This window comes from Phytophthora cinnamomi, assembly GCF_018691715.1.
Source record: "Phytophthora cinnamomi strain GKB4 chromosome Unknown Contig89, whole genome shotgun sequence".
Lineage (NCBI taxonomy): Eukaryota > Oomycota > Peronosporomycetes > Peronosporales > Peronosporaceae > Phytophthora > Phytophthora cinnamomi.
Genome location: NW_027151022.1, coordinates 1 through 116,619, shown reverse-complemented (window position 1 = coordinate 116,619; position 116,619 = coordinate 1). Strand labels below are relative to the sequence as shown.

At 56.8% G+C, this 116,619-nt stretch overlaps 26 protein-coding genes across 30 annotated transcripts; 11 read left to right on the top strand and 15 right to left on the bottom strand.

Moving 5' to 3' along the window:
- Positions 1-16,357: 16,357 nt before the first annotated feature.
- IUM83_19657 lies at positions 16,358-52,250 on the top strand (the record flags this gene model as incomplete). Of its 3 annotated transcripts, XM_067944719.1 has the most annotated exons (5): positions 16,358-17,116; positions 17,950-18,003; positions 18,071-18,190; positions 18,274-18,393; positions 18,476-19,438. In XM_067944719.1, 5 exons carry the CDS (start codon positions 16,358-16,360, stop codon positions 19,436-19,438), a joined length of 2,016 nt encoding a protein of 671 aa, XP_067784549.1. The 3 variants fall into 3 exon arrangements, with proteins under 3 accessions (XP_067784549.1, XP_067784548.1, XP_067784550.1); XM_067944718.1 differs by lacking the exons at positions 17,950-18,003; positions 18,071-18,190; positions 18,274-18,393; positions 18,476-19,438 and adding an exon at positions 51,651-52,250; XM_067944717.1 differs by lacking the exons at positions 16,358-17,116; positions 17,950-18,003; positions 18,071-18,190; positions 18,274-18,393; positions 18,476-19,438 and adding an exon at positions 51,888-52,250.
- On the bottom strand, positions 23,828-24,154 carry IUM83_19662 (Integrase catalytic core protein; the record flags this gene model as incomplete). The annotated part of the gene is made up of 1 exon (XM_067944724.1): positions 23,828-24,154. One exon carries the CDS (start codon positions 24,152-24,154, stop codon positions 23,828-23,830), a length of 327 nt encoding a protein of 108 aa, XP_067784567.1.
- Positions 29,050-30,867, bottom strand: IUM83_19661 (reverse transcriptase; the record flags this gene model as incomplete). The annotated part of the gene is made up of 1 exon (XM_067944723.1): positions 29,050-30,867. The coding sequence occupies one exon, from the start codon at positions 30,865-30,867 to the stop codon at positions 29,050-29,052; it is 1,818 nt and encodes a 605-aa protein (XP_067784559.1).
- Positions 31,377-32,516, bottom strand: IUM83_19660 (Integrase catalytic core protein; the record flags this gene model as incomplete). The annotated part of the gene is made up of 1 exon (XM_067944722.1): positions 31,377-32,516. One exon carries the CDS (start codon positions 32,514-32,516, stop codon positions 31,377-31,379), a length of 1,140 nt encoding a protein of 379 aa, XP_067784566.1.
- Positions 47,522-49,345, bottom strand: IUM83_19659 (Integrase catalytic core protein; the record flags this gene model as incomplete). Its single annotated transcript, XM_067944721.1, has 1 exon — positions 47,522-49,345. One exon carries the CDS (start codon positions 49,343-49,345, stop codon positions 47,522-47,524), a length of 1,824 nt encoding a protein of 607 aa, XP_067784555.1.
- On the bottom strand, positions 49,472-50,568 carry IUM83_19658 (Integrase catalytic core protein; the record flags this gene model as incomplete). The annotated part of the gene is made up of 2 exons (XM_067944720.1): positions 49,472-50,131; positions 50,212-50,568. 2 exons carry the CDS (start codon positions 50,566-50,568, stop codon positions 49,472-49,474), a joined length of 1,017 nt encoding a protein of 338 aa, XP_067784556.1.
- Positions 52,251-52,533: 283 nt separating the features above from the next.
- Positions 52,534-54,457, top strand: IUM83_19656 (Copia protein; the record flags this gene model as incomplete). Of its 2 annotated transcripts, none has more annotated exons than XM_067944716.1 (3): positions 52,534-52,825; positions 52,918-53,317; positions 53,392-54,457. In XM_067944716.1, the coding sequence occupies 3 exons, from the start codon at positions 52,534-52,536 to the stop codon at positions 54,455-54,457; spliced, it is 1,758 nt and encodes a 585-aa protein (XP_067784563.1). The 2 variants fall into 2 exon arrangements, with proteins under 2 accessions (XP_067784563.1, XP_067784564.1); XM_067944715.1 differs by having other exon boundaries at positions 52,609-52,825.
- Positions 54,458-54,743: 286 nt separating this feature from the next.
- Positions 54,744-58,775, bottom strand: IUM83_19655 (Retrovirus-related Pol polyprotein from transposon TNT 1-94; the record flags this gene model as incomplete). The annotated part of the gene is made up of 1 exon (XM_067944714.1): positions 54,744-58,775. The coding sequence occupies one exon, from the start codon at positions 58,773-58,775 to the stop codon at positions 54,744-54,746; it is 4,032 nt and encodes a 1,343-aa protein (XP_067784547.1).
- Positions 58,776-59,125: 350 nt separating this feature from the next.
- IUM83_19654 (Integrase catalytic core protein) lies at positions 59,126-63,157 on the bottom strand (the record flags this gene model as incomplete). The annotated part of the gene is made up of 2 exons (XM_067944713.1): positions 59,126-60,287; positions 60,405-63,157. 2 exons carry the CDS (start codon positions 63,155-63,157, stop codon positions 59,126-59,128), a joined length of 3,915 nt encoding a protein of 1,304 aa, XP_067784583.1.
- A 351-nt stretch (positions 63,158-63,508) lies between these two features.
- IUM83_19653 (Integrase catalytic core protein) lies at positions 63,509-67,511 on the bottom strand (the record flags this gene model as incomplete). The annotated part of the gene is made up of 4 exons (XM_067944712.1): positions 63,509-64,083; positions 64,178-66,688; positions 66,771-67,127; positions 67,220-67,511. The coding sequence occupies 4 exons, from the start codon at positions 67,509-67,511 to the stop codon at positions 63,509-63,511; spliced, it is 3,735 nt and encodes a 1,244-aa protein (XP_067784553.1).
- A 351-nt stretch (positions 67,512-67,862) lies between these two features.
- IUM83_19652 (Integrase catalytic core protein) lies at positions 67,863-71,870 on the bottom strand (the record flags this gene model as incomplete). Its single annotated transcript, XM_067944711.1, has 4 exons — positions 67,863-70,472; positions 70,553-71,012; positions 71,087-71,486; positions 71,579-71,870. The coding sequence occupies 4 exons, from the start codon at positions 71,868-71,870 to the stop codon at positions 67,863-67,865; spliced, it is 3,762 nt and encodes a 1,253-aa protein (XP_067784554.1).
- A 348-nt stretch (positions 71,871-72,218) lies between these two features.
- On the bottom strand, positions 72,219-73,140 carry IUM83_19651 (Integrase catalytic core protein; the record flags this gene model as incomplete). Its single annotated transcript, XM_067944710.1, has 2 exons — positions 72,219-72,660; positions 72,740-73,140. The coding sequence occupies 2 exons, from the start codon at positions 73,138-73,140 to the stop codon at positions 72,219-72,221; spliced, it is 843 nt and encodes a 280-aa protein (XP_067784551.1).
- A 16-nt stretch (positions 73,141-73,156) lies between these two features.
- Positions 73,157-74,860, bottom strand: IUM83_19650 (putative integrase; the record flags this gene model as incomplete). The annotated part of the gene is made up of 1 exon (XM_067944709.1): positions 73,157-74,860. The coding sequence occupies one exon, from the start codon at positions 74,858-74,860 to the stop codon at positions 73,157-73,159; it is 1,704 nt and encodes a 567-aa protein (XP_067784552.1).
- Positions 74,861-75,106: 246 nt separating this feature from the next.
- Positions 75,107-75,571, bottom strand: IUM83_19649 (Copia protein; the record flags this gene model as incomplete). Its single annotated transcript, XM_067944708.1, has 1 exon — positions 75,107-75,571. The coding sequence occupies one exon, from the start codon at positions 75,569-75,571 to the stop codon at positions 75,107-75,109; it is 465 nt and encodes a 154-aa protein (XP_067784565.1).
- Positions 75,572-75,878: 307 nt separating this feature from the next.
- On the top strand, positions 75,879-77,199 carry IUM83_19648 (Copia proteinlike; the record flags this gene model as incomplete). Its single annotated transcript, XM_067944707.1, has 2 exons — positions 75,879-76,307; positions 76,531-77,199. The coding sequence occupies 2 exons, from the start codon at positions 75,879-75,881 to the stop codon at positions 77,197-77,199; spliced, it is 1,098 nt and encodes a 365-aa protein (XP_067784581.1).
- A 38-nt stretch (positions 77,200-77,237) lies between these two features.
- Positions 77,238-79,976, top strand: IUM83_19647 (Gag-Pol polyprotein; the record flags this gene model as incomplete). The annotated part of the gene is made up of 3 exons (XM_067944706.1): positions 77,238-77,910; positions 77,970-79,346; positions 79,465-79,976. The coding sequence occupies 3 exons, from the start codon at positions 77,238-77,240 to the stop codon at positions 79,974-79,976; spliced, it is 2,562 nt and encodes an 853-aa protein (XP_067784578.1).
- Positions 79,977-80,853: 877 nt separating this feature from the next.
- Positions 80,854-91,216, bottom strand: IUM83_19645 (Integrase catalytic core protein; the record flags this gene model as incomplete). 2 transcript variants are annotated; one of them, XM_067944703.1, is made up of 3 exons in its annotated part: positions 80,854-81,113; positions 90,260-90,271; positions 90,922-91,216. In XM_067944703.1, the coding sequence occupies 3 exons, from the start codon at positions 91,214-91,216 to the stop codon at positions 80,854-80,856; spliced, it is 567 nt and encodes a 188-aa protein (XP_067784560.1). The 2 variants fall into 2 exon arrangements, with proteins under 2 accessions (XP_067784560.1, XP_067784561.1); XM_067944704.1 differs by lacking the exons at positions 90,260-90,271; positions 90,922-91,216 and having other exon boundaries at positions 80,854-81,132.
- IUM83_19646 (Gag-Pol polyprotein) lies at positions 81,512-85,610 on the top strand (the record flags this gene model as incomplete). Its single annotated transcript, XM_067944705.1, has 4 exons — positions 81,512-81,940; positions 81,997-84,133; positions 84,198-84,980; positions 85,099-85,610. 4 exons carry the CDS (start codon positions 81,512-81,514, stop codon positions 85,608-85,610), a joined length of 3,861 nt encoding a protein of 1,286 aa, XP_067784577.1.
- A 1,067-nt stretch (positions 91,217-92,283) lies between the features above and the next one.
- Positions 92,284-92,604, bottom strand: IUM83_19644 (retrovirus-related pol polyprotein; the record flags this gene model as incomplete). Its single annotated transcript, XM_067944702.1, has 1 exon — positions 92,284-92,604. The coding sequence occupies one exon, from the start codon at positions 92,602-92,604 to the stop codon at positions 92,284-92,286; it is 321 nt and encodes a 106-aa protein (XP_067784579.1).
- Positions 92,605-92,932: 328 nt separating this feature from the next.
- Positions 92,933-94,366, bottom strand: IUM83_19643 (putative integrase; the record flags this gene model as incomplete). Its single annotated transcript, XM_067944701.1, has 1 exon — positions 92,933-94,366. The coding sequence occupies one exon, from the start codon at positions 94,364-94,366 to the stop codon at positions 92,933-92,935; it is 1,434 nt and encodes a 477-aa protein (XP_067784574.1).
- A 486-nt stretch (positions 94,367-94,852) lies between these two features.
- On the top strand, positions 94,853-100,598 carry IUM83_19642 (Gag-Pol polyprotein; the record flags this gene model as incomplete). The annotated part of the gene is made up of 6 exons (XM_067944700.1): positions 94,853-95,848; positions 95,916-96,885; positions 96,945-98,882; positions 99,259-99,707; positions 99,764-100,154; positions 100,252-100,598. 6 exons carry the CDS (start codon positions 94,853-94,855, stop codon positions 100,596-100,598), a joined length of 5,091 nt encoding a protein of 1,696 aa, XP_067784573.1.
- A 38-nt stretch (positions 100,599-100,636) lies between these two features.
- IUM83_19641 (Retrovirus-related Pol polyprotein from transposon TNT 1-94) lies at positions 100,637-102,642 on the top strand (the record flags this gene model as incomplete). Its single annotated transcript, XM_067944699.1, has 2 exons — positions 100,637-102,031; positions 102,097-102,642. 2 exons carry the CDS (start codon positions 100,637-100,639, stop codon positions 102,640-102,642), a joined length of 1,941 nt encoding a protein of 646 aa, XP_067784576.1.
- Positions 102,643-102,777: 135 nt separating this feature from the next.
- Positions 102,778-103,356, top strand: IUM83_19640 (RxLR effector candidate protein; the record flags this gene model as incomplete). Its single annotated transcript, XM_067944698.1, has 1 exon — positions 102,778-103,356. One exon carries the CDS (start codon positions 102,778-102,780, stop codon positions 103,354-103,356), a length of 579 nt encoding a protein of 192 aa, XP_067784575.1.
- Positions 103,357-103,701: 345 nt separating this feature from the next.
- On the top strand, positions 103,702-105,019 carry IUM83_19639 (gag-pol polyprotein; the record flags this gene model as incomplete). Its single annotated transcript, XM_067944697.1, has 3 exons — positions 103,702-104,130; positions 104,187-104,558; positions 104,762-105,019. The coding sequence occupies 3 exons, from the start codon at positions 103,702-103,704 to the stop codon at positions 105,017-105,019; spliced, it is 1,059 nt and encodes a 352-aa protein (XP_067784557.1).
- Positions 105,020-105,057: 38 nt separating this feature from the next.
- IUM83_19638 (Retrovirus-related Pol polyprotein from transposon TNT 1-94) lies at positions 105,058-107,795 on the top strand (the record flags this gene model as incomplete). The annotated part of the gene is made up of 2 exons (XM_067944696.1): positions 105,058-107,317; positions 107,398-107,795. The coding sequence occupies 2 exons, from the start codon at positions 105,058-105,060 to the stop codon at positions 107,793-107,795; spliced, it is 2,658 nt and encodes an 885-aa protein (XP_067784558.1).
- Positions 107,796-108,141: 346 nt separating this feature from the next.
- On the top strand, positions 108,142-109,346 carry IUM83_19637 (gag-pol polyprotein; the record flags this gene model as incomplete). The annotated part of the gene is made up of 2 exons (XM_067944695.1): positions 108,142-108,570; positions 108,627-109,346. 2 exons carry the CDS (start codon positions 108,142-108,144, stop codon positions 109,344-109,346), a joined length of 1,149 nt encoding a protein of 382 aa, XP_067784580.1.
- Between the last annotated feature and the right edge of the window lie 7,273 nt (positions 109,347-116,619).

The window sequence follows — 116,619 nt, the reverse complement described above, 5'->3', positions numbered from 1 at the left end:
TACCCGACACCCAAAGGTATCTTGCAGCGACCTGACGAAGACTCGGCCGAGAAACCACCCGTCAACAGTGAACGTGACAGTGCCGACGACTCGTCGGTGACGGATGAATCAGAATGGATAGCGGAAGAACATCACCGACGACTCGACGCTACTGCCGGCGACTCGACGGGGGTGACGACGACTGACGATGAAGCCATGACTCCAGAAGCAGTTGGATCAGGACTGGAGATTGCTGAGTCGATGGTGCGCCGCGACGAAGACCAAGGACTAGAGTGCAGTCCGAAGAGGCATCCACCGATGACTCAGACTGCACCCAGCCGAGAAGCCGGAGACATCTCAACGACACTCGACCAGACGTTCATAGCAGTAATGCGTGTACTGGCCACGGAAGGTACCGTCGACAGTAGCGACGAGACGGCGGAACACCCGGCAGCGGACATCGAACTGGAGGACTACGCGCATGAATTAGCGTTCCTCCCCGATTTATCGGAGCCGGAGCCAACTACACTCGACTACTCGGCGGCGAACGTCAAGAATCCCGAGTTGTCGGCAGACCAACAAGGGAGCCTGATCGAAGTACTCCGACGCCATGAAAGTATCATGATTGCAAGTGGGAATGCACTCCCACCGCCGGCATATGGCGTTGTCTGCGACATAGATGTGCAGGGGCATGCGCCGATCAAACAGCGGGCCCGACGGATCCCATTCAAGCATCTCAAGAAATTGTACGAACTCCTCAAAGGACTGCTCAAGGCAGGGCTCATCGCGTTCTCGAACAGCCCGTGGGCCTCGCCAATCGTCATTGTCCTCAAGAAGAATGGCCAAGACATCCGCCTCTGCATCGACTACAAGATGGAACGCGGTAACGGCAATCCTGGAGTACGCCATGCCGCTCGTCGACGACTTGCTCACAGACTTGGAGACTTATCTTTGGTTCTGTTCGCTCGACGCGGCCAGCGGATTCTGGGCCATCCTGATGACTCTACGTGCGCGCAAGATTTCGGCATTTGTGTGTCCTCTGGGGCACTTCGAGTGGCTACGAATGCCTTTCGGCCTCAAAAATGCGCCGATGATCTACCAGCGGATGATAGACAACGCGTTGTGGGGATTTGTGCAACCGAAGGGCGGCTGGAACGCCTTTGCAGCAAAAATGAAGACCGCTGAAGACTCGGCAGAACACTGCCGACGACTCGAGTCGTCGCCTCGCCTACCAGGCACTACAGCGACGACTCGAACCAAGTTTGCAGCTGCCCGCGATGACTCGAAGGCAGCTGAACCCATTACTCGACTCATTAACAGCCCCGAAGCCGATATGTTTACGACCAACGAAGCCGACGAGTCGTCGCTGGTACCTGTGTTCGACCGGCGATCCTTCGTGGACGATATCTGTTTCGGTGGCGAAGACTTCGACAGTTGTTTGGCGACGCTGGATCGGCTCCTCAGTCGTTTTGAAGAGTGCCGGATCAGCGTCAGCTTTACCAAGAGCATTTTCGTGCAAGGACGCGTTGACTTTCTGTCCCATGAAGTGTCAAAAGACGGCATTCGGCCCGATCCGAAGAAGCTGGACGCGATCACTAAGCTGTCTTTCCCACGAACGAAGAAGGGAATGCAGTCTTTCCTAGGTGCGCTGAATTATTACAGCCGCTTCATCCAAGGCTTCGCTGTCTACGGCGCGGCGCTGTACCAGCTGAAGGAAGACGATTTCGCGCCGGAGGGCGACCTCACAGTTGCCCGCCGGAGTTTCCAAGCTCTCTAAGACAAGGTTGCGGCAGCGCCGATACTCCGCCACTTCGACCGCACCAAGGAAGTGCACGTTATGCTGTTCGCAAATGAGTGGGCATTAAGCTCCACGCTGCTACAGCTGCATGATGACAAGTTGCACCCTGTTCGCTTCTGCGGACGTGTATTGAAGGAGGCCGAGATGAACTATCATGCGGCGGAGAAAGAGGTGCTAGCACTGTTGCTACTGCTGAAGACTTGCTACACTCAGTTGGCGGGGCGGACAATACGAGTCTACACTCGCTTCTCCACAATGGAATGGATTACCAAGTCGAAGTCACTCTTTGGGAGAGCTGTGCAATTCGCGGTATTGCTCTCCCCGTGGCACCTGATCGTCCAACGAGTCAAGGAGACGGACTGTGCCTTCACCCAGCTGCTCCAGTCGACGGTGACCAACTTCGTGGATCTCGATGACTCACTGGAACTGGTTGCCCCGCCGACTAAAGGCTCACCGACGACTCGCATGGACCCAAACTTGCTCTATGCACGCCTACCGACGACTCATACAGGCTTCGTGGTCTCTTTCGATGGGTCAGCAAAGACTGAGAAGTACGGTGGTTACGGCAGTTGTTCATGGATCGTGTGGAGCCTTTCGGAGTGGAAAATGGTTATTGCAGCGAACGCTTACCTCGCGAAAACCACGGTCAACATCGCCGAGTACACCGGCATGAATAACGGCGTCCTCGCCGCGATCGAACACGGCGCCGAAGACTTAGTGGTCGTGGGAGACTCGAGACTCGCGATCCAGCAATCCCTAGGGGTGATAGCTTGCCGGAAGGAATCACTGATGGCACAGCTGAATCATCACAAGGAGATCACAGCACGATTGCGGTCAGTCAAATACCTGCACGTGGTACGCGAATACAACGCTGCCGCGGACTCGTTGGCAACAGAAGCCTTGGAGTAAAAAGTTTCCAAGGTCATTCTGAGTGAAACCCGGAAAGCAGAGTTGGCCGGACTCAATCGGATACAAGAAGTGATCTACGAGTCGCCGCCGTAAGGATCAGAACACAAAACCTGGTTCCAGGAGGCTCTATTCAAATTCTGAACGGCGTCTCAACCGTGAAACGCAAGACATTTGCTGATTTCGTACGTCCAGAACCTGGAATGGTACTGGCGATGACTCGGGCGCAGATCAAGAGAAAGAAAAAACATGTCCGATTCACACACGACAAGCCGAAGCTACCGCCGAAGACTCGCCCTAACCGGAAACCTCCTGATATTCAACCCCCAGAAACGACTCAAGCTCCACCAGCAGCTCCTAACGCACAAGACATTGATCCTGTGGAAGTCCAAGAAGAAAGACGACGACGAATAGCTGCCGCTCAGGACGAAGAATTGCGATGGGCTAACCTGAAGACCTTGTTACGTGGAGATGTGGAGAAACTTGGATACCGAGCCGCCAGAGATGCATGGAAAATCGCAGATAAGTTCGTGTTGTCGGAGGACAATTTGCTACACTACATGGGAACGAGTCGTCGGCGTGACGCTGAGTCGCAAGAGGAGATCTCGCTGCGTCTTGTGGTACCCACCACGATGATTCAAGAAGTGCTCCAGAATTGCCATGACTCGCTGGAAGGCGGCCATCAGGGTGTGGTGAGAACCTACCAGCGAGTCAAGCGAGATTACTACTGGTTGGGACTCTACACCGACGTGGAGAAGCACGTGAGATCGTGCCCCGATTGCAGCACCAGCAAGAGCCGCCCCCAACTGAAGGGATACTCTCCTGGCAACGTGCTGGCGGAACGGCCTTTCCAGTTAGTGTCTATGGATTTTGTGATACCACTGCCGAAGACTCGGAGTGGCAACACAGCCCTGCTGCTCTTCCAATGTTCCTTTACGGGTTTCATCATTGCGAAAGCCATGGCGGATACGAGCGCACTCAAGGTGGCACAAGCATTCGAAGAATGCATATACCGACGATTCGGTGCGCCATCACTCATCCGCCATGACCGCGACCCACGGTTCATGAGCGAAGTGTTCCAAGCGTTTGCAGAAATGATGCAGTCAAGGTCCCGAGCAACGCTGAGTTACCGGCCGCAAGCCAACGGACAGCAAGAACGGTCAGTCAAAACTGTAATGCAATCCGTCAAGGTATACGCCGAAGACCCGCTCCAACAAGACTGGGACGAGATCGTGGAGCGCTTAGTCTTCGCCATCAACAACTCACAAGACACGACTAGGAAGGAAACACCATTCTACTTGGTGCACGGGTGGGATGCCCAGTCAACGCTGAAAGCCATGTCATCCTCGCTCCGACACGGCACGCCGAAGCAGTCAGACGCACTGGCGTGGCGCCGCGAAGTCAACAGACAACAGCAGATTGCTATGGAAATGACCAAGGAATACCAAGCCACCGAGAAGACTCGCAGAGCCCGGGAACACAACGCCAAACTCAGCAGGAAAGAGAAGACAATACTGGCGAAGACTCGGGATCACGAGTCGTCGGCGGCGGCACAAGACCAACCGTCTACGGGACAAGACACCCCCGTCCCAAGTCACCTGTCGCTCAAACCCAGTACGCATATGCCACCGACGACTCGCGAGTCGTCGGCGGGCGCCCCAAACCAACTGTTTGTGGGACAGGGGGGACATGTCTCTCGGGACAGGATGGATCCACCGAAGACTGGCGGAACTGAGCCGATTGCAGGCCGAAAATCAATGCTGCTGGTCCCGTTCGATGTCGGCAGCAGGGTCTGGTTGTACATGGAGAGAGTCAAGCCCGGCCTTACCAAGAAACTGGCACACCGGTGGCATGGACCCTTCCGGATAAAAAAGAAGATCGAAGACTATGCCTTCGAACTCGAGTTACCGGACCGCAGTGGATACCGATTTTACCCAGTCGTCCATATCTCCCGACTAAAGCTGGTTGATGAGTTTGGAGATCGACCGAAGACTCGTCTCGCGCCCGGACTCGTCGACGACACGCGACTAGACTTTGACGAAGAACTGCTCCCTGAAGATAGTTGGGAGCCAGATCACGTGGCAGGGAGAGTATGAAGTTGAAGCCATCCTCGACGACCGTGTGCCGTTGTCCACGGGAACTGAAAGAGCAGTGCGCGAGTTTAGAGTCAAATGGGTCGGCTACGATGAACCAACGTGGGAGCCAGCCGCTAACCTTTCTTGTGGAGGGCTCCTCTATGATTACCTACGGCGAAAACGAAGTGAACAGCGCCTGCAGATGGTTCAAGTCGCCGACGAAGACTAGGTGGCTATGAGTCACCGCCATGACGACCTGTACTTGGGGCAACGCAGCCCAAGACCACAGACGAAAACAGCTACTGCAGTACTACCTTTTTGCATTTGAAAATTAAACGCTACCAAGACGGACAGCTAAACTCAACGGCAACTCAGAAGCGGAATTGGAAACGAAAACCAAATGGATAGAAGACGCTACCGACGACTCGCTTGAACCCGACTTCAACTCAATCAGGATCGGAGGCAACAGCTGCCCGAGCCAAGACACCAAGCAAGCTCGAGTCATCGGAGCCACCAGCAGCATCCAGAGCTTGTCCTCCCGGAACAGACGCAGCAGTCGGCGAAGACTCAGACGCAGCTGGAACGCGAGCATCACCAAACTCGGCCACCCATTCTGAGCTCAATTCACCCGGCTGCAGTGACGAACTTGGAACAACTCGACGACCAACATCGGCGCGCGAAGAACCAGCTGGGACGAACGTGGTGTTGTAGGGTGCTGCTCCGGCACATCGATCCAGCCGTTCCGCCAAGGCTCCGCAGCATCCAGGGCAGCGACCTCGCTCAACCAGTCACCCAGGCATGGTCGGCTCGAGCATGAACTCGGGCTTCACCTGCGAGAAACCCGGATCTTGGATGCTGCCCCACTTCCAGATGTACGGGACCACCTTGGCGCGGAGACGGTCGCTGCGTTTGTTGCGCTCGACCACGTACCTCGACCAGGCGGCTTTCAAAGTATCCAAGTCCTTCCTCGTCCGAGTCTTCCGCGCGGCAGTCCAGTCCATCATGTCCAAGTCAGCGGCAACTGCGGAGAACGTAGTCTCCACTGCCTTCGGAAGGATCCAGTGATCACGTTCCCAAAGCGAGAAGCCAAGGTCGACGTTGTCCGAGTCGCCGCTCCCACGAAAATTGCTCCAGCACCCCATCACTCGAGTCATCGGCGAAGCCCGCTGTGATACCTTGGAGTCGGGATCAAACTCTGAAGTGTCAAAAAGACACGCTAGAGACGGGAGTCGCCGGCGAAGCTTCTGCCACGGATGATCAGGGCGTTTGTAGTCCGCGAATGCCGCGATGCCTTCAGGACTGGAAATAATTCGGAGATCCCGGGCACCGGTGCAGGCAACCGAGCATTTAGCATCTGGGTCCAGCACTTGAGAGCCCCAGGACGCGTAAAAGGCGGCTCGATGTACGGCACAGCCCACTTGGCCACTTGCTTGGAAAATCGGACGAGGGGTAACTGGCCCCGCGCCGGCGACGGTACCACAGGAAGACGCCGGGGGCTGGAATCTGACCCAGGGGTGGACGACGAAGTGGCGACGACTCGGCTGCTTCCGGAAGACGCAGACTGGCGTGGAACGGAAGAACGACGGGGTTGTCGACGGTGACTCGTGTGAGTCTTCGGGGGGACAGGAGGTGTTTTCTTAGGCTCCACACCAGCACCTGAGATAGCTCCCGACGACTCGGAACCTGGGAGCTCCAAGAGAGAAGAAGATTGAGGGACGCCCACCGATAACTCAATCACTGATCCAACCACCAAATTCTCCGCCTCCGAACTAGTGTCCGGAAACCACTCGAGAGAAGCGCCAGAATCAACGTGAACTTGCTCGGAAGGAGGAGAAATAGTGCTCGACGAAACAGCATCTTCATCCGATGACTCCACCACACGAGACGGCTTGCGGGAAGGAACAACGGGTGAGCTGTCCGACGAAGACTTGGCAGCGGCCCCGGAGAAGGCGGCACGAGCGGGCGGACCAGTAGATCGCTGAGAACGAGCCCATCGCCCCTTGGGTTTCCGCCTCGACTTGCCCTTGGACGACGAAGCCCCGGAAGCACTCGGGGCTTGCACTGCCAACGCGGGCGGAGACTCTGCAGCCGCAAGAACACTTCGGGAAGACTCGACAACCTCCACCTCCAATTCCAAACGCTCACCATCTTGAGAAGAAGTCCGAGAATCACCAGGAGCTGTCACCGAAGACTCACGGCTACCACCTCGACGAGAAGAAGACGTACGAGAGCCACGGACAGCAGAAGCCGAGTCTTCGGCGGGGCGGCGAGGTCTCTTGCCTGGGCGACTGGCGGACGGACTGCGACGGAGTGACGAGGAACGGACCCGCTTTTGCGACGCCGAACGAGAAACAGAGCTTGACCGACCACGAACATGATGAGAACCGGCTTCCCTTTGCAAGGAACGCTTGCGTGAGCAACCAATCTGCGCAGCGCGTAAAGCCCGGGCCGCTTCGATATCGGCAGCACGAGTCCCCGGCGTTGTCTTGTTCGCCTCAACCGACCGCTCCTCCGACGACAACTCAACATGAGAGTCCGACTCCAGGAAAGCAGCGTGGGCCAAGTCAACGGCAATGGCATCCTCGGTTCGAGACGGATCCGCATTAGCCAGCATGTCCTTGAGGACCCGCCGAGTCTCGTGGCTAATGTCCAGCAGGTCCCAGTTCAACTCGCCAGTCGACAAACCTGTAAAGCATGAGTCATCGCCAGAATCAGAACACAAGCCAGCACATCCAGCAACACAACGACCAGTACGAACCTTCAGAGATCAGCACGAGGACGTCTGGATCCATGTCTTCAAACTTGACATGCGCCCGAAGAGTCCTGTTGGCGCGCGTGAGCCGCTTCACCTGCTCTTGAAGGTCTTCATTTCGGCGCTGGAGGCGAGTCGACGACGAGTCATCGCCGGCATCCAAGCGAGCCAGAAGATCATGAAGACGCTTGCTCTGTGCAGTCGACGACGCCACGGCAGCCTTGAACACCGTCTGCTCGCGAGTGAGCTGGAGAGCCAGACGCTTGCACTCGTCGTCAGCAACTCTAACGCGGTTCTCCAAGCGGGCGGCCGTCTCGGTGTGCGCATCCACGGCTCCACGAAGACCCTCCATCTCCTGGATGTAGTGAGCCTCCAGGACCCGCAAACGCTTGACCTCTTTCTTGGAGTGCTCGAGTTCCGCGCGCGCTTGCTTGAGGAACACCATGGTGTTCTCGTGCTTGAACGACTCCTTCATCGCCGAGTTTTCGGCGGCAGCACGCGCAGCTTCAGCGGAGTGCAACTGGCCTCGCATCACGGCCAAGTCCAGATTAATGTCATCGTGGACTCCCATGTTGGACTGAGCCGCCGCCACCACGTCTTCCAGCGAGCGAGCAGCGGCCAAGCGAGAGCCCACGTGGCGGTCCCCACGAATGTTGGGTCCCTGGTGCAGGGTGGCATTGAGACGACCGATGAGATCCAGCCGAGGACCCAACACCGCGATCACGCGCTCCGACGCCTCAGCACTGGCTTCCATGACGATTTGCTCAAGGGCCTCACGCGACACCGTGCTCAGCGAGTCGTCGGTGGTGGAACGACTGGCCTCAGCGCTCGAAGTAGAGCACCGAGCAGCTAGCTGCGACGACTGGATCGCAACCGAGTCGCCGGCAGCACTACCAACGGGCACATCAACCAGAGAAGTATCCTGAATGACAAGAAACGAAGGCAATAACCGTGAAGGTAAGCGAGAGCAGCTCAAGATCAAGGTGCCAGTCAACGATACGTACCGAAGGAGCAGCCGGAGAGGTGGCCAGAGACGCGGACGACTCAGCGGAAGCGTCCAGCGAATCTTGGCTCGGCGCATCGCCAACAGCGAGTGAGCCCAACTCCGGAGATGACAGGACCACCTGGGAAGCAGACGCACAAAACCGCCAGACATCAGCATCCCACGTGAAGCTGACAGAAAGCGAGAAGACGGCAGGAAACTCACCATGGCCGAACTGGCCGTCGACTCAGCAGCGCTCTCATCCTCAGACACCGCCACCTGCGAGGGAGCAGGGGCAGCAGGCGAACTACCAGCACCAAGCGAGCTTCCTCGACCTGGCGAAGACTGACCAAGATACCAAGATCCGGGTTAGAAGTGAAGACGGCAAGAGAACAAGAAGAAGACGGCTTACCTGGAGCGAAGACCAAGGCACACCGAGAGCCCTGAGGGCCGAGTTCACGGCGGACTGGGCAGCACGCGAAGAACCAACCATGGCACAGGAGCACCCCGACGCTCACCAGCACGCGGCTCGAGTCGCGGTGGGGGCAGTTGTGGTATCGGGAAATGAAGCCGAAGCCAAAACCCAAAGGCGGAACGAGGGACGAAGAAGACTCGAGGCGCCGGCGTTAACTGGCAAGTCACAACCCATCACCAGTCATTGGACTAAACTCCCTGATCACTGATTGGCCTAAATAGGCCGGTGACGATGACTCGTCGACGGTCCCAAGTCAAGAGCGGGCGGTTGCAGCTCGCTAAGTGCGGGGAGAACCTACTGGCAAGATCCGAACTTATGAGTCATCGGCGCCTGTCCCGAGTCGTCGGTGGCGTTTCAGCGGCCGTTTGAGTCGTCGGTAATGCCGCCACGTCGCAGAGAAAGCGCCGAAGAGTCGTGAGTTACAACTGGCGGTCCAAAACGGACGCGTTTATACTTGATATTTGTATTGATTGATAGGAAACTTAAGAGAAGACAAGATAAGCCTTCGGGCAACAATAACAGAACAGCTTTTCCTCCCAACCACGCAAGGGCGACACCAGTGCCTGCAGTGAACGACCTGCAGCTCAAGGTAAACCTGGTAGGTAGGATTATGACTGTCGGTGGGCACATCTACTAGTGTAGCGTGTGTTCATCCCTGGCATGGCCAAGAGTTAGTGGCCGGTGTATTGGTAGCGACGAGTCGTCGCCAGGAACTGGAGGAGCGAGAGCGCACTCCATTTATTTTTTCCCGCCGGAGTATAGCTCCGGCACCCTCGTATCACGCCGTAAAAGGCCAGGACCCTTCCTTCTGAGGGCCTGCGAGGTATATTTTGTGTGTGAGAGCGCGCTAGCCTTTGCTCGTGGCTAGTGACGCTGAGTCTTCCGTCGGTCGACTAGCGGAAGCTCGGTACACGGGGGAAACATCAACCCGGTGCAAGGGAAAGTTCCTGGGCCTTCAGGTTCTAACCCTAACAAGCCCATTGAGTCTTCGGTGACTCGGTGGGTGTTGTTGGTGGGGAAAGTGTGCCATATATAATTTAGCGCTTGTTCCTACACGGCAACCTCCTTCTCAATCGGTGGGCAAGCGAATGAATGAACAGACGCAACAGCACACGGACCGGTCGAGGGTTGTAGAGCTGCGGGCGGTGCAGCGCAGAGCAGAGCGGAGTCATGTCCATGGTCGGGGCTCGCAGGGTGCTGGATGTAGTCATGTCTGGCATGGGGTAGGGTCTTGGTCTTGGGTGAGATGTGAGCTCGAGCTGGCGAATTCCCGAATGAGGCTCTGCCGGCTCAGCGACCAATTCGGGACATAAAAACGTCACCTTTGGGACATGAAAATGGGTCATCCGGGTGAGCCATTTTGGGTCAATTGGGATCTGGGAAGTACCCAATTGTACATAAAAGTACATTTGGGTACCCTCACTGGACTCAAATTCTGGAACATTCGAGAACTCCTGCCGGATGCCCAGGCCCTTCTAACGGGCCGTTCTTCCGGCCACATCACTGGGTTGGGTGAGTGCCCATTTCTGGCTGGGACTCGGGGCCGCTCGTGCCTTCGTCTTCAAAGGGCGCGGTCACTGGCAGGCTGCGCAAAAGTGCTCGTAGCTGCTCGAGGTTGTAATAGAGCGTGGCGAGAACACTTGTGTGGGAGGATAAAAGTTCAAAGGTGAGCAGTGTTAGGACAAGGGCGGCACATGACCCATCCCGGAAAACTTCGCGGAGTATTTCCTGGGTCTGCCCTTCTCCTTCATAGTCACAACCACACACAACTTTCACTTCTTATTCTTATCGATTTCTTACTGGAATGACTAGCCTCAATGGCTTCACTTCAACTCTCTGTCCGTGTGCCACTTCACCGGTAGCGTCCACAGCGGTGCGACGCTTGAAGCATCGTCGAGCACGCCCATGTCCACGAACGAGCCAACAGTAACGTGTCAGCGGCAACTCGAGCTGGAATTGTCGCTTGCAAGCGCTTCCATCGTGCCGCTTTGTGTCTGCACCAGTAGCTCGGAATCGAATGGAAGCTCGCACTGTTCGGGTAGTGCACACACACGATCAGTCGGACCAAGCGGTCCGCCTGATCGTGTTAGCTTGGCTGGACAAGCCATGCAACGATATTGCATGAAGCATGACTTTTCAACGAAGAGCACTCTTCCTTAAAAAAAGCATAACTTGACAAAGAGAGGTTCTCTTTTGTAAAACAAAGAGCCTCTATTTAGCGAGGATTGGAACAGTAAGCCGCGCCTGTGGTGCCGTGTAACATGGTCATCCAGACGCTGAAGCCCGTACTCTAATCGCAAACTCGTGTTTTGTGACGCTATCGGATATGCAAATTGCGTTGGTATGCGAGTGAAACACGAAGCTTCCAATGAAGCTTCAATGAAGCCCACGACATGCGCATACTTCGTGTTTCCTGTCTGCAAAAGCGCATTCCCAGTCTTCCGACCAAGCGGACACAAGAAGAGGGCCATAGCCCTCTTCTTGTAAATCTTTCTGGATCCGGAAGAAGCTGTTTGTCGGACTTCCGCCCTTATACAAGTTAGTGCGCAGCGCGTGAAGTTAGCGCGCAGAGCGTGAGAGCGCGGCTTTAGCAGAAAGTTAGGTCAAGTTTCCAAATGTTCCCGTAAAGTTTTCGAATTCGCCCTCCTAAAAAGCATGTCCTTTCCTAAAGCATGCTGTGGTGTAGTGCACACCAAAATTCGGTGACAGGTATGTGACCCGACATCGACTTCCGGTGGCAGCAGCCTGGGCGAGCGAAGGCGTTGCAGATTGAGAGTGGTCATGTGTTTCACAGCAGAGAGTGTAGTGGGTCTAACTTGACTCACTACTTTAGCTTACACGTTGCGCAACGTGTATGAGGAAGCATAAGTACTTAGTAATTACTTAGGTTAACGATATTTGAATACACAAGTATAAGTTAAGTAACATAGGATTCCAAGTGACTTAGATTAGGTAAAATGAGAACTGTATTGTTTGTAAATTGATCTTCCTCTAAAATCTGCTAAAACTGTTTATCGTCTATGAAAGGGTTGACAGCGGCTGGCTGTCAGAGCCCCGCTAATATGCATGACTCTGATTGATAGAAAGATGCTGCTTTCTACCAATAGGATCTCTTGGGTATGTGTGGACCACTCATTGTGGTGGTCCACTTCGATGTATCCATTGGTGTAACTTACACCAAGGCGAGGAAGTATCTAAAACTTTTAACAGATATCTTATCTGTTAAAATTCACAAGTGGTTTATAGCCACTTGTGCGTGTAACCCCGTTACACCATCCCCCCCTTAACGTTAGACGCGCGGGGTCCCCGCACGTCAATCTTTCTGAATTGACCATTCGTCAATTCTCCGCGTTTGGAGAAGAAACCCGCGCTCATTCAACGATGAGCGCGCCTCAGAAGAAGACCTCGAAGTCGGTGGGGAGTCATCTCTCCATCGACGACTACTTCGAGCGTCAGAAGGCGAAGTACGACGACGTCGTCGACTTCGACGACGACGATGAAGGACATGGAGGGCGAGGAGGACTCGCCCTCAAAGCGTAAAGACTCAGTGTCGAGCGAATCGCTCGACCCTCACGCCAAGAACGTTCGCCCGCGTGAAGGGGACGAATCGGACGGTTCGAGTTCGAAGCGTTCGCGTACTGAGAGCGATACCCCACTCGCTTCCGCTGGGGCTCTCAGTACTCCGCGCGCTGCTGCTGCAGCGCGTGCTGTTAAAGCTCAAGGCTCTCCGCGCGCTACGCCTGCAGCGCGCGATCCATGGATGCCGTCCGCGTCCGAGATCGCGGACCGGTTTATGGGAACTCGGTACCTCCGAATGAGGTGCCGCTGTACGTATGCAGCGCCATCAAAGATGACGCTGTGGCTGCTGAGCTGCACTTTGATGCGGAAACGCATCAAAGGCGTGATACTACATCGGACTCTTTCATGAGCTCCGATGGTTTCAAAGCAAGAAGACCTCTTCTCGCAGCAAAGTGCCCGAATGGCAGGCACTTTGTCAAGCTGGAACGCCTTTGTTGAGAACTTCAACAAGAGGCCGAGTGCTTACCGTGATCGGATTAAGCAAGCGCGTGATCGCTTCGAGACGTACTCGAAGCGTGGAAAGCTGGAGCAACTTGATGTTGCTGCTGAGGAGGCAAATGTGCCGTGCGCTGTGCCCGAGGGCTTTCAGTGCACGAAGTGCTTTCCAGGCGCGGTCCGCTTGAGCGACCTGAACGGGTACACGTCGTTCCGTGTGCCCGAGAGTCTCAAAGAGCTCCGCGCTAAGTTCTTAGCACGTGAGGGTGCGGGCGCTAGCGATGATCGCAGCGCTCGTACTACTTCCGCTGCACCAGCGCGTACTGCACCTCGTACGTCCTCACCATTTCCGGAACGTCCTCCAGCAGGACGTTCCGCGGCTCCCATGTATCTTGATGGGGAGGAAATCCTCTCCAACGAATACGAAAACGAGCCCCTTGAGGGTTCGTTTTCGGGATACTATGGTCAACAATCCGCTCAACTGCAACGGGTTTACACGCACAAGTGGCTATAAGCCACTTGTGATTTTAACAGATAAGATATCTGTTAAAAGTTTTAGATACTTCCTCACCTTGGTGTAAGTTACACCAATGGATACATTGAAATGGGCCACCACAATGAGTGGTCCACACCTACCCAAAGATCCTATTGGTAGAAAGCAGCATCTTTCTACCAATTAGAGACGTGCATGTTAGCGGGGCTCTGACAGCCAGCCGCTGTCAATCCCTTTCATAGATGACAAACAGTTTTAGCAGATTTAGGAGTAAGATCAATTTACAAACAAACAATACAGTTCTCATTTTACCTTAAACTAGCTACTTGGAGTCTTGTCTGATTTAAATTATATTTGTGTATTCAAATACAATTAACCTAAGTAATTACCAAGTACTTACGCTTCCTCATACACGTTGCGCAACGTGTAAGCTAAAGTAGTGAGTCAAGTTAGACCCACTACACCTGGTAGCACTTTGTAGTCCGTCCAACGACCGAGTGCTTGACGTTCGTACGAGGTGTACGAACGCGGAGCCGAGAACCACATGAGCACGGAGGTGCCCATGGAGAGCTCCAACACGCCTGCAACGCATGTTGCCCGTGCTGACTGCCCCCACCTGTCTGTCCAGAGTGGGAGGCCCTCCAACGACTGTCAACAATCATTGGAGAAGCGGCGACAGCTACGATGCTGCGTACGCTATCGCCGGCGGAGCAACATGGTGTTGCTCTAGGATTCATCATGAAGGAGCAGCGTGATGCTGCTTCCTCAGTCACGGCGTCGTCAGGGACGACACCGCGTGCTCAATCATTAAAATTGAGCATGAGCAATTACGTGGGAAGAGAGGGCGAGCCTCTCCTCCGATGGCTTGTCGAGCTCGACACAGCCATAGCAGCTCGACGTATCGTCGACCCGCTATCGAAATTCACGTTCGCCATGTCCTGCCTTGGCGGACGCGCAAGGAGTTGGGCGTATGGACGCCGACTCTCCGATCCTACGTGCTTCAGCACGTACGAAGTGTTCAAAGAGGAACTCAAACAAGCGTTTGAGCCCCCGCAAAACGAGTTCCGGTCGAGGGCGGAGTTCCTCAACCTTCAGCAGGGTAAGCATGACGTTCATGCTTACGCGCAGCGCGCACGATACTTGGTCTCAAATATCGTGACTAATCCAATTGACGAGGCGACTGTGGTGTTACAGAACACACAAATATCGTCAGATGTGGATCTCCAGCACAAACCACAACAATCGCCGAGTTAGTTCGGCGCTTGTTGGCCTGCGCAGGGGTTGTCCCCTCGCGGTTCGGCCCAACCGGGACAGCGGGTGTCTCGCCTCTCGCCGACACCTGCCAACCAAAGTCTACTCTTCCGGAGATCCGCCGAGCTAGCGGACTCCGTTCACAAACTCCTGTGCCCTCCACCAAAGGATGGACGGCGGCGCGCTAGCGCTTTTACAGGCCGCCGGGGCAGAAGCAACCCGACTTGAAGAGTAACGGCACCCGGGCTGTCCGGCGTACCGGCTCGCTGAGTTAGCGAGACTTTTCCTTCGCACTTGGCGAGCACCCAACGCCCAATCCCAGGCCGACCTAATCTCTTGGCGCTGCCAGTCGAGTACCCTACAAGCTATGCCTCTCGGGTACCGACGGCAGGCATAATCCGACCCCGTGCAGGGACTTACCGGAAAGTGTGCACGTGTTGTGGGCCTAGAAAATTCTGCTCTGTTTGTTCTTAAGTCTCCTGGGCGCCCTGAAACGGCGCCTCCACTATTCCTAAGGTCTTATACAAATATCAAGTGAAATGGAGTGGTTTCGGATCTCGGCCGACCCTTCACCCTCTCAGCGACGCTTCGAACTCGGCGGAGCCGGATAAGTTGTCCGGATAACCCGGCGAGCTCGACGGGGAGGTCTCGCCGAATCGGCTGAGTGCTGCTGAGCTCGCCGGGTTCACGCTTGGTCCTCTTGTGCGCCTTCTGGCCATGCACCGTGTCGTCTGGGCGGCCGGCGGCTCTGTTTAGCCGAGCTCAAGGCCTGGAAACTGCCTTGAACTCGGCTGAGCGTCTCCTAGCGTCCCCGCACTCGGCCCGCTGTACTTGCGTCTTCTCCTTGCGTAGCGCCACCCGTCCTTGGTCTCCGGTGCTCTTGATTCCCACTCAGTCGGCCGCGGTGCGCTCGTGAAGCCTGCGAGCTCGGCGGACTGGCACAGTGTACCATCCAGCCGAGTAGTACCGTCAGCGCCGCTTTCCTGGCCGTCTTGGTACTGCGAGCTCGGCGAGCTTGGCGGACTGGCACAGTGTACCATCCAGCCGAGTAGTACCGTCGGCGCCGTTTTCCTGGCCGTCCTGGTACCTTGTTCCGCCTTAACTTCGAGTGCTCCACGAAATCTGGTGTTCCCTACACCACAACTGCCCCGGTCACGTTCCGAGCCGAGGTGGTGAGGGACTTGATCATCACTCTGGGTCAACCTTTCTCTTCGGCTCCAAACCCAACGGTCTCGTCATTCTTCCATCGTCATGCCGAGTCGCGACGAGCCCACTGCCTCCTCGGTAAGTTGCTTCCTCGTTTAGTACTTGGCGGTTCTCAGGTACTGACCAGCTTGCTCCCTCTTTCTCCAGGCTTCATCACCAAGTGTTCCAAATCCACAACCGCCTCTAGGTGTGGTGAGGTCCGCCGAGTCGCTTGGTCGGCCGTCCCGGGCTTCAGGGGTCAGCGGTGAGCGAGATGGCTCGCTCATCGATCTGACCAACTCCCTGGAGTTCGACCGGGAGTCTGGTCCAGCTTCTCGCACCTCTCCCTTTCGTCCGCCGAGTTCGCATGGCGACACCACTTCGGGCGCCGCCGGTGTTGGCCGGTAGAACTCGGCGGAGCAAGCGAGCCTAAGCTCCCTTGAGGCGCTGGTGGGGGCCGAGTCGACTAACCGTCAACAGGAGAACGCTGCTTTCGCTCGGCTCCTGGCGTTCATCTCGACTCGGCCTCCCCCTGCCATAGACCCGGCGGGGCGACGTGCTCTCCTCTCCGCTTCTTCTCTTGCCGAGGTCACGGACGTTCTTCAGGGCCAGCAACCTACGCCGAGTTCCGCGAACGACGTGGCCGCTCTCCGGGTCGAGCTGAGCACCGCCGAGTCCGTCAACACCCATTTATCTCGGCGTTTAGACTCACTGGCTGTGGAGAACGCCGAGCTCCGGGACAAGCTGGAGGTCGCCGAGCGCGAACGTGCTCTTTGGGAGCGGGAGGCTAAGAAGTTGGCTCCATTTATGACTTCCCTCCGTAAGTCTCTGGCTGCGACCGAGGCCTCCCTCAAGACTGCCCGCGAGGACCAGTCAAAGAAGGTGGCTGCTGCTTTTGCCCACGCCGAGGCCTTCCGGGCACAAGTCAGGGAGCGCGACGCCGAGATTGCGCGTCTCGTTAACGCCATCTCGGTGCGGGACGCTGAGTACGCTACCTTGCAAGGGGTGGCGGCAAAACACTTCGAGCAGCTCACCGAGTCAGCTCGGCTCCTCTCGTCTGGGGACTCTCAGCCTCTCCGTCACGCTCAGGCCACCATCGCCGACCAGCGCCGGGTCAACCTGAACCAGAAGAGGATCATCGCCCGCCAGGGGTTTCTGCTCATGCACGACCCTCACATGGCTGCAGCTGCTGGTGCCGGTCTGGATGTACCAGGGCCCTCAGAAGGAAGGGTCCCGGCCTTTTACGGCGTGATACGAGGGTGCCGGAGCTATACTCCGGCGGGAAAAAATAAATGGAGTGCGCTCTCGCTCCTCCAGTTCCTGGCGACGACTCGTCGCTACCAATACACCGGCCACTAACTCTTGGCCATGCCAGGGATGAACACACGCTACACTAGTAGATGTGCCCACCGACAGTCATAATCCTACCTACCAGGTTTACCTTGAGCTGCAGGTCGTTCACTGCAGGCACTGGTGTCGCCCTTGCGTGGTTGGGAGGAAAAGCTGTTCTGTTATTGTTGCCCGAAGGCTTATCTTGTCTTCTCTTAAGTTTCCTATCAATCAATACAAATATCAAGTATAAACGCGTCCGTTTTGGACCGCCAGTTGTAACTCACGACTCTTCGGCGCTTTCTCTGCGACGTGGCGGCATTACCGACGACTCAAACGGCCGCTGAAACGCCACCGACGACTCGGGACAGGCGCCGATGACTCATAAGTTCGGATCTTGCCAGTAGGTTCGCCCCGCACTTAGCGAGCTGCACCCGCCCGCTCTTGACTTGGGACCGTCGACGAGTCATCGTCACCGGCCTATTTAGGCCAATCAGTGATCAGGGAGTTTAGTCCAATGACTGGTGATGGGTTGTGACTTGCCAGTTAACGCCGGCGCCTCGAGTCTTCTTCGTCCCTCGTTCCGCCTTTGGGTTTTGGCTTCGGCTTCATTTCCCGATACCACAACTGCCCCCACCGCGACTCGAGCCGCGTGCTGGTGAGCGTCGGGGTGCTCCTGTGCCATGGTTGGTTCTTCGCGTGCTGCCCAGTCCGCCGTGAACTCGGCCCTCAGGGCTCTCGGTGTGTCTCGGTCTTCGCTCCAGGTAAGCCGTCTTCTTCTTGTTCTCTTGCCGTCTTCACTTCTAACCCGGATCTTGGTATCTTGGTCAGTCTTCGCCAGGTCGAGGAAGCTCGCTTGGTGCTGGTAGTTCGCCTGCTGCCCCTGCTCCCTTGCAGGCGGCGGTGTCTGAGGATGAGAGCGCTGCTGAGTCGACGGCCAGTTCAGCCATGGTGAGTTTCCTGCCGTCTTTTCGCTTTCTGTCAGCTTCACGTGGGATGCTGATGCCTGGCGGTTTTGTGCGTCTGCTTCCCAGGTTGTCTTGTCATCTCCGGAGTTGGGCTCACTCGCTGTTGGCGATGCGCCGAGCCAAGATTCGCTGGACGCTTCCGCTGAGTCGTCCACGTCTCTGGCCACCTCTCCGGCTGTTCCTTCGGTACGTCTCGTTGACTGGCACCTTGATCTTGAGCTGCTCTCGCTTACCTTCACGGTTATTGCCTTCGTTTCTTGTCATTCAGGATACTTCTCTGGTTGATGTGCCCGTTGGTAGTGCTGCCGGCGACTCGGTTGCGATCCAGTCGTCGCAGCTAGCTGCTCGGTGCTCTACTTCGAGCGCTGAGGCCAGTCGTTCCACCACCGACGACTCGCTGAGCACGGTGTCGCGTGAGGCCCTTGAGCAAATCGTCATGGAAGCCAGTGCTGAGGCGTCGGAGCGCGTGATCGCGGTGTTGGGTCCTCGGCTGGATCTCATCGGTCGTCTCAATGCCACCCTGCACCAGGGACCCAACATTCGTGGGGACCGCCACGTGGGCTCTCGCTTGGCCGCTGCTCGCTCGCTGGAAGACGTGGTGGCGGCGGCTCAGTCCAACATGGGAGTCCACGATGACATTAATCTGGACTTGGCCGTGATGCGAGGCCAGTTGCACTCCGCTGAAGCTGCGCGTGCTGCCGCCGAAAACTCGGCGATGAAGGAGTCGTTCAAGCACGAGAACACCATGGTGTTCCTCAAGCAAGCGCGCGCGGAACTCGAGCACTCCAAGAAAGAGATCAAGCGTTTGCGGGTCCTGGAGGCTCACTACATCCAGGAGATGGAGGGTCTTCGTGGAGCCGTGGATGCGCACACCGAGACGGCCGCCCGCTTGGAGAACCGCGTTAGAGTTGCTGACGACGAGTGCAAGCGTCTGGCTCTCCAGCTCACTCGCGAGCAGACGGTGTTCATGGCTGCCGTGGCGTCGTCGACTGCACAGAGCAAGCGTCTTCACGATCTTCTGGCTCGCTTGGATGCCGGCGATGACTCGTCGTCGACTCGCATCCAGCGCCGAAATGAAGACCTTCAAGAGCAGGTGAAGCGGCTCACGCGCGCCAACAGGACTCTTCGGGCGCATGTCAAGTTTGAAGACATGGATCCAGACGTCCTCGTGCTGATCTCTGAAGGTTCGTACTGGTCGTTGTGTTGCTGGATGTGCTGGCTTGTGTTCTGATTCTGGCGATGACTCATGCTTTACAGGTTTGTCGACTGGCGAGTTGAACTGGGACCTGCTGGACATTAGCCACGAGACTCGGCGGGTCCTCGGGACATGCTGGCTAATGCGGATCCGTCTCGAACCGAGGATGTCATTGCCGTTGACTTGGCCCACGCTGCTTTCCTGGAGTCGGACTCTCATGTTGAGTTGTCGTCGGAGGAGCGGTCGGTTGAGGCGAACAAGACAACGCCGGGGACTCGTGCTGCCGATATCGAAGCGGCCCGGGCTTTACGCGCTGCGCAGATTGGTTGCTCACGCAAGCGTTCCTTGCAAAGGGAAGCCGGTTCTCATCATGTTCGTGGTCGGTCAAGCTCTGTTTCTCGTTCGGCGTCGCAAAAGCGGGTCCGTTCCTCGTCACTCCGTCGCAGTCCGTCCGCCAGTCGCCCAGGCAAGAGACCTCGCCGCCCCGCCGAAGACTCGGCTTCTGCTGTCCGTGGCTCTCGTACGTCTTCTTCTCGTCGAGGTGGTAGCCGTGAGTCTTCGGTGACAGCTCCTGGTGATTCTCGGACTTCTTCTCAAGATGGTGAGCGTTTGGAATTGGAGGTGGAGGTTGTCGAGTCTTCCGGAAGTGTTCTTGCGGCTGCAGAGTCTCCGCCCGCGTTGGCAGTGCAAGCCCCGAGTGCTTCCGGGGCTTCGTCGTCCAAGGGCAAGTCGAGGCGGAAACCCCAGGGGCGATGGGCTCGTTCTCAGCGATCTACTGGTCCGCCCGCTCGTGCCGCCTTCTCCGGGGCCGCTGCCAAGTCTTCGTCGGACAGCTCACCCGTTGTTCCTTCCCGCAAGCCGTCTCGTGTGGTGGAGTCATCGGATGAAGATGCTGTTTCGTCGAGCACTATTTCTCCTCCTTCCGAGCAAGTTCACGTTGATTCTGGCGCTTCTCTCGAATGGTTCTCAGACACTGGTTCGGAGGCGTAGAATTTGGCCGTTGGATCAGCGATTGAGTTATCGGTGGGCATCCCTCAATCTTCTTCTCTCTTGGAGCTCCCAGGTTCCGAGTCGTCGGGAGCTATCTCAGGTGCTGGTGTGGAGCCTAAGAAAACACCTCCTGTTCCACCGAAGACTCACACGAGTCACCGTCGACAACCCCGTCGTCCTTCCGTTCCATGCCAGTCTGCGTCTTCCGGAAGCAGCCGAGTCGTCACCACTTCGTCGTCCACCCCTGGGTCAGATTCCAGCCCCCGGCGTCTTCCTGTGGTACCGTCGCCGGCGCGGGGCCAGTTACCCCTCGTCCGATTTTCCAAGCAAGTGGCTAAGTGGGCTGTGCCGTACATCGAGCCGCCTTTTACGCGTCCTGGGGCTCTCAAGTGCTGGACCCAGATGCTAAATGCTCGGTTGCCTGCACCGGTGCCCCGGGATCTCCGAATTATTTCCAGTCCTGAAGGCATCGCGGCATTCGCGGACTACAAAAACCCTGATCATCCGTGGCAGAAGCTTCGCCGGCGACTCCCGTCTCAAGCGTGTCTTTTTGACACTTCAGAGTTTGATCCCGACTCCAAGGTATCACAGCGGGCTTCGCCGATGACTCGAGTGATGGGGTGCTGGAGCAATTTTCGTGGGAGCGGCGACTCGGACAACGTCAACCTTGGTTTTTCGCTTTGGGAACGTGATCACTGGATCCTTCCGAAGGCAGTGGAGACTACGTTCTCCGCAGTTGCCGCTGAAGCAGTCGAGTGTATCGCTCTCGACAAGCGAGGCCGAGTACATCGCACTGAGTTTGGCGATTCAAGAAGGCAAGTGGGTGCACAAGCTGCTGTGCGAGATCCTGGTTGCTGCAAGCGGAGTCACGCCCGAGTTGAAGATTTTCGAAGACAACCAGTCGTGCATCAAGATGACCAAGAACCCCGTCAACCATGGCCGCGCCAAGCACATCGACATCAAGTACCATCACATCCGCGACGAAGTCAAGCGCGGCGAAGTGATCGTCGAGTACTGCGAGACTGCCACCATGCTGGCCGACATCATGACCAAGGGACTTGCCGGACCACGCCACAAGGACTTGACGGCTGCGCTCGGCGTTCACGCGTGTTCGCATTGAGGGGGCGTGTTGCAGGGTACTGAACCTTGGTACACTGTACCAGTTCCGAGGTACCCGAACCGGTTAACCGAACCGGTCCAATACGACCACACGTTGATTAGACGAGTAGGTTGATTGGACGAGTAGTGTAGAATGATGGTTGATTAGACGCACTAGTTGATAGGACGCACGGCCGCGTGTCTTTAGCACTAGCCTAGGGTGTAAGCTCCAACAATCCAATCACTTCTGAATTTCGATTCAACCCCCCAAGTGACCTTCCTCGCCTCGCCCCAAGCCTCGGCGGTGTCTACGACCAAGTCTCCAAGTGCAAGATCCCAGTACGACCTTCTTCAGGTTATGAGCCCAAGCACCATGTCCTCTGTCCAAGACACCAAGATCTCCATCGACAAGTTCAACGGCGACAACTACGCCACGTGGAACCGCTACATGCGTGGCGTGTTCCTGACCAAGTCGGTGTGGAGCGTCGTGAACCGCGAGACGAAACCAAGCTTCGCGGACACGAGGGCCAAGGACGACTACGTCAAGTCGAGCAACATCGCGTTCGGCCTGATGTTGCTCCACATGGATGCTGACTATCATCATGTGGTCGACGACTGCGAGGAAGCGTGGGTGGCCTGGACGCGACTGCGTTCGCTCTACGGGGGGTCGCAGAAGGCTGGACGCATCTACCTGAAGCGCCAGCTCTTCAGCATGGAGATGGCAGAAGGCGGTAATGTGCTTCATCATTGCAATGAAGTCCTCAACATCAGCGCCAAGCTCAGCAACATCGGCGCCAAGATGGAGGATGAAGATGTGGCGATCTGCTTGCTCAGGAGTCTGCCCAAGAGTTTCGAGAACGTCGTTCTCAACTTGGAGATGAGCAACGCAGAGCTGCGCACTCAAGATGTGATCACGGTGCTCACGAATGAGCACATCAAGCGGCAGGGCGAGAAGACGGCTCAGGTGAAGATTGAAGACGCTGCGAGGGCCTTCAATGCCGAGCGTGAAAGTCGCCACTGCACGTACTGCGGAAAATCGGGGCACGTCGTGGAAAAGTGCTGGACCAAGCAGAAGGAAGAGCATTGAGGTGCACGACGTGGCCGGTCTGGTCGCGGTGCGAACAACGTCCAGTGGCGTGACGACAGCGATGACGACTGCGTCGCGTTCGCGGTCTCTATGGAGTGTGGAGTCTCCAGGACCAACAAGTTTCAAGGCTCCTGGGCGATCGACAGTGGTGCCACGCACCACATCTGCAACGACAAGGCCAAGTTTGTCGACCTCAAGGTGTGCGACGAAGGTGAACTCACGGTCGCCAACGGCAACACGGCCAAGATCATGGGAGTCGGGACGGTCATGCAGCGGGTCACTTTGCCCACCGGCAACGAGCGCGACATCCGCATTCAAGATGCACTTTACGTGCCAAGCATGAACAAGAACCTGCTTTCGGTGCCGCAGATCAACCGAAGCGGACTGTTCAAGGTGGTGTTTGATGGTGCTGAAATGCACATCGCACAGAAGAAGTCGAAGAAAATCGTGGCCTCCGCGGACCTGATCGACGGTCTCTACTGGCTCCGAGTCCCAAGCTGCGCTGCGAATTCGGTGTCCAATGCGTCGGTCAACGCGGTGGATCTTCATGCGCGTTTGGGTCACGCGCCGAATGACGTTCTTCGGAAGATGGTCTCAAGTGGCATGGTGACGGGTGCGAAAATGCCGACATCGTCGAAGAAGTCAAGCCAATGTCGTGGGTGCCAACAAGGGAAAATGGTGCAAAAGCCCTTCCCGAGCAACCCGAACAAGCACAAGTACAAGCCGTTCGAGTTCCTCCACTTCGACATCTGTGGGCCCATGGAAGAAGTGTCGCTGGGTGGCAGCCGCTACTTGCTGCTCATCACGGACGAAGCCAGCGGCTGCATGTCGGGATTCTGTCTGCGAGCCAGGTCGGAGAGTGAAGGCTGCTTGCGCCGATTCATCACCAAGGCGGAGAAGCAATTCGATGCCAGGGTGTGAAGAAGGTCGTACTGGGATCTTGCACTTGGAGACTTGGTCGTAGACACCGCCGAGGCTTGGGGCGAGGCGAGGAAGGTCACTTGGGGGGTTGAATCGAAATTCAGAAGTGATTGGATTGTTGGAGCTTACACCCTAAGCTAGTGCTAAAGACACGCGGCCGTGCGTCCTATCAACTAGTGCGTCTAATCAACCATCATTCTACACTACTCGTCCAATCAACCTACTCGTCTAATCAACGTGTGGTCGTATTGGACCGGTTCGGTTAACCGGTTCGGGTACCTCGGAACTGGTACAGTGTACCAAGGTTCAGTACCCTGTAACACGCCCCCTCAATGCGAACACGCGTGAACGCCGAGCGCAGCCGTCAAGTCCTTGTGGCGTGGTCCGGCAAGTCCCTTGGTCATGATGTCGGCCAGCATGGTGGCAGTCTCGCAGTACTCGACGATCACTTCGCCGCGCTTGACTTCGTCGCGGATGTGATGGTACTTGATGTCGATGTGCTTGGCGCGGCCATGGTTCACGGGGTTCTTGGTCATCTTGATGCACGACTGGTTGTCTTCGAAAATCTTCAACTCGGGCGTGACTCCGCCTGCAGCAACCAGGATCTCGCACAGCAACTTGTGCACCCACTTGCCTTCTTGAATCGCCAAACTCAGTGCGATGTATTCGGCCTCGGTTGTCGAGAGCGACACACTTGATTGCTTCTTTGTAGTGGGTCTAACTTGACTCACTACTTTAGCTTACACGTTGTGCAACGTGTATGAGGAAGCGTAAGTACTTAGTAATTACTTAGGTTAACGATATTTGAATACACAAGTATAAGTTAAGTAAGATAGGATTCCAAGTGACTTAGATTAGGTAAAATGAGAACTGTATTGTTTGTAAATTGATCTTCCTCTAAAATCTGCTAAAACTGTTTATCATCTATGAAAGGGTTGACAGCGGCTGGCTGTCAGAGCCCCGCTAATATGCATGACTCTGATTGATAGAAAGATGTTGCTTTCTACCAATAGGATCTCTTGGGTATGTGTGGACCACTCATTGTGGTGGTCCACTTCGATGTATCCATTGGTGTGTCTTACACCAAGGCGAGGAAGTATCTAAAACTTTTAACAGATATTTTAACTGTTAAATTCACAAGTGGCTTGTAGCCACTTGTGCGTGTAACCCCGTTACACCATCCCCCCCTTAACGTTAGACGCGCGGGGTCCCCGCACGTCAATCTTTCTGAATTGACCATTCGTCAATTCTCCGCGTTTGGAGAAGAAACCCGCGCTCATTCAACGATGAGCGCGCCTCAGAAGAAGACCTCGAAGTCGGTGGGGAGTCATCTCTCCATCGACGACTACTTCGAGCGTCAGAAGGCGAAGTACGACGACGTCGTCGACTTCGACGACGACGATGAAGGACATGGAGGGCGAGGAGGACTCGCCCTCAAAGCGTAAAGACTCAGTGTCGAGCGAATCGCTCGACCCTCACGCCAAGAACGTTCGCCCGCGTGAAGGGGACGAATCGGACGGTTCGAGTTCGAAGCGTTCGCGTACTGAGAGCGATACCCCACTCGCTTCCGCTGGGGCTCTCAGTACTCCGCGCGCTGCTGCTGCAGCGCGTGCTGTTAAAGCTCAAGGCTCTCCGCGCGCTACGCCTGCAGCGCGCGATCCATGGATGCCGTCCGCGTCCGAGATCGCGGACCGGTATGGGAACTCGGTACCTCCGAATGAGGTGCCGCTGTACGTATGCAGCGCCATCAAAGATGACGCTGTGGCTGCCGAGCTGCACTTTGATGCGGAAACGCATCAAAGGCGCGATTACTACATCGGACTCTTTCATGAGCTCCGATGGTTTCAAAGCAAGAAGACCTCTTCTCGCAGCAAAGTGCCCGAATGGCAGGCACTTTGTCAAAGCTGGAACGCCTTTGTTGAGAACTTCAACAAGAGGCCGAGTGCTTACCGTGATCGGATTAAGCAAGCGCGTGATCGCTTCGAGACGTACTCGAAGCGTGCAGAGTTGGAGCAACTCCACATTGCGGAGGAGGAGGCTAACGTGCCGTGCGCTGTGCCCGAGGGCTTTCAGTGCACGAAGTGCTTTCCAGGCGCGGTCCGCTTGAGCGACCTGAACGGGTACACGTCGTTCCGTGTGCCCGAGAGTCTCAAAGAGCTCCGTGCTAAGTTCTTAGCACGTGAGGGTGCGGGCGCTAGCGATGATCGCAGCGCTCGTGTTACTTCCGCTGCGCCAGCGCGTACTGCTCTTCGTACGCCCTCACCATTTCCGGAACGTCCTCCAGCAAGACGTTCCGCGGCTCCCATGTATCTCGATGGGGAGGAAATCCTCTCCAACGAATACGAAAACGAGCCCCTTGAGGGTTCGATTTCGGGATACTATGGTCAACAATCCGCTCAACAATCCAGCGGGTTGAGCCGCGGGCGTCACGGATCGGCGGTGGCGGGGGTGGGAACACGCCCCGGGTATGATCAGCCCCGGGCTGATCAGTATGCGCCTCTCCACGACCGGGTGACCGTCGTGGAGCGTCTGCAGGGCGCTGAGTTCGCCGCCCTGAAACAGGAGCTGGCGAACCAGAAGGCCCAAGTCGCGGCGGTCTCGCAGACCGCCTCGAACATCCAGGTCGAGCTGGGGACCCAGATGAAGGGTAGCTCCAGCGCGTCCGCGCGCTGGAGGAGAGGCTGCTCGTCGCCGAGGCCAAGTCCTCCGCTTCTGCCTCGGCTCCTGCCGAGGCTTCGGGTCAGCCGAGCTAGATGGCTCGTGCTGCAGGTATGGCTTCAGCCGTCCGACGTAAAAGGTCGGATGGAGGCGCATGCTAGACGGTATGTCTAGCGTGTATGCGTTGCCGTGCCGTGCCAACACAGTGAACGGCCCGATGAAGCGCGGAGCAAGCTTGCTTGCTCCGAAATCCGAAACTGCATGTCTAGGCAGGTTTTGTGTAGCTAACAAAACTAATGAACCAACTTTAAATTCATTGTGTTGCCTCTGCCCGCATTGTCTGCGTTCAGCTTCTGTTGATCAACAGAAGCTGCTATTGTGTCTTGGACAAACCGAATTACGGCTTGGCTTTTGGTGATGAAACTGATTGCATCCGAGCTGAAGCCATTCAGCTCGCTCTCCGCTAGAGGCCCGGCCTCTGCGTGGTTCTTTGTGGTGTCTGCGCCCTGCGCAGACCCGTGGACGTTGGCCTTGTTGTTGGGGGAGTCTGCGCCCTGCGCAGACTCATGTGGTGTGTCCATTGTTGCAGCTGACACTGTGCAAGTGTCAGCGGTTTTCTGCGGCTGCTGTATTGCAGTCGTAGATCCTCCCCCACTTAAAGTGGGAGCCATCACTCCGAGTAAACTCGGTAGACGTGGATGTCGCATGGCATTCACGTAGAACGGTGTATGCCCTGTCGAGGCATGCACTGAGTTATTGATGGCAAACTCTGCCATCGATAAGCACTCGCTCCAGTATTGGAACGAGTGAGCGTAGCTCTTCAACATATCGACGAGCACGCGATTCACGCGCTCGGTTTGACCGTCCGTCTGCGGATGATCCGCAGTCGACATGGAAAGCTGGCTCCCAAGAAGTGTAAACACTTCTTGCCACAGGTGCGCTGTGAAGCGCGGGTCTCTGTCCGACACGATGTCGGACGGCATGCCATGGTGTTTGAACACCATGTCGACGAGCAGACGGGCCGTCTGCTTCGCGGTCACCTCTGCTGGCACCGCAGCAAGATGTACCATCTTGCTGATGCGGTCGACGAAGACCACAACACCGGTATTCCCTCCGCTGTCCGGTGAAGACCAAAGATGAAGTCCAAAGACATGGACTTCCAACACTCCGACGAAGTCGGTAGTGATTAATGGAGCCTGCGCGAATGTCGCAGGCTTTACGCGTTAGCACACCTCGCAAGCACGGATGTACTTGCGCACCCACTTGTACTGGTAGTGCCAGTAGAAGTCGTGCGTGAGAAGGACGTATGTATTCTCACGTCCGAGATGTCCCGCAGTCGCGGCATCATGATACTCGTACATGATCCTGAGTCGCAGGTCATGGTCATTTGGCACGACAACGCGATCCGCATTGTCGTCGACTGCATTATACAAGTAGCAGTCCGTCGTGCACACGAAAGCGGTGTGCACGCGCTCGAAGGTGCTTGGGCAGCTTCTGACGGGACTTGTCAGAAGGCGCTGTGCCATAGGCCAGCAAGAGCTTCGCGTCCGCGTCGTGCGCGTACGCGGCCTTCACATCATCCAACAGAGATGATGTGGGTTTGCTCGATCGCATGGCGTCAATGGCATTGACGTCAACAGCTTCTGCATAGTCCGGCCGACGTGATAACGCGTCGGCCACTACGTTCAATCTTCCGGGTTTGTATTCGGACCCGGAAGTTATACTCCGCAAAGAATGAGAGCCATCTCGCCATTCTTTTGTGATATGTGGCGACTTCACTGCGGTGCGCAGTGAAGCATGGTCGGTGTAGACCACAAATGGTCTACTCCCAAGCAAATACACTCGGAACTTTGCGAGTGCATATTTCATGGCAAGGAGTTCCTTGTCATGCACCGGATAGTTGCGCTCAGCTGGCTTCAGCTGACGCGATTGGTAGTAGACGACACGATCACGGCCCTCGTGATCGTGCTGCATTAACGCGCATCCGATCGCGAAATCGGATGCGTCACACACTACGTGAAATGGGCGATCTTGGTCAGCCACTGCCAAGATCGGCGCCTCAGTCAAGCCCCGCTTGACTGCATCGAATGCCTTTTGGCAATCGGGTTTCAATTCCACACAGCTTCTTTCTTAAGAAGCTGTGACAGCGGGCGGATCTTGCCCGCATAGTCCTCCACGTACTTGCACAAGTACGTGGCCAAGCCAAGGAACTGCCTCAGTTCCTTGACACTTGAAGGCGTTGGCCATTCATTTATCACTCTGACCTTTTCCGGGTCAGGGCGAACACCATTCTTCCCTACGAGACACCCGAGGACGGGTATCTCGCTCGCCCCGAAGATACACTTCTTCAGGTTCGCGTAGAGCTTATGCTTTCGCATAAGCTCAAGTAGCTTCCGGAGATGCACCCTGTGCATCTCTACGTCAGTCTTTCCGTCCACAGCCCGGCTGTGGATGAATACAACATCGAAGTAGCTCGGTGCGAAGTCGCGCACCGAGCGCAACAAGTGCGTCACGCACCTGTTGAAAGTCGCAGGGGCGTTCTTAAGCCCCTGTGGCATTACTAGCCATTCCCAGAGCATGCCGCTTGGCGTGCTCACTGCCGTGAGAGGGATATCGCTCTCACGCATTAGGATTTGATAAAATCCATCTCGCAAGTCGAGAGCACTGTAAACGGTGCTCCCGGCCATCGAATCGATGATAACATCTTTTCGCGGTATCGGCGTCTGCGCCGGTACCGTCGCATCGTTCAGCTTGTTGTAGGCATGAACGATGCGCCATCCGCCCTGTGGCTTCTTGACACAGAACGTCGGAGCACTGTGCGGGGACTTTGATTCCCGCACTTGTCCTGCTTTACGACGACTTTCAAAGAAGTCGTCGATCGCCTAGACTTGCTCTACTGCCGCGTGACACAGTACTTCGTGCCCGGCACGAGATCAATCTCGTGCTGAATGCCCTTATCCTGCGGAAGCTCCGCAGGAATCTCTTCCGGGAGTACGTCTTTGTACTCCCTCAACAATTCGCAATAGGGACTCGACTTCAGCGAGTCCCAACCTTGTTCCTCGAAGCGCTCTCGCTTCGTCTTCGCGCTGAGAGTGTCTTCACTCTCAGTGGTACTTCCCATGAAGAGCTGCCTCAGCTCTTCGCTCTCGCTCGCCGTTCTTTCGCTGTTCGAAAGAACGCAGACTTGCTCGATGCGTCCATCGTGCAAGTCGCGCGTGAAGCGATTCCAGCTCATGGCTGGAAGCGAAGTCAACTCCGACGCCGTCGTCGGAGGACTAGCGAGTTCCATGTCACGATACTGGAATCCAGTATCGGTGCGCGTCAAGACGCTTAGCGTCTTGACATTCGGCGTCACCGCCGCAGTCTGCCCAGCAGACTGCCCTTGTTGCGTCTCGGTCCCGGACCGAGACTTGCGCAGCGTTTTTCGCTTGCGCCGTCTTCTTGTTGTGCGGAGCCCGGCTCCGCACAGTCGTTCTCCTTGTCCAGGCCCGGCCTTGGACAGTCGTTCGCCGGCGGACTCTGTCCGCGGGCGCGCGGTATCAAGCCCGGCTTGACCGCATTTTCCTTCGTGCAGCCCGGCTGCACGGTAATGTGTCCCTTCGCCGGCAGACCCTGTCTGCGGGCGCGCGATATCAAGCCCGGCTTGATCGCATGGCGCTTCGTCGTGCAGCCCGGCTGCACGACAGCATGCAAATTGCGTCAGTGCGGTACGTTTGCAACCGTCCGCACTGTTTGCAGCGTCAACTCCCGGAGTTGACACGCCTTCGTCACCTCGACGCCATTCATTGGCGGAGCCCCTCATGACCGAGGGTGCGTCGGCTTCCGGAGCCGACGCGTCGTTGTCGACCTGACCGCTTCGGGTCAGGGACTGTCCCTTGCACGCTTGAACGTGGGTGTTGGTTCCCGGAACCAACACATCTTTTTCTTCCGACGTCGGCAGCATTGCCTGCCGCAGGCTAAACTCTTCTTGCATGGCAAGAGTAATCGCAGCTTCGAGAGTACTCGGGTACTCTCGGAAGAGATAGGTCTTCACAGGCCCATCTCTCAGTCCCTTCATGAACGTGACGACTTTAGTCGCCTCGTCTATCGGGTTGGTCACGATGTTCGAGACCAAGTACCGTGCGCGCTGCGCGTAAGCATGGACGTCATGCTTACCCTGCTGAAGGTCGAGGAACTCCGCCCTCGACCGGAACTCATTTTGCGGGGGCTCAAACGCTTGTTTGATCTCCTCTTTGAACACTTCGTACGTGCTGAAGCACGTAGGATCGGAGAGTCGGCGTCCATACGCCCAACTCCTTGCGCGTCCGCCAAGGCAGGACATGGCGAATGCGACCTTCGACAGCGGGTCGACGATGCGTCGAGCCGCTATGGCTGTGTCGAGTTCGACAAGCCATCGGAGGAGAGGCTCGCCCTCTCTTCCCACGTAATCGCTTACGCTCAACTTTAATGGTTGAGCACGCGGTGTCGTCCCTGACGACGCCGTCACTGAGGAAGCAGCGTCACGCTGCTCCTTCATGATGAAGCCCAGAGCAACACCATGTTGCTCCGTCGGCGATAGCGTACGCAGCATTGTAGCTATCGCCGCTTCTCCAATGACTGTTGACAGTCGTTGGAGGGCCTCCCACTCTGGGTCAGACAGGTGGGGGCGGTCAGCGCGTGCAACATGCGTTGCAGGCGTGTTGGAGCTCTCCATGGGCACCTCCGTGCTCATGTGGTTCTCGGCTCCGCGTTCGTATACCGCGTACGAACGTCAAGCAGTCGGTCGTTGGACAGACTACAAAGTGCTACCAGGTGTAGTGGGTCTAACTTGACTCACTACTTTAGCTTACACGTTGCGCAACGTGTATGAGGAAGCGTAAGTACTTAGTAATTACTTAGGTTAATTATATTTGAATACACAAATATAAGTTAACTTAGACAAGACTCCAAGTAGCTAGTTTAAGGTAAAATGAGAACTGTATTGCTTGTAAATTGATCTTCCTCTAAAATCTGCTAAAAACTGTTTATCATCTATGAAAGGGTTGACAGCGGCTGGCTGTCAGAGCCCCGCTAATATGCATGACTCTGATTGGTAGAAAGATGCTGCTTTCTACCAATAGGATCTTTTGGGTATGTGTGGACCACTCATTGTGGTGGCCCACTTCAATGTATCCATTGGTGTGTCTTACACCAATGTGAGGAAGTATCTAAAACCTTTAACAGATAACCTATCTGTTAAATTCACAAGTGGCTTGCAGCCACTTGTACGTGTAACCCCGTTACATTCTTGGAACCCCACGAGATCGGTCCGCCGGCGACTTGGAACAGGTAACCCGACGTAGACTTGCGATCACTAAGATCACCAGCCCAGTCGGCATCCGAGTAACCTTGAAAGTCGATGTCCTTGCCCGGCGAAAAACGGATTCCGTGCGACTTGGTCCCTTGAAGGTAGCGGAAGATGCGCTTGACCGCAATCCAGTGCTCGACTTGCGGGTTCTCCATGAAGCGTGACACGTAGCCGACAGCGAACGCAATGTCCGGGCGAGTCGATGTCATCAAGTGCATGAGTGCACCGACAGCCTCGCGAAATGGCGCGTCTAACTTGGTCATGGCGTCGCTTGAAACTAGCTTCATGCTGATGTCGACCGGGCTTGCAGCGGGTTTGCAGTCTTGTATGCCGAAGCGCTCCAGGATGTCGTTGACGTAGCGAGCTTGGCTCAGCGTAACACTGCCATCCGCGTTGTCGACCACCTCGATCCCGAGGATGAAGGAGCACTTGCCACTGTCGGTCATCTCGAACCGCGACTTGAGTTGGCGCTTGACTTCCGCGATCATTTCCGCCGAGCTTCCGGTCACCAACACGTCGTCCACGTAAACCAGCAGCAGAACGCATTCGCCGTCGACGACCTTGATGTACAGGCATGGGTCGTAGCTTGAGACGCGAAAACCGATGGAGCGCACATACTCGTCGAAGGTCTCGTTCCAAACTCGCGAAGCTTGCTTGAGCCCGTAAATCGCCTTGAGCAGTTCCACGCAGTCGAAACCGTCGTCCAGTTCCACGCCTTCAGGCACGCTGCAGAACACCTTCTCCTTCATCAAGCCGTACAGGAACGCAGTCACCACGTCGAGCTGGTCCATCGGCCATCCGAAGTACTTGGCAACCGCAATGATCATTCGCAGCGTGACGTACTTGACCACGGGCGAAAACGTCTCGGTGTAGTCGATCCCGTACTTCTGCACAAAACCTTTCGCGACGAGCCGAGCCTTGAACTTCACGATCGATCCGTCCGCATTGCGCTTGATCTTGAACACCCACTTGGTACCGACTGCGCGCTGGTTGTTGGGCAGTTTGGCGGCGCGGAAGACACCTCGCAGCCGCATTGACTTGAGTTCTGTTGCAGGGTACTGAACCTTGGTACACTGTACCAGTTCCGAGGTACCCGAACCGGTTAACCGAACCGGTCCAATACGACCACACGTTGATTAGACGAGTAGGTTGATTGGACGAGTAGTGTAGAATGATGGTTGATTAGACGCACTAGTTGATAGGACGCACGGCCGCGTGTCTTTAGCACTAGCCTAGGGTGTAAGCTCCAACAATCCAATCACTTCTGAATTTCGATTCAACCCCCCAAGTGACCTTCCTCGCCTCGCCCCAAGCCTCGGCGGTGTCTACGACCAAGTCTCCAAGTGCAAGATCCCAGTACGACCTTCTTCAGGTTATGAGCCCAAGCACCATGTCCTCTGTCCAAGACACCAAGATCTCCATCGACAAGTTCAACGGCGACAACTACGCCACGTGGAACCGCTACATGCGTGGCGTGTTCCTGACCAAGTCGGTGTGGAGCGTCGTGAACCGCGAGACGAAACCAAGCTTCGCGGACACGAGGGCCAAGGACGACTACGTCAAGTCGAGCAACATCGCGTTCGGCCTGATGTTGCTCCACATGGATGCTGACTACCATCATGTGGTCGACGACTGCGAGGAAGCGTGGGTGGCCTGGACGCGACTGCGTTCGCTCTACGGGGGGGTCGCAGAAGGCTGGACGCATCTACCTGAAGCGCCAGCTCTTCAGCATGGAGATGGCAGAAGGCGGCAATGTGCTTCATCATTGCAATGAAGTCCTCAACATCAGCGCCAAGCTCAGCAACATCGGCGCCAAGATGGAGGATGAAGACGTGGCGATCTGCTTGCTCAGGAGTCTGCCCAAGAGTTTCGAGAACGTCGTTCTCAACTTGGAGATGAGCAACGCAGAGCTGCGCACTCAAGATGTGATCAAGGTGCTCACGAATGAGCACATCAAGCGGCAGGGCGAGAAGACGGCTCAGGTGAAGATTGAAGACGCTGCGAGGGCCTTCAATGCCGAGCGTGAAAGTCGCCACTGCACGTACTGCGGAAAATCGGGGCACGTCGTGGAAAAGTGCTGGACCAAGCAGAAGGAGGAGAATCGAGGTGCACGACGTGGCCGGTCTGGTCGCGGTGCGAACAACGTCCAGTGGCGTGACGACAGCGATGACGACTGCGTCGCGTTCGCGGTCTCTATGGAGTGTGGAGTCTCCAGGACCAACAAGTTTCAAGGCTCCTGGGCGATCGACAGTGGTGCCACGCACCACATCTGCAACGACAAGGCCAAGTTTGTCGACATCAAGGTGTGCGACGAAGGTGAACTCACGGTCGCCAACGGCAACACGGCCAAGATCATGGGAGTCGGGACGGTCATGCAGCGGGTCACTTTGCCCAATGGCAAGGAGCGCGACATCCGCATTCAAGATGCACTGTACGTGCCAAGCATGAACAAGAACCTGCTTTCGGTGCCGCAGATCAACCGAAGCGGACTGTTCAAGGTGGTGTTTGATGGTGCTGAAATGCACATCGCACAGAAGAAGTCGAAGAAAATCGTGGCTTCCGCGGACCTGATCGACGGCCTCTACTGGCTCCGAGTCCCAAGCTGCGCTGCGAATTCGGTGTCCAAGGCGTCGGTCAACGCGGTGGATCTTCATGCGCGTTTGGGTCACGCGCCGAATGACGTTCTTCGGAAGATGGTCTCAAGTGGCATGGTGACGGGTGCGAAAATGCCGACATCGTCGAAGAAGTCAAGCCAATGTCGTGGGTGCCAACAAGGGAAAATGGTGCAAAAGCCCTTCCCGAGCAACCCGAACAAGCGCAAGTACAAGCCGTTCGAGTTCCTCCACTTCGACATTTGCGGGCCCATGGAAGAAGAGTCGCTGGGTGGCAGCCGCTACTTGCTGCTCATCACGGACGAAGCCAGCGGCTGCATGTCGGGATTCTGTCTGCGAGCCAGGTCGGAGAGTGAAGGCTGCTTGCGCCGATTCATCACCAAGGTGGAGAAGCAATTCGATGCCAGGGTGAAGTTCGTGCGCCATGACGGGGCCAAGGAGTTCGCGACCAATTCGCTCTTGGCGTACTACGAAGACCACGGCATCGAAGTGCAGCCCACGGTTCGGTATGCGCACCAAACCAACGCGACGGCTGAACGCGCCAACCGAACCATCGTGACCATCGGCCGCAGCATGCTTCACTACGCCGGGTTGGACAAGACGTTCTGGGCGGAAGCAGCGATGACGGCGATTTACATCAAGAATCGTCTGCCGTCACCCAAGTCGCCCGACAAAACTCCGTTCGAGATCGTCTACAAGTCCAAGCCCAACGTCAAGCACATGCGGATCTTCGGGTGCAAGGCCTACGTTTTGACGCCGAAGGAGAAGCGACTCAAGTGGGACCCGCAAGCTCGTGAAGGAATTTTCATGGGTTACGAGGAGCGTTCCAAGGCGTATCGAGTTTATGACATCGAGGCGGGGCAGGTGGTCATCTCTCGCGATGTCACATTCGATGAGTCCAGCTTCGATGACTCCAAGGCTGCTGATGGTGAAGAAGTCAACCGACTTACCGACGTTTTCGACGACATGCAAGTCTCCGAGGACTCCGGCACAAGGGTGTTCACGCAGGCGGGGAAGCGCAAATCGCGTCCGGACAACCAAGATCGCGACAATGTTCGGCGTCCTCGTCGCAGTGCTGGGCTTGAAGAAGCAAGTGCGCCTGGACGCTTGGAAGATGATGACCAACGCGAATCTACGGCGGCGCAAGAAGAAAAATCGGAAGAGGACGATGAAGACGGCTCGACTCCACCCATGTTCTGGCGTGCAAGTGCGAATGCGGTGGAAGCAAGTGACAGCGCGGAGCCGAAGACGTTTCAAGAAGCTGTGAACGGACCAGACCAAGTCCAGTGGCGCAAGGCAATTCGCGCCGAACTCAAGTCAATGCGGCTGCGAGGTGTCTTCCGCGCCGCCAAACTGCCCAACAACCAGCGCGCAGTCGGTACCAAGTGGGTGTTCAAGATCAAGCGCAACGCGGACGGATCGATCGAGAAGTTCAAGGCTCGGCTCGTCGCTGAAGAAGGTCGTACTGGGATCTTGCACTGGTTGAATGGTCGTAGACACCGCCGAGGCTTGGGGCGAGGCGAGGAAGGTCACTTGGGGGGTTGAATCGAAATTCACAAGTGATTGGATTGTTGGAGCTTACACCCTAGGCTAGTGCTAAAGACACGCGGCCGTGCGTCCTATCAACTAGTGCGTCTCATCAACCATCATTCTACACTACTCGTCCAATCAACCTACTCGTCTAATCAACGTGTGGTCGTATTTGTTGTCAAGGGATCGCCTCGACCAGCTGCGGTGTACCAGTAAGGTACCGGTGTGACCTTCACTCAGTGGTGCCGCCATCATTCGTGTGATGATGGGACGAGGATTACGGGACGCTGATGATGGGACGCGTGGGTACAAGATTGTGGGTACAGGATGGGCATCTACGTGGCACTCGCTGATTGGCTGAAGGACCTTCTATCCAGTTAGGAATCCAGTAGAGTGTATCCAGCAGGAATATCCAGTAGGCTTAGAGGTAGCAAGCAGTTCGCGAACTAAGGACCTAAATCAATCACTTTGCATTCTGACATCTAGTGCTCAAACGACCTTTACTTTTGGTTATGAGCCCAAGCCCCGTTTTCCCTGCTGAAGACTCCGACTACGCTTTCGCCATGGACGCCGCCTCGACCACGACCTCTCGCATCAACAAGTTCGACGGAACCAACTTCCACACGTGGAAGTTCAAGATGGCGATGGTGCTCGAGGAACGAGACCTGTGGGAAGTGACAAGTGGAGAGATCAAGCTGGAGCACTGCGCCACTACGCTGGACCAAACGACGTTCAAGAGGAAGTCTCGCAAGGCGCTGGCGATCATCTGTCTCGCGATGGAAGATTCGCAGCTGCCGCTGGTCCGGTCGGCGAAGGATGCGTACGATGCATGGTCAAAACTGGAAGGACACTTCGAGAAGAAGAGTTTGGCCAACAAGCTCTTCCTTCGTCGACGTTTCTTCACGACGATGATGGCGGAAGGTGATGATGTGCTGGAGCACATCAACAAGATCAAGACTCTGGCGGAGCAGCTCGACGCAGTGGGCGCTCCGGTCAGCGAGGATGACTTGGTGATCACGCTTCTTGGGAGTCTCAGCGAGTCGTACCAGTTCCTCATCACGGCGTTGGAGTCGAGAGCCGACTCGCTGTCGTGGGAACTCGTGACGGCTCGGCTGCTGCATGAGGACATGAAGCGCAAGGAGCAAGGTGGCGGCGTCGACGGAGCCGCGCACGGTCAAGGCCAAGCGTTCATGACAAGCGACAACGGCAAGCGCAGGGACGGCAGGCGACCGCCAACAAGGCCAGCGCCTGCCACTACTGTGGGGAGCAAGGACATTGGATCGCCAAGTGTCCTGTGCGAATCCGCGAGAACGCGGAGCGGCAGAGGCCGCAGCGAGCGAACGTCGCGCAGAGTGAGGACGACTCTGGCGACTTCCTCTTCTCGGTTGGTGGTGGGAGCAACACCACCAAGTCGAATGAGGTGTGGCTGGTCGACTCGGGTGCAACGCAGCACATGACCAGTTCCAAGAAGTTCATGAGGAACTACAAGAAGATCTCGCCGGTGGACGTGCATCTCGCGGACGACGGTGTGGTGCAAGCGATCGGGAGAGGCGACATCGTGATGAAGATGCAGACCCCGCGCGGCGTCAAGAAGGGTGTGCTCACGAATGTGTGGCACATCCCCAAGTTGTCGCGCAACCTGTTCTCCGTCGGCAGATTCACCAAGGACGTCGGACCTGTGACATTCGAGAGCGACGGGTGCTTCACGGAGACGAAGGGTCTCAAGTGGAAGCTCGGCGCTCGCGAAGGCAAAGGGCTGTTCAAGCTGAACATGACACCGGTGATGACTGACGAGGCCAATGTGGCAAGCTCGAAGGATCGCAAAGGGTGTAACGGGGTTACACACACAAGTGACAACAGTCACTTGTGCACGATAACGGTCACAAGTGACAACTGTCACTTGTGCATGACATTTGTCACTTATGGTTTAACAGATAAATATCTGTTAAAGGTTTTAGATACTTCCTCACATTGGTGTAAGACACACCAATGGATACATTGAAGTGGGCCACCACAATGAGTGGTCCACACATACCCAAAAGATCCTATTGGTAGAAAGCAGCATCTTTCTACCAATCAGAGACATGCATATTAGCGGGGCTCTGACAGCCAGTCGCTGCCAACCCTTTCATAGATGATAAACAGTTTTTAGCAGATTTTAGAGGAAGATCAATTCACAAACAATACAGTTCTCATTTTACCTTAAACTACCTATTTGGTGTTTTATTTGATTTATATTATACTTGTGGACTCAAGTATAATTAATTCAATTATTAATAAACTCCTACGCTTCCTCATACACGTAGCGCGACGTGTAAGCTAAAGTAGTGAGTCAAGTTAGACCCACTACACCTGGTAGCACTTTGTAGTCTGTCCAACGACCGACTGCTTGACGTTCGTACGCGGTATACGAACGCGGAGCCGAGAACCACATGAGCACGGAGGTGCCCATGGAGAGCTCCAACACGCCTGCAACGCATGTTGCACGCGCGGACTGCCCCCACCTGTCTGATCCAGAGTGGGAGGCCCTCCAACGACTGTCAACAGTCATTGGGGAGGCGGTGATAGCCACGATGCTGCGTACGCTATCGCCGACGGAGCAACATGGTGTTGCTCTGGGCTTCATCATGAAGGAGCAGCGTGATGCTGCTTCCTCAGTGACGGCGTCGTCAGGGACGACACCGCGTGCTCAACCATTAAAGTTGAGCGTAAGCGATTACGTGGGAAGAGAGGGCGAGCCTCTCCTCCGATGGCTTGTCGAACTCGACACAGCCATAGCGGCTCGACGCATCGTCGACCCGCTGTCGAAGGTCGCATTCGCCATGTCCTGCCTTGGCGGACGCGCAAGGAGTTGGGCGTATGGACGCCGACTCTCCGATCCTACGTGCTTCAGCACGTACGAGATATTCAAAGAGGAGATCAAACAAGCGTTTGAGCCCCCGCAAAATGAGTTCCGGTCGAGGGCGGAATTCCTCGACCTTCAGCAGGGTAAGCATGACGTCCATGCTTACGCGCAGCGTGCACGGTACTTGGTCTCGAACATCGTGACCAACCCGATAGACGAGGCGACTAAAGTCGTCACGTTCATGAAGGGACTGAGAGATGGGCCTGTGAAGACCTATCTCTTCCGAGAGTACCCGAGTACTCTCGAAGCTGCGATTACTCTTGCCATGCAAGAAGAGTTTAGCCTGCGGCAGGCAATGCTGCCGACGTCGGAAGAAAAAGATGTGTTGGTTCCGGGAACCAACACCCACGTTCAAGCGTGCAAGGGACAGTCCCTGACCCGAAGCGGTCAGGTCGACAACGACGCGTCGGCTCCGGAAGCCGACGCACCCTCGGTCATGAGGGGCTCCGCCAATGAATGGCGTCGAGGTGACGAAGGCGTGTCAACTCCGGGAGTTGACGCTGCAAACAGTGCGGACGGTTGCAAACGTACCGCACTGACGCAATTACATGCTGTCGTGCAGCCGGGCTGCACGACGAAGCGCCATGCGATCAAGCCGGGCTTGATATCGCGCGCCCGCAGACAGGGTCTGCCGGCGAAGGGACATTACCGTGCAGCCGGGCTGCACGAAGGAAAATGCGGTCAAGCCGGGCTTGATACCGCGCGCCCGCGGACAGAGTCCGCCGGCGAACGACTGTCCACGGCCGGGCCTGGACCAGAAGAACAACTGTGCGGAGCCCGGCTCCGCACAACAAGAAGACGGCGCAAGCGAAAAACGCTGCGCAAGTCTCGGTCCGGGACCGAGACGCAACAAGAGCAGTCTGCTAGGCAGACTGCGGCGGTGACGCCGAATGTCAAGACGCTAAGCGTCTTGACGCGTACCGATACTGGATTCCAGTATCGTGACATGGAACTCGCTAGTCCTCCGACGACGGCGTCGGAGTTGACTTCGCTTCCAGCCATGAGCTGGAAGCGCTTCACGCGCGACTTGCACGATGGACGCATCGAGCAAGTCTGCGTTCTTTCGAACAGCGAAAGAACGGCGAGCGAGAGCGAAGAGCTGAGGCAGCTCTTCATGGGAAGTACCACTGAGAGTGAAGACACTCTCAGTGCGAAGACGAAGCGAGAGCGCTTCGAGGAACAAGGTTGGGACTCGCTGAAGTCGAGTCCCTATTACGAATTGTTGAGGGAGTACAAAGACGTACTCCCGGAAGGGATTCCTGCGGAGCTTCCGCAGGATAAGGGCATTCAGCACGAGATTGATCTCGTGCCGGGCACGAAGTACTGTGTCACGCGGCAGTAGAGCAAGTCTAGGCGATCGACGACTTCTTTGAAAGTCGTCGTAAAGCAGGACAAGTGCGGGAATCAAAGTCCCCGCACAGTGCTCCGACGTTCTGTGTCAAGAAGCCACAGGGCGGATGGCGCATCGTTCATGCCTACAACAAGCTGAACGATGCGACGGTACCGGCGCAGACGCCGATACCGCGAAAAGATGTTATCATCGATTCGATGGCCGGGAGCACCGTTTACAGTGCTCTCGACTTGCGAGATGGATTTTATCAAATCCTAATGCGTGAGAGCGATATCCCTCTCACGGCAGTGAGCACGCCAACCGGCATGCTCTGGGAATGGCTAGTAATGCCACAGGGGCTTAAGAACGCCCCTGCGACTTTCAACAGGTGCGTGACACACTTGTTGCGCTCGGTGCGCGACTTCGCACCGAGCTACTTCGATGATGTATTCATCCACAGCCGGGCTGTGGACGGAAAGACCGACGTAAAGATGCACAGGGTGCATCTCCGGAAGCTACTTGAGCTTATGCGAAAGCATAAGCTCTACGCGAACCTGAAGAAGTGTATCTTCGGGGCGAGCGAGATACCCGTCCTCGGGTGTCTCGTAGGGAAGAATGGTGTTCGCCCTGACCCGGAAAAGGTCAGAGTGATAAATGAATGGCCAACGCCTTCAAGTGTCAAGGAACTGAGGCAGTTCCTTGGCCACGTACTTGTGCAAGTACGTGGAGGACTATGCGGGCAAGATCCGCCCGCTGTCACAGCTTCTTAAGAAAGAAGCTGTGTGGAATTAAAACCCGATTGCCAAAAGGCATTCGATGCAGTCAAGCGGGGCTTGACTGAGGCGCCGATCTTGGCAGTGGCTGACCAAGATCGCCCATTTCACGTAGTGTGTGACGCATCCGATTTCGCGATCGGATGCTCGTTAATGCAGCACGATCACGAGGGCCGTGATCGTGTCGTCTACTACCAATCGCGTCAGCTGAAGCCAGCTGAGCGCAACTATCCGGTGCATGACAAGGAACTCCTTGCCATGAAGTACGCACTCGCAAAGTTCCGTGTGTATTTGCTTGGGAGTAGACCATTTGTGGTCTACACCGACCATGCTTCACTGCGTACCGCAGTGAAGTCGCCACACATTTCACAAAGAATGGCGAGATGGCTCTCATTCTTTGCGGAGTATAACTTCCGGGTCGAATACAAACCCGGAAGATTGAACGTGGTGGCCGACGCGTTATCACGTCGGCCGGACTATGCAGAAGCTGTTGACGTCAATGCCATTGACGCCATGCGATCGAGCAAACCCACATCATCTCTGTTGGATGATGTGAAGGCCGCGTACGCGCACGACGCGGACGCGAAGCTCTTGCTGGCCTATGGCACAGCGCCTTCTGACAAGGCTCGTCAGAAGTTGCCCAAGCACCTTCGTGCGCGTGCACACCGCTTTCGGGTGCACGACGGACTGCTTCTTTATAATGCAGTCGACATCAACGCGGACCGCGTTGTCGTGCCAAATGACCATGACCTGCGACTCAGGATCATGTACGAGTATCATGATGCCCCGTCTGCGGGACATCTCGGACGTGAGAAGACATACGTCCTTCTCACGCGCGACTTCTACTGGCACCACCAGTACAAGTGGGTGCGCAAGTACGTCCGTGCTTGCGAGGTGTGCCAACGCGTAAAGCCTGCGACATTCGCGCAGGCTCCACTGCAATCACTACCGACTCCGTCGGAGTGTTGGAAGTCCATGTCTTTGGACTTCATCTTTGGTCTTCCCCCGGACAGCGGAGGGAATACCGGTGTTGTGGTCTTTGTAGACCGTTTCAGCAAGATGGTACATCTTGCTGCGGTGCCAGCAGAGGTGACCGCGAAGCAGACGGCCCGTCTGCTCGTCGACATGGTGTTCAAACACCATGGCATGCCGTCCGATATCGTGTCGGACAGAGACCCGCGCTTCACAGCGCACCTATGGCAAGAAGTGTTTACACTTCTTGGGAGCCAGCTTTCCATGTCGACTGCGGATCATCCGCAGACGGACGGTCAAACCGAGCGCGTGAATCGCGTGCTCATCGACATTTTGAAGAGCTACGCTCACTCGTTCCAAAACTGGAGCGAGTATTTGTCGATGGCGGAATTCGCCATCAACAACTCGGTGCATGCCTCGATCGGGCATACACCGTTCTACGTGAATTCCATGCGGCATCCACGCCTACCGAGTTTACTCGGAGTGATGGCTCCCACTTTAAGTGGGGGAGGATCTACGACTGCAACACAGCAGTCGCAAAAAGCCGCTGACACTTGCACAGTGTCAGCCGCGACAACAAGGACCAAGACAACCAGGTCTGCGCGGGGCGCAGACCTTGGCAGGAACAACCAAGGGTCAGCGCAGTGCGCTGACCCCCAGAACAAGGAAAACGAGTCTGTGCAGAGCACAGACTCCACAATGAACAAGGACCACGGGTCTGCGCAGGGCGCAGACACCGCGAAGAACCACGCAGAGGCCGGGCCTCTAGCGGAGAGCGAGCTGAACTCGTTCAGCTCGGATGCGATTGACTTTATCAATAAAAGACAAGCCGTAATTCGGTTTGTCCAGGACACGATTGCAGCTTCTGTGGATAAACAGAAGCTGAACGCCGATAATATTGGCAGGGGCAACACAAATGAATTTAAAGTTGGTTCATTAGTTTTGTTATCTACTCAAAACCTGCCTAAACATGCGGTTTCGGATTTCGGAGCAAGCAAGCTTGCTCCGCGCTTCATCGGGCCATTCACGGTGATGGCACGCCACGGTAACGCATACACGCTAGACATACCGTCTAGCATGCGGCTCCACCCGACATTTTATGTCGGGCGGTTAAAGCTATACCTCCAGCACGAGCCAAGTGGCTCGTCTGACTCGAAGAGACAGACTCGGCAGGGGAAACCCTCCTCTCCAGCGCGTAGTCGCGCTGGAGCAGTTAATACAGTCGGGCCTACAGCCCGACCGGCACGTTCAAGGCGGTCTGGGAGACCGCCAGAGCCGGGACACGAAGGAACAGAGCGGCAACCGCCATGCTCTGAAAGTACTCCACGACCGTCACTTGGTCGTGGAGCAACACGAGATGAAGGTCAACACGGCGTTGACCATCGGGGCGTGTTTCCACCACCTCCGCCACCGCTGCGAGACGCACGCGGAGAAATTCGCTGGATCGTCCAGCGAATTGTTGATCATAGGAAAACAATCCGAGGTCCGGATTGTTTTCGCATTCGTTGGAGAGGTTTCCCTCCCCAACACGACACGTGGGAACCACGGAACGTCCTGATGGAAGACGTTCCGGACATGGTGAAGGAGTACGAAACCCAACACGCACTACCAGCAAGAAGGTAGTGCGAGCGCTGTAGTAATCTACAACGCCTGATAACCCGCGTGCTAGATAATTAGCACGGAGATCATTGAAGCTCTCAGGTATACATATAGTATACCTGTTGTGGTCGCGGTTGCTAATATGCACCGCAACCTGGACGGACAGTGCGCACGGCGCACGGACACCAGCCTCCACCGCAACAGCGTGGAGTTGCTAATACTTGCTACTTCGAGAAGGACTCGAAGTGCTTTGGCGCTTGCTTACCCGATCACGGTAAGCAACAGAAATTCGCTTAGAGATGTCGACGCATAGACGCGGTCGACATCGAAGAATCGTACACAGACACTGTGTTGTCTGTCCCCGTGGTAGCGGCGCACCTCGCGCTACCGCGCATTGTACACACCAACAGAGAGTTTACACACTGTTGCAATGGTGGTCTTCAGCTTGATCGTGCTCATTGTGGATGAGCACGGAAACCCCAGCACAAACAATTGACAAGCAGTCAATATTAATTGACGTGTCGAGACCGACACGTCTAAGCTTAACGGGGGGATGGTGTAACGGGGTTACACACACAAGTGACAACAGTCACTTGTGCACGATAACGGTCACAAGTGACAACTGTCACTTGTGCATGACGTTTGTCACTTATGGTTTAACAGATAAATATCTGTTAAAGGTTTTAGATACTTCCTCACATTGGTGTAAGACACACCAATGGATACATTGAAGTGGGCCACCACAATGAGTGGTCCACACATACCCAAAAGATCCTATTGGTAGAAAGCAGCATCTTTCTACCAATCAGAGACATGCATATTAGCGGGGCTCTGACAGCCAGTTGCTGCCAACCCTTTCATAGATGATAAACAGTTTTTAGCAGATTTTAGAGGAAGATCAATTCACAAACAAACAATACAGTTCTCATTTTACCTTAAACTACCTATTTGGTGTTTTATTTGATTTATATTATACTTGTGGACTCAAGTATAATTAATTCAAATTATTAATAAACTCCTACGCTTCCTCATACACGTAGCGCGACGTGTAAGCTAAAGTAGTGAGCCAAAGTAGGCCCACTACAAAGGGGACACCACGTCGTACCTCTGGCACCTTCGACTTGGTCACATTGGCCATGGCGGTCTAGACGCCATCGTCAAGAAGGGCTACGGCTCTGGCATCGACATGACGTCGGTGAAGCAGTGGGAGCTGTGCGACGGATGCTCACTCGGCAAGCAAACGCGAGTGAGCTACATGAAGTCGTCTCCAAACCGTGCGAAGCAAGTGCTGGAAGTGGTTCACAGCGATGTGTGCGGCCCCATGCAGACGTCTACGTTTGGTGGCAAGCGCTACTTCGTCACGTTCATCGACGACAAGTCGCACTTCTGTGTGGTGTACTTGATGCGGAACAAGTCGGAGGTGGCCGCCAAGTTCGCTGAGTTCGTTGCGTTGGCTGAAACGCAGACCGGCAAGCGTGTGAAAACGCTCCGGAGCGACAACGGTGGCGAGTACACTTCGCGCGAGATGGCCAAGTTCTGCAGCGACCGTGGTATCGTGCAGAAGTTCACGCCGCCGTACACGCCACAGCTGAACGGCGTGGCGGAACGGATGAACCGGACGTTGGTGGAGTGTGCGCGCTGCATGTTGGAGCATGCCGGGTTGTCGAAGGGTTACTGGGGTGAAGCGGTGGTGACAGCCACGTTCCTCCGGAACCGGTGTCCGACACGCGCCATTAGCCACGACAAGTCGCCGCACCAAGTTTGGACGGGAAAGAAGCCACTGCTGGCGAACCTCAAGGTGTTTGGTTGCCACGCGTACGTGCTGGTCCCGAAGGCGAAGCGGTCCAAATTTGACGCCCGGTCGGTGCGTTGCCGGTTCCTGGGGTACTCGGAGCACGAGAAAGCGTATCGGTTTGAAGAGATCGAGAGCGGTCGCGTGTTGGTGAGCCGCGACGCGCAGTTCATGGAAGACGTCTTCGACGGTGGGAGACGCAAATATGCTACGAAGGAGGTGGTGATTGGTCTTCCAGATGAAGACGATGAAGATGCCACGGATGAAGAGACTCCGTCCGAATCGGATAACGGCGGCAGTGAGGATGAGGCTGCGCGGGATGAAGACTTCGAACCCGTCAGCAAGCGACACCCGCGGACGCAGTCACTAGAAGAAGCCGTGGAGGTGCCGAGGGCCAAGCGATATGCGCCGCAGAATGGACGTTCGACGCTGGATGAGATGTCTGCGGCGGCCCAAGAGAGTCAAGATTTTGAGGCTGCGTACGTCGTGGATTCAGTGGGAGAGATGCCGACTACGTTCAAGTCGGCGATGGAATCCAGCGACGCAGCCAAGTGGAAGGAAGCATGCGACTCGGAGTACGACTCGCTGCTCAAGAACAAGACGTGGGAAGTGGTGCCACTGCCGAAGGGACGCAAGACCATCGGCAACAGATGGGTGTTTCGCGTGAAGGAGAACCAGGCTGGAGAGGTCGAACGGTTCAAGGCGCGCCTGGTGACCAAGGGGTTCTCGCAGAAGTACGGCATCGACTATGACGAGACCTTCACTCCAGTGGCCAAGTTCACGTCGATCCGGGCTGTGCTGAGTTTGGCCGCCAAGTATGGTCTCAAGCTGCATCAGATGGATGTGAAGACGGCGTTCCTGAATGGCGGCTTGGACGAAGAGATATACATGGTGCAACCGGACGGCTACGTCGATGAAGACCACCCGGACTACGTGTGCAAGCTGAAGCAGTCACTGTACGGGTTGAAACAGTCGCCGCGCATGTGGAACAAGACCATCGACGAGTTCATGCTGAAGCTGGGGTTCACCAAGTGCGAGTCCGACCATTGCGTCTACGTGAAACGCGACGGACACAGCATGATCTTCGTGGTCATCTACGTGGACGACCTGATCCTGGCCAGCAACGACGACGAGCTGGTGGAGCCGACCAAGCGCGCACTCAGCAAACGGTTCGAAATGACAGACCTCGGCGAGCTTCCGTGCTTCCTCGGCATGGAGATCAAGAACGACTTGGAGTCCGGCTAGGTAAGGATGCTGCAGACCAAGTTTCTCAAGTCGATCCTGAGCAAGTTCGGCATGCAGGACAGCAAACCCGTGAAGACGCCGCAGGATCCAGGACTTAAGTTGACCAAGAACATGTGCGAGGGTGGCTGCAAGCATGAAGACACGATGAAGAACGTGCCGTATCGGAGTGCTGTCGGCGCGTTGATGTACCTGATGGTGGCGACGCGTCCGGACCTGGCTGCCGCAGTAGGCGTGCTGAGTCAGTTCGCCGCCGACCCGTGTCCCACACTGGCAAGCCCTCAAGCGTGTGCTTCCGGTATCTGCAAGCCACGCCCACGCATGGCATCGAGTTCTCGAAGGGTGACGGCTGCGGGTTGTGTGTGGCTACTCGGACGCAGACTGGGCTGGTGACATCGAATCGAGAAGAAGTACAAGCGGCTACGCGTTCATGATGAACGGCGGGTGCATCAGCTGGAGGAGCAAGAAGCAGCGGACGGTGGCGCTGTCATCTACAGAGGCGGAGTACATGGCGCTGTCAGAGGCGACGCAGGAGGCGGTGTGGCTCAAGGTGTTTCTGCGCGAGCTCGGCGAAATGGCAAGCGATGAAGCAATCAAGATCTACGAGGACAACCAAGGCTCCATCGCGTTGGCCAAGAACCCGGAGTTCCACAAGCGCACTAAGCACATCGACATTCGCTACCACTTCGTGCGTGAGAAGGTGGAAGACGGTCAGGTGGTGTTGGAGTACTGCTCGACAAAGGACATGCTGGCCGACCTCATGACGAAGGCGATCACTTCCGTGCAGTTCGAAGTTCTGCGACACAAGCTGGGGATCCAAGGTGCAGCCGACGTCGAGTCGCGTGGGAATGTTGTCAAGGGATCGCCTCGACCGGCTGCGGTGTACCAGTAAGGTACCGGTGTGACCTTCACTCAGTGGTGCCGCCATCATTCGTGTGATGATGGGACGAGGATTACGGGACGCTGATGATGGGACGCGTGGGTACAAGATTGTGGGTACAGGATGGGCATCTACGTGGCACTCGCTGATTGGCTGAAGGACCTTCTATCCAGTTAGGAATCCAGTAGAGTGTATCCAGCAGGAATATCCAGTAGGCTTAGAGGTAGCAAGCAGTTCGCGAACTAAGGACCTAAATCAATCACTTTGCATTCTGACATCAAGTGCTCAAACGACCTTCCTTTTATAATCAACGTGTGGTCGCATTGGACCGGTTCGGTTAACGGGTTCGGGTACCTCGGACCTGGTACAGTGTACCAAGGTTCAGTACCCTGCAACACGCCCCCTTAATGCGAACACGCGTGAACGCCGAGCGCAGCCGTCAAGTCCGTGTGGCGTGGTCCGGCAAGTCCCTTGGTCATGATGTCGGCCAGCATGGTGGCAGTCTCGCAGTACTCGACGATCACTTCGCCGCGCTTGACTTCGTCGCGGATGTGATGGTACTTGATGTCGATGTGCTTGGCGCGGCCATGGTTGACGGGGTTCTTGGTCATCTTGATGCACGACTGGTTGTCTTCGAAAATCTTCAACTCGGGCGTGACTCCGCCTGCAGCAACCAGGATCTCGCACAGCAGCTTGTGCACCCACTTGCCTTCTTGAATCGCCAAACTCAGTGCGATGTATTCGGCCTCGCTTGTCGAGAGCGACACACTTGATTGCTTCTTGGAACCCCACGAGATCGGTCCGCCGGCGATTTGGAACAGGTAGCCCGACGTAGACTTGCGATCACTAAGATCACCAGCCCAGTCGGCATCCGAGTAACCTTGAAAGTCGATGTCCTTGCCCGGCGAGAAGCGGATTCCGTGCGACTTGGTCCCTTGAAGGTAGCGGAAGATGCGCTTGACCGCAATCCAGTGCTCGACTTGCGGGTTCTCCATGAAGCGTGACACGTAGCCGACGGCGAACGCAATGTCCGGGCGAGTCGATGTCATCAAGTGCATGAGTGCACCGACAGCCTCGCGAAATGGCGCGTTCAACTTGGTCATGGCGTCGCTTGAAACTAGCTTCATGCTGATGTCGACCGGACTTGCAGCGGGTTTGCAGTCTTGCATGCCGAAGCGCTCCAGGATGTCGTTGATGTAGCGAGCTTGGCTCAGCGTAACACTGCCATCCGCGTTGTCGACCATCTCGATCCCGAGGATAAAGGAGCACTTGCCACTGTCGGTCATCTCGAACCGCGACTTGAGTTGGCGCTTGACTTCCGCGATCATTTCCGCCGAACTTCCGGTCACCAACACGTCGTCCACGTAAACCAGCAGCAGAACGCATTCGCCGTCGACGACCTTGATGTAGAGGCAGGGGTCGTAGCTTGAGACGCGAAAACCGATGGAGCGCACATACTCGTCGAAGGTCTCGTTCCAAACTCGCGAAGCTTGCTTGAGTCCGTAAATCGCCTTGAGCAGTTCCACGCAGTCGAAACCGTCGTCCAGTTCCACGCCTTCAGGCACGCTGCAGAACACCTTCTCCTTCATCAAGCCGTACAGGAACGCAGTCACCACGTCGAGCTGGTCCATCGGCCATCCGAAGTACTTGGCAACCGCAATGATCATTCGCAGCGTGACGTACTTGACGACGGGCGAAAACGTCTCGGTGTAGTCGATCCCGTACTTCTGCACGAAGCCTTTCGCGACGAGCCGAGCCTTGAACTTCTCGATCGATCCGTCCGCGTTGCGCTTGATCTTGAACACCCACTTGGTACCGACTGCGCGCTGGTTGCTGGGCAGTTTGGCGGCGCGGAAGACACCTCGCAGCCGCATTGACTTGAGTTCGGCGCGAATTGCCTTGCGCCACTGGACTTGGTCTGGTCCGTTCACAGCTTCTTGAAACGTCTTCGGCTCCGCGCTGTCACTTGCTTCCACAGCATTCGCACTTGCACGCCAGAACATGGGTGGGGTCGAGCCGTCTTCATCGTCCTCTTCCGATTTTTCTTCTTGTGCCGTCGTAGATTCACGTTGGTCTTCATCTTCCGAGCGTCCACGCGCACTTGCTTCTTCAAGTCCAGCGCTACGACGAGGACGTCGAACGTTGTCGCGATCTTGGTTGTCCGGACGCGATTTGCGCTTCCCCGCCTGCGTGAACACCCTTGTGCCGGAGTCGTCGGAGACTTGCATGTCGTCGAAAACGTCGGTAAGTCGGTTGACTTCTTTACCGCCAGCAGCCTTGGAGTCATCGAAGCTTGACTCATCGAACGTGACATCGCGAGAAATCACCACCTGCCCCGCCTCGATGTCATAAACTCAATACGCCTTGGAACGCTCCTCGTAACCCATGAAAATTCCTTCACGAGCTTTCGGGTCCCACTTGAGTCGCTTCTCCTTCGGCGTCAAAACGTAGGCCTTGCACCCGAAGATCCGCATGTGCTTGACGTTGGGCTTGGACTTGTAGACGATCTCGAACGGAGTTTTGTCGGGCGACTTGGGTGACGGCAGACGATTCTTGATGTAAATCGCCGTCATCGCTGCTTCCGCCCAGAACGTCTTGTCCAACCCAGCGTAGTGCAGCATGCTGCGGCCGATGGTCACGATGGTTCGGTTGGCGCGTTCAGCCGTCGCGTTGGTTTGGTGCGCATACCGAACCGTGGGCTGCACTTCGATGCCGTGGTCTTCGTAGTACGCCAAGAGCGAATTGGTCGCGAACTCCTTGGCTCCGTCATGGCGCACGAACTTCACCCTGGCATCGAATTGCTTCTCCACCTTGGTGATGAATCGGCGCAAGCAGCCTTCACTCTCCGACCTGGCTCGCAGACAGAATCCCGACATGCAGCCGCTGGCTTCGTCCGTGATCAGCAGCAAGTAGCGGCTGCCACCCAGCGACTCTTCCTCCATGGGCCCGCAGATGTCGAAGTGGAGGAACTCGAACGGCTTGTACTTGCGCTTGTTCGGGTTGCTTGGGAAGGGCTTTGCACCATTTTCCCTTGTTGGCACCCACGACATTGGCTTGACTTCTTCGACGATGTCGGCATTTTCGCACCCGTCACCATGCCACTTGAGACCATCTTCCGAAGAACGTCATTCGGCGCGTGACCCAAACGCGCATGAAGATCCACCGCGTTGACCGACGCCTTGGACACCGAATTCGCAGCGCAGCTTGGGACTCGGAGCCAGTAGAGGCCGTCGATCAGGTCCGCGGAAGCCACAATTTTCTTCGACTTCTTCTGTGCGATGTGCATTTCAGCACCATCAAACACCACCTTGAACAGTCCGCTTCGGTTGATCTGCGGCACCGAAAGCAGGTTCTTGTTCATGCTTGGCACGTAAAGTGCATCTTGAATGCGGATGTCGCGCTCCTTGCCGTTGGGCAAAGTGACCCGCTGCATGACCGTCCCGACTCCCATGATCTTGGCCGTGTTGCCGTTGGCGACCGTTCGACAAACTGTTGTCAAGGGATCGCCTCGACCAGCTGCGGTGTACCAGTAAAGTACCAGTGTGACCTTCACGCAGTGGTGCCACCATCATTCGTGTGATGATGGGACGAGGATTACTGGACGCTGATGATGGGACGCGTGGGTACAAGATTGTGGGTACAGGATGGGCATCTACGTGGCACTCGCTGATTGGCTGAAGGACCTTCTATCCAGTTAGGAATCCAGTAGAGTGTATCCAGCAGGAATATCCAGTAGGCTTAGAGGTAGCACGCAGTTCGCGAACTAAGGACCTAAATCAATCACTTTGCATTCTGACATCTAGTGCTCAAACGACCTTTACTTTTGGTTATGAGCCCAAGCCCCGTTTTCCCTGCTGAAGACTCCGACTACGCTTTCGCCATGGACGCCGCCTCGACCACGACCTCTCGCATCAACAAGTTCGACGGAACCAACTTCCACACGTGGAAGTTCAAGATGGCGATGGTGCTCGAGGAACGAGACCTGTGGGAAGTGACAAGTGGAGAGATCAAGCTGGAGCACTGCGCCACTACGCTGGACCAAACGACGTTCAAGAGGAAGTCTCGCAAGGCGCTGGCGATCATCTGTCTCGCGATGGAAGATTCGCAGCTGCCGCTGGTCCGGTCGGCGAAGGATGCGTACGATGCATGGTCAAAACTGGAAGGACACTTCGAGAAGAAGAGTTTGGCCAACAAGCTCTTCCTTCGTCGACGTTTCTTCACGACGATGATGGCGGAAGGTGATGATGTGCTGGAGCACATCAACAAGATCAAGACTCTGGCGGAGCAGCTCGACGCAGTGGGCGCTCCGGTCAGCGAGGATGACTTGGTGATCACGCTTCTTGGGAGTCTCAGCGAGTCGTACCAGTTCCTCATCACGGCGTTGGAGTCGAGAGCCGACTCGCTGTCGTGGGAACTCGTGACGGCTCGGCTGCTGCATGAGGACATGAAGCGCAAGGAGCAAGGTGGCGGCGTCGACGGAGCCGCGCACGGTCAAGGCCAAGCGTTCATGACAAGCGACAACGGCAAGCGCAGGGACGGCAGGCGACCGCCAACAAGGCCAGCGCCTGCCACTACTGTGGGGAGCAAGGACATTGGATCGCCAAGTGTCCTGTGCGAATCCGCGAGAACGCGGAGCGGCAGAGGCCGCAGCGAGCGAACGTCGCGCAGAGTGAGGACGACTCTGGCGACTTCCTCTTCTCGGTTGGTGGTGGGAGCAACACCACCAAGTCGAATGAGGTGTGGCTGGTCGACTCGGGTGCGACGCAGCACATGACCAGTTCCAAGAAGTTCATAAGGAACTACAAGAAGATCTCGCCGGTGGACGTGCATCTCGCGGACGACGGTGTGGTGCAACCGATCGGGAGAGGCGACATCGTGATGAAGATGCAGACCCCGCGCGGCGTCAAGAAGGGTGTGCTCACGAATGTGTGGCACATCCCCATGTTGTCGCGCAACCTGTTCTCCGTCGGCAGATTCACCAAGGACGTCGGGTGTGTGACGTTCGAGAGCGATGGGTGCTTCACGGAGACGAAGGGTCTCAAGTGGAAGCTCGGCGCTCGCGAAGGCAAAGGGTGTTGCAGGGTACTGAACCTTGGTACACTGTACCAGTTCCGAGGTACCCGAACCGGTTAACCGAACCGGTCCAATACGACCACACGTTGATTAGACGAGTAGGTTGATTGGACGAGCAGTGTAGAATGATGGTTGGTTAGACGCACTAGTTGATAGGACGCACGGCCGCGTGTCTTTAGCACTAGCCTAGGGTGTAAGCTCCAACAATCCAATCACTTCTGAATTTCGATTCAACCCCCAAGTGACCTTCCTCGCCTCGCCCCAAGCCTCGGCGGTGTCTACGACCAAGTCTCCAAGTGCAAGATCCCAGTACGACCTTCTTCAGGTTATGAGCCCAAGCACCATGTCCTCTGTCCAAGACACCAAGATCTCCATCGACAAGTTCAACGGCGACAACTACGCCACGTGGAACCGCTACATGCGTGGCGTGTTCCTGACCAAGTCGGTGTGGAGCGTCGTGAACCGCGAGACGAAACCAAGCTTCGCGGACACGAGGGCCAAGGACGACTACGTCAAGTCGAGCAACATCGCGTTCGGCCTGATGTTGCTCCACATGGATGCTGACTACCATCATGTGGTCGACGACTGCGAGGAAGCGTGGGTGGCCTGGACGCGACTGCGTTCGCTCTACGGGGGTCGCAGAAGGCTGGACGCATCTACCTGAAGCGCCAGCTCTTCAGCATGGAGATGGCAGAAGGCGGCAATGTGCTTCATCATTGCAATGAAGTCCTCAACATCAGCGCCAAGCTCAGCAACATCGGCGCCAAGATGGAGGATGAAGACGTGGCGATCTGCTTGCTCAGGAGTCTGCCCAAGAGTTTCGAGAACGTCGTTCTCAACTTGGAGATGAGCAACGCAGAGCTGCGCACTCAAGATGTGATCAAGGTGCTCACGAATGAGCACATCAAGCGGCAGGGCGAGAAGACGGCTCAGGTGAAGATTGAAGACGCTGCGAGGGCCTTCAATGCCGAGCGTGAAAGTCGCCACTGCACGTACTGCGGAAAATCGGGGCACGTCGTGGAAAAGTGCTGGACCAAGCAGAAGGAGAGAATCGAGGTGCACGACGTGGCCGGTCTGGTCGCGGTGCGAACAACGTCCAGTGGCGTGACGACAGCGATGACGACTGCGTCGCGTTCGCGGTCTCTATGGAGTGTGGAGTCTCCAGGACCAACAAGTTTCAAGGCTCATGGGCGATCGACAGTGGTGCCACGCACCACATCTGCAACGACAAGGCCAAGTTTGTCGACATCAAGGTGTGCGACGAAGGTGAACTCACGGTCGCCAACGGCAACACGGCCAAGATCATGGGAGTCGGGACGGTCATGCAGCGGGTCACTTTGCCCAACGGCAAGGAGCGCGACATCCGCATTCAAGATGCACTCTACGTCCCAAGCATGAACAAGAACCTGCTTTCGGTGCCGCAGATCAACCGAAGCGGACTGTTCAAGGTGGTGTTTGATGGTGCTGAAATGCACATCGCACAGAAGAAGTCGAAGAAAATCGTGGCTTCCGCGGACCTGATCGACGGCCTCTACTGGCTCCGAGTCCCAAGCTGCGCTGCGAATTCGGTGTCCAAGGCGTCGGTCAACGCGGTGGATCTTCATGCGCGTTTGGGTCACGCGCCGAATGACGTTCTTCGGAAGATGGTCTCAAGTGGCATGGTGACGGGTGCGAAAATGCCGACATCGTCGAAGAAGTCAAGCCAGTGTCGTGGGTGCCAACAAGGGAAAATGGTGCAAAAGCCCTTCCCAAGCAACCCGAACAAGCGCAAGTACAAGCCGTTCGAGTTCCTCCACTTCGACATCTGCGGGCCCATGGAGGAAGAGTCGCTGGGTGGCAGCCGCTACCTGTTGCTGATCACGGACGAAGCCAGCGGCTGCATGTCGGGATTCTGTCTGCGAGCCAGGTCGGAGAGTGAAGGCTGCTTGCGCCGATTCATCACCAAGGTGGAGAAGCAATTCGATGCCAGGGTGAAGTTCGTGCGCCATGACGGAGCCAAGGAGTTCGCGACCAATTCGCTCTTGGCGTACTACGAAGACCACGGCATCGAAGTGCAGCCCACGGTTCGGTATGCGCACCAAACCAACGCGACGGCTGAACGTGCCAACCGAACCATCGTGACCATCGGCCGCAGCATGCTTCACTACGCCGGGTTGGACAAGACGTTCTGGGCGGAAGCAGCGATGACGGCGATTTACATCAAGAATCGTCTGCCGTCACCTGAAGAAGGTCGTACTGGGATCTTGCACTGGTTGACTTGGTCGTAGACACCGCCGAGGCTTGGGGCGAGGCGAGGAAGGTCACTTGGGGGGTTGAATCGAAATTCAGAAGTGATTGGATTGTTGGAGCTTACACCCTAGGCTAGTGCTAAAGACACGCGGCCGTGCGGCCTATCAACTAATGTGTCTAATCAACCATCATTCTACACTGCTCGTCCAGTCAACCTACTCGTCTAATCCACGTGTGGTCGTATTGGACCGGTTCGGTTAACCGGTTCGGGTACCTCGGAACTGGTACAGTGTACCAAGGTTCAGTACCCTGCAACACGCCCCCTCAATGCGAACACGCGTGAACGCCGAGCGCAGCCGTCAAGTCCTTGTGGCGTGGTCCGGCAAGTCCCTTGGTCATGATGTCGGCCAGCATGGTGGCAGTCTCGCAGTACTCGACGATCACTTCGCCGCGCTTGACTTCGTCGCGGATGTGATGGTACTTGATGTCGATGTGCTTGGCGCGGCCATGGTTCACGGGGTTCTTGGTCATCTTGATGCACGACTGGTTGTCTTCGAAAATCTTCAACTCGGGCGTGACTCCGCCTGCAGCAACCAGGATCTCGCACAGCAGCTTGTGCACCCACTTGCCTTCTTGAATCGCCAAACTCAGTGCGATGTACTCGGCCTCGCTTGTCGATAGCGACACACTTGATTGCTTCTTGGAACCCCATGAGATCGGTCCGCCGGCGACTTGGAACAGGTAGCCCGACGTAGACTTGCGATCACTGAGATCACCAGCCCAGTCGGCATCCGAGTAACCTTGAAAGTCGATGTCCTTGCCCGCCGAAAACCGGATTCCGTGCGACTTGGTCCCTTGAAGGTAGCGGAAGATGCGCTTAACCGCAATCCAGTGCTCGACTTGCGGGTTCTCCATGAAGCGTGACACGTAGCCGACAGCGAACGCAATGTCCGGGCGAGTCGATGTCATCAAGTGCATGAGTGCACCGACAGCCTCGCGAAATGGCGCATCCAACTTGGTCATGGCGTCGCTTGAGACCAGCTTCATGCTGATGTCGACCGGGCTTGCAGCGGGTTTGCAGTCTTGCATGCCGAAGCGCTCCAGGATGTCGTTGATGTAGCGAGCTTGGCTCAGCGTAACACTGCCATCCGCGTTGTCGACCACCTCGATCCCGAGGATGAAGGAACACTTGCCACTGTCGGTCATCTCGAACCGTGACTTGAGTTGGCGCTTGACTTCCGCGATCATTTCCGCCGAGCTTCCGGTCACCAACACGTCGTCCACGTAAACCAGCAGCAGAACGCATTCGCCGTCGACGACCTTGATGTAGAGGCATGGGTCGTAGCTTGACACGCGAAAACCGATGGAGCGCACATACTCGTCGAAGGTCTCGTTCCAAACTCGCGAAGCTTGCTTGAGCCCGTAAATCGCCTTGAGCAGTTCCACGCAGTCGAAACCGTCGTCCAGTTCCACGCCTTCAGGCACGCTGCAGAACACCTTCTCCTTCATCAAGCCGTACAGGAACGCAGTCACCACGTCGAGCTGGTCCATCGGCCATCCGAAGTACTTGGCAACCGCAATGATCATTCGCAGCGTGACGTACTTGACCACGGGCGAAAACGTCTCGGTGTAGTCGATGCCATACTTCTGCACGAAGCCTTTCGCGACGAGCCGAGCCTTGAACTTCTCGATCGATCCGTCCGCGTTGCGCTTGATCTTGAACACCCACTTGGTACCGACTGCGCGCTGGTTGTTGGGCAGTTTGGCGGCGCGGAAAACACCTCGCAGCCGCATTGACTTGAGTTCGGCGCGAATTGCCTTGCGCCACTGGACTTGGTCTGGTCCGTTCACAGCTTCTTGAAACGTCTTCGGCTCCGCGCTGTCACTTGCTTCCACAGCATTCGCACTTGCACGCCAGAACATGGGTGGGGTCGAGCCGTCTTCATCGTCTTCTTCCGATTTTTCTTCTTGCGCCGTCGTAGATTCACGTTGGTCTTCATCTTCCGAGCGTCCAGGCGCACTTGCTTCTTCGAGTCCAGCACTGCGACGAGGACGCCGAACATTGTCGCGATCTTGGTTGTCCGGACGCGATTTGCGCTTCCCCGCCTGCGTGAACACCCTTGTGCCGGAGTCGTCGGAGACTTGCATGTCGTCGAAAACGTCGGTAAGTCGGTTGACTTCTTCACCATCAGCAGCCTTGGAGTCATCGAAGCTTGACTCATCGAATGTGACATCGCGAGAGATGACCACCTGCCCCGCCTCGATGTCATAAACTCGATACGCCTTGGAACGCTCCTCGTAACCCATGAAAATTCCTTCACGAGCTTTCGGGTCCCACTTGAGTCGCTTCTCCTTCGGCGTCAAAACGTAGGCCTTGCACCCGAAGATCCGCATGTGCTTGACGTTGGGCTTGGACTTGTAGACGATCTCGAACGGAGTTTTGTCGGGCGACTTGGGTGACGGCAGACGATTCTTGATGTAAATCGCCGTCATCGCTGCTTCCGCCCAGAACGTCTTGTCCAACCCGGCGTAGTGAAGCATGCTGCGGCCGATGGTCACGATGGTTCGGTTGGCGCGTTCAGCCGTCGCGTTGGTTTGGTGCGCATACCGAACCGTGGGCTGCACTTCGATGCCGTGGTCTTCGTAGTACGCCAAGAGCGAATTGGTCGCGAACTCCTTGGCTCCGTCATGGCGCACGAACTTCACCCTGGCATCGAATTGCTTCTCCACCTTGGTGATGAATCGGCGCAAGCAGCCTTCACTCTCCGACCTGGCTCGCAGACAGAATCCCGACATGCAGCCGCTGGCTTCGTCCGTGATCAGCAGCAAGTAGCGGCTGCCACCCAGCGACTCTTCCTCCATGGGCCCGCAAATGTCGAAGTGGAGGAACTCGAACGGCTTGTACTTGCGCTTGTTCGGGTTGCTTGGGAAGGGCTTTTGCACCATTTTCCCTTGTTGGCACCCACGACACTGGCTTGACTTCTTCGACGATGTCGGCATTTTCGCACCCGTCACCATGCCACTTGAGACCATCTTCCGAAGAACGTCATTCGGCGCGTGACCCAAACGCGCATGAAGATCCACCGCGTTGACCGACGCCTTGGACACCGAATTCGCAGCGCAGCTTGGGACTCGGAGCCAGTAGAGGCCGTCGATCAGGTCCGCGGAAGCCACGATTTTCTTCGACTTCTTCTGTGCGATGTGCATTTCAGCACCATCAAACACCACCTTGAACAGTCCGCTTCGGTTGATCTGCGGCACCGAAAGCAGGTTCTTGTTCATGCTCGGGACGTAAAGTGCATCTTGAATGCGGATGTCGCGCTCCTTGCCGTTGGGCAAAGTGACCCGCTGCATGACCGTCCCGACTCCCATGATCTTGGCCGTGTTGCCGTTGGCGACCGTGAGTTCACCTTCGTCGCACACCTTGATGTCGACAAACTTGGCCTTGTCGTTGCAGATGTGGTGCGTGGCACCACTGTCGATCGCCCATGAGCCTTGAAACTTGTTGGTCCTGGAGACTCCACACTCCATAGAGACCGCGAACGCGACGCAGTCGTCATCGCTGTCGTCACGCCACTGGACGTTGTTCGCACCGCGACCAGACCGGCCACGTCGTGCACCTCCATTCTCCTCCTTCTGCTTGGTCCAGCACTTTTCCACGACGTGCCCCGATTTTCCGCAGTACGTGCAGTGGCGACTTTCACGCTCGGCATTGAAGGCCCTCGCAGCGTCTTCAATCTTCACCTGAGCCGTCTTCTCGCCCTGCCGCTTGATGTGCTCATTCGTGAGCACCTTGATCACATCTTGAGTGCGCAGCTCTGCGTTGCTCATCTCCAAGTTGAGAACGACGTTCTCGAAACTCTTGGGCAGACTCCTGAGCAAGCAGATCGCCACGTCTTCATCCTCCATCTTGGCGCCGATGTTGCTGAGCTTGGCGCCGATGTTGCTGAGCTTGGCGCTGATGTTGAGGACTTCATTGCAATGATGAAGCACATTGCCGCCTTCTGCCATCTCCATGCTGAAGAGCTGGCGCTTCAGGTAGATGCGTCCAGCCTTCTGCGACCCCCCGTAGAGCGAACGCAGTCGCGTCCAGGCCACCCACGCTTCCTCGCAGTCGTCGACCACATGATGGTAGTCAGCATCCATGTGGAGCAACATCAGGCCGAACGCGATGTTGCTCGACTTGACGTAGTCGTCCTTGGCCCACGTGTCCGCGAAGCTTGGTTTCGTCTCGCGGTTCACGACGCTCCACACCGACTTGGTCAGGAACACGCCACGCATGTAGCGGTTCCACGTGGCGTAGTTGTCGCCGTTGAACTTGTCGATGGAGATCTTGGTGTCTTGGACAGAGGACATGGTGCTTGGGCTCATAACCTGAAGAAGGTCGTACTGGGATCTTGCACTTGGAGACTTGGTCGTAGACACCGCCGAGGCTTGGGGCGAGGCGAGGAAGGTCACTTGGGGGTTGAATCGAAATTCAGAAGTGATTGGATTGTTGGAGCTTACACCCTAGGCTAGTGTTAAAGACACGCGGCCATGCGTCCTATCAACTAGTGCGTCTAATCAACCATCATTCTACACTACTCGTCCAATCAACCTACTCGTCTAATCAACGTGTGGTCGTATTGGACCGGTTCGGTTAACCGGTTCGGGTACCTCGGAACTGGTACAGTGTACCAAGGTTCAGTACCCTGCAACACGCCCCCTCAATGCGAACACGCGTGAACGCCGAGCGCAGCCGTCAAGTCCTTGTGGCGTGGTCCGGCAAGTCCCTTGGTCATGATGTCGGCCAGCATGGTGGCAGTCTCGCAGTACTCGACGATCACTTCGCCGCGCTTGACTTCGTCGCGGATGTGATGGTACTTGATGTCGATGTGCTTGGCGCGGCCATGGTTGACGGGGTTCTTGGTCATCTTGATGCACGACTGGTTGTCTTCGAAAATCTTCAACTCGGGCGTGACTCCGCCTGCAGCAACCAGGATCTCGCACAGCAGCTTGTGCACCCACTTGCCTTCTTGAATCGCCAAACTCAGTGCGATGTACTCGGCCTCACTTGTCGACAGCGACACACTTGACTGCTTCTTGGAACCCCATGAGATCGGTCCACCGGCGACTTGGAACAGGTAGCCCGACGTAGACTTGCGATCACTAAGATCACCAGCCCAGTCGGCATCCGAGTAACCTTGAAAGTCGATGTCCTTACCCGGCGAGAAGCGGATTCCGTGTGACTTGGTCCCTTGAAGGTAGCGGAAGATGCGCTTGACCGCAATCCAGTGCTCGACTTGCGGGTTCTCCATGAAGCGTGACACGTAGCCGACAGCGAACGCAATGTCCGGGCGAGTCGATGTCATCAAGTGCATGAGTGCACCGACAGCCTCGCGAAATGGCGCATCCAACTTGGTCATGGCGTCGCTTGAGACCAGCTTCATGCTGATGTCGACCGGACTTGCAGCGGGTTTGCAGTCTTGCATGCCGAAGCGCTCCAGGATGTCGTTGATGTAGCGAGCTTGGCTCAGCGTAACACTGCCATCCGCGTTGTCGACCACCTCGATCCCGAGGATGAAGGAACACTTGCCACTGTCGGTCATCTCGAACCGCGACTTGAGTTGGCGCTTGACTTCCGCGATCATTTCCGCCGAGCTTCCGGTCACCAACACGTCGTCCACGTAGACCAGCAGCAGAACGCATTCGCCGTCGACGACCTTGATGTAGAGGCACGGGTCGTAGCTTGAGACGCGAAAACCGATGGAGCGCACATACTCGTCGAAGGTCTCGTTCCAAACTCGCGAAGCTTGCTTGAGTCCGTAAATCGCCTTGAGCAGTTCCACGCAGTCGAAACCGTCGTCCAGTTCCACGCCTTCAGGCACGCTGCAGAACACCTTCTCCTTCATCAAGCCGTACAGGAACGCAGTCACCACGTCGAGCTGGTCCATCGGCCATCCGAAGTACTTGGCAACCGCAATGATCATTCGCAGCGTGACGTACTTGACCACGGGCGAAAACGTCTCGGTGTAGTCGATGCCATACTTCTGCACGAAGCCTTTCGCGACGAGCCGAGCCTTGAACTTCTCGATCGATCCGTCCGCGTTGCGCTTGATCTTGAACACCCACTTGGTACCGACTGCGCGCTGGTTGTTGGGCAGTTTGGCGGCGCGGAAGACACCTCGCAGCCGCATTGACTTGAGTTCGGCGCGAATTGCCTTGCGCCACTGGACTTGGTCTGGTCCGTTCACAGCTTCTTGAAACGTCTTCGGCTCCGCGCTGTCACTTGCTTCCACAGCATTCGCACTTGCACGCCAGAACATGGGTGGGGTCGAGCCGTCTTCATCGTCCTCTTCCGATTTTTCTTCTTGTGCCGTCGTAGATTCACGTTGGTCTTCATCTTCCGAGCGTCCACGCGCACTTGCTTCTTCAAGTCCAGCGCTACGACGAGGACGTCGAACGTTGTCGCGATCTTGGTTGTCCGGACGCGATTTGCGCTTCCCCGCCTGCGTGAACACCCTTGTGCCGGAGTCGTCGGAGACTTGCATGCCGTCGAAAACGTCGGTAAGTCGGTTGACTTCTTCACCATCGCCAGCCTTGGAGTCATCGAAGCTTGACTCATCGAATGTGACATCGCGAGAGATGACCACCTGCCCCGCCTCGATGTCATAAACTCGATACGCCTTGGAACGCTCCTCGTAACCCATGAAAATTCCTTCACGAGCTTTCGGGTCCCACTTGAGTCGCTTCTCCTTCGGCGTCAAAACGTAGGCCTTGCACCCGAAGATCCGCATGTGCTTGACGTTGGGCTTGGACTTGTAGACGATCTCGAACGGAGTTTTGTCGGGCGATTTGGGGGACGGCAGACGATTCTTGATGTAAATTGCCGTCATCGCTGCTTCCGCCCAGAACGTCTTGTCCAACCCGGCGTAGTGAAGCATGCTGCGGCCGATGGTCACGATGGTTCGGTTGGCGCGTTCAGCCGTCGCGTTGGTTTGGTGCGCATACCGAACCGTGGGCTGCACTTCGATGCCGTGGTCTTCGTAGTACGCCAAGAGCGAATTGGTCGCGAACTCCTTGGCCCCGTCATGGCGCACGAACTTCACCCTGGCATCGAATTGCTTCTCCACCTTGGTGATGAATCGGCGCAAGCAGCCTTCACTCTCCGACCTGGCTCGCAGACAGAATCCCGACATGCAGCCGCTGGCTTCGTCCGTGATCAGCAGCAAGTAGCGGCTGCCACCCAGCGACTCTTCCTCCATGGGCCCGCAAATGTCGAAGTGGAGGAACTCGAACGGCTTGTACTTGCGCTTGTTCGGGTTGCTTGGGAAGGGCTTTTGCACCATTTTCCCTTGTTGGCACCCACGACACTGGCTTGACTTCTTCGACGATGTCGGCATTTTCGCACCCGTCACCATGCCACTTGAGACCATCTTCCGAAGAACGTCATTCGGCGCGTGACCCAAACGCGCATGAAGATCCACCGCGTTGACCGACGCCTTGGACACCGAATTCGCAGCGCAGCTTGGGACTCGGAGCCAGTAGAGGCCGTCGATCAGGTCCGCAGAAGCCACGATTTTCTTCGACTTCTTCTGTGCGATGTGCATTTCAGCACCATCAAACACCACCTTGAACAGTCCGCTTCGGTTGATCTGCGGCACCGAAAGCAGGTTCTTGTTCATGCTCGGGACGTAAAGTGCATCTTGAATGCGGATATCGCGCTCCTTGCCGTTGGGCAAAGTGACCCGCTGCATGACCGTCCCGACTCCCATGATCTTGGCCGTGTTGCCGTTGGCGACCGTGAGTTCACCTTCGTCGCACACCTTGATGTCGACAAACTTGGCCTTGTCGTTGCAGATGTGGTGCGTGGCACCACTGTCGATCGCCCATGAGCCTTGAAACTTGTTGGTCCTGGAGACTCCACACTCCATAGAGACCGCGAACGCGACGCAGTCGTCATCGCTGTCGTCACGCCACTGGACGTTGTTCGCACCGCGACCAGACCGGCCACGTCGTGCACCTCGATTCTCTTCCTTCTGCTTGGTCCAGCACTTTTCCACGACGTGCCCCGATTTTCCGCAGTACGTGCAGTGGCGACTTTCACGCTCGGCATTGAAGGCCCTCGCAGCGTCTTCAATCTTCACCTGAGCCGTCTTCTCGCCCTGCCGCTTGATGTGCTCATTCGTGAGCACCTTGATCACATCTTGAGTGCGCAGCTCTGCGTTGCTCATCTCCAAGTTGAGAACGACGTTCTCGAAACTCTTGGGCAGACTCCTGAGCAAGCAGATCGCCACGTCTTCATCCTCCATCTTGGCGCCGATGTTGCTGAGCTTGGCGCCGATGTTGCTGAGCTTGGCGCTGATGTTGAGGACTTCATTGCAATGATGAAGCACATTGCCGCCTTCTGCCATCTCCATGCTGAAGAGCTGGCGCTTCAGGTAGATGCGTCCAGCCTTCTGCGACCCCCCGTAGAGCGAACGCAGTCGCGTCCAGGCCACCCACGCTTCCTCGCAGTCGTCGACCACATGATGGTAGTCAGCATCCATGTGGAGCAACATCAGGCCGAACGCGATGTTGCTCGACTTGACGTAGTCGTCCTTGGCCCTCGTGTCCGCGAAGCTTGGTTTCGTCTCGCGGTTCACGACGCTCCACACCGACTTGGTCAGGAACACGCCACGCATGTAGCGGTTCCACGTGGCGTAGTTGTCGCCGTTGAACTTGTCGATGGAGATCTTGGTGTCTTGGACAGAGGACATGGTGCTTGGGCTCATAACCTGAAGAAGGTCGTACTGGGATCTTGCACTTGGAGACTTGGTCGTAGACACCGCCGAGGCTTGGGGCGAGGCGAGGAAGGTCACTTGGGGGGTTGAATCGAAATTCAGAAGTGATTGGATTGTTGGAGCTTACACCCTAGGCTAGTGCTAAAGACACGCGGCCGTGCGTCCTATCAACTAGTGCGTCTAATCAACCATCATTCTACACTACTCGTCCAATCAACCTACTCGTCTAATCAACGTGTGGTCGTATTGGACCGGTTCGGTTAACCGGTTCGGGTACCTCGGAACTGGTACAGTGTACCAAGGTTCAGTACCCTGCAACACGCCCCCTCAATGCGAACACGCGTGAACGCCGAGCTCAGCCGTCAAGTCCTTGTGGCGTGGTCCGACAAGTCCCTTGGTCATGATGTCGGCCAGCATGGTGGCAGTCTCGCAGTACTCGACGATCACTTCGCCGCGCTTGACTTCGTCGCGGATGTGATGGTACTTGATGTCGATGTGCTTGGCGCGGCCATGGTTGACGGGGTTCTTGGTCATCTTGATGCACGACTGGTTGTCTTCGAAAATCTTCAACTCGGGCGTGACTCCGCCTGCAGCAACCAGGATCTCGCACAGCAGCTTGTGCACCCACTTGCCTTCTTGAATCGCCAAACTCAGTGCAATGTACTCGGCCTCGCTTGTCGATAGCGACACACTTGACTGCTTCTTGGAACCCCATGAGATCGGTCCGCCGGCGACTTGGAACAGGTAGCCCGACGTAGACTTGCGATCACTAAGATCACCAGCCCAGTCGGCATCCGAGTAACCTTGAAAGTCGATGTCCTTGCCCGACGAAAAGCGGAGTCCGTGCGACTTGGTCCCTTGAAGGTAGCGGAAGATGCGCTTGACCGCAATCCAGTGCTCGACTTGCGGGTTCTCCATGAAGCGTGAAGCGTGACACGTAGCCGACAGCGAACGCAATGTCCGGGCGAGTCGATGTCATCAAGTGCATGAGTGCACCGACAGCCTCGCGAAATGGCGCATCCAACTTGGTCATGGCGTCGCTTGAGACCAGCTTCATGCTGATGTCGACCGGACTTGCAGCGGGTTTGCAGTCTTGCATGCCGAAGCGCTCCAGGATGTCGTTGATGTAGCGAGCTTGGCTGAGCGTAACACTGCCATTCGCGTTGTCGACCACCTCGATCCCGAGGATGAAGGAACACTTGCCACTGTCGGTCATCTCGAACCGCGACTTGAGTTGGCGCTTGACTTCCGCGATCATTTCCGCCGAGCTTCCGGTCACCAACACGTCGTCCACGTAGACCAGCAGCAGAACGCATTCGCCGTCGACGACCTTGATGTAGAGGCAGGGGTCGTAGCTTGAGACGCGAAAACCGATGGAGCGCACATACTCGTCGAAGGTCTCGTTCCAAACTCGCGAAGCTTGCTTGAGCCCGTAAATCGCCTTGAGCAGTTCCACGCAGTCGAAACCGTCGTCCAGTTCCACGCCTTCAGGCACGCTGCAGAACACCTTCTCCTTCATCAAGCCGTACAGGAACGCAGTCACCACGTCGAGCTGGTCCATCGGCCATCCGAAGTACTTGGCAACCGCAATGATCATTCGCAGCGTGACGTACTTGACCACGGGCGAAAACGTCTCGGTGTAGTCGATCCCATACTTCTGCACGAAGCCTTTCGCGACGAGCCGAGCCTTGAACTTCTCGATCGATCCGTCCGCGTTGCGCTTGATCTTGAACACCCACTTGGTACCGACTGCGCGCTGGTTGTTGGGCAGTTTGGCGGCGCGGAAGACACCTCGCAGCCGCATCGACTTGAGTTCGGCGCGAATTGCCTTGCGCCACTGGACTTGGTCTGGTCCGTTCACAGCTTCTTGAAACGTCTTCGGCTCCGCGCTGTCACTTGCTTCCACAGCATTCGCACTCGCACGCCAGAACATGGGTGGGGTCGAGCCGACTTCATCGTCGTCTTCCGATTTTTCTTCTTGCGCCGCCGTAGATTCACGTTGGTCTTCATCTTCCGAGCGTCCAGGCGCACTTGCTTCTTCAAGTCCAGCATTGCGACGAGGACGTCGAACGTTTTCGCGATCTTGGTTGTCCGGACGCGATTTGCGCTTCCCCGCCTGCGTGAACACCCTTGTGCCGGAGTCGTCGGAGACTTGCATGTCGTCGAAAACGTCGGTAAGTCGGTTGACTTCTTCACCATCAGCAGCCTTGGAGTCATCGAAGCTTGACTCATCGAATGTGACATCGCGAGAGATGACCACTTGCCCCGCCTCGATGTCATAAACTCGATACGCCTTGGAACGCTCCTCGTAACCCATGAAAATTCCTTCACGAGCTTTCGGGTCCCACTTGAGTCGCTTCTCCTTCGGCGTCAAAACGTAGGCCTTGCACCCGAAGATCCGCATGTGCTTGACGTTGGGCTTGGACTTGTAGACGATCTCGAACGGCGTTTTGTCGGGCGACTTGGGTGACGGCAGACGATTCTTGATGTAGATCGCCGTCATCGCTGCTTCCGCCCAGAACGTCTTGTCCAACCCGGCGTAGTGAAGCATGCTGCGGCCGATGGTCACGATGGTTCGGTTGGCGCGTTCAGCCGTCGCGTTCGTTTGGTGCGCATACCGAACCGTGGGCTGCACTTCGATGCCGTGGTCTTCGTAGTACGCCAAGAGCGAATTGGTCGCGAACTCCTTGGCTCCGTCATGGCGCACGAACTTCACCCTGGCATCGAATTGCTTCTCCACCTTGGTGATGAATCGGCGCAAGCAGCCTTCACTCTCCGACCTGGCTCGCAGACAGAATCCCGACATGCAGCCGCTGGCTTCGTCCGTGATCAGCAGCAAGTAGCGGCTGCCACCCAGCGACTCTTCCTCCATGGGCCCGCAAATGTCGAAGTGGAGGAACTCGAACGGCTTGTACTTGCGCTTGTTCGGGTTGCTTGAGAAGGGCTTTGCACCATTTTCCCTTGTTGGCACCCACGACATTGGCTTGACTTCTTCGACGATGTCGGCATTTTCGCACCCGTCACCATGCCGCGAGACCATCTTCCGAAGAACGTCATTCGGCGCGTGACCCAAACGCGCATGAAGATCCACCGCGTTGACCGATGCCTTGGACACCGAATTCGCAGCGCAGCTTGGGACTCGGAGCCAGTAGAGGCCGTCGATCAGGTCCGCGGACGCCACGATTTTCTTCGACTTCTTCTGTGCGATGTGCATTTCAGCACCATCAAAAACCACCTTGAGCTGTCCGCTTCGGTTGATCTGCGGCACCGAAAGCAGGTTCTTGTTCATGCTTGGCACGTAAAGTGCATCTTGAATGCGGATGTCGCGCTCCTTGCCGTTGGGCAAAGTGACCCGCTGCATGACCGTCCCGACTCCCATGATCTTGGCCATGTTGCCGTTGGAGACCGCGAATTCACCTTCGTCGCACACCTTGATGTCGACAAACTTGGCCTTGTCGTTGCAGATGTGGTGCGTGGCACCACTGTCGATCGCCCATGAGCTTTGAACTGGAGACTCCACACTCCATAGAGACCGCGAACGCGACGCAGCCGTCATCGCTGTCGTCATGCCACTGGACGTTGTTCGCACCGCGACCAGACCGGCCACGTCGTGCACCTCGATTCTCCTCCTTCTGCTTGGTCCAGCACTTTTCCATGACGTGCCCCGATTTTCCGCAGTACGTGCAATGGCGACTTTCACGCTCGGTATTGAAGGCCCTCGCAGCGTCTTCAATCTTCACCTGAGCCGTCTTCTCGCCCTGCCGCTTGATGTGCTCATTCGTGAGCACCTTGATCACATCTTGAGTGCGCAGCTCTGCGTTGCTCATCTCCAAGTTGAGAACGACGTTCTCGAAACTCTTGGGCAGACTCCTGAGCAAGCAGATCGCCACGTCTTCATCCTCCATCTTGGCGCCGATGTTGCTGAGCTTGGCGCTGATGTTGAGGACTTCATTGCAATGATGAAGCACATTGCCGCCTTCTGCCATCTCCATGCTGAAGAGCTGGCGCTTCAGGTAGATGCGTCCAGCCTTCTGCGACCCCCGTAGAGCGAACGCAGTCGCGTCCAGGCCACCCACGCTTCCTCGCAGTCGTCGACCACATGATGGTAGTCAGCATCCATGTGGAGCAACATCAGGCCGAACGCGATGTTGCTCGACTTGACGTAGTCGTCCTTGGCCCTCGTGTCCGCGAAGCTTGGTTTCGTCTCGCGGTTCACGACGCTCCACACCGACTTGGTCAGGAACACGCCACGCATGTAGCGGTTCCACGTGGCGTAGTTGTCGCCGTTGAACTTGTCGATGGAGATCTTGGTGTCTTGGACAGAGGACATGGTGCTTGGGCTCATAACCTGAAGAAGGTCGTACTGGGATCTTGCACTTGGAGACTTGGTCGTAGACACCGCCGAGGCTTGGGGCGAGGCGAGGAAGGTCACTTGGGGGGTTGAATCGAAATTCAGAAGTGATTGGATTGTTGGAGCTTACACCCTAGGCTAGTGCTAAAGACACGCGGCCGTGCGTCCTATCAACTAGTGCGTCTAATCAACCATCATTCTACACTACTCGTCCAATCAACCTACTCGTCTAATCAACGTGTGGTCGTATTGGACCGGTTCGGTTAACCGGTTCGGGTACCTCGGAACTGGTACACTGTACCAAGGTTCAGTACCCTGCAACACGCCCCCTCAATGCGAACACGCGTGAACGCCGAGCTCAGCCGTCAAGTCCTTGTGGCGTGGTCCGACAAGTCCCTTGGTCATGATGTCGGCCAGCATGGTGGCAGTCTCGCAGTACTCGACGATCACTTCGCCGCGCTTGACTTCGTCGCGGATGTGATGGTACTTGATGTCGATGTGCTTGGCGCGGCCATGGTTGACGGGGTTCTTGGTCATCTTGATGCACGACTGGTTGTCTTCGAAAATCTTCAACTCGGGCGTGACTCCGCCTGCAGCAACCAGGATCTCGCACAGCAGCTTGTGCACCCATTTGCCTTCTTGAATCGCCAAACTCAGTGCGATGTACTCGGCCTCGCTTGTCGATAGCGACACACTTGATTGCTTCTTGGAACCCCATGAGATCGGTCCGCCGGCGACTTGGAACAGGTAGCCCGACGTAGACTTGCGATCACTGAGATCACCAGCCCAGTCGGCATCCGAGTAACCTTGAAAGTCGATGTCCTTGCCCGGCGAGAAGCGGATTCCGTGCGACTTGGTCCCTTGAAGGTAGCGGAAGATGCGCTTGACCGCAATCCAGTGCTCGACTTGCGGGTTCTCCATGAAGCGTGACACGTAGCCGACAGCAAACGCAATGTCCGGGCGAGTCGATGTCATCAAGTGCATGAGTGCACCGACAGCCTCGCGAAATGGCGCATCCAACTTGGTCATGGCGTCGCTTGAGACCAGCTTCATGCTGATGTCGACCGGGCTTGCAGCGGGTTTGCAGTCTTGCATGCCGAAGCGCTCCAGGATGTCGTTGATGTAGCGAGCTTGGCTCAGCGTAACACTGCCATCCGCGTTGTCGACCACCTCGATCCCGAGGATGAAGGAACACTTGCCACTGTCGGTCATCTCGAACCGTGACTTGAGTTGGCGCTTGACTTCCGCGATCATTTCCGCCGAGCTTCCGGTCACCAACACGTCGTCCACGTAAACCAGCAGCAGAACGCATTCGCCGTCGACGACCTTGATGTAGAGGCAGGGGTCGTAGCTTGAGACGCGAAAACCGATGGAGCGCACATACTCGTCGAAGGTCTCGTTCCAAACTCGCGAAGCTTGCTTGAGTCCGTAAATCGCCTTGAGCAGTTCCACGCAGTCGAAACCGTCGTCCAGTTCCACGCCTTCAGGCACGCTGCAGAACACCTTCTCCTTCATCAAGCCGTACAGGAACGCAGTCACCACGTCGAGCTGGTCCATCCGCCATCCGAAGTACTTGGCAACCGCAATGATCATTCGCAGCGTGACGTACTTGACGACGGGCGAAAACGTCTCGGTGTAGTCGATCCCGTACTTCTGCACGAAGCCTTTCGCGACGAGCCGAGCCTTGAACTTCTCGATCGATCCGTCCGCGTTGCGCTTGATCTTGAACACCCACTTGGTACCGACTGCGCGCTGGTTGTTGGGCAGTTTGGCGGCGCGGAAAACACCTCGCAGCCGCATCGACTTGAGTTCGGCGCGAATTGCCTTGCGCCACTGGACTTGGTCTGGTCCGTTCACAGCTTCTTGAAACGTCTTCGGCTCCGCGCTGTCACTTGCTTCCACAGCATTCGCACTTGCACGCCAGAACATGGGTGGGGTCGAGCCGTCTTCATCGTCTTCTTCCGATTTTTCTTCTTGCGTCGCCGTAGATTCACGTTGGTCTTCATCTTCCGAGCGTCCAGGCGCACTTGCTTCTTCGAGTCCAGCACTACGACGAGGACGTCGAACGTTGTCGCGATCTTGGTTGTCCGGACGTGACTTGCGCTTCCCCGCCTGCGTGAACACCCTTGTGCCGGAGTCCTCGGAGACTTGCATGTCGTCGAAAACGTCGGTAAGTCGGTTGACTTCTTCACCATCAGCAGCCGTGGAGTCGTCGAAGCTTGACTCATCGAATGTGACATCGCGAGAGATGACCACCTGCCCCGCCTCGATGTCATAAACTCGATACGCCTTGGAACGCTCCTCGTAACCCATGAAAATTCCTTCACGAGCTTTCGGGTCCCACTTGAGTCGCTTCTCCTTCGGCGTCAAAACGTAGGCCTTGCACCCGAAGATCCGCATGTGCTTGACGTTGGGCTTGGACTTGTAGACGATCTCGAACGGAGTTTTGTCGGGCGACTTGGGTGACGGCAGACGATTCTTGATGTAAATCGCCGTCATCGCTGCTTCCGCCCAGAACGTCTTGTCCAACCCGGCGTAGTGAAGCATGCTGCGGCCGATGGTCACGATGGTTCGGTTGGCGCGTTCAGCCGTCGCGTTGGTTTGGTGCGCATACCGAACCGTGGGCTGCACTTCGATGCCGTGGTCTTCGTAGTACGCCAAGAGCGAATTGGTCGCGAACTCCTTGGCTCCGTCATGGCGCACGAACTTCACCCTGGCATCGAATTGCTTCTCCACCTTGGTGATGAATCGGCGCAAGCAGCCTTCACTCTCCGACCTGGCTCGCAGACAGAATCCCGACATGCAGCCGCTGGCTTCGTCCGTGATGAGCAGCAGGTAGCGGCTGCCACCCAGCGACTCTTCCTCCATGGGCCCGCAAATGTCGAAGTGGAGGAACTCGAACGGCTTGTACTTGCGCTTGTTCGGGTTGCTTGGGAAGGGCTTTGCACCATTTTCCCTTGTTGGCACCCACGACACTGGCTTGACTTCTTCGACGATGTCGGCATTTTCGCACCCGTCACCATGCCACTTGAGACCATCTTCCGAAGAACGTCATTCGGCGCGTGACCCAAACGCGCATGAAGATCCACCGCGTTGACCGACGCCTTGGACACCGAATTCGCAGCGCAGCTTGGGACTCGGAGCCAGTAGAGGCCGTCGATCAGGTCCGCGGAAGCCACGATTTTCTTCGACTTCTTCTGTGCGATGTGCATTTCAGCACCATCAAACACCACCTTGAACAGTCCGCTTCGGTTGATCTGCGGCACCGAAAGCAGGTTCTTGTTCATGCTTGGCACGTAAAGTGCATCTTGAATGCGGATGTCGCGCTCCTTGCCGTTGGGCAAAGTGACCCGCTGCATGACCGTCCCGACTCCCATGATCTTGGCCGTGTTGCCGTTGGCGACCGTGAGTTCACCTTCGTCGCACACCTTGATGTCGACAAACTTGGCCTTGTCGTTGCAGATGTGGTGCGTGGCACCACTGTCGATCGCCCATGAGCCTTGAAACTTGTTGGTCCTGGAGACTCCACACTCCATAGAGACCGCGAACGCGACGCAGTCGTCATCGCTGTCGTCACGCCACTGGACGTTGTTCGCACCGCGACCAGACCGGCCACGTCGTGCACCTCGATTCTCTCCTTCTGCTTGGTCCAGCACTTTTCCACGACGTGCCCCGATTTTCCGCAGTACGTGCAGTGGCGACTTTCACGCTCGGCATTGAAGGCCCTCGCAGCGTCTTCAATCTTCACCTGAGCCGTCTTCTCGCCCTGCCGCTTGATGTGCTCATTCGTGAGCACCTTGATCACATCTTGAGTGCGCAGCTCTGCGTTGCTCATCTCCAAGTTGAGAACGACGTTCTCGAAACTCTTGGGCAGACTCCTGAGCAAGCAGATCGCCACGTCTTCATCCTCCATCTTGGCGCCGATGTTGCTGAGCTTGGCGCTGATGTTGAGGACTTCATTGCAATGATGAAGCACATTGCCGCCTTCTGCCATCTCCATGCTGAAGAGCTGGCGCTTCAGGTAGATGCGTCCAGCCTTCTGCGACCCCCGTAGAGCGAACGCAGTCGCGTCCAGGCCACCCACGCTTCCTCGCAGTCGTCGACCACATGATGGTAGTCAGCATCCATGTGGAGCAACATCAGGCCGAACGCGATGTTGCTCGACTTGACGTAGTCGTCCTTGGCCCTCGTGTCCGCGAAGCTTGGTTTCGTCTCGCGGTTCACGACGCTCCACACCGACTTGGTCAGGAACACGCCACGCATGTAGCGGTTCCACGTGGCGTAGTTGTCGCCGTTGAACTTGTCGATGGAGATCTTGGTGTCTTGGACAGAGGACATGGTGCTTGGGCTCATAACCTGAAGAAGGTCGTACTGGGATCTTGCACTTGGAGACTTGGTCGTAGACACCGCCGAGGCTTGGGGCGAGGCGAGGAAGGTCACTTGGGGGTTGAATCGAAATTCAGAAGTGATTGGATTGTTGGAGCTTACACCCTAGGCTAGTGCTAAAGACACGCGGCCGTGCGTCCTATCAACTAGTGCGTCTAATCAACCATCATTCTACACTACTCGTCCAATCAACCTACTCGTCTAATCAACGTGTGGTCGTATTGGACCGGTTCGTTAACCGGTTCGGGCACCTCGGAACTGGTACAGTGTACCAAGGTTCAGTACCCTGCAACACGCCCCTCAATGCGAACACGCGTGAACGCCGAGCGCAGCCGTCAAGTCCTTGTGGCGTGGTCCGGCAAGTCCCTTGGTCATGATGTCGGCCAGCATGGTGGCAGTCTCGCAGTACTCGACGATCACTTCGCCGCGCTTGACTTCGTCGCGGATGTGATGGTACTTGATGTCGATGTGCTTGGCGCGGCCATGGTTGACGGGGTTCTTGGTCATCTTGATGCACGACTGGTTGTCTTCGAAAATCTTCAACTCGGGCGTGACTCCGCCTGCAGCAACCAGGATCTCGCACAGCAGCTTGTGCACCCACTTGCCTTCTTGAATCGCCAAACTCAGTGCGATGTACTCGGCCTCGCTTGTCGAGAGCGACACACTTGACTGCTTCTTGGAACCCCATGAGATCGGTCCGCCGGCGACTTGGAACAGGTAGCCCGACGTAGACTTGCGATCACTAAGATCACCAGCCCAGTCGGCATCCGAGTAACCTTGAAAGTCGATGTCCTTGCCCGGCGAAGCGGATTCCGTGCGACTTGGTCCCTTGAAGGTAGCGGAAGATGCGCTTGACCGCAATCCAGTGCTCGACTTGCGGGTTCTCCATGAAGCGTGACACGTAGCCGACAGCGAACGCAATGTCCGGGCGAGTCGATGTCATCAAGTGCATGAGTGCACCGACAGCCTCGCGAAATGGCGCGTCCAACTTGGTCATGGCGTCGCTTGAGACCAGCTTCATGCTGATGTCGACCGGACTTGCAGCGGGTTTGCAGTCTTGCATGCCGAAGCGCTCCAGGATGTCGTTGATGTAGCGAGCTTGGCTGAGCGTAACACTGCCATCCGCGTTGTCGACCACCTCGATCCCGAGGATGAAGGAACACTTGCCACTGTCGGTCATCTCGAACCGCGACTTGAGTTGGCGCTTGACTTCCGCGATCATTTCGCTGAGCTTCCGGTCACCAAGACGTCGTCCACGTAGACCAGCAGCAGAACGCATTCGCCGTCGACGACCTTGATGTAGAGGCTGGGTCGTAGCTTGACACGCGAAAACCGATGGAGCGCACATACTCGTCGAAGGTCTCGTTCCAAACTCGCGAAGCTTGCTTGAGCCCGTAAATCGCCTTGAGCAGTTCCACGCAGTCGAAACCGTCGTCCAGTTCCACGCCTTCAGGCACGCTGCAGAACACCTTCTCCTTCATCAAGCCGTACAGGAACGCAGTCACCACGTCGAGCTGGTCCATCGGCCATCCGAAGTACTTGGCAACCGCAATGATCATTCGCAGCGTGACGTACTTGACCACGGGCGAAAACGTCTCGGTGTAGTCGATGCCATACTTCTGCACGAAGCCTTTCGCGACGAGCCGAGCCTTGAACTTCTCGATCGATCCGTCCGCGTTGCGCTTGATCTTGAACACCCACTTGGTACCGACTGCGCGCTGGTTGTTGGGCAGTTTGGCGGCGCGGAAAACACCTCGCAGCCGCATTGACTTGAGTTCGGCGCGAATTGCCTTGCGCCACTGGACTTGGTCTGGTCCGTTCACAGCTTCTTGAAACGTCTTCGGCTCCGCGCTGTCACTTGCTTCCACCGCATTCGCACTTGCACGCCAGAACATGGGTGGGGTCGAGCCGTCTTCATCGTCTTCTTCCGATTTTTCTTCTTGTGCCGTCGTAGATTCACGTTGGTCTTCATCTTCCGAGCGTCCAGGCGCACTTGCTTCTTCGAGTCCAGCACTGCGACGAGGACGCCGAACATTGTCGCGATCTTGGTTGTCCGGACGCGATTTGCGCTTCCCCGCCTGCGTGAACACCCTTGTGCCGGAGTCCTCGGAGACTTGCATGTCGTCGAAAACGTCGGTAAGTCGGTTGACTTCTTCACCATCAGCAGCCTTGGAGTCGTCGAAGCTTGACTCATCGAATGTGACATCGCGGGAGATGACCACTTGCCCCGCCTCGATGTCATAAACTCGATACGCCTTGGAACGCTCCTCGTAACCCATGAAAATTCCTTCACGAGCTTTCGGGTCCCACTTGAGTCGCTTCTCCTTCGGCGTCAAAACGTAGGCCTTGCACCCGAAGATCCGCATGTGCTTGACGTTGGGCTTGGACTTGTAGACGATCTCGAACGGAGTTTTGTCGGGCGACTTGGGTGACGGCAGACGATTCTTGATGTAGATCGCCGTCATCGCTGCTTCCGCCCAGAACGTCTTGTCCAACCCGGCGTAGTGAAGCATGCTGCGGCCGATGGTCACGATGGTTCGGTTGGCGCGTTCAGCCGTCGCGTTCGTTTGGTGCGCATACCGAACCGTGGGCTGCACTTCGATGCCGTGGTCTTCGTAGTACGCCAAGAGCGAATTGGTCGCGAACTCCTTGGCTCCGTCATGGCGCACGAACTTCACCCTGGCATCGAATTGCTTCTCCACCTTGGTGATGAATCGGCGCAAGCAGCCTTCACTCTCCGACCTGGCTCGCAGACAGAATCCCGACATGCAGCCGCTGGCTTCGTCCGTGATGAGCAACAGGTAGCGGCTGCCACCCAGCGACTCTTCCTCCATGGGCCCGCAGATGTCGAAGTGGAGGAACTCGAACGGCTTGTACTTGCGCTTGTTCGGGTTGCTTGGGAAGGGCTTTGCACCATTTTCCCTTGTTGGCACCCACGACATTGGCTTGACTTCTTCGACGATGTCGGCATTTTCGCACCCGTCACCATGCCACTTGAGACCATCTTCCGAAGAACGTCATTCGGCGCGTGACCCAAACGCGCATGAAGATCCACCGCGTTGACCGACGCCTTGGACACCGAATTCGCAGCGCAGCTTGGGACTCGGAGCCAGTAGAGGCCGTCGATCAGGTCCGCGGAAGCCACGATTTTCTTCGACTTCTTCTGTGCGATGTGCATTTCAGCACCATCAAACACCACCTTGAACAGTCCGCTTCGGTTGATCTGCGGCACCGAGCAGGTTCTTGTTCATGCTTGGCACGTAAAGTGCATCTTGAATGCGGATGTCGCGCTCCTTGCCGTTGGGCAAAGTGACCCGCTGCATGACCGTCCCGACTCCCATGATCTTGGCCGTGTTGCCGTTGGCGACCGTGAGTTCACCTTCGTCGCACACCTTGATGTCGACAAACTTGGCCTTGTCGTTGCAGATGTGGTGCGTGGCACCACTGTCGATCGCCCATGAGCCTTGAAACTTGTTGGTCCTGGAGACTCCACACTCATACTGGACGTTGTTCGCACCGCGACCAGACCGGCCACGTCGTGCACCTCGATTCTCCTCCTTCTGCTTGGTCCTGTTGTCAAGGGATCGCCTCGACCAGCTGCGGTGTACCAGTAAGGTACCGGTGTGACCTTCACTCAGTGGTGCCGCCATCATTCGTGTGATGATGGGACGAGGATTACGGGACGCTGATGATGGGACGCGTGGGTACAAGATTGTGGGTACAGGATGGGCATCTACGTGGCACTCGCTGATTGGCTGAAGGACCTTCTATCCAGTTAGGAATCCAGTAGAGTGTATCCAGCAGGAATATCCAGTAGGCTTAGAGGTAGCAAGCAGTTCGCGAACTAAGGACCTAAATCAATCACTTTGCATTCTGACATCAAGTGCTCAAACGACCTTCCTTTTGGTTATGAGCCCAAGCCCCGTTTTCCCTGCTGAAGACTCCGACTACGCTTTCGCCATGGACGCCGCCTCGACCACGACCTCTCGCATCAACAAGTTCGACGGAACCAACTTCCACACGTGGAAGTTCAAGATGGCGATGGTGCTCGAGGAACGAGACCTGTGGGAAGTGACAAGTGGAGAGATCAAGCTGGAGCACTGCGCCACTACGCTGGACCAAACGACGTTCAAGAGGAAGTCTCGCAAGGCGCTGGCGATCATCTGTCTCGCGATGGAAGATTCGCAGCTGCCGCTGGTCCGGTCGGCGAAGGATGCGTACGATGCATGGTCAAAACTGGAAGGACACTTCGAGAAGAAGAGTTTGGCCAACAAGCTCTTCCTTCGTCGACGTTTCTTCACGACGATGATGGCGGAAGGTGATGATGTGCTGGAGCACATCAACAAGATCAAGACTCTGGCGGAGCAGCTCGACGCAGTGGGCGCTCCGGTCAGCGAGATGACTTGGTGATCACGCTTCTTGGGAGTCTCAGCGAGTCGTACCAGTTCCTCATCACGGCGTTGGAGTCGAGAGCCGACTCGCTGTCGTGGGAACTCGTGACGGCTCGGCTGCTGCATGAGGACATGAAGCGCAAGGAGCAAGGTGGCGGCGTCGACGGAGCCGCGCACGGTCAAGGCCAAGCGTTCATGACAAGCGACAACGGCAAGCGCAGGGACGGCAGGCGACCGCCAACAAGGCCAGCGCCTGCCACTACTGTGGGGAGCAAGGACATTGGATCGCCAAGTGTCCTGTGCGAATCCGCGAGAACGCGGAGCGGCAGAGGCCGCAGCGAGCGAACGTCGCGCAGAGTGAGGACGACTCTGGCGACTTCCTCTTCTCGGTTGGTGGTGGGAGCAACACCACCAAGTCGAATGAGGTGTGGCTGGTCGACTCGGGTGCGACGCAGCACATGACCAGTTCCAAGAAGTTCATGAGGAACTACAAGAAGATCTCGCCGGTGGACGTGCATCTCGCGGACGACGGTGTGGTGCAAGCGATCGGGAGAGGCGACATCGTGATGAAGATGCAGACCCCGCGCGGCGTCAAGAAGGGTGTGCTCACGAATGTGTGGCACATTCCCAAGTTGTCGCGCAACCTGTTCTCCGTCGGCAGATTCACCAAGGACGTCGGGCCTGTGACGTTCGAGAGCGACGGGTGCTTCACGGAGACGAAGGGTCTCAAGTGGAAGCTCGGCGCTCGCGAAGGCAAAGGGCTGTTCAAGCTGAGCATGACACCGGTGATGCCTGACGAGGCCAATGTGGCAAGCTCGAAGGATCGCAAGGGGACACCACGTCGTACCTCTGGCACCTTCGACTTGGTCACATTGGCCATGGCGGTCTAGACGCCATCGTCAAGAAGGGCTACGGCTCTGGCATCGACATGACGTCGGTGAAGCAGTGGGAGCTGTGCGACGGATGCTCACTCGGCAAGCAAACGCGAGTGAGCTACATGAAGTCGTCTCCAAACCGTGCGAAGCAAGTGCTGGAAGTGGTTCACAGCGATGTGTGCGGCCCCATGCAGACGTCTACGTTTGGTGGCAAGCGCTACTTCGTCACGTTCATCGACGACAAGTCGCACTTCTGTGTGGTGTACTTGATGCGGAACAAGTCGGAGGTGGCCGCCAAGTTCGCTGAGTTCGTTGCGTTGGCTGAAACGCAGACCGGCAAGCGTGTGAAAACGCTCCGGAGCGACAACGGTGGCGAGTACACTTCGCGCGAGATGGCCAAGTTCTGCAGCGACCGTGGTATCGTGCAGAAGTTCACGCCGCCGTACACGCCACAGCTGAACGGCGTGGCGGAACGGATGAACCGGACGTTGGTGGAGTGTGCGCGCTGCATGTTGGAGCATGCCGGGTTGTCGAAGGGTTACTGGGGTGAAGCGGTGGTGACAGCCACGTTCCTCCGGAACCGGTGTCCGACACGCGCCATTAGCCACGACAAGTCGCCGCACCAAGTTTGGACGGGAAAGAAGCCACTGCTGGCGAACCTCAAGGTGTTTGGTTGCCACGCGTACGTGCTGGTCCCGAAGGCGAAGCGGTCAAGTTTGACGCCCGGTCGGTGCGTTGCCGGTTCCTGGGGTACTCGGAGCACGAGAAAGCGTATCGGTTTGAAGAGATCGAGAGCGGTCGCGTGTTGGTGAGCCGCGACGCGCAGTTCATGGAAGACGTCTTCGACGGTGGGAGACGCAAGTATGCTACGAAGGAGGTGGTGATTGGTCTTCCAGATGAAGATGATGAAGATGCCACGGATGAAGAGACTCCGTCCGAATCGGATGAGGACGGCAGTGAGGATGAGGCTGCGCGGGATGAAGACTTCGAACCCGGCAGCAAGCGACACCCGCGGACGCAGTCACTAGAAGAAGCCGTGGAGGTGCCGAGGGCCAAGCGATATGCGCCGCAGAATGGACGTTCGACGCTGGATGAGATGTCTGCGGCGGCCCAAGAGAGTCAAGATTTTGAGGCTGCGTACGTCGTGGATTCAGTGGGAGAGATGCCGACTACGTTCAAGTCGGCGATGGAATCCAGCGACGCAGCCAAGTGGAAGGAAGCATGCGACTCGGAGTACGACTCGCTGCTCAAGAACAAGACGTGGGAAGTGGTGCCACTGCCGAAGGGACGCAAGGCCATCGGCAACAGATGGGTGTTTCGCGTGAAGGAGAACCAGGCTGGAGAGGTCGAACGGTTCAAGGCGCGTCTGGTGGCCAAGGGGTTCTCGCAGAAGTACGGCATCGACTACGACGAGACCTTCGCTCCAGTGGCCAAGTTCACGTCGATCCGGGCCGTGCTGAGTTTGGCCGCCAAGTATGGTCTCAAGCTGCATCAGATGGATGTGAAGACGGCGTTCCTGAATGGCGGCTTGGACGAAGAGATCTACATGGTGCAACCGGACGGCTACGTCGATGAAGACCACCCGGACTACGTGTGCAAGCTGAAGCAGTCATTGTACGGGTTGAAGCAGTCGCCGCGCATGTGGAACAAGACCATCGACGAGTTCATGCTGAAGCTGGGGTTCACCAAGTGCGAGTCCGACCATTGCGTCTACGTGAAACGCGACGGACACAGCATGATCTTCGTGGTCATCTACGTGGACGACCTGATCCTGGCCAGCAACGACGACGAGCTGATGGAGTCGACCAAGCGCGCACTCAGCAAACGGTTCGAAATGACAGACCTCGGCGAGCTTACGTACTTCCTCGGCATGGAGATCAAGAACGACTTGGAGTCCGGCAAGGTGACGATGCGGCAGACCAAGTTTCTCAAGTCGATCCTGAGCAAGTTCGGCATGCAGGACAGCAAACCCGTGAAGACGCCGCAGGATCCAGGACTTAAGTTGACCAAGAACATGTGCGAGGGTGGCTGCAAGCATGAAGACACGATGAAGAACGTGCCGTATCGGAGTGCTGTCGGCGCGTTGATGTACCTGATGGTGGCGACGCGTCCGGACCTGGCTGCTGCAGTAGGCGTGCTGAGTCAGTTCGCCGCCGACCCGTGTCCCACACTGGCAAGCCCTCAAGCGTGTGCTCCGGTATCTGCAAGCCACGCCCACGCATGGCATCGAGTTCTCGAAGGGTGACGGCTGCGGAGTTGTGTGTGGCTACTCGGACGCAGACTGGGCTGGTGACATCGAATCGAGAAGAAGTACAAGCGGCTACGCGTTCATGATGAACGGCGGGTGCATCAGCTGGAGGAGCAAGAAGCAGCGGACGGTGGCGCTGTCATCTACAGAGGCGGAGTACATGGCGCTGTCAGAGGCGACGCAGGAGGCGGTGTGGCTCAAGGTGTTTCTGCGCGAGCTCGGCGAAATGGCAAGCGATGAAGCAATCAAGATCTACGAGGACAACCAAGGCTCCATCGCGTTGGCCAAGAACCCGGAGTTCCACAAGCGCACCAAGCACATCGACATTCGCTACCACTTCGTGCGTGAGAAGGTGGAAGACGGTCAGGTGGTGTTGGAGTACTGCTCGACGAAGGACATGCTGGCCGACATCATGACGAAGGCGATCACTTCTGTGCAGTTCGAAGTTCTGCGACACAAGCTGGGGATCCAAGGTGCAGCCGACGTCGAGTCGCGTGGGAGTGTTGTCAAGGGATCGCCTCGACCAGCTGCGGTGTACCAGTAAGGTACCGGTGTGACCTTCACTCAGTGGTGCCGCCATCATTCGTGTGATGATGGGACGAGGATTACGGGACGCTGATGATGGGACGCGTGGGTACAAGATTGTGGGTACAGGATGGGCATCTACGTGGCACTCGCTGATTGGCTGAAGGACCTTCTATCCAGTTAGGAATCCAGTAGAGTGTATCCAGCAGGAATATCCAGTAGGCTTAGAGGTAGCAAGTAGTTCGCGAACTAAGGACCTAAATCAATCACTTTGCATTCTGACATCTAGTGCTCAAACGACCTTCCTTTTTTGCCACTGTCGGTCATCTCGAACCGCGACTTGAGTTGGCGCTTGGCTTCCGCGATCATATCAGCTGAACTTCCGGTCACCAAGACGTCGTCCACGTAGACCAGCAGCAGAACGCATTCGCCGTCGACGACCTTGATGTGCGGAGCCCGTAAATCGCCTTGAGCAGTTCCAACACCTTCTCCTTCATCAAGCCGTACAGGAACGCAGTCACCACGTCGAGCTGGTCCATCGGCCATCCGAAGTACTTGGCAACCGTGAAGAAGGTCGTACTGGGATCTTGCACTTGGAGACTTGGTCGTAGACACCGCCGAGGCTTGGGGCGAGGCGAGGAAGGTCACTTGGGGGGTTGAATCGAAATTCAGAAGTGATTGGATTGTTGGAGCTTACACCTAGGCTAGTGCTAAAGACACGCGGCCGTGCGTCCTATCAACTAGTGCGTCTAATCAACCATCATTCTACACTGCTCGTCCAATCAACCTACTCGTCTAATCAACGTGTGGTCGTATTGGACCGGTTCGGTTAACCGGTTCGGGTACCTCGGACCTGGTACAGTGTACCAAGGTTCAGTACCCTGCAACACGCCCCCTCAATGCGAACACGCGTGAACGCCGAGCGCAGCCGTCAAGTCCTTGTGGCGTGGTCCGGCAAGTCCCTTGGTCATGATGTCGGCCAGCATGGTGGCAGTCTCGCAGTACTCGACGATCACTTCGCCGCGCTTGACTTCGTCGCGGATGTGATGGTACTTGATGTCGATGTGCTTGGCGCGGCCATGGTTGACGGGGTTCTTGGTCATCTTGATGCACGACTGGTTGTCTTCGAAAATCTTCAACTCGGGCGTGACTCCGCCTGCAGCAACTGTTGTCAAGGGATCGCCTCGACCAGCTGCGGTGTACCAGTAAGGTACCGGTGTGACCTTCACTCAGTGGTGCCGCCATCATTCGTGTGATGATGGGACGAGGATTACGGGACGCTGATGATGGGACGCGTGGGTACAAGATTGTGGGTACAGGATGGGCATCTACGTGGCACTCGCTGATTGGCTGAAGGACCTTCTATCCAGTTAGGAATCCAGTAGAGTGTATCCAGCAGGAATATCCAGTAGGCTTAGAGGTAGCAAGCAGTTCGCGAACTAAGGACCTAAATCAATCACTTTGCATTCTGACATCAAGTGCTCAAACGACCTTCCTTTTGGTTATGAGCCCAAGCCCCGTTTTCCTGCTGAAGACTCCGACTACGCTTTCGCCATGGACGCCGCCTCGACCACGACCTCTCGCATCAACAAGTTCGACGGAACCAACTTCCACACGTGGAAGTTCAAGATGGCGATGGTGCTCGAGGAACGAGACCTGTGGGAAGTGACAAGTGGAGAGATCAAGCTGGAGCACTGCGCCACTACGCTGGACCAAACGACGTTCAAGAGGAAGTCTCGCAAGGCGCTGGCGATCATCTGTCTCGCGATGGAAGATTCGCAGCTGCCGCTGGTCCGGTCGGCGAAGGATGCGTACGATGCATGGTCAAAACTGGAAGGACACTTCGAGAAGAAGAGTTTGGCCAACAAGCTCTTCCTTCGTCGACGTTTCTTCACGACGATGATGGCGGAAGGTGATGATGTGCTGGAGCACATCAACAAGATCAAGACTCTGGCGGAGCAGCTCGACGCAGTGGGCGCTCCGGTCAGCGAGATGACTTGGTGATCACGCTTCTTGGGAGTCTCAGCGAGTCGTACCAGTTCCTCATCACGGCGTTGGAGTCGAGAGCCGACTCGCTGTCGTGGGAACTCGTGACGGCTCGGCTGCTGCATGAGGACATGAAGCGCAAGGAGCAAGGTGGCGGCGTCGACGGAGCCGCGCACGGTCAAGGCCAAGCGTTCATGACAAGCGACAACGGCAAGCGCAAGGGACGGCAGGCGACCGCCAACAAGGCCAGCGCCTGCCACTACTGTGGGGAGCAAGGACATTGGATCGCCAAGTGTCCTGTGCGAATCCGCGAGAACGCGGAGCGGCAGAGGCCGCAGCGAGCAAACGTCGCGCAGAGTGAGGACGACTCTGGCGACTTCCTCTTCTCGGTTGGTGGTGTTGCTCCCACCACCAAGTCGAATGAGGTGTGGCTGGTCGACTCGGGTGCGACGCAGCACATGACCAGTTCCAAGAAGTTCATGAGGAACTACAAGAAGATCTCGCCGGTGGACGTGCATCTCGCGGACGACGGTGTGGTGCAAGCGATCGGGAGAGGCGACATCGTGATGAAGATGCAGACCCCGCGCGGCGTCAAGAAGGGTGTGCTCACGAATGTGTGGCACATTCCCAAGTTGTCGCGCAACCTGTTCTCCGTCGGCAGATTCACCAAGGACGTCGGGCCTGTGACGTTCGAGAGCGACGGGTGCTTCACGGAGACGAAGGGTCTCAAGTGGAAGCTCGGCGCTCGCGAAGGCAAAGGGCTGTTCAAGCTGAGCATGACACCGGTGACGCCTGACGAGGCCAATGTGGCAAGCTCGAAGGATCGCAAAGGGGACACCACGTCGTACCTCTGGCACCTTCGACTTGGTCACATTGGCCATGGCGGTCTAGACGCCATCGTCAAGAAGGGCTACGGCTCTGGCATCGACATGACGTCGGTGAAGCAGTGGGAGCTGTGCGACGGATGCTCACTCGGCAAGCAAACGCGAGTGAGCTACATGAAGTCGTCTCCAAACCGTGCGAAGCAAGTGCTGGAAGTGGTTCACAGCGATGTGTGCGGCCCCATGCAGACGTCTACGTTTGGTGGCAAGCGCTACTTCGTCACGTTCATCGACGACAAGTCGCACTTCTGTGTGGTGTACTTGATGCGGAACAAGTCGGAGGTGGCCGCCAAGTTCGCTGAGTTCGTTGCGTTGGCTGAAACGCAGACCGGCAAGCGTGTGAAAACGCTCCGGAGCGACAACGGTGGCGAGTACACTTCGCGCGAGATGGCCAAGTTCTGCAGCGACCGTGGTATCGTGCAGAAGTTCACGCCGCCGTACACGCCACAGCTGAACGGCGTGGCGGAACGGATGAACCGGACGTTGGTGGAGTGTGCGCGCTGCATGTTGGAGCATGCCGGGTTGTCGAAGGGTTACTGGGGTGAAGCGGTGGTGACAGCCACGTTCCTCCGGAACCGGTGTCCGACACGCGCCATTAGCCACGACAAGTCGCCGCACCAAGTTTGGACGGGAAAGAAGCCACTGCTGGCGAACCTCAAGGTGTTTGGTTGCCACGCGTACGTGCTGGTCCCGAAGGCGAAGCGGTCCAAGTTTGACGCCCGGTCGGTGCGTTGCCGGTTCCTGGGGTACTCGGAGCACGAGAAAGCGTATCGGTTTGAAGAGATCGAGAGCGGTCGCGTGTTGGTGAGCCGCGACGCGCAGTTCATGGAAGACGTCTTCGACGGTGGGAGACGCAAGTATGCTACGAAGGAGGTGGTGATTGGTCTTCCAGATGAAGACGATGAAGATGCCACGGATGAAGAGACTCCGTCCGAATCGGATGAGGACGGCAGTGAGGATGAGGCTGCGCGGGATGAAGACTTCGAACCCGGCAGCAAGCGACACCCGCGGACGCAGTCACTAGAAGAAGCCGTGGAGGTGCCGAGGGCCAAGCGATATGCGCCGCAGAATGGACGTTCGACGCTGGATGAGATGTCTGCGGCGGCCCAAGAGAGTCAAGATTTTGAGGCTGCGTACGTCGTGGATTCAGTGGGAGAGATGCCGACTACGTTCAAGTCGGCGATGGAATCCAGCGACGCAGCCAAGTGGAAGGAAGCATGCGACTCGGAGTACGACTCGCTGCTCAAGAACAAGACGTGGAAGTGGTGCCACTGCCGAAGGGACGCAAGGCCATCGGCAACAGATGGGTGTTTCGCGTGAAGGAGAACCAGGCTGGAGAGGTCGAACGGTTCAAGGCGCGTCTGGTGGCCAAGGGTTCTCGCAGAAGTACGGCATCGACTACGACGAGACCTTCGCTCCAGTGGCCAAGTTCACGTCGATCCGGGCCGTGCTGAGTTTGGCCGCCAAGTATGGTCTCAAGCTGCATCAGATGGATGTGAAGACGGCGTTCCTGAATGGCGGCTTGGACGAAGAGATCTACATGGTGCAACCGGACGGCTACGTCGATGAAGACCACCCGGACTACGTGTGCAAGCTGAAGCAGTCATTGTACGGGTTGAAGCAGTCGCCGCGCATGTGGAACAAGACCATCGACGAGTTCATGCTGAAGCTGGGGTTCACCAAGTGCGAGTCCGACCATTGCGTCTACGTGAAACGCGACGGACACAGCATGATCTTCGTGGTCATCTACGTGGACGACCTGATCCTGGCCAGCAACGACGACGAGCTGATGGAGTCGACCAAGCGCGCACTCAGCAAACGGTTCGAAATGACAGACCTCGGCGAGCTTACGTACTTCCTCGGCATGGAGATCAAGAACGACTTGGAGTCCGGCAAGGTGACGATGCGGCAGACCAAGTTTCTCAAGTCGATCCTGAGCAAGTTCGGCATGCAGGACAGCAAACCCGTGAAGACGCCGCAGGATCCAGGACTTAAGTTGACCAAGAACATGTGCGAGGGTGGCTGCAAGCATGAAGACACGATGAAGAACGTGCCGTATCGGAGTGCTGTCGGCGCGTTGATGTACCTGATGGTGGCGACGCGTCCGGACCTGGCTGCTGCAGTAGGCGTGCTGAGTCAGTTCGCCGCCGACCCGTGTCCCACACTGGCAAGCCCTCAAGCGTGTGCTCCGGTATCTGCAAGCCACGCCCACGCATGGCATCGAGTTCTCGAAGGGTGACGGCTGCGGAGTTGTGTGTGGCTACTCGGACGCAGACTGGGCTGGTGACATCGAATCGAGAAGAAGTACAAGCGGCTACGCGTTCATGATGAACGGCGGGTGCATCAGCTGGAGGAGCAAGAAGCAGCGGACGGTGGCGCTGTCATCTACAGAGGCGGAGTACATGGCGCTGTCAGAGGCGACGCAGGAGGCGGTGTGGCTCAAGGTGTTTCTGCGCGAGCTCGGCGAAATGGCAAGCGATGAAGCAATCAAGATCTACGAGGACAACCAAGGCTCCATCGCGTTGGCCAAGAACCCGGAGTTCCACAAGCGCACCAAGCACATCGACATTCGCTACCACTTCGTGCGTGAGAAGGTGGAAGACGGTCAGGTGGTGTTGGAGTACTGCTCGACGAAGGACATGCTGGCCGACATCATGACGAAGGCGATCACTTCTGTGCAGTTCGAAGTTCTGCGACACAAGCTGGGGATCCAAGGTGCAGCCGACGTCGAGTCGCGTGGGAATGTTGTCAAGGGATCGCCTCGACCAGCTGCGGTGTACCAGTAAGGTACCGGTGTGACCTTCACTCAGTGGTGCCGCCATCATTCGTGTGATGATGGGACGAGGATTACGGGACGCTGATGATGGGACGAGGATTACAGGACGCTGATGATGGGACGCGTGGGTACAAGATTGTGGGTACAGGATGGGCATCTACGTGGCACTCGCTGATTGGCTGAAGACCTTCTATCCAGTTAGGAATCCAGTAGAGTGTATCCAGCAGGAATATCCAGTAGGCTTAGAGGTAGCACGCAGTTCGCGAACTAAGGACCTAAATCAATCACTTTGCATTCTGACATCTAGTGCTCAAACGACCTTCCTTTTGCGATCACTAAGATCACCAGCCCAGTCGGCATCCGAGTAACCTTGAAAGTCGATGTCCTTGCCCGGCGAAAAACGGATTCCGTGCGACTTGGTCCCTTGAAGGTAGCGGAAGATGCGCTTGACCGCAATCCAGTGCTCGACTTGCGGGTTCTCCATGAAGCGTGACACGTAGCCGACAGCGAACGCAATGTCCGGGCGAGTCGATGTCATCAAGTGCATGAGTGCACCGACAGCCTCGCGAAATGGTGCGTCCAACTTGGTCATGGCGTCGCTTGAGACTAGCTTCATGCTGATGTCGACCGGACTTGCAGCGGGTTTGCAGTCTTGCATGCCGAAGCGCTCCAGGATGTCGTTGATGTAGCGAGCTTGGCTCAGCGTAACACTGCCATCCGCGTTGTCGACCACCTCGATCCCGAGGATGAAGGAACACTTGCCACTGTCGGTCATCTCGAACCGCGACTTGAGTTGGCGCTTGACTTCCGCGATCATTTCCGCCGAGCTTCCGGTCACCAAGACGTCGTCCACGTAGACCAGCAGCAGAACGCATTCGCCGTCGACGACCTTGATGTAGAGGCAGGGGTCGTAGCTTGACACGCGAAAACCGATGGAGCGCACATACTCGTCGAAGGTCTCGTTCCAAACTCGCGAAGCTTGCTTGAGCCCGTAAATCGCCTTGAGCAGTTCCACGCAGTCGAAACCGTCGTCCAGTTCCACGCCTTCAGGCACGCTGCAGAACACCTTCTCCTTCATCAAGCCGTACAGGAACGCAGTCACCACGTCGAGCTGGTCCATCGGCCATCCGAAGTACTTGGCAACCGCAATGATCATTCGCAGCGTGACGTACTTGACCACGGGCGAAAACGTCTCGGTGTAGTCGATGCCATACTTCTGCACGAAGCCTTTCGCGACGAGCCGAGCCTTGAACTTCTCGATCGACCCGTCCGCGTTGCGCTTGATCTTGAACACCCACTTGGTACCGACTGCGCGCTGGTTGTTGGGCAGTTTGGCGGCGCGGAAAACACCTCGCAGCCGCATTGACTTGAGTTCGGCGCGAATTGCCTTGCGCCACTGGACTTGGTCTGGTCCGTTCACAGCTTCTTGAAACGTCTTCGGCTCCGCGCTGTCACTTGCTTCCACAGCATTCGCACTTGCACGCCAGAACATGGGCGGAGTCGAGCCGTCTTCATCGTCTTCTTCCGATTTTGCTTCTTGCGGCGTCGTAGATTCACGTTGGTCGTCATCTTCCGAGCGTCCAGGCGCACTTGCTTCTTCGAGTCCAGCACTGCGACGAGGACGCCGAACATTGTCGCGATCTTGGTTGTCCGGACGCGATTTGCGCTTCCCCGCCTGCGTGAACACCCTTGTGCCGGAGTCGTCGGAGACTTGCATGTCGTCGAAAACGTCGGTAAGTCGGTTGACTTCTTCACCATCAGCAGTCTTGGAGTCATCGAAGCTTGACTCATCGAATGTGACATCGCGAGAAATCACCACCTGCCCCGCCTCGATGTCATAAACTCGGTACGCCTTGGAACGCTCCTCGTAACCCATGAAAATTCCTTCACGAGCTTTGGGGTCCCACTTGAGTCGCTTCTCCTTCGGCGTCAAAACGTAGGCCTTGCACCCGAAGATCCGCATGTGCTTGACGTTGGGCTTGGACTTGTAGACGATCTCGAACGGAGTTTTGTCGGGCGACTTGGGTGACGGCAGACGATTCTTGATGTAGATCGCCGTCATCGCTGCTTCCGCCCAGAACGTCTTGTCCAACCCGGCGTAGTGAAGCATGCTACGGCCGATGGTCACGATGGTTCGGTTGGCGCGTTCAGCCGTCGCGTTGGTTTGGTGCGCATACCGAACCGTGGGCTGCACTTCGATGCCGTGGTCTTCGTAGTACGCCAAGAGCGAATTGGTCGCGAACTCCTTGGCTCCGTCATGGCGCACGAACTTCACCCTGGCATCGAATTGCTTCTCCACCTTGGTGATGAATCGGCGCAAGCAGCCTTCACTCTCCGACCTGGCTCGCAGACAGAATCCCGACATGCAGCCGCTGGCTTCGTCCGTGATGAGCAGCAGGTAGCGGCTGCCACCCAGCGACTCTTCTTCCATGGGCCCGCAGGTGTCGAAGTGGAGGAACTCGAACGGCTTGTACTTGCGCTTGTTCGGGTTGCTTGGGAAGGGCTTTGCACCATTTTCCCTTGTTGGCACCCACGACATTGGCTTGACTTCTTCGACGATGTCGGCATTTTCGCACCCGTCACCATGCCGCGAGACCATCTTCCGAAGAAGGTCATTCGGCGCGTGACCCAAACGCGCATGAAGATCCACCGCGTTGACCGACGCCTTGGACACCGAATTCGCAGCGCAGCTTGGGACTCGGGAGCCAGTAGAGGCCGTCGATCAGGTCCGCGGAAGCCACGATTTTCTTCGACTTCTTCTGTGCGATGTGCATTTCAGCACCATCAAACACCACCTTGAACAGTCCGCTTCGGTTGATCTGCGGCACCGAAAGCAGGTTCTTGTTCATGCTTGGCACGTAAAGTGCATCTTGAATGCGGATGTCGCGCTCCTTGCCGTTGGGCAAAGTGACCCGCTGCATGACCGTCCCGACTCCCATGATCTTGGCCGTGTTGCCGTTGGCGACCGTGAGTTCACCTTCGTCGCACACCTTGATGTCGACAAACTTGGCCTTGTCGTTGCAGATGTGGTGCGTGGCACCACTGTCGATCGCCCATGAGCCTTGAAACTTGTTGGTCCTGGAGACTCCACACTCCATAGAGACCGCGAACGCGACGCAGTCGTCATCGCTGTCGTCACGCCACTGGACGTTGTTCGCACCGCGACCAGACCGGCCACGTCGTGCACCTCGATTCTCTCCTTCTGCTTGGTCCAGCACTTTTCCACGACGTGCCCCGATTTTCCGCAGTACGTGCAGTGGCGACTTTCACGCTCGGCATTGAAGGCCCTCGCAGCGTCTTCAATCTTCACCTGAGCCGTCTTCTCGCCCTGCCGCTTGATGTGCTCATTCGTGAGCACCTTGATCACATCTTGAGTGCGCAGCTCTGCGTTGCTCATCTCCAAGTTGAGAACGACGTTCTCGAAACTCTTGGGCAGACTCCTGAGCAAGCAGATCGCCACGTCTTCATCCTCCATCTTGGCGCCGATGTTGCTGAGCTTGGCGCTGATGTTGAGGACTTCATTGCAATGATGAAGCACATTGCCGCCTTCTGCCATCTCCATGCTGAAGAGCTGGCGCTTCAGGTAGATGCGTCCAGCCTTCTGCGACCCCCGTAGAGCGAACGCAGTCGCGTCCAGGCCACCACGCTTCCTCGCAGTCGTCGACCACATGATGGTAGTCAGCATCCATGTGGAGCAACATCAGGCCGAACGCGATGTTGCTCGACTTGACGTAGTCGTCCTTGGCCCTCGTGTCCGCGAAGCTTGGTTTCGTCTCGCGGTTCACGACGCTCCACACCGACTTGGTCAGGAACACGCCACGCATGTAGCGGTTCCACGTGGCGTAGTTGTCGCCGTTGAACTTGTCGATGGAGATCTTGGTGTCTTGGACAGAGGACATGGTGCTTGGGCTCATAACCTGAAGAAGGTCGTACTGGGATCTTGCACTTGGAGACTTGGTCGTAGACACCGCCGAGGCTTGGGGCGAGGCGAGGAAGGTCACTTGGGGGGTTGAATCGAAATTCAGAAGTGATTGGATTGTTGGAGCTTACACCCTAGGCTAGTGCTAAAGACACGCGGCCGTGCGTCCTATCAACTAGTGCGTCTAATCAACCATCATTCTACACTACTCGTCCAATCAACCTACTCGTCTAATCAACGTGTGGTCGTATTGGACCGGTTCGGTTAACCGGTTCGGGTACCTCGGCCCTGGTACAGTGTACCAAGGTTCAGTACCCTGCAACAAACCGCAATGATCATTCGCAGCGTGACGTACTTGACCACGGGCGAAAACGTCTCGGTGTAGTCGATGCCATACTTCTGCACGAAGCCTTTCGCGACGAGCCGAGCCTTGAACTTCTCGATCGATCCGTCCGCGTTGCGCTTGATCTTGAACACCCACTTGGTACCGACTGCGCGCTGGTTGTTGGGCAGTTTGGCGGCGCGGAAAACACCTCGCAGCCGCATCGACTTGAGTTCGGCGCGAATTGCCTTGCGCCACTGGACTTGGTCTGGTCCGTTCACAGCTTCTTGAAACGTCTTCGGCTCCGCGCTGTCACTTGCTTCCACCGCATTCGCACTTGCACGCCAGAACATGGGCGGAGTCGAGCCGTCTTCATCGTTTTCTTCCGATTTTGCTTCTTGTGTCGCCGTAGATTCACGTTGGTCTTCATCTTCCGAGCGTCCAGGCGCACTTGCTTCTTCGAGTCCAGCACTGCGACGAGGACGCCGAACATTGTCGCGATCTTGGTTGTCCGGACGCGATTTGCGCTTCCCCGCCTGCGTGAACACCCTTGTGCCGGAGTCGTCGGAGACTTGCATGTCGTCGAAAACGTCGGTAAGTCGGTTGACTTCTTCACCATCAGCAGCCGTGGAGTCGTCGAAGCTTGACTCATCGAATGTGACATCGCGAGAGATGACCACCTGCCCCGCCTCGATGTCATAAACTCGATACGCCTTGGAACGCTCCTCGTAACCCATGAAAATTCCTTCACGAGCTTTCGGGTCCCACTTGAGTCGCTTCTCCTTCGGCGTCAAAACGTAGGCCTTGCACCCGAAGATCCGCATGTGCTTGACGTTGGGCTTGGACTTGTAGACGATCTCGAACGGAGTTTTGTCGGGCGACTTGGGTGACGGCAGACGATTCTTGATGTAGATCGCCGTCATCGCTGCTTCCGCCCAGAACGTCTTGTCCAACCCGGCGTAGTGAAGCATGCTGCGGCCGATGGTCACGATGGTTCGGTTGGCGCGTTCAGCCGTCGCGTTGGTTTGGTGCGCATACCGAACCGTGGGCTGCACTTCGATGCCGTGGTCTTCGTAGTACGCCAAGAGCGGGTGGTCGCGAACTCCTTGGCTCCGTCATGGCGCACGAACTTCACCCTGGCATCGAATTGCTTCTCCACCTTGGTGATGAATCGGCGCAAGCAGCCTTCACTCTCCGACCTGGCTCGCAGACAGAATCCCGACATGCAGCCGCTGGCTTCGTCCGTGATGAGCAGCAAGTAGCGGCTGCCACCCAGCGACTCTTCCTCCATGGGCCCGCAGATGTCGAAGTGGAGGAACTCGAACGGCATGTACTTGCGCTTGTTCGGGTTGCTTGGGAAGGGCTTTTGCACCATTTTCCCTTGTTGGCACCCACGACATTGGCTTGACTTCTTCGATGATGTCGGCATTTTCGCACCCGTCACCATGCCGCTTGAGACCATCTTCCGAAGAATGTCATTCGGCGCGTGACCCAAACGCGCATGAATATCCACCGCGTTGACCGACGCCTTGGACACCGAATTCGCAGCGCAGCTTGGGACTCGGAGCCAGTAGAGGCCGTCGATCAGGTCCGCGGAAGTCACGATTTTCTTCGACTTCTTCTGTGCGATGTGCATTTCAGCACCATCAAACACCACCTTGAACTGTCCGCTTCGGTTGATCTGCGGCACCGAAAGCAGGTTCTTGTTCATGCTTGGGACGTAAAGTGCATCTTGAATGCGGATGTCGCGCTCCTTGCCGTTGGGCAAAGTGACCCGCTGCATGACCGTCCCGACTCCCATGATCTTGGCCGTGTTGCCGTTGGCGACCGTGAGTTCACCTTCGTCGCACACCTTGATGTCGACAAACTTGGCCTTGTCGTTGCAGATGTGGTGCGTGGCACCACTGTCGATCGCCCATGAGCCTTGAAACTTGTTGGTCCTGGAGACTCCACACTCCATAGAGACCGCGAACGCGACGCAGTCGTCATCGCTGTCGTCACGCCACTGGACGTTGTTCGCACCGCGACCAGACCGGCCACGTCGTGCACCTCGATTCTCCTCCTTCTGCTTGGTCCAGCACTTTTCCACGACGTGCCCCGATTTTCCGCAGTACGTGCAGTGGCGACTTTCACGCTCGGCATTGAAGGCCCTCGCAGCGTCTTCAATCTTCACCTGAGCCGTCTTCTCGCCCTGCCGCTTGATGTGCTCATTCGTGAGCACCTTGATCACATCTTGAGTGCGCAGCTCTGCGTTGCTCATCTCCAAGTTGAGAACGACGTTCTCGAAACTCTTGGGCAGACTCCTGAGCAAGCAGATCGCCACGTCTTCATCCTCCATCTTGGCGCCGATGTTGCTGAGCTTGGCGCTGATGTTGAGGACTTCATTGCAATGATGAAGCACATTGCCGCCTTCTGCCATCTCCATGCTGAAGAGCTGGCGCTTCAGGTAGATGCGTCCAGCCTTCTGCGACCCCCGTAGAGCGAACGCAGTCGCGTCCAGGCCACCCACGCTTCCTCGCAGTCGTCGACCACATGATGGTAGTCAGCATCCATGTGGAGCAACATCAGGCCGAACGCGATGTTGCTCGACTTGACGTAGTCGTCCTTGGCCCTCGTGTCCGCGAAGCTTGGTTTCGTCTCGCGGTTCACGACGCTCCACACCGACTTGGTCAGGAACACGCCACGCATGTAGCGGTTCCACGTGGCGTAGTTGTCGCCGTTGAACTTGTCGATGGAGATCTTGGTGTCTTGGACAGAGGACATGGTGCTTGGGCTCATAACCTGAAGAAGGTCGTACTGGGATCTTGCACTTGGAGACTTGGTCGTAGACACCGCCGAGGCTTGGGGCGAGGCGAGGAAGGTCACTTGGGGGGTTGAATCGAAATTCAGAAGTGATTGGATTGTTGGAGCTTACACCCTAGGCTAGTGCTAAAGACACGCGGCCGTGCGTCCTATCAACTAGTGCGTCTAATCAACCATCATTCTACACTGCTCGTCCAATCAACCTACTCGTCTAATCAACGTGTGGTCGTATTGGACCGGTTCGGTTAACCGGTTCGGGTACCTCGGAACTGGTACAGTGTACCAAGGTTCAGTACCCTGCAACAGTCACCACGTCGAGCTGGTCCATCGGCCATCCGAAGTACTTGGCAACCGCAATGATCATTCGCAGCGTGACGTACTTGACCACGGGCGAAAACGTCTCGGTGTAGTCGATGCCATACTTCTGCACGAAGCCTTTCGCGACGAGCCGAGCCTTGAACTTCTCGATCGACCCGTCCGCGTTGCGCTTGATCTTGAACACCCACTTGGTACCGACTGCGCGCTGGTTGTTGGGCAGTTTGGCGGCGCGGAAAACACCTCGCAGCCGCATTGACTTGAGTTCGGCGCGAATTGCCTTGCGCCACTGGACTTGGTCTGGTCCGTTCACAGCTTCTTGAAACGTCTTCGGCTCCGCGCTGTCGCTTGCTTCCACCGCATTCGCACTTGCACGCCAGAACATGGGTGGAGTCGAGCCGTCTTCATCGTCTTCTTCCGATTTTTCTTCTTGTGCCGTCGTAGATTCACGTTGGTCTTCGTCTTCCGAGCGTCCAGGCGCACTTGCTTCTTCGAGTCCAGCACTGCGACGAGGACGCCGAACATTGTCGCGATCTTGGTTGTCCGGACGCGATTTGCGCTTCCCCGCCTGCGTGAACACCCTTGTGCCGGAGTCGTCGGAGACTTGCATGTCGTCGAAAACGTCGGTAAGTCGGTTGACTTCTTCACCATCAGCAGTCTTGGAGTCATCGAAGCTTGACTCATCGAATGTGACATCGCGAGAAATCACCACCTGCCCCGCCTCGATGTCATAAACTCGATACGCCTTGGAACGCTCCTCGTAACCCATGAAAATTCCTTCACGAGCTTTCGGGTCCCACTTGAGTCGCTTCTCCTTCGGCGTCAAAACGTAGGCCTTGCACCCGAAGATCCGCATGTGCTTGACGTTGGGCTTGGACTTGTAGACGATCTCGAACGGCGTTTTGTCGGGCGACTTGGGTGACGGCAGACGATTCTTGATGTAAATCGCCGTCATCGCTGCTTCCGCCCAGAACGTCTTGTCCAACCCGGCGTAGTGAAGCATGCTACGGCCGATGGTCACGATGGTTCGGTTGGCGCGTTCAGCCGTCGCGTTCGTTTGGTGCGCATACCGAACCGTGGGCTGCACTTCGATGCCGTGGTCTTCGTAGTACGCCAAGAGCGAATTGGTCGCGAACTCCTTGGCTCCGTCATGGCGCACGAACTTCACCCTGGCATCGAATTGCTTCTCCACCTTGGTGATGAATCGGCGCAAGCAGCCTTCGCTCTCCGACCTGGCTCGCAGACAGAATCCCGACATGCAGCCACTGGCTTCGTCCGTGATCAGCAACAGGTAGCGGCTGCCACCCAGCGACTCTTCCTCCATGGGCCCGCAGATGTCGAAGTGGAGGAACTCGAACGGCATGTACTTGCGCTTGTTCGGGTTGCTTGGGAAGGGCTTTTGCACCATTTTCCCTTGTTGGCACCCACGACATTGGCTTGACTTCTTCGACGATGTCGGCATTTTCGCACCCGTCACCTGTTGTCAAGGGATCGCCTCGACCAGCTGCGGTGTACCAGTAAGGTACCGGTGTGACCTTCACTCAGTGGTGCCGCCATCATTCGTGTGATGATGGGACGAGGATTACGGGACGCTGATGATGGGACGAGGATTACGGGACGCTGATGATGGGACGCGTGGGTACAAGATTGTGGGTACAGGATGGGCATCTACGTGGCACTCGCTGATTGGCTGAAGGACCTTCTATCCAGTTAGGAATCCAGTAGAGTGTATCCAGCAGGAATATCCAGTAGGCTTAGAGGTAGCAAGCAGTTCGCGAACTAAGGACCTAAATCAATCACTTTGCATTCTGACATCAAGTGCTCAAACGACCTTCCTTTTGGTTATGAGCCCAAGCCCCGTTTTCCTGCTGAAGACTTCGACTACGCTTTCGCCATGGACGCCGCCTCGACCACGACCTCTCGCATCAACAAGTTCGACGGAACCAACTTCCACACGTGGAAGTTCAAGATAACGATGGTGCTCGAGGAACGAGACCTGTGGGAAGTGACAAGTGGAGAGATCAAGCTGGAGCACTGCGCCACTACGCTGGACCAAACGACGTTCAAGAGGAAGTCTCGCAAGGCGCTGGCGATCATCTGTCTCGCGATGGAAGATTCGCAGCTGCCGCTGGTCCGGTCGGCGAAGGATGCGTACGATGCATGGTCAAAACTGGAAGGACACTTCGAGAAGAAGAGTTTGGCCAACAAGCTCTTCCTTCGTCGACGTTTCTTCACGACGATGATGGCGGAAGGTGATGATGTGCTGGAGCACATCAACAAGATCAAGACTCTGGCGGAGCAGCTCGACGCAGTGGGCGCTCCGGTCAGCGAGGATGACTTGGTGATCACGCTTCTTGGGAGTCTCAGCGAGTCGTACCAGTTCCTCATCACGGCGTTGGAGTCGAGAGCCGACTCGCTGTCGTGGGAACTCGTGACGGCTCGGCTGCTGCATGAGGACATGAAGCGCAAGGAGCAAGGTGGCGGCGTCGACGGAGCCGCGCACGGTCAAGGCCAAGCGTTCATGACAAGCGACAACGGCAAGCGCAAGGGACGGCAGGCGACCGCCAACAAGGCCAGCGCCTGCCACTACTGTGGGGAGCAAGGACATTGGATCGCCAAGTGTCCTGTGCGAATCCGCGAGAACGCGGAGCGGCAGAGGCCGCAGCGAGCGAACGTCGCGCAGAGTGAGGACGACTCTGGCGACTTCCTCTTCTCGGTTGGTGGTGGGAGCAACACCACCAAGTCGAATGAGGTGTGGCTGGTCGACTCGGGTGCGACGCAGCACATGACCAGTTCCAAGAAGTTCATGAGGAACTACAAGAAGATCTCGCCGGTGGACGTGCATCTCGCGGACGACGGTGTGGTGCAAGCGATCGGGAGAGGCGACATCGTGATGAAGATGCAGACCCCGCGCGGCGTCAAGAAGGGTGTGCTCACGAATGTGGCACATTCCCAAGTTGTCGCGCAACCTGTTCTCCGTCGGCAGATTCACCAAGGACGTCGGGCCTGTGACGTTCGAGAGCGACGGGTGCTTCACGGAGACGAAGGGTCTCAAGTGGAAGCTCGGCGCTCGCGAAGGCAAAGGGCTGTTCAAGCTGAGCATGACACCGGTGATGCCTGACGAGGCCAATGTGGCAAGCTCGAAGGATCGCAAAGGGGACACCACGTCGTACCTCTGGCACCTTCGACTTGGTCACATTGGCCATGGCGGTCTAGACGCCATCGTCAAGAAGGGCTACGGCTCTGGCATCGACATGACGTCGGTGAAGCAGTGGGAGCTGTGCGACGGATGCTCACTCGGCAAGCAAACGCGAGTGAGCTACATGAAGTCGTCTCCAAACCGTGCGAAGCAAGTGCTGGAAGTGGTTCACAGCGATGTGTGCGGCCCCATGCAGACGTCTACGTTTGGTGGCAAGCGCTACTTCGTCACGTTCATCGACGACAAGTCGCACTTCTGTGTGGTGTACTTGATGCGGAACAAGTCGGAGGTGGCCGCCAAGTTCGCTGAGTTCGTTGCGTTGGCTGAAACGCAGACCGGCAAGCGTGTGAAAACGCTCCGGAGCGACAACGGTGGCGAGTACACTTCGCGCGAGATGGCCAAGTTCTGCAGCGACCGTGGTATCGTGCAGAAGTTCACGCCGCCGTACACGCCACAGCTGAACGGCGTGGCGGAACGGATGAACCGGACGTTGGTGGAGTGTGCGCGCTGCATGTTGGAGCATGCCGGGTTGTCGAAGGGTTACTGGGGTGAAGCGGTGGTGACAGCCACGTTCCTCCGGAACCGGTGTCCGACACGCGCCATTAGCCACGACAAGTCGCCGCACCAAGTTTGGACGGGAAAGAAGCCACTGCTGGCGAACCTCAAGGTGTTTGGTTGCCACGCGTACGTGCTGGTCCCGAAGGCGAAGCGGTCAAGTTTGACGCCCGGTCGGTGCGTTGCCGGTTCCTGGGGTACTCGGAGCACGAGAAAGCGTATCGGTTTGAAGAGATCGAGAGCGGTCGCGTGTTGGTGAGCCGCGACGCGCAGTTCATGGAAGACGTCTTCGACGGTGGGAGACGCAAATATGCTACGAAGGAGGTGGTGATTGGTCTTCCAGATGAAGACGATGAAGATGCCACGGATGAAGAGACTCCGTCCGAATCGGATGAGGACGGCAGTGAGGATGAGGCTGCGCGGGATGAAGACTTCGAACCCGGCAGCAAGCGACACCCGCGGACGCAGTCACTAGAAGAAGCCGTGGAGGTGCCGAGGGCCAAGCGATATGCGCCGCAGAATGGACGTTCGACGCTGGATGAGATGTCTGCGGCGGCCCAAGAGAGTCAAGATTTTGAGGCTGCGTACGTCGTGGATTCAGTGGGAGAGATGCCGACTACGTTCAAGTCGGCGATGGAATCCAGCGACGCAGCCAAGTGGAAGGAAGCATGCGACTCGGAGTACGACTCGCTGCTCAAGAACAAGACGTGGGAAGTGGTGCCACTGCCGAAGGGACGCAAGGCCATCGGCAACAGATGGGTGTTTCGCGTGAAGGAGAACCAGGCTGGAGAGGTCGAACGGTTCAAGGCGCGTCTGGTGGCCAAGGGGTTCTCGCAGAAGTACGGCATCGACTACGACGAGACCTTCGCTCCAGTGGCCAAGTTCACGTCGATCCGGGCCGTGCTGAGTTTGGCCGCCAAGTATGGTCTCAAGCTGCATCAGATGGATGTGAAGACGGCGTTCCTGAATGGCGGCTTGGACGAAGAGATCTACATGGTGCAACCGGACGGCTACGTCGATGAAGACCACCCGGACTACGTGTGCAAGCTGAAGCAGTCATTGTACGGGTTGAAGCAGTCGCCGCGCATGTGGAACAAGACCATCGACGAGTTCATGCTGAAGCTGGGGTTCACCAAGTGCGAGTCCGACCATTGCGTCTACGTGAAACGCGACGGACACAGCATGATCTTCGTGGTCATCTACGTGGACGACCTGATCCTGGCCAGCAACGACGACGAGCTGATGGAGTCGACCAAGCGCGCACTCAGCAAACGGTTCGAAATGACAGACCTCGGCGAGCTTACGTACTTCCTCGGCATGGAGATCAAGAACGACTTGGAGTCCGGCAAGGTGACGATGCGGCAGACCAAGTTTCTCAAGTCGATCCTGAGCAAGTTCGGCATGCAGGACAGCAAACCCGTGAAGACGCCGCAGGATCCAGGACTTAAGTTGACCAAGAACATGTGCGAGGGTGGCTGCAAGCATGAAGACACGATGAAGAACGTGCCGTATCGGAGTGCTGTCGGCGCGTTGATGTACCTGATGGTGGCGACGCGTCCGGACCTGGCTGCTGCAGTAGGCGTGCTGAGTCAGTTCGCCGCCGACCCGTGTCCCACACACTGGCAAGCCCTCAAGCGTGTGCTCCGGTATCTGCAAGCCACGCCCACGCATGGCATCGAGTTCTCGAAGGGTGACGGCTGCGGAGTTGTGTGTGGCTACTCGGACGCAGACTGGGCTGGTGACATCGAATCGAGAAGAAGTACAAGCGGCTACGCGTTCATGATGAACGGCGGGTGCATCAGCTGGAGGAGCAAGAAGCAGCGGACGGTGGCGCTGTCATCTACAGAGGCGGAGTACATGGCGCTGTCAGAGGCGACGCAGGAGGCGGTGTGGCTCAAGGTGTTTCTGCGCGAGCTCGGCGAAATGGCAAGCGATGAAGCAATCAAGATCTACGAGGACAACCAAGGCTCCATCGCGTTGGCCAAGAACCCGGAGTTCCACAAGCGCACCAAGCACATCGACATTCGCTACCACTTCGTGCGTGAGAAGGTGGAAGACGGTCAAGTGGTGTTGGAGTACTGCTCGACGAAGGACATGCTGGCCGACATCATGACGAAGGCGATCACTTCTGTGCAGTTCGAAGTTCTGCGACACAAGCTGGGGATCCAAGGTACAGCCTGTTGTCAAGGGATCGCCTCGACCAGCTGCGGTGTACCAATAAGGTACCGGTGTGACCTTCACTCAGTGGTGCCGCCATCATTCGTGTGATGATGGGACGAGGATTACGGGACGCTGATGATGGGACGCGTGGGTACAAGATTGTGGGTACAGGATGGGCATCTACGTGGCACTCGCTGATTGGCTGAAGACCTTCTATCCAGTTAGGAATCCAGTAGAGTGTATCCAGCAGGAATATCCAGTAGGCTTAGAGGTAGCAAGCAGTTCGCGAACTAAGGACCTAAATCAATCACTTTGCATTCTGACATCAAGTGCTCAAACGACCTTCCTTTTGGTTATGAGCCCAAGCCCCGTTTTCCCTGCTGAAGACTCCGACTACGCTTTCGCCATGGACGCCGCCTCGACCACGACCTCTCGCATCAACAAGTTCGACGGAACCAACTTCCACACGTGGAAGTTCAAGATGGCGATGGTGCTCGAGGAACGAGACCTGTGGGAAGTGACAAGTGGAGAGATCAAGCTGGAGCACTGCGCCACTACGCTGGACCAAACGACGTTCAAGAGGAAGTCTCGCAAGGCGCTGGCGATCATCTGTCTCGCGATGGAAGATTCGCAGCTGCCGCTGGTCCGGTCGGCGAAGGATGCGTACGATGCATGGTCAAAACTGGAAGGACACTTCGAGAAGAAGAGTTTGGCCAACAAGCTCTTCCTTCGTCGACGTTTCTTCACGACGATGATGGCGGAAGGTGATGATGTGCTGGAGCACATCAACAAGATCAAGACTCTGGCGGAGCAGCTCGACGCAGTGGGCGCTCCGGTCAGCGAGATGACTTGGTGATCACGCTTCTTGGGAGTCTCAGCGAGTCGTACCAGTTCCTCATCACGGCGTTGGAGTCGAGAGCCGACTCGCTGTCGTGGGAACTCGTGACGGCTCGGCTGCTGCATGAGGACATGAAGCGCAAGGAGCAAGGTGGCGGCGTCGACGGAGCCGCGCACGGTCAAGGCCAAGCGTTCATGACAAGCGACAACGGCAAGCGCAAGGGACGGCAGGCGACCGCCAACAAGGCCAGCGCCTGCCACTACTGTGGGGAGCAAGGACATTGGATCGCCAAGTGTCCTGTGCGAATCCGCGAGAACGCGGAGCGGCAGAGGCCGCAGCGAGCGAACGTCGCGCAGAGTGAGGACGACTCTGGCGACTTCCTCTTCTCGGTTGGTGGTGGGAGCAACACCACCAAGTCGAATGAGGTGTGGCTGGTCGACTCGGGTGCGACGCAGCACATGACCAGTTCAAGAAGTTCATGAGGAACTACAAGAAGATCTCGCCGGTGGACGTGCATCTCGCGGACGACGGTGTGGTGCAGCGATCGGGAGAGGCGACATCGTGATGAAGATGCAGACCCCGCGCGGCGTCAAGAAGGGTGTGCTCACGAATGTGTGGCACATTCCCAAGTTGTCGCGCAACCTGTTCTCCGTCGGCAGATTCACCAAGGACGTCGGGCCTGTGACGTTCGAGAGCGACGGGTGCTTCACGGAGACGAAGGGTCTCAAGTGGAAGCTCGGCGCTCGCGAAGGCAAAGGGCTGTTCAAGCTGAGCATGACACCGGTGATGCCTGACGAGGCCAATGTGGCAAGCTCGAAGGATCGCAAGGGGACACCACGTCGTACCTCTGGCACCTTCGACTTGGTCACATTGGCCATGGCGGTCTAGACGCCATCGTCAAGAAGGGCTACGGCTCTGGCATCGACATGACGTCGGTGAAGCAGTGGGAGCTGTGCGACGGATGCTCACTCGGCAAGCAAACGCGAGTGAGCTACATGAAGTCGTCTCCAAACCGTGCGAAGCAAGTGCTGGAAGTGGTTCACAGCGATGTGTGCGGCCCCATGCAGACGTCTACGTTTGGTGGCAAGCGCTACTTCGTCACGTTCATCGACGACAAGTCGCACTTCTGTGTGGTGTACTTGATGCGGAACAAGTCGGAGGTGGCCGCCAAGTTCGCTGAGTTCGTTGCGTTGGCTGAAACGCAGACCGGCAAGCGTGTGAAAACGCTCCGGAGCGACAACGGTGGCGAGTACACTTCGCGCGAGATGGCCAAGTTCTGCAGCGACCGTGGTATCGTGCAGAAGTTCACGCCGCCGTACACGCCACAGCTGAACGGCGTGGCGGAACGGATGAACCGGACGTTGGTGGAGTGTGCGCGCTGCATGTTGGAGCATGCCGGGTTGTCGAAGGGTTACTGGGGTGAAGCGGTGGTGACAGCCACGTTCCTCCGGAACCGGTGTCCGACACGCGCCATTAGCCACGACAAGTCGCCGCACCAAGTTTGGACGGGAAAGAAGCCACTGCTGGCGAACCTCAAGGTGTTTGGTTGCCACGCGTACGTGCTGGTCCCGAAGGCGAAGCGGTCCAAGTTTGACGCCCGGTCGGTGCGTTGCCGGTTCCTGGGGTACTCGGGCACGAAAGCGTATCGGTTTGAAGAGATCGAGAGCGGTCGCGTGTTGGTGAGCCGCGACGCGCAGTTCATGGAAGACGTCTTCGACGGTGGGAGACGCAAATATGCTACGAAGGAGGTGGTGATTGGTCTTCCAGATGAAGACGATGAAGATGCCACGGATGAAGAGACTCCGTCCGAATCGGATGAGGACGGCAGTGAGGATGAGGCTGCGCGGGATGAAGACTTCGAACCCGGCAGCAAGCGACACCCGCGGACGCAGTCACTAGAAGAAGCCGTGGAGGTGCCGAGGGCCAAGCGATATGCGCCGCAGAATGGACGTTCGACGCTGGATGAGATGTCTGCGGCGGCCCAAGAGAGTCAAGATTTTGAGGCTGCGTACGTCGTGGATTCAGTGGGAGAGATGCCGACTACGTTCAAGTCGGCGATGGAATCCAGCGACGCAGCCAAGTGGAAGGAAGCATGCGACTCGGAGTACGACTCGCTGCTCAAGAACAAGACATGGGAAGTGGTGCCACTGCCGAAGGGACGCAAGGCCATCGGCAACAGATGGGTGTTTCGCGTGAAGGAGAACCAGGCTGGAGAGGTCGAACGGTTCAAGGCGCGTCTGGTGGCCAAGGGGTTCTCGCAGAAGTACGGCATCGACTACGACGAGACCTTCGCTCCGGGCCGTGCTGAGTTTGGCCGCCAAGTATGGTCTCAAGCTGCATCAGATGGATGTGAAGACGGCGTTCCTGAATGGCGGCTTGGACGAAGATATACATGGTGCAACCGGACGGCTACGTCGATGAAGACCACCCGGACTACGTGTGCAAGCTGAAGCAGTCGTTGTACGGGTTGAAGCAGTCGCCGCGCATGTGGAACAAGACCATCGACGAGTTCATGCTGAAGCTGGGGTTCACCAAGTGCGAGTCCGACCATTGCGTCTACGTGAAACGCGACGGACACAGCATGATCTTCGTGGTCATCTACGTGGACGACCTGATCCTGGCCAGCAACGACGACGAGCTGATGGAGTCGACCAAGCGCGCACTCAGCAAACGGTTCGAAATGACAGACCTCGGCGAGCTCACGTACTTCCTCGGCATGGAGATCAAGAACGACTTGGAGTCCGGCAAGGTGACGATGCGGCAGACCAAGTTTCTCAAGTCGATCCTGAGCAAGTTCGGCATGCAGGACAGCAAACCCGTGAAGACGCCGCAGGATCCAGGACTTAAGTTGACCAAGAACATGTGCGAGGGTGGCTGCAAGCATGAAGACACGATGAAGAACGTGCCGTATCGGGTGCTGTCGGCGCGTTGATGTACCTGATGGTGGCGACGCGTCCGGACCTGGCTGCTGCAGTAGGCGTGCTGAGTCAGTTCGCCGCCGACCCGTGTCCCACACACTGGCAAGCCCTCAAGCGTGTGCTCCGGTATCTGCAAGCCACGCCCACGCATGGCATCGAGTTCTCGAAGGGTGACGGCTGCGGAGTTGTGTGTGGCTGGCTACTCGGACGCAGACTGGGCTGGTGACATCGAATCGAGAAGAAGTACAAGCGGCTACGCGTTCATGATGAACGGCGGGTGCATCAGCTGGAGGAGCAAGAAGCAGCGGACGGTGGCGCTGTCATCTACAGAGGCGGAGTACATGGCGCTGTCAGAGGCGACGCAGGAGGCGGTGTGGCTCAAGGTGTTTCTGCGCGAGCTCGGCGAAATGGCAAGCGATGAAGCAATCAAGATCTACGAGGACAACCAAGGCTCCATCGCGTTGGCCAAGAACCCGGAGTTCCACAAGCGCACCAAGCACATCGACATTCGCTACCACTTCGTGCGTGAGAAGGTGGAAGACGGTCAGGTGGTGTTGGAGTACTGCTCGACGAAGGACATGCTGGCCGACATCATGACGAAGGCGATCACTTCTGTGCAGTTCGAAGTTCTGCGACACAAGCTGGGGATCCAAGGTGCAGCCGACATAGATGCCCATCCTGTACATGTTGTCAAGGGATCGCCTCGACCAGCTGCGGTGTACCAGTAAGGTACCGGTGTGACCTTCACTCAGTGGTGCCGCCATCATTCGTGTGATGATGGGACGAGGATTACAGGACGCTGATGATGGGACGCGTGGGTACAAGATTGTGGGTACAGGATGGGCATCTACGTGGCACTCGCTGATTGGCTGAAGACCTTCTATCCAGTTAGGAATCCAGTAGAGTGTATCCAGCAGGAATATCCAGTAGGCTTAGAGGTAGCAAGCAGTTCGCGAACTAAGGACCTAAATCAATCACTTTGCATTCTGACATCAAGTGCTCAAACGACCTTCCTTTTGGTTATGAGCCCAAGCCCCGTTTTCCCTGCTGAAGACTCCGACTACGCTTTCGCCATGGACGCCGCCTCGACCACGACCTCTCGCATCAACAAGTTCGACGGAACCAACTTCCACACGTGGAAGTTCAAGATGGCGATGGTGCTCGAGGAACGAGACCTGTGGGAAGTGACAAGTGGAGAGATCAAGCTGGAGCACTGCGCCACTACGCTGGACCAAACGACGTTCAAGAGGAAGTCTCGCAAGGCGCTGGCGATCATCTGTCTCGCGATGGAAGATTCGCAGCTGCCGCTGGTCCGGTCGGCGAAGGATGCGTACGATGCATGGTCAAAACTGGAAGGACACTTCGAGAAGAAGAGTTTGGCCAACAAGCTCTTCCTTCGTCGACGTTTCTTCACGACGATGATGGCGGAAGGTGATGATGTGCTGGAGCACATCAACAAGATCAAGACTCTGGCGGAGCAGCTCGACGCAGTGGGCGCTCCGGTCAGCGAGATGACTTGGTGATCACGCTTCTTGGGAGTCTCAGCGAGTCGTACCAGTTCCTCATCACGGCGTTGGAGTCGAGAGCCGACTCGCTGTCGTGGGAACTCGTGACGGCTCGGCTGCTGCATGAGGACATGAAGCGCAAGGAGCAAGGTGGCGGCGTCGACGGAGCCGCGCACGGTCAAGGCCAAGCGTTCATGACAAGCGACAACGGCAAGCGCAAGGGACGGCAGGCGACCGCCAACAAGGCCAGCGCCTGCCACTACTGTGGGGAGCAAGGACATTGGATCGCCAAGTGTCCTGTGCGAATCCGCGAGAACGCGGAGCGGCAGAGGCCGCAGCGAGCGAACGTCGCGCAGAGTGAGGACGACTCTGGCGACTTCCTCTTCTCGGTTGGTGGTGGGAGCAACACCACCAAGTCGAATGAGGTGTGGCTGGTCGACTCGGGTGCGACGCAGCACATGACCAGTTCAAGAAGTTCATGAGGAACTACAAGAAGATCTCGCCGGTGGACGTGCATCTCGCGGACGACGGTGTGGTGCAACGATCGGGAGAGGCGACATCGTGATGAAGATGCAGACCCCGCGCGGCGTCAAGAAGGGTGTGCTCACGAATGTGGCACATTCCCAAGTTGTCGCGCAACCTGTTCTCCGTCGGCAGATTCACCAAGGACGTCGGGCCTGTGACGTTCGAGAGCGACGGGTGCTTCACGGAGACGAAGGGTCTCAAGTGGAAGCTCGGCGCTCGCGAAGGCAAAGGGCTGTTCAAGCTGAGCATGACACCGGTGATGCCTGACGAGGCCAATGTGGCAAGCTCGAAGGATCGCAAGGGGACACCACGTCGTACCTCTGGCACCTTCGACTTGGTCACATTGGCCATGGCGGTCTAGACGCCATCGTCAAGAAGGGCTACGGCTCTGGCATCGACATGACGTCGGTGAAGCAGTGGGAGCTGTGCGACGGATGCTCACTCGGCAAGCAAACGCGAGTGAGCTACATGAAGTCGTCTCCAAACCGTGCGAAGCAAGTGCTGGAAGTGGTTCACAGCGATGTGTGCGGCCCCATGCAGACGTCTACGTTTGGTGGCAAGCGCTACTTCGTCACGTTCATCGACGACAAGTCGCACTTCTGTGTGGTGTACTTGATGCGGAACAAGTCGGAGGTGGCCGCCAAGTTCGCTGAGTTCGTTGCGTTGGCTGAAACGCAGACCGGCAAGCGTGTGAAAACGCTCCGGAGCGACAACGGTGGCGAGTACACTTCGCGCGAGATGGCCAAGTTCTGCAGCGACCGTGGTATCGTGCAGAAGTTCACGCCGCCGTACACGCCACAGCTGAACGGCGTGGCGGAACGGATGAACCGGACGTTGGTGGAGTGTGCGCGCTGCATGTTGGAGCATGCCGGGTTGTCGAAGGGTTACTGGGGTGAAGCGGTGGTGACAGCCACGTTCCTCCGGAACCGGTGTCCGACACGCGCCATTAGCCACGACAAGTCGCCGCACCAAGTTTGGACGGGAAAGAAGCCACTGCTGGCGAACCTCAAGGTGTTTGGTTGCCACGCGTACGTGCTGGTCCCGAAGGCGAAGCGGTCCAAGTTTGACGCCCGGTCGGTGCGTTGCCGGTTCCTGGGGTACTCGGAGCACGAGAAAGCGTATCGGTTTGAAGAGATCGAGAGCGGTCGCGTGTTGGTGAGCCGCGACGCGCAGTTCATGGAAGACGTCTTCGACGGTGGGAGACGCAAGTATGCTACGAAGGAGGTGGTGATTGGTCTTCCAGATGAAGATGATGAAGATGCCACGGATGAAGAGACTCCGTCCGAATCGGATGAGGACGGCAGTGAGGATGAGGCTGCGCGGGATGAAGACTTCGAACCCGGCAGCAAGCGACACCCGCGGACGCAGTCACTAGAAGAAGCCGTGGAGGTGCCGAGGGCCAAGCGATATGCGCCGCAGAATGGACGTTCGACGCTGGATGAGATGTCTGCGGCGGCCCAAGAGAGTCAAGATTTTGAGGCTGCGTACGTCGTGGATTCAGTGGGAGAGATGCCGACTACGTTCAAGTCGGCGATGGAATCCAGCGACGCAGCCAAGTGGAAGGAAGCATGCGACTCGGAGTACGACTCGCTGCTCAAGAACAAGACGTGGGAAGTGGTGCCACTGCCGAAGGGACGCAAGGCCATCGGCAACAGATGGGTGTTTCGCGTGAAGGAGAACCAGGCTGGAGAGGTCGAACGGTTCAAGGCGCGTCTGGTGGCCAAGGGGTTCTCGCAGAAGTACGGCATCGACTACGACGAGACCTTCGCTCCAGTGGCCAAGTTCACGTCGATCCGGGCCGTGCTGAGTTTGGCCGCCAAGTATGGTCTCAAGCTGCATCAGATGGATGTGAAGACGGCGTTCCTGAATGGCGGCTTGGACGAAGAGATCTACATGGTGCAACCGGACGGCTACGTCGATGAAGACCACCCGGACTACGTGTGCAAGCTGAAGCAGTCATTGTACGGGTTGAAGCAGTCGCCGCGCATGTGGAACAAGACCATCGACGAGTTCATGCTGAAGCTGGGGTTCACCAAGTGCGAGTCCGACCATTGCGTCTACGTGAAACGCGACGGACACAGCATGATCTTCGTGGTCATCTACGTGGACGACCTGATCCTGGCCAGCAACGACGACGAGCTGATGGAGTCGACCAAGCGCGCACTCAGCAAACGGTTCGAAATGACAGACCTCGGCGAGCTTACGTACTTCCTCGGCATGGAGATCAAGAACGACTTGGAGTCCGGCAAGGTGACGATGCGGCAGACCAAGTTTCTCAAGTCGATCCTGAGCAAGTTCGGCATGCAGGACAGCAAACCCGTGAAGACGCCGCAGGATCCAGGACTTAAGTTGACCAAGAACATGTGCGAGGGTGGCTGCAAGCATGAAGACACGATGAAGAACGTGCCGTATCGGAGTGCTGTCGGCGCGTTGATGTACCTGATGGTGGCGACGCGTCCGGACCTGGCTGCTGCAGTAGGCGTGCTGAGTCAGTTCGCCGCCGACCCGTGTCCCACACACTGGCAAGCCCTCAAGCGTGTGCTCCGGTATCTGCAAGCCACGCCCACGCATGGCATCGAGTTCTCGAAGGGTGACGGCTGCGGAGTTGTGTGTGGCTACTCGGACGCAGACTGGGCTGGTGACATCGAATCGAGAAGAAGTACAAGCGGCTACGCGTTCATGATGAACGGCGGGTGCATCGGCTGGAGAAGCAGCGGACGGTGGCGCTGTCATCTACAGAGGCGGAGTACATGGCGCTGTCAGAGGCGACGCAGGAGGCGGTGTGGCTCAAGGTGTTTCTGCGCGAGCTCGGCGAAATGGCAAGCGATGAAGCAATCAAGATCTACGAGGACAACCAAGGCTCCATCGCGTTGGCCAAGAACCCGGAGTTCCACAAGCGCACCAAGCACATCGACATTCGCTACCACTTCGTGCGTGAGAAGGTGGAAGACGGTCAGGTGGTGTTGGAGTACTGCTCGACGAAGGACATGCTGGCCGACATCATGACGAAGGCGATCACTTCTGTGCAGTTCGAAGTTCTGCGACACAAGCTGGGGATCCAAGTTGCAGCCGACATAGATGCCCATCCTGTACATGTTGTCAAGGGATCGCCTCGACCAGCTGCGGTGTACCAGTAAGGTACCGGTGTGACCTTCACTCAGTGGTGCCGCCATCATTCGTGTGATGATGGGACGAGGATTACGGGACGCTGATGATGGGACGCGTGGGTACAAGATTGTGGGTACAGGATGGGCATCTACGTGGCACTCGCTGATTGGCTGAAGGACCTTCTATCCAGTTAGGAATCCAGTAGAGTGTATCCAGCAGGAATATCCAGTAGGCTTAGAGGTAGCAAGCAGTTCGCGAACTAAGGACCTAAATCAATCACTTTGCATTCTGACATCAAGTGCTCAAACGACCTTCCTTTTGGTTATGAGCCCAAGCCCCGTTTTCCCTGCTGAAGACTCCGACTACGCTTTCGCCATGGACGCCGCCTCGACCACGACCTCTCGCATCAACAAGTTCGACGGAACCAACTTCCACACGTGGAAGTTCAAGATAACGATGGTGCTCGAGGAACGAGACCTGTGGGAAGTGACAAGTGGAGAGATCAAGCTGGAGCACTGCGCCACTACGCTGGACCAAACGACGTTCAAGAGGAAGTCTCGCAAGGCGCTGGCGATCATCTGTCTCGCGATGGAAGATTCGCAGCTGCCGCTGGTCCGGTCGGCGAAGGATGCGTACGATGCATGGTCAAAACTGGAAGGACACTTCGAGAAGAAGAGTTTGGCCAACAAGCTCTTCCTTCGTCGACGTTTCTTCACGACGATGATGGCGGAAGGTGATGATGTGCTGGAGCACATCAACAAGATCAAGACTCTGGCGGAGCAGCTCGACGCAGTGGGCGCTCCGGTCAGCGAGATGACTTGGTGATCACGCTTCTTGGGAGTCTCAGCGAGTCGTACCAGTTCCTCATCACGGCGTTGGAGTCGAGAGCCGACTCGCTGTCGTGGGAACTCGTGACGGCTCGGCTGCTGCATGAGGACATGAAGCGCAAGGAGCAAGGTGGCGGCGTCGACGGAGCCGCGCACGGTCAAGGCCAAGCGTTCATGACAAGCGACAACGGCAAGCGCAAGGGACGGCAGGCGACCGCCAACAAGGCCAGCGCCTGCCACTACTGTGGGGAGCAAGGACATTGGATCGCCAAGTGTCCTGTGCGAATCCGCGAGAACGCGGAGCGGCAGAGGCCGCAGCGAGCGAACGTCGCGCAGAGTGAGGACGACTCTGGCGACTTCCTCTTCTCGGTTGGTGGTGGGAGCAACACCACCAAGTCGAATGAGGTGTGGCTGGTCGACTCGGGTGCGACGCAGCACATGACCAGTTCCAAGAAGTTCATGAGGAACTACAAGAAGATCTCGCCGGTGGACGTGCATCTCGCGGACGACGGTGTGGTGCAAGCGATCGGGAGAGGCGACATCGTGATGAAGATGCAGACCCCGCGCGGCGTCAAGAAGGGTGTGCTCACGAATGTGTGGCACATTCCCAAGTTGTCGCGCAACCTGTTCTCCGTCGGCAGATTCACCAAGGACGTCGGGCCTGTGACGTTCGAGAGCGACGGGTGCTTCACGGAGACGAAGGGTCTCAAGTGGAAGCTCGGCGCTCGCGAAGGCAAAGGCTGTTCAAGCTGAGCATGACACCGGTGATGCCTGACGAGGCCAATGTGGCAAGCTCGAAGGATCGCAAGGGGACACCACGTCGTACCTCTGGCACCTTCGACTTGGTCACATTGGCCATGGCGGTCTAGACGCCATCGTCAAGAAGGGCTACGGCTCTGGCATCGACATGACGTCGGTGAAGCAGTGGGAGCTGTGCGACGGATGCTCACTCGGCAAGCAAACGCGAGTGAGCTACATGAAGTCGTCTCCAAACCGTGCGAAGCAAGTGCTGGAAGTGGTTCACAGCGATGTGTGCGGCCCCATGCAGACGTCTACGTTTGGTGGCAAGCGCTACTTCGTCACGTTCATCGACGACAAGTCGCACTTCTGTGTGGTGTACTTGATGCGGAACAAGTCGGAGGTGGCCGCCAAGTTCGCTGAGTTCGTTGCGTTGGCTGAAACGCAGACCGGCAAGCGTGTGAAAACGCTCCGGAGCGACAACGGTGGCGAGTACACTTCGCGCGAGATGGCCAAGTTCTGCAGCGACCGTGGTATCGTGCAGAAGTTCACGCCGCCGTACACGCCACAGCTGAACGGCGTGGCGGAACGGATGAACCGGACGTTGGTGGAGTGTGCGCGCTGCATGTTGGAGCATGCCGGGTTGTCGAAGGGTTACTGGGGTGAAGCGGTGGTGACAGCCACGTTCCTCCGGAACCGGTGTCCGACACGCGCCATTAGCCACGACAAGTCGCCGCACCAAGTTTGGACGGGAAAGAAGCCACTGCTGGCGAACCTCAAGGTGTTTGGTTGCCACGCGTACGTGCTGGTCCCGAAGGCGAAGCGGTCCAAGTTTGACGCCCGGTCGGTGCGTTGCCGGTTCCTGGGGTACTCGGAGCACGAGAAAGCGTATCGGTTTGAAGAGATCGAGAGCGGTCGCGTGTTGGTGAGCCGCGACGCGCAGTTCATGGAAGACGTCTTCGACGGTGGGAGACGCAAATATGCTACGAAGGAGGTGGTGATTGGTCTTCCAGATGAAGACGATGAAGATGCCACGGATGAAGAGACTCCGTCCGAATCGGATGAGGACGGCAGTGAGGATGAGGCTGCGCGGGATGAAGACTTCGAACCCGGCAGCAAGCGACACCCGCGGACGCAGTCACTAGAAGAAGCCGTGGAGGTGCCGAGGGCCAAGCGATATGCGCCGCAGAATGGACGTTCGACGCTGGATGAGATGTCTGCGGCGGCCCAAGAGAGTCAAGATTTTGAGGCTGCGTACGTCGTGGATTCAGTGGGAGAGATGCCGACTACGTTCAAGTCGGCGATGGAATCCAGCGACGCAGCCAAGTGGAAGGAAGCATGCGACTCGGAGTACGACTCGCTGCTCAAGAACAAGACGTGGGAAGTGGTGCCACTGCCGAAGGGACGCAAGGCCATCGGCAACAGATGGGTGTTTCGCGTGAAGGAGAACCAGGCTGGAGAGGTCGAACGGTTCAAGGCGCGTCTGGTGGCCAAGGGGTTCTCGCAGAAGTACGGCATCGACTACGACGAGACCTTCGCTCCAGTGGCCAAGTTCACGTCGATCCGGGCCGTGCTGAGTTTGGCCGCCAAGTATGGTCTCAAGCTGCATCAGATGGATGTGAAGACGGCGTTCCTGAATGGCGGCTTGGACGAAGATCTACATGGTGCAACCGGACGGCTACGTCGATGAAGACCACCGGACTACGTGTGCAAGCTGAAGCAGTCATTGTACGGGTTGAAGCAGTCGCCGCGCATGTGGAACAAGACCATCGACGAGTTCATGCTGAAGCTGGGGTTCACCAAGTGCGAGTCCGACCATTGCGTCTACGTGAAACGCGACGGACACAGCATGATCTTCGTGGTCATCTACGTGGACGACCTGATCCTGGCCAGCAACGACGACGAGCTGATGGAGTCGACCAAGCGCGCACTCAGCAAACGGTTCGAAATGACAGACCTCGGCGAGCTTACGTACTTCCTCGGCATGGAGATCAAGAACGACTTGGAGTCCGGCAAGGTGACGATGCGGCAGACCAAGTTTCTCAAGTCGATCCTGAGCAAGTTCGGCATGCAGGACAGCAAACCCGTGAAGACGCCGCAGGATCCAGGACTTAAGTTGACCAAGAACATGTGCGAGGGTGGCTGCAAGCATGAAGACACGATGAAGAACGTGCCGTATCGGAGTGCTGTCGGCGCGTTGATGTACCTGATGGTGGCGACGCGTCCGGACCTGGCTGCTGCAGTAGGCGTGCTGAGTCAGTTCGCCGCCGACCCGTGTCCCACACACTGGCAAGCCCTCAAGCGTGTGCTCCGGTATCTGCAAGCCACGCCCACGCATGGCATCGAGTTCTCGAAGGGTGACGGCTGCGGAGTTGTGTGTGGCTACTCGGACGCAGACTGGGCTGGTGACATCGAATCGAGAAGAAGTACAAGCGGCTACGCGTTCATGATGAACGGCGGGTGCATCAGCTGGAGGAGCAAGAAGCAGCGGACGGTGGCGCTGTCATCTACAGAGGCGGAGTACATGGCGCTGTCAGAGGCGACGCAGGAGGCGGTGTGGCTCAAGGTGTTTCTGCGCGAGCTCGGCGAAATGGCAAGCGATGAAGCAATCAAGATCTACGAGGACAACCAAGGCTCCATCGCGTTGGCCAAGAACCCGGAGTTCCACAAGCGCACCAAGCACATCGACATTCGCTACCACTTCGTGCGTGAGAAGGTGGAAGACGGTCAGGTGGTGTTGGAGTACTGCTCGACGAAGGACATGCTGGCCGACATCATGACGAAGGCGATCACTTCTGTGCAGTTCGAAGTTCTGCGACACAAGCTGGGGATCCAAGGTGCAGCCGACGTCGAGTCGCGTGGGAATGTTGTCAAGGGATCGCCTCGACCAGCTGCGGTGTACCAGTAAGGTACCGGTGTGACCTTCACTCAGTGGTGCCGCCATCATTCGTGTGATGATGGGACGAGGATTACGGGACGCTGATGATGGGACGCGTGGGTACAAGATTGTGGGTACAGGATGGGCATCTACGTGGCACTCGCTGATTGGCTGAAGACCTTCTATCCAGTTAGGAATCCAGTAGAGTGTATCCAGCAGGAATATCCAGTAGGCTTAGAGGTAGCACGCAGTTCGCGAACTAAGGACCTAAATCAATCACTTTGCATTCTGACATCAAGTGCTCAAACGACCTTCCTTTTATGAGCCCAAGCCCCGTTTTCCCTGCTGAAGACTCCGACTACGCTTTCATGGACGCCGCCTCGACTCGGTTCGCGGTGGCCACTGCTGGACCAAACGACGTTCAAGGAAGTCTCGCAAGGCGCTGGCGATCATCTGTCTCGCGATGCACAGTTTGGCCAACAAGCTCTTCCTTCGTCGACGTTTCCAACGCTGGAGCACATTCAAGAGGCGGAGCAGCTCGACTGACGCTCCGGTCGCGAGGATGACGGTGATCACGCTTCTGCAGCGAGTCGCCAGTTGTTGGAGTCGAGAGCCACTCGCTGTCGTGCATCAAGGACACCATGAAGCGCAAGAGGTGGCGGCGTCGACGGACCGCGCACGGTCAAAGCCAAGATTCTTGTTCATGAGAGCCACGCCATGCGGATCGCCAATGAATCCAAACGCAGATCGCGCAGAGTGAGGACGACTCTGCGACGATGGTGGTGGCATCGAATGAGGTGTTGGCTGGTCCAGCGACTCGGGTGCGATGTTGTCAGGGATCTCGCACGTGCACTGGACGCGCACCAGACCGGCCACGTCGGCAGAAGTGAGTGGCCAAGTCTACATCAATCGTGTGCAAGAGCTTTCATCTGGAGTGCGCATCTCAAGCGCCGAACGTCTTCATGACACATGGCGATGCCATGCGCTGGCGCACTTCGTCTTGATGGTCCGTCCGGAACGAGTCTTCGTTACCGTTTGTGGTGCTTGGGCTCATAACCTGAAGAAAGGTCGTTGGGATCACGCACTTGTCGGCACCGCGCATGAAATTCAGGTGGTGTTACACCCTCGGCAAGTGCTGAGTGACGCCTATCAACTAGTGGGTAATCAACCATCGGTGGGCTACACTGGAATTTTTGGTACCTGGAAGCGTACAAAGCTCAGTAAGCGCAGAAGGCAAGCGAGACGCAGCCTCTACAGCATGGAGGCTGCATCAGACGACGATGTGGCTCAAGCTCAGTGTTTCTGCGCGAGCTCGGCGAAATGGCAAGCGACAATCCAAGAACCATCTAGCAACCAGGCTCCTCGGTTGGCCACGACGGGTTCCACAAGCGCACCAAGCCAACATTCCTTTACCACTTCGGCGTGAGAAGGTGGAAGACGGTCGTGATGACACTGCTCGACGAAGGACATGCTGGCCGACATCATGACGAAGGCGATCACTTCTGTGCAGTTCGAGTTCTGCGACACAAGCTGGGGATCAAGGTGGATCAGCGACGCGAATGCGTGGGAATGTTGTCAAGGGATCGCCTCGACCAGCTGCGGTGTACCAGTAAGGTACCGGTGTGACCTTCACTCAGTGGTGCCGCCATCATTCGTGTGATGATGGGACGAGGATTACGGGACGCTGATGATGGGACGAGGATTACAGGACGCGTGGGTACAAGATTGTGGGTACAGGATGGGCATCTACGTGGCACTCGCTGATTGGCTGAAGACCTTCTATCCAGTTAGGAATCCAGTAGAGTGTATCCAGCAGGAATATCCAGTAGGCTTAGAGGTAGCAAGCAGTTCGCGAACTAAGGACCTAAATCAATCACTTTGCATTCTGACATCAAGTGCTCAAACGACCTTCCTTTTGGTTATGAGCCCAAGCCCCGTTTTCCTGCTGAAGACTCGACTACGCTGCTGGACGCCGCCTCGACCACGACCTCGCATCAACAAGTTCGACGGAACCAACTTCCACGTGGAAGTTCAAGCGATGGTGCTCGAGAACGAGACCTGTGAAGTGACAAGTGAGATCAGCTGAGCACTGCGCCACTACGCTGGACCAAACGACGTTCAAGTCTCGCAAGGCGCTGGCGATCATCTGTCTCGCGATGGAAGATTCGCAGCTGCCGCTGGTCCGGTCGGCGAAGGATGCGTACGATGCATGGTCAAAACTGGAAGGACACTTCGAGAAGAAGAGTTTGGCCAACAAGCTCTTCCTTCGTCGACGTTTCTTCACGACGATGATGGCGGAAGGTGATGATGTGCTGGAGCACATCAACAAGATCAAGACTCTGGCGGAGCAGCTCGACGCAGTGGGCGCTCCGGTCAGCGAGATGACTTGGTGATCACGCTTCTTGGGAGTCTCAGCGAGTCGTACAGTTCTCATCACGGCGTTGGAGTCGAGCCGACTCGCTGTCGGGAACTCGTGACGGCTCGGCTGCTGCATGAGACATGAAGCGCAAGGAGCAAGGTGGCGGCGTCGACGGAGCCGCGCACGGTCAAGCCAGCGTTCATGACAAGCGACAACGGCAAGCGCAGGGACGGCAGGCGACCGCCAACAAGGCCAGCGCCTGCCACTACTGTGGGAGCAAGGACATTGGATCGCCAAGTGTCCTGTGCGAATCCGCGAGAACGCGGAGCGCAGAGGCCGCAGCGAGCGAACGTCGCGCAGAGTGAGGACGACTCTGGCGACTTCCTCTTCTCGGTTGGTGGTGGGAACAACACCACCAAGTCGAATGAGGTGTGGCTGGTCGACTCGGGTGCGACGCAGCACATGACCAGTTCAAGAGTTCATGAGAACTACAAGAAGATCTCGCCGGTGGACGCATCTCGCGGACGACGGTGGTGCAAGCGATCGGAGGCGACATCGTGATGAAGATGCAGACCGCGGCGTCAAGAAGGTGTGCTCACGAATGTGGCACATTCAAGTTGTCGCGCAACCTGTTCTCCGTCGGCAGATTCACCAAGGACGTCGGGCCTGTGACGTTCGAGAGCGACGGGTGCTTCACGGAGACGAAGGGTCTCAAGTGGAAGCTCGGCGCTCGCGAAGGCAAAGCTGTTCAAGCTGAGCATGACACCGGTGATGCCTGACGAGGCCAATGTGGCAAGCTCGAAGGATCGCAAGGGACACCACGTCGTACCTCTGGCACCTTCGACTTGGTCACATTGGCCATGGCGTCTAGACGCCATCGTCAAGAAGGGCTACGGCTCTGGCATCGACATGACGTCGGTGAAGCAGTGGGAGCTGCGACGGATGCCTCGGCAAGCAAACGAGTGAGCTACATGAAGTCGTCTCCAAACCGTGCGAAGCAAGTGCTGAAGTGGTTCACAGCGATGTGCGGCCCCATGCAGACGTCTACGTTTGGTGGCAAGCGCTACTTCGTCACGTTCATCGACGACAAGTCGCACTTCGTGGTGTACTTGATGCGGAACAAGTCGGAGGTGGCCGCCAAGTTCGCTGAGTTCGTTGCGTTGGCTGAAACGCAGACCGGCAAGCGTGAAACGCTCCGGAGCGACAACGGTGGCGAGTACACTTCGCGCGAGATGGCCAAGTTCTGCAGCGACCGTGGTATCGTGCAAGTTCACGCCGCCGTACACGCCACAGCTGAACGGCGTGGCGGAACGGATGAACCGGACGTTGGTGGAGTGTGCGCGCTGCATGTTGGAGCATGCCGGGTTGTCGAAGGGTTACTGGGGTGAAGCGGTGGTGACAGCCACGTTCTCCGAACCGGTGTCCGACACGCGCCATTAGCCACGACAAGTCGCCGCACCAAGTTTGGACGGAAAGAAGCCACTGCTGGCGAACCTCAAGGTGTTTGGTTGCCACGCGTACGTGCTGGTCCCGAAGGCGAAGCGGTCCAAGTTTGACGCCCGGTCGGTGCGTTGCCGGTTCCTGGTACTCGGGCACGAAAGCGTATCGGTTTGAAGAGATCGAGCGGTCGCGTGTTGGTGAGCCGCGACGCGCAGTTCATGGAAGACGTCTTCGACGGTGGAGACGCAAATATGCTACGAAGGAGGTGGTGATTGGTCTTCCAGATGAAGATGAAGATGCCACGGATGAAGAGACTCGTCCGAATCGGATGAGGACGGCAGTGAGGATGAGGCTGCGCGGGATGAAGACTTCGAACCCGGCAGCAAGCGACACCGCGGACGCAGTCACTAGAAGAAGCCGTGGAGGTGCCGAGGGCCAAGCGATATGCGCCGCAGAATGGACGTTCGACGCTGGATGAGATGTCTGCGGCGGCCCAAGAGAGTCAAGATTTTGAGGCTGCGTACGTCGTGGATTCAGTGGGAGATGCCGACTACGTTCAAGTCGGCGATGCAATCCACGACGCAGCCAAGTGGAAGGAAGCATGCGACTCC